Here is a 140933-nt window from a genome sequence, read left to right on the forward strand (position 1 = left end):
TAGATATAGATATAAATTAGATATAGATATAGATATAGATATAGGTACAGACTTGTTCTCTTGGCCTAATGATGAAAATAAAAGCTCTCAGCTCCACGAGTAGAGCCATTGATTTTAGCACTGGTAATAGCCATAAGCCACTATTCCCAACACATTATGTGAAAATTGCACATATTAGATGTCTTTATTGGACTTAAAAATAATTAGGGTAGCTTAATAACAACTTCAGTAGCAGAGGCAGGAGCACAGAGAAAGCAGAACTCACATTTTGCAGGTGTTCAGCTGGGCCAGAGCAGGATGAGGTTGAGGGTGGATGTCTGGGGGTGAATGTCTCTGGGTTTCTGCTCTGTGGAGGTGCAGCCAAGGGCAGCACTGGTGCCATCAGCCCATCCAGCACGAGGAGCCCTGTCCTGTCACTGCTGGAGCTCTGCCTTTGGTGCCAGGCACGAGCAGAGAGCTGGGGGCAGCACTGCCGGGCCAGGCTGGGCTGACCCAGCTCCTGCAGGGTGACCGTGTCCCTTTGTCCCTGGATCAGGGATGCTCGAGGGGCACAGCTGGGGGACCGGCCCTGCCCTGCCCTGCCCATGTCCCCGGGCTGGGTCCCCAGGGTGGCACCACCCAGGTGTCGGGGCTGTGGCCAGGGCTGGGATGTCAGAGCCAGGGCTGGGATGTTTAATCCAGGGCTGGGATGTCAGAGCCAGGGCTGGGATGTTTAATCCAGGGCTGGGATGTCAGAGCCAGGGCTGGGATGTTTAATCCAGGGCTGGGATGCCAGAGCCAGGGCTGGGATGTTTAATCCAGGGCTGGGATGTTTAATCCAGGGCTGGGATGTCAGAGACAGGGCTGGGATGCCAGAGCCAGGGCTGGGATGTTTAATCCAGGGCTGGGATGTTTAATCCAGGGCTGGGATGTCAGAGACAGGGCTGGGATGTTTAATCCAGGGCTGGGATGTTTAATCCAGGGCTGGGATGTTTAATCCAGGGCTGGGATGTCAGAGCCAAGGCAGGAATGGTCCTGTCTCGTTCTGTTCCACAGCTCAGCACATCCAGCTGCTCCAGCCCATTTCCACTGAGTGCTGAGCACTTCTGACAGCCCAGCACCGCCTCAAGCTGGAAAGCTTCTGCAAACCCTTCCCAGGCAGTTCAAGGAGTTAAACCCCAAGCAGAGTCGGTCCAAGCTTTTTCTGCTCTCACAGCTCTATTTCATGGACAAGTGGCCATCAAGACAGCACTTCCCACTTCAGTCAGCACTAAGTCCAAAAATCAGGAGTGCTTTTCTCTGGTAAAGACCAAATAAAATTTGCTGGAGGGTTTAGACGTGGCAGCCTGGTGTGGCACGGGCACACCTGCCCAGGGATTTGGGGAGAGGAGCTGGTTTTTGTACCTCCTGCCTGCTGCTTGCTGGCATCCCTGGGACAATATAACCCAAAGCGCCTTGTTTTCTCCTCCCATAAATTCGGCATAATAATAAAAATGCATCTGGAAAGATGCAAAATTTATGCCATGGAGAGGATGTTTATAGTATTAATGGTTGTAGTGATTTTTTTTAACGAGTCTCTGATGAACCCATTTTTCTCGAGCTTTTCTTTGGGAGGCAGCTCATTAAGATGCAGTTTAATTGCTGCAAATTTTTGCTTTTCTTGCTGCACTTTAAAAATCCTGAGAGTTTTGGTATTCTCTTGGAGCCATTAGTGACATTTGTGTCATCCCAGCCCTGCTGGGTGACTCAGTGTCACTCCCAGGGCTGGGGCACCGCAGGGCACACGCGGGACGTGACGAGCTCGGGGCTCCTCTTCCCTCGGAGCTCAGGGGACGTTTTCCCCTCCGTTCCATTTCCATGGGCGGTGGTCTCTGGGGGAGGATTCCCAGGGGCTGCCAGGGACAGGCTGAGGGTCTGCAGCCCCCCTGTGCCAGGGACAGTCTCTGTAAACGCCCGCCACCGCGTGGCCCCGCTCGCGCAGACAACGCCAAATGCCGCTTTTGTCTTTGGTCGATTTTTATTTATCAATAAAACAATAATACAAAACATGGGAAACATCTGCATTAAATACAGACTTGCTGATACTGTGCCAGTTTTTAACCTGCTGTATTTACAGAGTTCTCCCTGCAGAGCCCTGGGCACAGGAGCGGGGCTGGGGCAGCACCGGGAGAGCGGCAGAGCGACAGCGAGGGTCCTGAGCCCCCAGCCCAGCCCCGAGCCCACTCCTGCAGCAGGTTTGCTCCTTGCCCTGCCTCAGGACAGCCCAGAGGATGCCGGGCTCCTCACCCCAGCCTGCCCTGGGCACCCTGGAGGGAGAGGCTGAGCTCCTCCTGTGCTCGGCTCTGGGGCACGGCAAGAGTTGAGTCCCATCCTGGCAAGCCCACCATGACCTGCAGGGTCACCCCCACACCTGCCTGCCCAGGGAGCAGAAGGGGTGACAGGGACTGGTCCCAGGTGCCAGGTGCTGGGACAGCTCAGCATTTTGGGGGCTGCAGTTGTCCCTGGGAGGGGGGGCCCTCTCCTCTGGAAAGGCTTTGGGCAAGCTTTGAGTGTGCCTCTTCTTCCCGGGCGCTCGCCCTTGTGGCAGCAGCGGGCAGAGAGCGAGGCCAGCCCAGCCCAGGGCTGCCCACCCTGCTCCCAGCCAGAGATACACACGTGGTGGGGAGATAGATAGATAGATAGATAGATAGATATTTCTATATATATAAGCTCTCTTAATTATATAGTTGTAAGGCAGATTAAAATAATGTTCTGAGATCACCTGGTATCAAAGGGAATCTCCTCCTTCCCATGCACATCAGCCCGTGCTGCGTGGGGGAGGTAATTACATCCGCAGTAATTATTGTGCAGGTGTTCTACCCCAAAACCCACTGCTCTTTCACATCTGCCCTGACACGAAAAGCAGACAAGACAGTGCTCACAAGTGCTCAGAACAACCAAATTCAGCTTCCTGCTCCAGAATGCGAGCGAGCAGCCGTGGAGGTGAGCCCTGCTCGGGCCAGGGGGGTGTCTGGGCCAGGAGAAGAGCTGTCACCAGCCAGGGCCACAGCAGCCCCCGCGTGTCCTCCTCCCGTGGGACCTGGCTGGGTGAGAGATGGAGCCTGAGACCCAGCCCAGCCAGAGGGAACAGGGCAGTGAGCCCCGGCTCTGCCCAGAAACAGCAGCAGAAGGGTCCCCTCAGCTCCCCTGCGCTGTCACCCAGCCCCTGGGCTCCAGACAGGGGTGATCCGTGGGGAGAAGCTCATCCCAGAGCTGGGAGGGCACTTCAGGGACACAGGGCAGGAGGCTCCTGCAGGGGCTGGGCCAGGACAGAGCCCTGGCATCACCCGGCTGGTGGCACTGCCAGCGCCGGGCTGGTGGCACAGGGAGCTCAGTGAGCGTCCCCTCGGCACTGGGGGACACAGCTCCAAACCTCGGCCTCCCTCGAGTGCAGCAGCACCCAAATCCCGGCTGTGGGGAGGCACCACCTGGGGAAAACGCTGCCCAAATGGACCTCTCACCTTCTCCCAGGAAGGGACCGCTGGAAAGGGCTTCCTCCCGGCCACAGCCAAGTACTGCAGATTCAAAATAATGGTAACAAACCCAGAAATAAACTGGGAAAACCCCGCTGCTTTCAAGGGAGGATAACTCCCAGCCAGCAGGGAGGGAAGTGGTTACATGAGCCCATGCTAAATCCCTGTGAGCAAGCAAGCCTGGATGCATCCATGGATGCATTTCTGTGTCTGACAGCTGAAGGATACCAGCTCCTCTCTCCCAGTCTGTGCCCTCCCAGAGCTCTGGGATGGCAAACACAAACCGGCTACAGCTGTGAGCCCCCAGCACCCCAACCCAGGGCCAGCTCTGTCCCAACCCAGGGCCAGCTCTGTCCCATCCCAGGGCCAGCTCTGTCCCATCCCAGGGCCAGCTCTGTCCCAACCCAGGGCCAGCTCTGTCCCAACCCAGGGCCAGCTCTGTCCCAGCAGCGATACCAGAGCAGAGGCAGCAGCAGCAGCCTCCCTTCCCAGCTGGCAGGCTCTGAAAATGGCATTTTTAGCTCTTGTAGCACAGCCACCCGCTGGGGGCTGCCCCACGGACCACCCCATGTGCTCAGGGCACAGCTGGGACTTCATTCATCCCATGGGGACTTCCTCTCTCTTTCCTGGTGCCCTTTGCACCAGGGAAATACAGCAGGCTAAAAGCTACAGGGTTTTTTCACATACCACAGTAGAAACAGTAACCGAGTTATATTTGTCAGAGTCACAGTAGTTTATGCATATTTGCTATTCACAGACTGCAGAATATTGCCAATAACCTCACTGGTGGGACTGACAACACGGATACATGCATTCAGGTGAGACCATTAGCAAGGATGTCTATACTGTATTAAGCACATTCATTTTTTTTTAAACACCTTCCAGCAAAATCGATTCCTTTAAATTTGTAGTTAAAACTTTTTTTTTTTTTTTTTTCCACAATTACGCACAAAAGAACCTGTAAACAGTTTGACATTACACTTATGTACAAGTGAACCACGTTGGAAAGTCGAGAGGTAATTCAGTGGGTGCCACTTAATCTAAATCAATGTGCAACAGACTGACTCAGCCTCGGCGAAGTCATTTAGTGCTGAATGAGGTCCGAAAATGTAACGTAAGCAAGGCCCCGAGAGATCCCAGCGGCACCAGAGCCCCTCTGCATCCCGAGGGCTGGGAAACATTGCACTGGCAGCACCCCAGTGCAGCCCCAAGGCCTGGGGCCCGGCCCTGCCATCCCCTGGGGACGGCCAGAGGGGACCACGGGGACATCACCTCCCTCTGCCCCAACAGCAGCCACGGAGCCAGCTGGGCCCTGCCACCCTCCTGCTTCACCTCGCTCATTTTCTCTGTGGAACTCTGAATTCGTGTTTGCTTCAGCATTGCTATAGTTTAAAATCTGCAATATCCTACTTATAAACGGATTTTTTAGCTAAGTGACATCAATGCCAAGAAAAATAAAGAATGTCTTTTTATAATATAAATAATTTAAAAGTGCTTTTTCTTATTTTGTTTTTTTTTTTGTTTGTTTGTTTTTTTTGGTTTTTTTTTTTGTTCTTTTACTATTAATCTACAAAACCCCGTTGGGGCATAAACTATCCATAAGACTGGACAATTATTTTCTACCATGATACACATGGGGCCTTATGCATAAAGTACTCTGAAAGTCAAGTCCGTACTCGCAGTGCTGGGGGGCTTGGGGAGGGGGCTGGGGGTCCCTCCAGCCTCACCAGGGCTGGGACAGCAGGGTGGGACACGGCTGAAGGACTCGTGATGGCCACTGCCAATAAAACCCAACCTTGCCTCTCCTTCAGCCCACAGCCTGCAAATGAAATTAATAAATGGACCCAGCCAACTTAAACCCAACCCGCTCTCCAGGCTGTGCAGCCCCTGTGCTGTGTGTGCAGACGGTTTAGGGACAGAACAAAACCATCTGTTCCCCAGGGGTCTGTGGAAATGACACATTCTCTGTGTCCCCCGAATGCTGAGTCCTGCTCAGGTGTCTCAGGGGGGTTGGGGTGGCAAAGCCCCTGGAAACTGGGAATTCTGCTGCTGGGAGCTGAGTCTCAGTCCCACTGCAGTCAAGGGAAGTTTTCCAAATAGTTGCAACAGAACTTGGTCTTTGTTACTGGTTGATAGTAGCTCCAAGTCCAGTTTTCTTCCCAGATATTTTAGAAAGAATAAAGTACTCCACGAGCAGAGTTAATTTTGGCTTGCTACAAAACCTGTCCTAGGCAGCCACATGGGTTCTCTCACGGAAACCGAGTCCAACTGGAGTAAGACATGCTTTATAGCCCAAAGGTCTCTCTCAGGCAATCTCAGTTTCCTTCCTGCCCTGTGCTTCATCTGCCTCCCTTCCCAGCAGCGAGCGAGGGGCCGGGTGTGCTGAGCACTGGCCACGTTCCCCTGCAGTGCCCTGGCTCTGCGGTGCCACTGCAGCCCCCACCCGCTGCAGGGTGTCCTGCCCTGGGCACAGCCACGGCTGCCACGTCCCACACAGCCAGAGCAGCCTCCCCAGAGAGCCACCGGCCCCTGCCCGTCACCTGGGGTGGCTCTGTCCCCACCCGGGGTGGCTCTGTCCCCACCCGGGGTGGCTCTGTCCCCACCCAGGACAGGGGTGCCCGTGCAGCTGTGCACCCCTGTGTGCATGGCACTAACGCTGGGATTTCCAGGGCCCATGTGGGAGGTCACCCTCCTGCCACCGTCCCGGTGCCTGCGGAAGGTTTGGTTGCTCCCTCCTGACCCACCTGGACTACAGGGCCATGGTGGAGCAGCATTTCCAGCTCCCCTGCTCTCCTGGGGCTCCTCTGCGGCACTGCCAGGTGTCCCCACCCCTGTCCCAGGGGGGGCACAGGGAGGTGCCCCAGAGGTGCTGGGGGTGCTGTGGGGCACTGGTGGTGGTGCAGAGGAGGGAAGGAAGGGAGCTCCGGGCAGCAGTGGGGACGCTGGGCAGAGCTGCTGACCCCTCCAGGGGTGTGAGAGCCCCCAGCACCGCCCGGTGCCCCTGCGTTCCACCTACAGCCCCCCAGTGCCTCTGAGCAGCACAAAACCTGCCAGCACAGCCCCGGCTCTGCACAAACCACTCCCAAAACAGCTGTCCACGGGGTCAGAGCAGAAGCAGGTCCCTCAGAGATGCAGCAGAACGCACACAAACACACACGGGCACGGGCCCCACACCTGGCACTGCCCCAACCCGGCCCCAGCCCAGGCTGGGTTTCCCGGCAGGTTGGTCCTGCCTGTTACTACCGAAGTTTAAGACCTTTATTTCTGTAGCAATAACCATTTCATCTCAAACTGGAGACATGAAGGCCACATAAATCAAGCCCACTTGGGCACGTTTCATTTGGTCTAATTTTCCCCCAGTTATTAATCACGGAGCAATCCCATGTCCCTGGGAACACCCACACCCAACGCCTGCTCCTGCACCCAGCTCACAGCACAAGCAGCTGGGGTTCTCGGGAGACAGGGAAAGATCTGGAGTGAAAGCACGAGGTTTTAGCTGCAGTCTCCTGCCAAGGAACAAAGGTGACCTGTCCTAAAGCCCTGCTGGAAATCCAGAGGAGAGCCCTGTCTGTTCCCCAGTTCTTGCTTCAGAGCAAGGGGCAGGGGTCCCAGGGGGACAAGATGCAGGAAATGTTGAGTAGGGAGAGAAAAATGCTGTAAACTAACCATGAAATAACTAAGCAGGGCCGAATCTGTGGGGCTTGTATAAAACATTGATGTCCGTGGGAAGATGCGCCTTCAGAGCCTGTGAGTAGAGGGTGGCACAAGAGGCGGGCCTGAATTCCGGTGGGAGGGAGTGTCCTGAACCCTGAACTGGCTCTAAAGCACAATCCTGGGAAGTGCCGAGTCTCTTCGCTGAGCATTTCCCAGGCAGAGCTCCTCCTGCCCCCACTGAGGGGTCCCAGAGCTGACCCCAGCTGCACATCCCAGCCCTGCTCCTGCTTGTCGATCCGTCTGGACAAGTATTGCTTCCTCTTTTGGCTGGTAAAAGGTGCCCCCGCCCCCAGACACCACCGTGGGCTCATGGAGACCTCAGGTGTCCCCGTCACCCCCGTCCCAGCCCGGCATGATGGCACCAGGGTTCCTCCTGGCTGGAACTGCAGCAGGATCGCAGGGAGAACCTGGGCAGGCAGGACAGCATCTCTCCCACAGCAGCTGCTGGAATTCAGGAGGGGGAAGCCCTGGAACCTGCAGGACACTTACCGAGCGTTCTGTGTTACCAGCGCCGTCACTGACCACAGTTTTATATTCATATATATATCTATATATATATATAAATCTTCTTCCTGTGCTTTAGAAACAAATGATTGATCCCAGCTGCTCTAGCTGGTTTGTCCCCAGCTGTGGCCTCCACAGCTGGAGCACTGTTCCATCCCTCTCCACGGCTGCCCTGGCCCCTCTCTGGCTGTCCCCAGGCCTGTGCCAAGCCCTGCCCCAGCTCTGGCCAGCCCGTGCCCCCTCCCCAGCCCGACCCCTCTGCCCTTCCTGGGCTGGGCAATGCAGGGCCAGCCCAGCCCTGCCCATCCCTGGGCTCTGGGGACACACAGGGGACACAGGCACGGTGCCGCCACGGCCCTGGCACCGCTGGCACCTGCGGGAGGGGACGCAGGGGGCTCCTCCTGGCACAGCCCTGCTCCCACTGCAGCTCCCCACGGCACAGCCCCCGGGCGGGCTGGGGACCCGGTGCCCGCTGTCCCTGCCCGCTGTCCAGCTGCTCCTGGACACACACCTGGCACCTGCAGGAGGGAACATCCTCCCCAGCATCCCTGCACAGCCCACAGCCATCCCCGGGGCTTTCCAGCGGGGACAGAGCGCCGCCAACCCACGGGCACCCAGAGCCTTGGGAAACACGAGAGGTGTGGGCAGCACACGAGGGACAGGAGCATCCCAAACAAACGGAATAGTTTGCTGATGGTAACACAAAGCCACAGACTGCGCCCTGGTGTCCCCTGGGACACATTTACAGTGCCCCAGGGACGGGGGAGGCCTGGCAGGGGCAGCAGGAGAGAGACAGGGAGATGGATTTCTACTCAGTTCAGCCCTCAAAGGCATGGAGAAGGAACGGGACATCCACAGACTATAAAAAATGCTCTTTTCTGAGAAAGTGCAGTTATAAGGAGAGAGCCAGAAAATCTTTAAGCAGTATATATTGATATATATATATACATATATATATATACACAGAGATATATATATACACACATATATATATATATATGCACATATATAAATACACATGCTTAAACTGCCGGGGCAGAGCTGGGGCTTTGTGCTGTGCTCCTCCCTGCGGCCACGTGTGCTCCGAGCAGGATCCAGGAGCCCTCAGCACCCTGCCCTGCCTGCTCTGGGGCCACGCCAGCATCCCTTGGGGCGGGCCTGCCTGTGCCCTTAAGGTTCTCAGCTTGTGTAAGACTCCGGGTTTACAAACAAAAGCGTTTGTCATTGTGCTTCCAGGACTGCAAAAATATCGTTCCCCTACGACTGGAAATGTTAAGGTGAAATAGGCAAATTAGGCAGTACTAGAGATGGATTTTGGTTTTGGTGACCTAACAAATAGTTATTGTTGGGAATTAGTTTTGTGTCGCTCAGGAGCTGGCTCTCCCCGCCCGCAGCCTAAAGGTGGTACTTCCGCAGCAGTTCGGATTGCCAGGGGTGCTTCCTCTCGGGAAACCTGTCTGGGATTTTGATTTTGAGGAAATCCTGGATACATTTTTCCAGCTCTTCCTCGATGGAGAGCTTCTCCTTCACTGCCTTTTTCTTGCTGGAGTTGGACTCGCGGGAGCCGGAGGTGAGAGTCCGGAGCAGGTCGCTCTTCCTGCGGATCTCGGACTGCTGCAGCAGCTGCACCGGGCCCTTCTTGGCCGGCCGGTCCAGAGTCTGAATGTTGGGCTGGCGGGTGACAGGCCCGCAGATGACGGTCTCCTGCGGGGAGCTGGCCTCGGACTGGCTGTCACAGCTCGACGTGGACAGCTCGTTGCAGGACGTGCCGCTCTCGCCCTCCTTGTCGCCCTTGCCGTTCTTGCAGCAGCAGTCGCAGTGGGACGAGGACCAGCGGGAGGGCTCGCCTGCAGGGGACAGAGAGCCCGGGGTTACGGCAGCTCCAGACCCCCCCACACACCCCAGGACAGGCTGCTGAGCCCCCCTGGACTGCCGGGGCAGCCACGGGAACCCCGCAGGGACCTGAACATCCCCCGGGACCCGACAGCAGCTGCTCCTCCGTCCACCCCGCTGCCATGTGCCGCTCACAACCCAGAGTGGGCTGAAACTTCTCCTGAGATCCCCCGGGAGAAACCACCACCGAGAATCTGACAGGGCAGGTGTGGCTGGAGCCCCCCTGAGCTCTGCAGATGCCGTTTGCTCCCTGGGGCTCCACAGCAGAGCCTGGCGAGCAGAGACAGAGCCCCTGGTGCATCCAGCACCGGCAGCCTCTGTCCTGCCAGGGATCGCCCCCCACACGCCCTTCCCTCCCCAAACCCCAACCCTGCCCCCCAGAACAGCCTCCCGGCACACGAGCCCTGCTCACAGCCACACCACAGGCTCTGGGTCCTCCCTTTGCCTGAGCCCAGGCTCGGGAAGCCCAGGACAGGGACAATTCCCGATCCGAGGCTGTTTTCCAGCTGGAGCCGTGCCCAGCCGCAGCAGTCCGTGAGCAGGGGAGGGCTGGCACCGGGACCAGCTCCGTGCCCAGAAAGGTCAGCTGGAGCATTCCCTGCCCTGGGAATGGGCACTCCCAGCTCCTGCAGAGCCACCACAGCCCCTGCTCTGGTGTGACAGGAGCCACGGGCTGTCCCCAGCGGCACAGCCGGGCCCGAGGCTCTCCCACAGCAGGACAGGGCTGCAGGAGGGGCAGGGAACGGGCATGGCGTGGCTGGAGCTGCAGCTCCACCCTGGGCTGGCAGCGGTGATGGGACACAGGGTGACAGGGACACACGGTGACCGGTCACAGCTGCACCAGAGCTCCTGTGGGGCCAGCTGGCGAAACTTCCTCACACCATGGACTGAGGTGACTCTTTGCTGCTCTGCCCCTGCTCCACACCCCCATCAAAGAGTGGGGAAAAAGAAGGAAAAAGAGAAATAGGTGTTGGTGCCAGTTCAGAGCCCTGAGCCGGGGAGCAGAGCCTGGGGACGGGGATGTGAGCTCTGCCCTGCTCTCCTGTGTCTCCATCCTCACCCAGCCTGGAGCACAGTGCACACAATTTACAGGAACAATTTACAGAAGTCAGGAAGGCTCCTCATCTCCTCCTTCCTCTTCCTTGTCAATGATGAAGGAGTCTCTCAGTCTGGGAGCTGCAGGGCTTATCTAATTTACAGACTCACTTCAAAGCTGCCCTGTGTCTTGTCTGAAAACAGTCAATAATGGCTAAATTGAAATTTTTTATCAATTTCTAGGCTTGGACAGAGGCATTATGAACTGAGCCCCTGTAAAACCCTGACCCACGTGCTCTGAGAGCACTTCCAGGAGCTGTGTGGATTCCAGCTCCTTATTGCAGCTGATGGCCAGGGCACTGCTGGGACGGTCAGTGGAACTCTGCACACAGTCCCAGGCCACGGACACCCCTCTCCCTGCTGGGACTTGGAGGCTGTCACACAGCCCCAGGAAGGTTTGGAATGGAGGGGATGTTAACCTCACTGCAATCCCCTGCCATGGCCAGGGACACCTTCCAGCAGAGCAGGTTTCTCCAAGCCAGCTTTGAACGCTGCCAGGGATGGGAAAGGCACATCTCCACATCTTCCATGGACTGTGGGCAAGGAGAAGGGATTGAGCCGAGGTGGCAGCTGGGGCAGAGGGACCCACCAGCTGCCACCAGCCACAGCTACGGTATAGACTTCATTACCACAAAACAAGGCTTTTATAAGTCAGTTAAGACCTATTAGATGCTAATTTCACGTAATGAATATTCACCAACAATGGGCACACCGGGGTAAGCCAGGAGACAGAAACGACTTTGCCCCAGTAGAGAGTTTTGTTGGAGTCCAGGGCCGGTGTGGTGGCACAGCTGGGAGCTCCATGGGCTGGGCTGGGCTGGGCAGGGAGCCCACGGCTGCCCACGGGTGCCCAGGGGTGCTCAGGGGTGCTCAGGGGTGCCCAAGGGTGCCCAGGGGTGCTCAGGGTGCTCAGGGGTAACCACGGGTGCTCAGGGGTGCTCAGGGTGCCCAGGGGTGCTCAGGGGTGCCCACAGGTGCTCAGGGGTGCCCAGGGGTGCTCAGGGGTGCTCAGGGGTGCCCAGGGGTGCTCAGGGTGCCCAGGGGTGCTCAGGGGTGCCCAAGGGTGCCCAGGGGTGCCCAGGGGTGCTCAGGGTGCCCAGGGGTGCCCACAGGTGCTCAGGGCTGGGGCTTTGCACAGCTCACACCTGCCCAGCCCGTGTCTCTGCAGAGCTGCTGGGGACACAGGGGGACACAGGGGACCACAGGGACCCAAGAACCATTTCTGTGTCCTGCAGTGCTGGGCAAGCTCCTGCAGAGCAGCCAGGGTGGGCAGGGAGGGGCTGAGCCCGCGACCGCGGCAAAGGAGCATCGCGCTGGCTTAACCACAGCACTCATTAATTAATGTCTAAATGCTTTGAGATCCTTAGATAAAAGTGGCTAATTAATTCTGGCCTGGCTTTCCTGCTTTCCTCCCTGATCTCAGCACATTTCTCTCCCAGTGCCCTAATTATAATAATTATTATTAGAAGCTTCTGAAGCAGCAGCAAAGCCTGTGATGTATAATTGACATGCAGACCAGCAGCCACCCAGTTTTCCCCTTCTCTCCCTCTTTCCCAACAACCAGGCTGCAAGGAGGGAATGGGAAATCCCTGTGCAGGAGAACAGATGCTGTGAGAAAACCGGGGAGGAGCGAGGAGCTGGGATAGAAACCAAGACTGACAAAAGCCAGTGAGAGATGGCACAGGGACCCTCCCCCAGCTCAGACACCCCTGAGCAGTGCTGGAATTGGGAAATGCCTGGGATGGACAGCCCAGCACAGACAGCCCTGGGGGCACAGGGCAGGACCCTGTCCCCATCCCCTTGTCCCCCAGCTGGCAGTGCCACCCCGGTGCCAGGGGGGGCTGCAGAAACACTCTGAGGGGTCTAAAAGTGCCCCAAGGCCCAGTGCCCAGACATACAATGTTGTCATACTTCAGAACAAATGTTAGAAATTTCCATTCTCCAGGAAATGGAAATCAGGAAAAATTGTCCTGATTCTCCAGGAAATCAGGAAAACTTTTAATTTTTCCTCCTCTTGAATTTGTGCTGAAAGTGCCAGCTGTGAGAGGGCATGCACTGTGATGGGGACTGAGCTCTCCCACAGCACTGCCCTCACAGGCTCCTTCTCAGAATGATGTTCATTCAGTTTATGTTCAGTTGGTGCTTTATTCAGTTTCTGCAGTTTGCACAGCCCTTTTTCCTCAGCTTTGTGGGCAGGCTGGCGATGTTGTCACGGCTGGGAAGGGACAATGTCCCCCAGGCAACAGCTCAGACACATCTGGTGCCCATTTGTGAGGCAGACAGGGATATTTTCTGTATCCAGACACTCATTTACCTTCACGTGTGTGGCTGTACCAACCTCCCAGCCTGTGATCATCACCTGAGCCATTTCCCTCCTGTTCTCAATCCACTCTGATCCATTTATGTTGTCCTCTCACCTTTTATTCCTTTCCCTGCTCCTTCTGCTTTAGGGCTTTGTTGTTGGTTTGATTTATTTCTGTTTCATGCTCCTCTTCCCCTTGCTGTCCCATGATTTCACCTGTCCCCTGCTCTGGGTTTTGCTGTCTCCTCGTCCCTTTCTGTTCTCTGCTGGGCCTCAGTGGGTCCCGTTCCCAGCTCTGATACCCCCGTGCCCAGGGGGGAACGGGGCATCCCCAGCTCGGGGCACCCCTGTGCAGCTCCCATGGCCTGCAGGAGCCCTGGTACCCTGTGCTCCCCACCTTCTGCACCCTCTGCTGGCTCCCAGGGCCCAAGAAGGAGGTGTTGAAGCTTTCAGAGCCGTGCCCTGTTGTTCACGAGGTCGGTGCAGGCTGGGTTCCCCGGCTGAGGACAGCGAGGGTTTGGCTTAGCCCAGCGCTGGGGTGTGCAGGGATGGAGGGGCTGGCACTGATGAGACACCAAGCTCTAACTGGTGTTTAATAAATACATTCTGACTCAGTAATTGGGACAGATTTATCGGCAGAAAGTGCCCGTGTCTAAACGAAATCACCCAGGAAAAGCTGAGGAACAACAACACATTCCAGGCACCGATGGGCTCCAGGACCTGTCCTGGCAGCAGGACGGACACCCCGGGCTTTATTTGCTTTTAGGATCAAGTATCTGCAGTAAAATCTCAGTGAGAGACAAACCTGGGAGGGACTTGGCAGGAACATCATTGGCTGGAACCCTCCCATATGTTCAAAGGCAGCAGTGGGTGGGGGGAGAGGGATCTGGGGAGAGGAACTGGGAGAAAGAGAACCAAGGAGGGAAGGGAACAGACAGACCCTGTGGCTGTTCCAGCCCCCTTAGGAAGCTCACACAATTTTTTACCCTTCTGGGGGCAGCTGGGGACACCTGGGTGCTGCCATCTGATTTGAATTCAATTGAAATTGAAATTAAAATTTAAAATTTCTAGTCCAAAGTGTTTTCCGTTTAAAGATTCTGAACTTGCCAAGCCAATATAAACCCCAGAATTGTTCCCTGGTCTGTCTTGTTTGTGCACAGTGATTTTCAGCCAGTCCCCAGCAGCACACACACTTCCATCGGGAGTCTCCCAGCACACTGTCATTTTATCAGCACTCCTGCAATCTTCCCTAAAACACTTGCTTCTGGAAGTGAACTTCCGTAAGAGTACCAAATTTGTTTGAACATAAAAATAAGTTCCCCAAACGGTGGAGAAAAATAAGAGACCTGGTGTTAAGATACCAGAAGGCGTATTAAATGAGCCAAAATATTTATATAGGGATCTTCTCAAAGTAACATGTGATGAAGTTAAAATTTGGAGAGGAGGGAGCAGCCTGAAGTGTGAGCAGCGGGATGCTGAGACACAGAGCGTGGGGCCAAGCTGGTCCCTGCAGCCATGTCAGACTGTCTGAGGCTGCAGGGACCAGCCCTTACAGACAGCTCCTCGCACTTAGAAACCTCCTCCTGTGGCCAGTGCCCCTCCTGGGCACCGCTGCACTGTGCAAGGAACATTCTGGACTCTGCTGCTGCCCCCCGAGCTGGCCACAACTGCACAGCCTTCCCTGGGAGCCCCAGAGCTCCCCCAGCCCCAGCCTAACTGAAGTTTAGGTTTTTTTCTGCCCACAGCATTGGCTCTTCCTATTCTGCCAAACAAGCTCGGGTATCTTCCTTCTTCCAGTTCAGCCTCGTCTCCTCAAATTTAAGACTTTTCTGAATATGTTTTTTTTAATTTATCAGTGCTATATTAACTCAGTACCCTAACACAGCCTCTCCTTTTGCTCTTTGTTACTTTCAATTGATGCTCAAGACCTTGAAAGTGAAGTTTGATGGAAAGAAAGTGATCTGGGCTAAGGAGAAGGGTTTTCCTTGTCCTCTCTGGGTGATCCCCTGGAGTGACCCCTGGCCAGGCTGAGTGAGTCCCTCTGCTCAGCCAGCAGAGCAGCAAGCACAACACAGGGAAGTGATGCAGACTTCTCTTATTAAGAAAGATACTCCCATCATGCATTAATGAAATGGTTCAACCAATTAGTCTGAATAATCAGAAAACACTTCCCCTCCCGCTGCCCCAGTTCTGGGATTGCCCACAGGTGCTTTGCAGCAATGCAGGGCCAGCAGAGCCCGGCCCAGCCTGGCCATGGACAGCTCCAGGGATGGGAGCCCACAGCCTCCCTGGGCAATGGAGGGATACTTCCACAGCTAGATGGAATACCCCCCCCCAGTTTACGTTAAATGAGCCCCGATTTGGACACCTGCTTTAATTAGCAAAGCCAAAGTGTTTATTGTTGCTGCTTCTTGAAGACCTGTGTGTGAAACTGCTGACAGATGGTTGTGGTAATGTGGGAGCCAGAATTCTTGAATTTTTGGAAATTAGAGCTCGTGAACTCAAAAATGCTCTGGAGATCCGAAGCTATCATGTCAGCCTGTGTTGTTCCAATTAATTGCAATCAATCGCTAATTGAGAGCTATTTTAAGACTTGTCATTACTCTGAACATAATGGAGAATAAATTGCATGTTCCCCTTTACCCCCACCACAAATGACATCCGTGCAAAGAAATCTCAGGGAACAGAGGGAAAAAGAGGAGCAGGATCCTGGTTCCTGGTTTCCTCCTGTCCCCTGGCAGGTACGATAGCACAGGAGCTGCCGATTCTGGAGGGGGAGAGATGAGGGCTGAGACAAGGGATCGCAGGCACTTCTTGGGGCTGCACCTCCAACACTTGCCAAGATGGCAGCTCTGATATCTCTGAGTTTTAACCAGCTGGAGCTCAGTTTTCTCTGAGATCCCTCCCAAGCCAAGCTCACTGATTCCCTGACAGCCCTGGGACAGGAAGCACGGCCTGGAAAGGGTTAACGGGGGCAGCAGTCTGGCTTGGCTTTACAGCCAGGGCTCGGAATCCCAGCAGAGCTACTTTGACATGAAAATCAAGTGAGCTCAGTAAGTGTTCAGCAGGAGGCTGGGTGTCCCTGCAGGGACAGCTCTCGGGGCAGGGGGAGCTGGGGAGCGCAGGGACAGCCAGGCTGTCACTCACTGTCACCCACTGATGGGCACAGCTTGACAGGCTGTTCCATCATGGCACCCAGGGAAATCCCCAGGCTGAGAGATAACCAGTTCTTAAATGAGGGGTCGCTGCCAGCAGACAGCCAGTAAGGTAGTTTTTAATCCAGCTACAGTTCTGCAGGTCTTTTCAAGACATTTTATTTTGGATACAGTTGGAAGAATCCCAGCTCTCCTTTTAAAAGATTCAAGTTTCACTTTTTTTCTTCTGATGATTTAATCCCACACTCTCTTCCTTTTCATTTCCCACCTGGCACTCATCTGCACTATATATAAATCTGTCTCCTTGGGTCCTGGCAGTGGCCTCTGCGCGCCACCATCACATGGAGAAACTCACCCCTTTCACCTCCCATTTGTTCTGTTCTTACAGTCGCTCCAGTTTCTTCTCTCTCATCTTTTACTCTCAGTATCAAGTGATTTGCTATTCTTGGAGTATCCTCCCTGCGTCCCTTTGTCTGTGCTCCAGTGCTGTTCCCAAAAGTCACCCTTCCCAGGAGCTGTTCCCAGGGGCTCCTTGGCCAGCCCTCCTGGGCTCTGCAGCCCCGTTCTCCTTCCCCCAGGGTCACCAGCTCCCCTCCCTGCCGTACCAGTCCCTTCCCTTCCGCCCGCACAGCAGGGAGTCACGATGCCATCAATCAATAATTAAGCCGTATAGCAGGGCTATCAATCAATAATTAAGCTTTATAGCAGGCAGTGAGCTGTTACAACACAACTGAAGCGACTCTGTTGAAAAAGGGTGGTGGTGGGAGGAGATTCTTTGAATTTAAAGCAAATATTGCTAAAGGTGAGTGAATGCAGCCCTGCTGCTCGCCCTGGCAGCCTCCCAGGGAGGAGGGGATCCGCTGCCAGGCCCTGCTGTCTCCAGAGGAGGGGTCTCCAGGCTCCCCCATTCCCAGCACACCCTGGCAAAGCTCCCGTGCTGGATGCCACGTGAAGGGCGGCAGGCAGAGCACACCAGCCCTTCCAGCCCTGCCAGCGTGCCCCAGGGCCTGGAAGGGAGCCTGTCCCGTTGGGAGTGGGCACAGCCGCTTGTGAAGCGGCACTGAGCACACCTGCACAGCTGCCAGGGGCTGCAGGAGCGGCTGCAGCCACCAGCCCACAATGAGTTTATTATTTGTTCCCTGCCCCGTTGAGCCCCGTGCTGGCACTGCCCCTGGGCCTGGCTGGCAGCGGCAGAGCAGCAGGAGCAGCTGTTTCTGGCTGGGCACAGTGACATGATGTATGTCCCCATTACAGGGGACACGCACCGTGGGCTGCACCTGGGCCGGCCACAGGGACAGGGCCGAGGGCAGCCGAGCAGCCAGAAATGGCTCTGCTGAGACATCCTGCTGAAAAAGATGCTTATGAAAACAATTACTTTGGAAATTACTTCCCTCTTTCCTGCTCAAAGCCATTACTGATCTCCTAATTAGAGGCTGCTGCGAGGGGAGCATCTGCCTCTTCCCCAGGAATGAGGGATGGGACAAGGGAAAGTGGCCTCGAGGTGCCCCAGGGGAGGTTCAGATCGCATTGCTAGGGAGAATTTCTTCACTGAAAGACTGGTTAAGCATCGGAACAGGCTGTCCAGGGAAGTGGTGGAGTCCCCATCCCTGGAAATGTCCCAGGTCAGGTTGGATGGGGCTTGGAGCAGCCTGGGACTGGGAACAAGCTGATATTTAGGGACCCTTGCAACCCAGGATTGTGTGGTTCTGCAGGCACACGGCAGGAGCCGCCCAGCAGTGCCACAGGGCACCCCCAGTGTATTTGTCCCCTGGGATGACAGTGGCATTCCCCCTGGCCACAGGCACTGACCAGCAGCTGGGTCCTGGCTGCATTTCCCCAGCCTCAGCCAGCTGCAGTGGCCGTGCCGCGGGGCAGCGCTGCCAGCCAGCCAGCCAGCCCCGAGCACCAGGGACACGGGGACAGGAGCTGTCCCCTGGCCTGCCCTGCCAGAGGGACATGAGGAGGGGCTGGGGGACAGCCCTGGCAGGCTGCTGGCTGTGGATTCTCTGGAGCAGGGCTGCCACAGGGAGGGAGGGAGGGATGCTCCGAGCCCTCCGCAGATGGGAGCCCAGCTCCGCGCTGGGGCCGGCGCTTTTCTGGGACTATCAGATATCCCTTTCCATAGGGGCAGATGCTCGGTTTTTATGAGCTATTTAAGACACCCTCTCTGGAAATTTTCTTATTTTTTTCCCTGTCTGAACCTCATAAACGGGGCTTCTGCTCTACAGAGATAAATTTGATTTATGTGAGAAACATTCCCAGGCACAGTGGGCTTTGCCTTAAATCCCGTATCTCGCTGTTCAGTGGTGCTGTGGCTTAGCTTGGTTTATTTTCTATCCTCTAAGTGGCGAATTGAACTTTCAGAAACGAATGGTTTGGTTTATCTGATTTAGCATCTTGAGCAAAGCACTTTTGCATCAAATAAATGCAGGCGGTGGGAGACCCTCCAGACACACTTTATCCCAAACATTTTCAGCACCGGTTTCAAGACCAATTAAGTTACCCATGCTCGGGCAATCCTAAATGTTGTGGGATCAGAAGCTTTTCCCTTCTGTGGAGGGTTTGAGGGGATGAGGAGGGACAGCACCGTGGTGCTGGGCAGGGACCCTTCAGGTGTTGCAGAGGGAACCTCCAGGTGCAGAGAGCAGGACAGGGGCAGGAGCACAGCACACTGCCAGGGGGACACCAGCAGGGACAGCCAGGTCAGGGTTAGGATTAAGGCCGTGGGATGGAGGTTCCAGAACAGCCCTGGAGGAGCAGCTGGGGCTGTCTTGAGTGGTGGAGTCGAGAGGAGCTCAAAATCCAATCTGTGTTTTCCTGTGATTCTGGGATTTGAGTTACAAATTGAAGGTCGTCACAGAAGGGGCGTTCACCAGTGGCATCCAGCAGCCCCCAAGAAATCAGATGATCTCACCAAGCCTTCCCAGAGCAGCCATGGCCAGGCCAGGCCCTGCTCCGTCCCCCTCAGACAGGAACAGCTCTGTGGGAGCTGCAGTTTTAGGGAAGCAGTGTTCAGCTTGCTCTAATCACACTAATTGCTTGAGACATTTCCTTTCCCCCTTCCCTCCTGCACCCTCCTGGGCCCTTTTGCCATCAAATCAGCGACAGAAACAAAGTCATTTGGTCAGGGAAGGAGCTTGTTAAGGAATGAGGCAGGTCCGTGGCACAGGAAAACACACAGAATCCAAGCAGGTCTTTCCACCCGTAGTCCTGACAGCCAGACTGACCCCAGCAGGGCAAAGGGGTTTCTGTGTGGGGAAGGGGAGGAAACCCCAGCAGCCCACGGTTTAAAGGCCCTCCCTCAGCTCTCCTCCACTCAGCCATAAGGAAATGATCCAGGTCTTGTTTTTGGGAGTCATTTCCGGATGCTGGCACAGGGAGCAGCTGCTCAGGCCTCACCTATTGCTTTATTTCAGCTTTATCTGCTGAAAACCAAAGGCCGCAGCCCAGTTCCTTTGCTGGGGAAAGATAAATTACACTGTAAATGGATGTGTGACCTGCTGCTCAAGAGGCTCATTGTGGTGCTTTATGGTCATTATTTATTGACCAGCTGTGAGGTCTGAATGTGGTGCTTGGGGCTCTCAGAACCAGGCTGGAGCTTCAGGGGGAAGCCCTGGGGGTGCAGGCTCTGGTCCCCAAGGGCTGTGTCAGCCCCAGCCCAGCATCCCTGCTCAGCCATAAGCACAGTCCAGGGAACGAATGTGTGAGGACAGAGATGGGAAGGATAAACAGAGCAAAAAGGCCCGAACTGTCATTTGAAGAGTGTAAAAGTTTCAGCTTCAGCTCAACAGCTGAGTGAGTGAGAACAGCTCCTGCTCACACCGTGCTCAGCCTCCCGAGAGCTGCTCAGGCCTGACTCCCAGGGGCCCCACGCTGGCCAGCCCTGGTGGCCTGGCAGCCTTGTCCAGCTGCTCCTGGGCAGCCAGAATCCATCCAGAGGCACCTCCTGCTCCCTGGGGAGCTGCTGCAGCTCCAGCAGGGCCATGGGCCATGCCTGCCAGGAGCTGTGCCTGCTGGGGACCCTGCCCACGGTGCCACTCGCGGGGGCCCAGGGGCACGGGGGGCCTGGCTGGGTGTGTTGGGTGCCACTGGGCCCTTGCAGCCAGCACAGAGCAGCTCAGCAGCTTCGTGCCAGCAGGAAGCTCCTTTTCCACCTGGAAGCCTCAGGCTCCTGGGGTCTGGGGTACTTGTGGAGGATGCACGGCTCAGCAGGATTTATCCACTTGCTGGGGCTTGATATTGTATTTCACTCCCAAATTCAACCTTTTGCCTTCAAGAAATAGAACAAACTCTTTCTCAATGTGGGAGATTAATCTGTAACACAAAATATTTAATTAATACAGTGAAATTTCATTTCATGGGTACTTGCATTTGTGCTGTGATAAGCAGTAGCTGAAGATCAGGGATTCACCAACGACTGCCGATGACAAAGGAATCGTTCGTCTGCATCGCAGTCAAGCATAACAAATATCCAAGGAGTATTTTGGCATGGTCTGTAATGTTTGCTGTATTAGTCCTGTACATGAATAATTTACAGCTAAAGGTCTGTCTCGTTGCCATCACCAAATCAAAAGTCATTTGCTCTAGTTATGATATCACAGTGACAGCTTGGCTCTGGCAGTTTCCATCCTGCCAGCTGATGGCTTTCACTGAGTTTAAGAGATTTCTCTTACATATTAAGCAACAATAACATTAAAAGCAGCATTAGCAGTATCTGGGACAGAGGCTCCTGTTTGGTTGGGGTTCCATCACAGCTTGCTGGGCAGCAGATGAGCTGAGCTGAGCCTTGTCCCAGGCTGAGCATCCCTGGGCTGCCCCGTGCTCCCAGCACAGCGGCTGGCACCAGGCTGAGCCCGGGCTGGGGCAGGGGGCTGGGGCAGGCCAGGGGAGCCCCAGGACCCCTCAGGCCATGGGACAGGCCAGGGGAGCCCCAGGACCCCTCAGGCCATGGGGCAGGCCAGGGGAGCCCCAGGACCCCTCAGGCCATGGGACAGGCCAGGGAGCTGCTGCAGCTCGGTGTGTGCTGCCTCTGGCCACGCTCCCGCTTCCCGCAGGGAGTTTGGTGCTGGGAAAGTATCACCGATCCCAAAGCAGCAGAGTCAGACCCTCATTTACACATTAAGCCTTTTTATATCGCTCCTGCTGCACACAAGGGCCATAAACCAAGCAGCAAAGTGATTTACTTGTGTTTCAAGGCCCCTTTACAGAGACAAAATGATTTATGGGGCCCCCGTGCACATGACCAAGAGGCCCTTAATATTTAACAGCTGTAAAAATCCTGCACAACGCTGTGCATTACCCAGGCCTCCAAACAGATTAAGGTAACTCTGCATACGCTCTGCCTGGTCAAATATTAATCACTGAATAATTTATCCTGCGAATTTATTTTGTTTTAAATCATTCTGCAGATAAATTTGCCCGCTCCAGTGCAAATACATATTTATGATATGGTTATTGGTCTAATGTATGTTTTTTGGTATCCTCCTTTCTGGATATCCATAATAAAAGTCAAATCCATCCCTAGGAAAAGGAAGGGCGGAGGGCCCAGCAGAAGTTTCCTATGCAGGGCTGCACTCAGCTGGAGACGAGCACTTGCAGCCTCTTTAAATATTGATGGTGTGGCTGGAACTGTTATGAAAGCGCTGGGAGAGCACTGGGAACGATGGAAAAGCCCCAACTCGTGGAGAGGAGCGCACAGGAATCCCGGCAGTGCCGGCTGGGACGTGCTGCCTCCTGCACCCACTGCCCACCCCCGAGTGAGCCCCCGTGCCCTGAGCAAACCCCAAAGGAGCCCCAGCCCAAAGGAGCCCCAGCCCAAAGGAACCCCAGCCCAAAGGAGCCCCAGCCCAAAGGAGCCCCAGCCCAAAGGAGCCCCAGCCCAAAGGAGCCCCAGCCCAAAGGAGCCCCCAGCCCAAAGGAGCCCTGGCAGCCTTTGCTGCACCCCAGGCTGATGGGGACGGTGCCATGGCAGTTGGAATGGGCACACCCAGGGGCAGCAAAAGGCATTTGTGTCCCAGCACCCTCCAGCTGTGCATGAGGACGGGCTCCCAGCAGCAGAGGCACAGCCTGCCCTGGCTCCAGCAGTCCCTCAGCCTGGCTGAGGCTCAGGGCTGCTTGGGGCCAGGTGCCACCCAGAGATCCAGCAGCGTGTCCCCACCACATGGCCTCACAGCACCCAGGCTTGAAGGGGAGCAGTGCTCACACCCAAAGGGCACTCCTCCCTTCCCAAGCCTCATTCTGCGTGAAACATTCTGCTGAAGGAAAAGCTGAGAGATTCCAGAACTCATTAACATCCTGGCAAGAGCAGAGTCAGCTCAGAGGCTGTGCTGGAAAGCGAGCCCACGGGATCCTGCAGCACTTTGAGATGTCTCTCAGAGGAGCCCAGGGGGAGCAGTGCTGGGGCAGCTCAGCTCACCCCGAAAGGCAGGGCTGGCTCCAGCAGCCCCTGAACACCTCAGCACATCTGAGCTCCAGCAGAGCTGTGGCCAGACTGCCCAAACCCCTCCTGAGTGCTGGCGTGCTCTGAGTGCCTCCAACAGCTCAGCATCCAGAGCCAAGGGCACAGTTTAAACACACCACAGCAATGTGGGTGTTGAATCTGAGCCCTGCCCCGCTGGCTCAGCTGGCCTGCTCTCCCCACAGCAGCATGTTCCTTGGTGTCTGATCCCCCTGGGGACCCCCTGTCCCCAGCACATCCCCTTTAGAGCCATGGACTGCCCAGCACGAGCACTTCATCCACATCCAAGCCAAACAAAAGCCAGCCTGGAGCTTCCCTGGCTCCCACAGCACCAAAACCCCACCGTAACCTTTATTTAACTGATTCTCATTTCTTCATTATGAGTTGGCTGGCAACATTGGGATTTTCTTTTGGAGTAAGATTCTCCTCTCTCAGGGTCACATTACAGTCACCAGAGGTGGCCCTAGGCCCCCCCAGGGACCCTTCCCACCAGAAGCCAGCTGCTGGGCACTGACCTCATTCTGCAGGAGCAGGAGATTCCACGAGGGTCAGAGAAAATACCCTTGAAGTGCATCCCAACCCCTCCACTGCTACGGGCAGCTTGTGCTGCTTTGGGATTTAAACCCGCTGGGATTTGCTCTGTCAGACACCTCCAGGTGCTCCCACACTCAGCTCAAGGGAGACCCTGCCCAGCCCCTCTCCAAGGAGCAGGAACTGGACTTTTGGCTAGAAGGAAAGAAGTTTAACTCTCTGGTAAACTGTGAGAGCTCCTCCATCACAGCAATGAGCCTGACATTCTTTTAGGAGAATATGAACTTAATTTTAAAGCATCTGGGAAATTCCATTAAGTGATTTATCCTGGAACTGATGAAACTGCAATTTATTTCAAGGCCCAAACCAGCATTAGAGCCAGTCTCATGAGCTCAACAGTAAAATGTCTGACACTGAGTAATATCATAGCAGCAGAAAGTGTGGGGTTCCAATGAGGCCGATGTGGGGATCACGGGAACAGCGCAAGGCCCAGCTGGAGCTGGGGATGGCCACGCTCAGCTCACCCCAAACAGCCTCCAGGGCAGGGCCCAGGTGAAGCTCCAGAGCAGGCAGCTCTCACCTCTCCACAACCTTCTCCTGAGGGCAAAGAGAGGAACCCAGGTGTGAGATATCACCTGCAGCCTCTGCCCCGTGGCACTGCGGGCACAGGAGGAACGGGCAGGGACAGAACCTCTGTGTCCAGAGCTGCCAAACCCAGGACAGAACCTCTGTGTCCAGAGCTGCCAAACCCAGGACAGAACCTCTGTGTCCAGAGCTGCCAAACCCAGGACAGAACCTCTGTGCCCAGAGCTGCCAGGCCCAGGCAGCGCTGCCTGTGAGTGCCCAGCTGCTCCTGCACTGCTGGCCCTGACATCCTGATTGACCTCAGGAGCAGCAGGAGAAGAACATTCTGCTTTTTTGTTGTGCTGGGTTATTGGGTTTGTATTCAAAGGGCTTTGGTGGGTTCCAGTCCCAGCTGGAGCTCCCAGAGCTCTGCACTGGTGCCTGGAAAGGGGATGGATGGAGAAGGGAAGGAAGAAAAAATACTGTGGTGGATGGTGTTTATTTATCTTCTGAAAGGAAACAAAGACTTCCTGGGACTGAGTAGCTTAATTAGGCGCTTGCTGGAGTGACAGATTTACTGCTTGCTCAACAAACGTATCTCAAACCAGAAGCACAAACGGGATGAGAGAATTAACAGAGGGATCAGGAGAGCCTCAGGCACCCCAGGAGAGGAGGCAGCACTGCATCCCCAGCCCCTCCAGGAGTGCAGCAGGACAGGGCTGGGATGGACCCAGACACAGCATCACCTGCATCAGGCACAGCACAGCAATCCTGCCAATCTCCTCGGGCAGCTTTTGTTCCAGCAGCAGTGGCAGGGATTCAGGATTTGCAGGTGCCCAGATGGAAGCTCAGCCCCTCCCGGGCTCCTGCAATTACAGCACCAAATCACCGCCCTTCCCTCGGTGCCCACTCGGGAGCATCCCTGGGGTTTCTGTCTGTCTCAGGCAGGCTCCGAAAGGCACAAAAGGCCATCGTGTGTGAAACCCCCGGGGATAATCAATGGCAGTTGCGTCCTTACCAACCATTGTGTGCTCAGAAATCTTCACTTTTCTGATTAACGTATTGTTTCTTTGGCTCTCCTCTTGATTAACAGGAATCACAGAGAAACACTCACACATCCTGTCATTACTGGCTCAGGAGTGCTGCAATTACAGATTTTAATTAATATCCTGCTTCATTTCAGGGGAACTCTAGCTTTAAGTCTGTGTTTTTCGGGACCCAATAGCAGCCATGGCATAGATGGAGAGTTTTCCTCTGGCAGCCTGGGGAAAGGGCAAATGAGAAAGAACATTGCTCAGGAAAACTTTGTTCTTTTCTTCTGGAAACTTCTTTTCCAAACAAAAGCTCTGGATTTCACCCAAGCCAAGTGGTGATCCATTTCCCATACCCTCATGCAAAGGCTCCTTTTCTGCAGTGGCACAAATATCCATGTGCAGTTTTCGGGGAGGTCACCATGACAAATCCCCAAAGTCATTCTTCCAAGACACCCTGAGTGGGTGCCAGCCCTGCCACCACCACCACACACCACTGAGGGAGTTTTAAGCTGGTTTTCAGTTATGTGGCACACGGGGCACAGAATCCCAGGATCACTGAGCTTGGAAGAGAAATCCCACAATATCAAGTCCCAGCTGTGCCCGATGCCCACCTTGTCCCCAGCCCTGAGTGCCACCTCCAGGCCTTCCTCAGGCACTTCCAGGGATGCTGACTCCACCAAAAAAATGGATCAAAAAATCCCTGTGGATCTGAGACCTGGTCTGGGCCTTGGCCAAAGGTGGTGTGGCATTAACCTGGCCACAGGTGAGTTTCTCAGAACGTGAGATTTAAGCTGAGCCTGGCTGGGACCCGGGTGATGCTGCAGCTCCCACTCCTGCAAGGGACACCATCTTTTCCCCACTTGGATCATTCCCTTTTTTGCTCATCCTTTCTCTTCAGGTCTCCTCTCCAGAGCTGACTTTTCTCTTGGGGCTCTCGTTTCCTTTCCCAGCGGGGAAGCAGGAGCTGGGAATTTTCCCTGCAATCAGGAACAAGCCAGTGCTGGAACGTGCCCTGGAGGAGGGGCACGCAGGAAGAAGGAAGGCAAGAAGGGAACTATTGTATTTTTAAAAGAGAGGAACATTTCTGTGGGGAAATATAAATTGCTTTCAGTCCTGAAATGTCTTTTTTTTTGCCAAGCCTGTCCGTGTTAAAAATGATGGATAGTCTTATCTCTGCACAATCTCCTGGCTGTGCTGGGGAAAATGACCCGGTGCCCATCGCCAGGCTCCAGACTGAGGGCTGTCAGTGCCTTGGATCCAATTTGTCCTGCTGCAAAGTGGGAGTCAGGGGAGTTGCATTTTAGGCATCCCTGAGCTTCGGAGAGAGATTTTTATCCTAAATGAGACTAAGCCGAGCAGACACTGAAGCTACAAGTGAATTGCTATGAGCATCCACTTTACCAGCAGCCTGCAGGCAGCTCCCTGTCCCCAGCCTTTGCCTTGGCAGGACCCCCACAGCTCCCTGGGGCTGCTGCTGCTGCACCTCGTGCCCTCAGCACCGCAGGGTGGCCAGGCCAGAGGTGCCCATTGCCCACAGAGCCCTGGCTGGGTGCCAGAGCTGCTCCCTGCAGTGCCAGCTGCAGCCCGTGGCACCCACAGAAACACTGCATGAGCCACCCAGAACCACAGCAAAACAGCCAGGAGCAGTTACTTAATGGCTTTGATCTGTGCTCTGGTGAGAGCCATGGAGCATAATTATATTCTTGCTTTAAAAAGAGGGAAGAAGAAAAAAAAAGCTTTATTTTGATGTTTTAGTGTTTGCTTCCCAGCAATATGTGCTTAAAGGGAACTATGGTAATTTATCTTTCCAATTCCTGCTTTCTACAGCTGAAAAAAACAGGAATAGCTCCTGTACATTTGCATTTCATTTTTAGCTCAAGCACCTCGACGAGGATTCAGCCACACGAATCAGCGCCCTTCGCAGCGAGAGCAGCTCAAGGAAATAAAACCTCCAGGGATGCTGACAAAAACAGGCATTAAAATCAGGAGCTGCTCCTCCATGGGGACAGGAACCCAGCACTTGGAGCAGGATTCAAAGTTTACTGAACTCCTCCCATCAGCTCTGCAGGTTCTGGATGGACCCCAAAGGCCCAGGGATGGACTACAGCCCCTCTGCAGAACCTGCCAGGGCCAGATTCCCCCTGGGACCTGAGCCCACCCTCTCTATGGCACAGGAAGGGAACAGAAGCACTGGAATTGTCCCATGGCATCCCTGTTCCCTCTCCATGGCACAGGAAGGGAACAGAAGCACTGGAATTGTCCCATGGCATCCCTGTTCCCTCTCCATGGCACAGGAAGGGAACAGAAGCACTGGGATTGTCCCATGGCATCCCTGTTCCCTCTCCATGGCACAGGAAGGGAACAGAAGCACTGGAATTGTCCCATGGCATCCCTGTTCCCTCTCCATGGCACAGGAAGGGAACAGAAGCACTGGAATTGTCCCATGGCATCCCTGTTCCCTCTCCATGGCACAGGAAGGGAACAGAAACACTGGAATTGTCCCATGGCATCCCTGTTCCCTCTCCATGGCACAGGAAGGGAACAGAAGCACTGGAATTGTCCCATGGCATCCCTGTTCCCTCTCCATGGCACAGGAAGGGAACAGAAACACTGGGATGCTCCCATGGCATCCCTGTTCCCTCTCCATGGCACAGGAAGGGAACAGAAACACTGGGATGCTCCCATGGCATCTCTGTTCCCTCTCCATGGCACAGGAAGGGAGCAGAAGCACTGGAATTGTCCCATGGCATCCCTGTTCCCTCTCCATGGCACAGGAAGGGAACAGAAGCACCGGGATGCTCCCATGGCATCCCCACTGCGGGCTCGGCTCCGGGACAGCGTGGGGAAGGTGCCGGGGGCTCTGGGAGCTGCCAGGTGCCCCAGGCTTGCTCAGAGTGGCTCTGTAAAAGCTCCCCTGTGAACATGGGAATCCTCCGTTCTCCACTCACTCCGGGAAGAGTGAGGAATGCCGGCCAGCTGCATTTCATGGGGAAGTGATGAACACAGATTTCGGAGAGATGGAAAACACGAAGCACTTTTGCATAACAATTAATTTGATCTTTCTGAGGGTTTTTTTCAGAGGGCTGGTCCCTTCGCTGTCTGCACATCCAGGGCGAACCCTGTCCTGCCCCGGCAGCCGTGCAGCCTCCAGCCCTCGATGTCCCCGCACGGAGCTGTTCCAGCCTTTGCTCTATCCCTGCCTTTGTGTGAAGGTCAGGCGGGCTCCCAGGGAGGAGCGGCAGTCTGGAATCAATCCCGGCTCCCAGGGAAGCAGAGGCACTAAGGCAGCGCTCCCCAGCGACACTTTATCTGCCCCAGCAGCAGCGGGCAGGCTGACAGCAGAGGTGGGGCTGAGCCGGGCCGGGCAGCCCAGCGGAGAGCTTTAATTAGGCAGCCTGAGCCGAGATGGAAAGCTTTCATCTTTAGATTCAGCACAGAGGACAGAGGAGCAGCGAGCGATCTGAACGGTGCCCATTGCCCCGGGCTGCCTCTCACCGGGCACCGCTGCCTTTGTTCCTCTCCTCGGGTCCGTCACAATGCATCGCTTATTGCACTGGAAAGGGGGAGGAAAAGCTGCTCCCAGGAACTCGCCTGCAGCCAGCGCACATCAGTGCGAGCAGCTCCCAGCCTCTCCACTGCTCTTTTCAATCTAAATTGCCACCTGAGACAGCCTGGCCAGCGAGGCTGCGAGTGACAGCAGGAAAGGCCATGCCCACGGCTTTAATTCCCGGACTAAACACAGCAGGCACGGTGCTGAGAGCCCCCCGGTACCTGCACTGCTGGGGCACGGAGCGGCTCCATCACCCCCGGGCAGCACCGGGCCGGTCCGGAGCGGCTCCATCACCCCCGGGCAGCACCGGGCCGGTCCGGAGCGGCTCCATCACCCCTGCCCAGCACCGGGCCGGTCCGGAGCGGCTCCATCACCCCTGGGCAGCACCGGGCCGGTCCGGAGCGGCTCCATCACCCCTGGGCAGCACCGGGCCGGTCCGGAGCGGCTCCATCACCCCCGGGCAGCACCGGGCCGGTCCGGAGCGGCAGCTCCATCACCCCTGGGCAGCACCGGGCCGGTCCGGAGCAGCTCCATCACCCCCGGGCAGCACCGGGCCGGTCCGGAGCGGCAGCTCCATCACCCCTGGGCAGCACCGGTCCGGTCCGGAGCGGCTCCATCACCCCCGGGCAGCACCGGTCCGGTCCGGAGCGGCTCCATCACCCCCGGGCAGCACCGGGCCGGTCCGGAGCGGCTCCATCACCCCCGGGCAGCACCGGGCCGGTCCTTCCCGACAGCTCCCGCCCCTCATCCCCATCTCACCCGGCACACCCGGACACTCAGCGGCTCCTGAGCTCTGGTAGCAAACGCTGAGCACTTCTCAGGGAGTCAGCATGGCCAGGGCATCTCCGAGAGCCCACCTGGAAAACGGGAGTTCACCCTGGGCTGCGGGAGCTGCGCTGGGCGCTGGGGGACACGGGGAGGGAGCACAGCAAGATGTCCCTCCAGACCCCTGCAGGTCATGGAACTACACAACCCCACTGGTTTGGGTTGGAAGGGACCTTAAAACCCTTCCAGTGCTACCCCTGCCCTGGGCAGGGACACCTCCCGCTGTCCCAGGCTGCTCCAAGCCCCAGCCAGCCCTGAAAATCCGGATGGAAAGCTTTCCTTGCTTTCACTGCAAACCCTCACACTCAGAAGAACCTCATCCATTTTACAGTGGTGTACAACACCACGTCTAGAGCACACTCCAGAGGTGATTGGGAAGGCTCCTGGCATTTCCAGGTAATAGTGCAGGATCTGTGTACCAGCATCACCCCCCAGCTCACCCTCCTGCAGGTGAAATTTTGTCATTTCCTGAACAGAAAGGTAAAACAACCCAAGCATTTCATTTTACTAAAAAAAGCTTCATAGAAAAAATAAATCTGTCTTCCTTGGAAGCATGGTGGTTGTTCCTCTGGAGCAACATGAGGTAAGTGACACAAATAGCTATGAATGATTCTTTTCCGAGAGCACCTGTGTGGCCATTTTTATCTGAGACAGGAGGCAGCAGCAGCCTCAGACACAGAGTATTTTTGGTGAAATATCTCAGGAGCACTCTGAGCTAGAAATGACTACAGCAGCTCCCCTCTAGCAACAGATTGCTTTCTAATTCACAGAATGCAAATGCAGATGCTGTTCCTGGCGCTCAACCAAATTAGTGCACAGCACATTTGTTTCTAGGGGAGCAGCATTTAATAGAGCAGGAATAAAAGGGAAAACAATACCTGACATCACCTGTGTTTGCCTGGGTTTGTTATTTCTGCATGTGACACCTCAAAGACCCTAAACTGACAGCAAACACCAGCCCTGGAGGCATCTCAGGCTGCCTGTCCTGGCAGTAATGAACAAGGAGGAGCTGTAACGAGGATTTCCATCAGGTCCGAGTGTTTGGTACTTACACTCATCTCGGGGGGACACTTTGGGGTCACCCAGCACAGGCCCTGCCCAGCTCCTGTGCCTCAGCTCACGGCAAAATGGTGAAGTCAAAAATCTTATCAGAGCCGGGGATTCAAAGTCTCTCACATCCCTGACATTTCCAAGCACCAGTTTTGAATGCAAGGCTCACCTTACTTCAGCTGTAACATTTCCCCCCTTGAAAGGAGCCCGTTTCTCCCTCCAGATACCATCAACAGCCTCATCCACAGCCCTGCTCCCTGTAAAATGCCTTTGGAAAACCAGGGATTACTGACTTGCCAACTCCTCACACAAATTGCTCCTTATCAGAGACATTGAGGTACATGATACAATTATTCAAAGAACAATTTTCTGGTGCCAGAGCCAGTATTTTATATCTGCCACCATACCTACAGTCAGGGACTGAGCACTGGCAGAGAGCACTGATCTGGCCCTGGTCCCTCCTTGTGGCTTTTCCTCCATCCTGTGCTCAGGGCCACGGACTGTGGTGTGGCTGGAGATGGGGACAGCCAGCAGCCACCTGACGGAAAGGCACTGTGTGCATATTTAATAGAACATCTAAACAGGAATGTACAGCACATGTTCTGCATTGCTGAAGGCTAAAGACTCTTTGGTGCTTGAGTTCACCAAATCAACCTGACTTTTTTGGGGCCTTGAGGGGCATCCCATAACCCTGGGAGCTGGATCCACCTCATTTCAGGTGACAATGACACAACTCTCTGGCCTGAGGATGTGCTGGCAGCTCTGATCACAGCTCTTCTCAGGCAGCCTCACCTTCCCCGCCTTACTGTTGGTTAATTATAAACTCAATATCCAGATTTTCATCTATTTATCAGATTTCTGTACGTACAGTAACCTTATTTACCTAGGCAGGATGGTGGGGGCACCAGTAAGCAAATACTTGATGAGTATTATCTGAACTTTAAATGTTATTCCTAGTAAAAATGTCAGCTTGAGAATCAATTAAGTCCCATGGAAGCAGATTTGCAGTGGAGAAGAACTGGTTCATTTCTGGGGAAGTCAATGAAGTTAAGCCAATTTCCACAGCTGCTGCCACCACCCTGACTGCTGAACAGCAACAGATCATCTGTGCTGCCCTGGCTTGCAGCAGAAACACATCCCTTGTTTCAACAGAGAAAGCTGGGCTGAAATAGCTCCTGAGCTTCTGGCCTGAAAGAGACCCCACCTTTTCTGCTCTGAGCCCAACGAGACAGAACCGGCTTTGCCTTATCCCATCATGGTTGGAGAAGACCTCTCTGAGCATCCATCACCTGGTTCACCACTGCCCCACACTTCTGGAGGGGCTGAGCAAACTGTGCAGGGCTTTACAACCCTCTGTGTGAAGGAATTTTCCTCACATCCAATCTAAACCTCACTGAGGACATTTCCCCTTCCCTTTGTCTAGGTGTCCCTTTTTAAACAAATGTGTGGAGTCTGAGTCAGGAGCCTGAGCTCCAGGAGTCTCTTCCCAAGGCCCATGGGGGGTTTTGCCAGCCAGGGTTCCGCGAGGAAAGAGTCTGACAAAACCACTTTTTGTCACTAATTAAGTCTAACTAAAGCTCCCAATTTTTATGGCCCCCGAGGTCTCCCACACAAGTAATTCCTGCCAGTTTTATGAGCCCAAATTGCAAAGACTGACAAGGTGATTTAGGAGGACGTGGTGAATTCTCCCTGCTCCTGATGAGCTGTGCACAGCCCAGAGGAGGCACCAAAGGAGAGAATTGGATGCTGTTCCTGCCTGGCCCTTCCCAGCCAGCTGCTCCGGGGCTCAGAGCCTGCCCAGGGATGCTGGATGGAGCAGGAGCAGGAGCAGGGCCTGACAAACACAGCACAAATCCAGCCCAGGAGCAGGGGCTGACAAACACAGCACAAATCCAGCCCAGGAGCAGGGGCTGACAAACACAGCACAAATCCAGCCCAGGAGCAGGGGCTGACAAACACAGCACAAATCCAGCCCAGGAGCAGGGCCTGACAAACACAGCACAAATCCAGCCCCTGCAGCAGCCCCTCTCCAGCTCCTGAGCCCCACTGCCCCTGCTGTCAGTGCAACGTGGATCTCCTGTACCATAAATATTTAATTACAGGTAGCTAATGAAAACACTGAAGTTAATCAAAACCTCAAGGTAACGTGCACAAGCCCAGCAAGGGACCTTTTTACATAGAAATGAAAAAAATAAGACAGCAAATACTCTGGGCAAAACTTTTAATGCTGCTTAAGTAAATTAATTCAGGTTAATTAAATCCTTTCCAAATCATTATTTGTTTCCTGTTTGTCACAGAACACATCACGAAGCGTGTCCCCCCACCACTGCAGTTACTCAGCCTTGCCTCCTGTGTCAGAGTTGAGGCTTCCCGAGCTCCTGCAAATTTACATTTACCAATAGTAATGGAAACTCACAGTGCTTGCTAACTAGAAGACCCAAGCAGAAATTCAATATAAGGTGCAGTGACAGTGGCTTCTCCAGCTCTGCTTTTAGGCTGCAGTGTCAGGGCCAGGAGGGAGCCTCAGGCCCCCCTGCCACATCTCTCCTGCATCCACAAAAGGTTCATCACCATAAATTTCAGAGACACAAGGAACTGGATTTTTTAATTTCACAGTTAGGAGATTCGGAATGGGCCTGGTTGTGGGGAAGAATAATTCAGCACTTGCTGGAGAGTCTAGAGGGTTCGAGATGAGGATCTGGCACACTTCTCACACCTAGACATCACCTCTGCTCGGGAAACAGGGAGATTTAAACCCAGTTTAAATTCTTCAGTGGGCTTCAGCACAGGTTAATGATGGCTCCTGAGATGAGCTACATATTATTCATGAACTTCAAACTTCTTTAAACTACTAAATTTCTTGAACTTTGTTTAAGACTGGATGTTCTCTGGTCTGGTTGACAAGGTGATGATTGGTCAGAACTTGGGCCTGATGATCTCGGAGGTCTTTTCCAACATTAATGATTCCATACTCTCATAATCAGAAGCAATTATCAACAGACGTGCAGCCAGAACAATTAGCACAGCAGTGCAAGTGAATGGGAGCCAGCAGCTGGAGGACAGGAGGCAGCTGGGTTCCAGCAACACCAGGGTTAAAGGCACAGAAAATGCAGGGTTAAACCAGAGCAGTGCCCAGGCTGCCCGGCCCCGGTGGTGTCACTGCAGTAAAACCAAGCCAGGATCCTCTGTCAGGTGCCTCTCTGCTCACCTCTTTAGGCCTTCCCATGCCCAGCAACCCTTCCAGGAAGAAATTCTTCCCGATGTCCAGCGTGTCCAGCAACTCCACAAAGCCCAGACAGAGCACTCCCGCCCCAGCTCAGCATCAGCCCTTGGTGTGGTCACTGTTTCCAGCCAGACACAACACTGCTACAGCCTGGAGCTTCCTCCAGCCCACACATCCCCTGGACAGTCCCTGTCCCAGCAGAGCAGGGGCAGCAGTGGGAATTGGCAGCTGGTGACGGATGCTGCAGGTCCTGTTCCAGGCACGGGAGCTGAGGCAGAGGCAAGACACGAATGCTGGAATTGGAAAGTGCCTGGGAGTTGTCAGTGCTATCAACAGAAAGGCAATTACTCTTTGAAAATTAATCTCTTTTTTTTTTTTTTTTTATTTTTTGTTACCCTATTGTTATTCCCTTTTTAATGTCAGAATAAGCAAAACAGGAGATTACCCGGTGTGTTCTCCCTGGAGGGAAAATGCAGTTAAAATGGAAATGAGCAGCAGGCTGGCAGCACCTGCTCCTGGCCAGGGACAGGTATCCCATACCCACTCCATGGCCAGGCTGAGCCCCTCCACCCACCCAAATTCCTCTGGCACCTCTCCCCAGCACAGCTGCACTCCTGCATTCCAGCAGCAAGCCCAGGAACAATGTCCCTGTCACCCCCTCCCCTTCTGCGCTGTCCCTGTGCTCTCCAAGGTCATTAGAAGCTGGCAGAGGGTGTCTCAGTTGTGAGATGTCCTTTCTTTCCCTCTCACCCCAAGCTCTCAGCCCCAGCCCTGATCACCAGACACTGCTGGAGCCTCTCCTGGCCCCGCTGTGCCCACAGGAGAGGAGGCACCTCTGGTAACCCTCCAGCACAGGTTCAGACAGCTCCTGTCCTCCAAACAACGCATCCTGACACGAAGTCCCTCCTAAAATCCATCATTTGGAGAATCCTCTCCCACAGCTTCCTTAGCTTTCAGTGCAGCTCTCAAACTATCTTGTTTGTCTTTGCTTCTCATTCGTTTCTGCGTAATTTCATCCCTCAACACATCTTTAATTAACAGTTCTGTGCTGATGACTCACAGATGCATCTTTCAGCTCCAGACACCTCTCCTTCAGTTCAAGCCCCAAATCCAGGCAGGCTCCCAGCCCTGGGGAGGTGTGTCCCGCAGGGCTGGGGACTCTGCCCCTCTCTCCTTCCAGCTTCCCCACCCGTTTGTCTCCATCTCTGCACATCCTGATCACACAGATACCTCAGTGCCACGGTTTGGCACCACGCTCAGCTGGGATGGCCTGGCTGCACCCACACCGTGCCAGTTCTTTGGCACAAGGACTGAAGACGCCCTCTCTGTTTTTCCTGGAAAACAAAATCCCATCTCCATAATGATTAAATTCTTCTCTTTGGCCATTCCCCCTTCCTGCTGTTCACACACTGCCAGAAGATCCTGGGAAAGGTCACAGCCCCAGCTGTCACCTCAGTGCCCCCCCCTTTCTCTGCCTCCTCTTCCTCACAACCAGAACTGCTTCACCTCCTTCCTCTCTCCTGAATCGGGCTTATCACAGAACCCCAGGATCCTTAACACCCATCCCATTCCAGGGACACCTTCCACTGCCCCAGGCTGCTCCAGCCTGGCCCTGGACACTTGCAGGGCTGGAGCATCCCTGGCTGTTCCCTTGTGGGAAGTGTGGCTGCTGGGGAAGAGCCTCCCCCGCCACCCAAAGCAGTCAGAGTGTGGGGAAGGAGCTGCAGGCCCTCATCCCTGCCAGCCCTCAGGAGCGTGGCTCTGGGACCAGCAGCCAAACTAGCCCACAATTCTGTCACTATTCTAGGGAGCCACGGAGAGAAGTTGCAGGCTCCAAGGCAACTCACTCATGACTCAAAAAAATTGTGTGGGCATGGTGGGGGTGGTTTGAATTCACGTTGATGCCATGCAAGTAACAGAAAAACTAAACTTCGGCTCCTTTAGCAAATCATACAGTTGGGGACCAGCATCCAAAACCAAATAGAATAAAAAATGATGTTCTTGATGCAGCAGAGGAGGCTGACACAGAATGAAGAGATGCCAGAGAACACAGGAGGAGATGAAAAGCTGCACTGGCTGGCTGAGGAGACTGGGAAGGAGAAGCAAGGAAAACTGAGAACGGCAAAAGAGAATCATGAATGATGCCTGTTTCTTGTAAAAACAAATTTTAAAAAGATTCATCACTTCCAAGCCATAGAGACTTTGGGCTCGGTGCTGTAAACAGGCTCAGGAACACAGCAGATGCCTTTTCCTGCACTGCTCCCCCCATCAGGAGCCTGCAGCCCCCCCGGGACCGGCACTGCCACGAGCAAATGAGGGGAGAACAGATTGCCTGGTGCCAGCCTTCACCTTCCTCCGAGCTGGGAACAGTCAGGGACATTTGATTGTTGGAGTGAGAAAGTCGTTAACGATGTGTTGATGAGCACAAAGTTAATTTTCCGATACATTTCCTACAAACTGTTTCTTTAGGAATTCTCCTCGGAGCCCAGAAAGCAGCTTGAAAGAGCTACTGTTAAATATTGACTGCTGCTCCGGGATCATTAAGGAAAATGTGTTTGGGTTTTGTTTTCCAGGGCAGTTTGTGCCGGAGGAGGGGACCGGGACACACCGAGCCGGGCACTGCGCTCGGGACTGGGCTGTTCCTCCCCAGAAATCTCCCACAGAGCCCCAGGGTGGCAGTTTCCTAAGCTGGGTCAAGCAGAGAGTGGAAATTCAATAGGAAAATGGAAATATCTTTCACTGCACCACAGGGGAAAGCGAGAGAAGGGCAGCGAGGAACGGGCACGGGGAGAGGTGACTTTGGGACACAGAGTGACAGGGACAGGAGAGCCCAGGAGCCCTGCATGGACGGGAAAGGGACTGAAAGGATGCTCGGGGCATCACTGCGGCCGGCTGGACCGCGAATGCTTCAGCAGCTCTGAGAGGAGAGGGAGAAGCGCTTCTGACAGGAGAACGTGAGAAATGTACCCAGGGATGGGAGGAACCGAGCTCTGAACCCCAGACAGAGCTCCCCCAGCTCCCGGAGCTGCTCCTGTCCCTCGGGGGATGGCTGAGCTCTCTCGGGCCAGCACCCAAAGGGCTCTCCGAGGATTCCCGGTGTCACAGCCACCCCCAGGATCTGGGGACCGAGCAGGGAGTAGAACAGAGTTAAGCCAAGCGCTCGTGGTGGGAAGCAGATGTTCTCCACACGGATCCAGGCACCCAGGGAAAACGGGTATTTGCATTTCTGTCTCCTCCCGAATGAGAAAGCACCAACTTAGCAACAAAGCCCGTGGACAAACAGCTCAGGAATAACGCGGTTTTCCAGTCTAATTTGCACTGTAGGCTGCAGGAATGTGCATTGTGCTGAGGGATTGCCGAGGCACTGATTTTCCAGGCTTCTTAAACTCATAATAAAGAGCACATGTCAGGGATTTCAGCGCCCGCAGGCAGCGGCAGAAGCGATTTCTCCTCGCTGCTGAAGCTGTAAAAGCCAGAGCCCTGCACCTGTGCAGTCCGAGCCCCTGGAACACTGATCTCTGCAGGGATGACACAGGCAGGAGCACTCGCTGGGATCCCATCATCCCCAAACCTGGGGGGCACAAGGGGCAGGAATTCTGCCTGGCTGCTTCCCATCGCAGCTAAACCCTCAGGGTGGGGATGGAACCAGCCCCAGGGCCAGAGGAGCCTCAGGAGGAGCATCCACAGCTCCTCCCTGGGCCTGCCTCCCCCAGCGCTTCCCCACAGTCCTGCTCCTCCTCCTCCTCCTCCTGTGGTGTCACACAGCAACCCCGGATTCCTCTGCACACTCTGGGAACTGCCCAGGGAGGGCTGGATCCCATCCCTGGAACTGCCCAGGGAGGGCTGGATCCCATCCCTGGAACTGCCCAGGGAGGGCTGGATCCCATCCCTGGAACTGCCCAGGGAGGGCTGGATCCCATCCCTGGAACTGCCCAGGGAGGATCGGATCCCATCCCTGGAACTGCCCAGGGAGGATCGGATCCCATCCCTGGAACTGCCCAGGGAGGGCTGGATCCCATCCCTGGAACTGCCCAGGGAGGATCGGATCCCATCCCTGGAACTGCCCAGGGAGGATCGGATCCCATCCCTGGAACTGCCCAGGGAGGATCGGATCCCATCCCTGGAACTGCCCAGGGAGGGCTGGATCCCATCCCTGGAACTGCCCAGGGAGGATCGGATCCCATCCCTGGAACTGCCCAGGGAGGGCTGGATCCCATCCCTGGAACTGCCCAGGGAGGGCTGGAGGTGGCACCCAGGGCTCTGGGCTGGGGACAAGGTGGGGACTGGGCACAGCTGGAACTCGATGGCCTTGGGGGGCTCCTCCAGCCTCAGGGATTCTGTGATTCTTCCCCTTTTTCCCAAGGCCCCCACCTGCTCACATATAAAATTCATTTTCATTTACAGGTCATGACCTGAGCTTCAGTTTTCCCCAACACTGAAATATTTGCAATCAAGGACGGAGCAGAGACAAGGAACCCATGAGCATCACCAGCTGAAACACTTCCCATTCCTTCCAATTTTCAAATACTGAGGGATCCCAGCCACAGGACACCTTGTCCTTCTGCATCACTCACATCTACTCGGGAATGACATTTATTTTCATGTAATAAATAGTATGTGGAGGAGAGGGAACAACCAGATCCATTTTGTACTTTGGATTCCATTTTACTTAGAAGATTAGCTAAAACCCGTATGAGTCCTTTTTAAAATAGTCATACTTTTAAAAATGGAAAAATTCTCACTTTTTCCTTTAAAATTAAAATTCACCGATGATACACACTCAGCAGTGAAACAGCTTAATTTTGCTCATCATCATCAAGAAGCTTTTGAGTGACAGAGTCAAGTTAAAAAGCCCTGATTAGCAGATGAAATGGCATAAAAAATCCAGACAAAAGCAGAGCTTCTGATCCCTCAAACACCTCAAATAAATAAAACGTTGGTGTTGGCAAAGCTTGTTTGTGGGATCTCCAATTCATGAGAGAAAAGAATCCCCTTTTTCTCTTGGAGAAGCCTCAGATGTGGCCACACAGCAGCCAGCAATAAAACCTGATCTGGCCAAGGAGAGGAGAGCCCTGCAGTGTCCCCTGTGCCCCCAGGCTGCCCAAGAGGATAATGCAGATAATTCCAAGGGCTGTCAATAGCCAGCCTGGCTCACCAGGCTGCTCCCTGCAGGCACTGCTTTTCCCAAATACATCGCTCCCGTGTTCCTGGAGCACCTGCACACCTCCCCTGTCCTCCAAACAGCACTGGCTGAGATGTAAGACAACATTTCCAGACAGAAGAGTCCCAGTCCAGAAGGGAAGCCTGAGAGGGACGGGAGGGGATGCCCAGCACAGAAATGCTGCTGTGGCAGGGGGGCAGCTCCTGCCCAACCCAGCCCAGCCTGGGGACCAGCCCAGCCCATCCACAGGGAAAAGGCTGCTCCAAAAGCACCTTTTTGCTCCTCTTGAGCCTCGCTGCAGGAGCTCCACAAGCACTGCAGAGCAAAAGCAGGAGGGCCTCATTCACATTTAAAGACAGTTAAAGCCCGTTCCTAATGGATTATCTTACTTTAAAATAAAGCAGATCTGATGTGCTCAGCTGAGCTGCCTCCCCTGGCACCCCGAGCTTTTAGAACTGGCCTCAGCCCCTGCCCACTAAAACCCCATCAAATAATTACCAGCACTTTGGCTGGGGGTACAGCTTTAACCTCAGACTGCATAATTTGAGGAAAATTTCAAAATCCAGATAGGGCTTCTGACTTATTTAGGGGATTTTAATGGTCTGTGCTGCTCCCACTTTATGTCCTGGATATTGATGAGCCCACACCTGCAGGGGCAGAGCTCCAGAGCTCTGCCTGGCTCCTCCCGGGGGATTTGCACATCCAAGCCGGACAAAGGAGGAGCAGGTTCCCTCAGGGAGGCTTTATTGGAAATGCTGTGGCCCATCAGGACCCGCAGCAGGAGCTCAGGGTCACAAGGACAGCTGTGACCCTGTGACATCCCCGTGGTGGGACAGGAGAGCCCCCCTGGCTCTCACAGAGCATCCCGAGTGCTGCTGACAAGGACACTGCTTTTCTGGAGACATACAATGTGGTCCCACTTTAATTTCAGCGTGTGGATCAAGTTATTGTTTGGATTTTAATACTGAGTCTACGTTTCACTGATTTGCATTTAAATGTGTTGTCAGAGAACTTCCAGAAGTCTTTAATAAGAAGGCCGATTTGCATTTTAATGTGCACTTAAAGAATTTGAAGAAGTCTTTTCATGTGAGCTGTGTTATCTGAGGAACGTTCACACTGGAGGGGGAATGAGAGATGCAAGAACAAGTCTAACAAAACTGCTTCTGTGAGCCAGCCCAGCCTTGCTGGACTTCGGTGAGGAGGAAAAATCATCTCCACGCAGATGTGGTTTAAAGGGAGAGCTGGAAGGGGTTGGGGTGGCTGAGGAGCAGCTCGGGGGGGGCTGAGCATGCCCTGAGGGACCTGGGCTGGGGGCAGAGACCCTCGGAGGGCCGGGGGCTGTGCAGGGCTCAGCTGGAGCTGGCCACCAGCCCAGCTGGGTGACAGTGGCTCCCTGGCACTGCCCTGCAAGGTCAGGGACAGGCGGCTTCTCTTCTCCAGCTGCTTTACCTTGGGCTTGCTCAGGGAGCATTTGGATGTGCCTGCAGATTGTCTTAACAGCAAACTGAATTTCTACACAGCTCCTGGTGTTCTTATCTGAGCATTAAATATCTTTGATCTGCAGAATAACTCAGCTGATCATAAAGTAAAATCATAAAGGAATAAAACTTAAACTTATAGAATATCCTGAGTTGGAAAGGACCCACAAGGATCATCAAAGTCCAGCCCCTGGCCCTGCACAGGACAGCCACAGGAATGTATCTCGTGTGTTTCCAGATTATGAAAACAGGCCCAGGACCTACTCAAACTCAGTTTATCTTGAAAGTAAACCAGGCCAAAAATCCGTGCATAAATACCAAAGCAGCTGAGAAGTGCCCATTCCAACCAGGAACAGAGTTCCAGTCCTTCCTTCCCTCCAAGGCAGCCTCCTGTGCCCCTTGGGCAGCGCTCCCCCAGGGCAAAGGGCTGGGCTGGCACCCCTGGCTGTGCCCACCGAGGCTGGGCTGGGCTGGCTGCAGGCACAGCAGGAGCTGCAGGGACAGAGATGGAGGCAGGCCCAGCTCGGGGAACACCTGGAGGTACCTGGAGGCTCCAGAGGGTTGGAATCAGCTCCAACAGCACCGGGGGCTGCCGGAGCTCCGTCCTGCTGCGAAACAAACGCACGGCTGAGCCATCTATCAAAAATAAATGACTGGGGGAAACAAAGCCATTTATTTTTAGAAGATGAATCCTTCCCTGTTCAGTTCACATAACTTCAGTGTAGCCAGTGACTCGGGCTCCATGTCCCCGGTGGGGCTGGCACTGGGGAGGCCCCGCTGCCACCCTGCCCTGGAGCTGGGGAGGGGCTGCAGGGTGACCTCTGCACCCTCCCTGCCCCAGCCTGGCCAAAACACAGCTCAGCCCTGCCCTGTGCTCCCCAGGGGTGGCTGTGAGGAAATCAGAGTAAGGTTGGAAAGATCATCAAGCCCAACCTCTGATAAGTCACAGAATGACAGAATGTTCCGAGCTGGAAGTGCCCCCCAAGGATCATGGGGTCCAGCCCTTGGGTGGATGGCCCACACTGGGATCGAGCCCACAGCCCTGGCATCATTAGCACCACGCTCTGCCCAGCTGAGCCAATGCCAGGGCTAAATGTGGATATATGAATTATACTGAAATATACTGAAATATAAACCCACATGTCCAGCTGCTGCCAGGCACAGCCACCCTCCAACAGAGCTCTGACCAGCCCATATCCCACAGAGCAATCCAAAGTTAAAAAACTGCAATTAACCAAGCACAGACATTTGCAGGGAGGCAGCACAATAATTAGAGCAAAGCAAAGCGGGTACTTCAGTGTTTCCATTCCATGACACATAATTGGTACATAAGTGAGAGTGTTTGTTTGTTTACTCAGAGCAGGGTCACCTACTGCTGGCACTGAACAAAGCTGTCACGGGGCTTAGATGGAATAGGCTTCTGCTGCTTAAGCCAATTATTTTCTCACCAGAGATCAGAGCATCAATAAAAACCAACAAATAAACCAATTCTGATCAGCTGAAATATTGGTTGTGTGGGGTTTTTGTCGAATTTGTACTGCAATAAACAAACCCAGTGGCACATCCACACAGCACTGCCAGCTCCTGAGCTTTGTCCCCATCCAGCTGCCCAAAGCTGAGGCCATGGAGGAGGAAACAGTGACAAGACAGGTTTGTGTCACCCTGTATTTAACTGATAGCTCCAAAACCAAGGAGACCTTCCCTTGTTGTAGAAAGCAGAACAGTTTCTGGTGGCTTTGGATGGTCACAGTGGCACGGGTGTTATTTGGCACATTGTTGTCAGGGTGTCAGCAGCCCAAACTTCAGCTGCAAGGCTGAAAACCCCGTAAAGGTCTCTCTGAAATGATTTCACCCCACTGGTGGATGGGCTCAGCAGTCCTGGTGCTGCTGCCACAGACAGGTTGATCCATTTTTCCTCAGGACTCGTGGTTGGAACACGTCAGCTCCAAGGGCTCGTCACGTGGACCCAGCTCCTCTGGGGACAGATGGGACGTGTCCCTGTCCTGCAGAAGGGGCTGTTGTGTGTGAGGCTGTATCCAGGTGGACGTGTTCAGAACAGCTCAGTAAAGATGTGACTCCTGTACATCCAAACAGCTTTTGGCAAACGGTGTCATTGTGGATTTATCAGGAGGATGAGTCTGGAGTGGCTGCGAGCAGGACAGACCTGGCTGTGGCAGCCTGGGCCCTGCAGCCCTGCAGCACTGCAGCCCTGCAGCTCTGCAGCACACACAGCCCTGCAGCTCTGCAGTCCTGCAGCACACACAGCCCTGCAGCACACACAGCCCTGCAGCACTGCAGCACTGCAGCCCTGCAGCCCAAACAGCCCTGCAGCCCTGCAGCTCTGCAGCACACACAGCCCTGCAGCCCTGCAGCTCTGCAGCACACACAGCCCTGCAGCCCTGCAGCACACACAGCCCTGCAGCACACACAGCCCTGCAGCCCTGCAGCACACACAGCCCTGCAGCACTGCAGTCCTGCAGCACACACAGCCCTGCAGCTCTGCAGTCCTGCAGCACACACAGCCCTGCAGCCCTGCAGCTCTGCAGTCCTGAAACACACACAGCCCTGCAGCTCTGCAGTCCTGCAACACACACAGCCCTGCAGCACTGCAGCCCTGCAGCACACACAGCTCTGCAGCCCTGCAGCACACACAGCCCTGCAGCACTGCAGCCCTGCAGCACACACAGCCCTGCAGCACTGCAGCCCTGCAGCACACACAGCCCTGCAGCACACACAGCCCTGCAGCACTGCAGCACACACAGCCCTGCAGCACTGCAGCCCTGCAGCACACACAGCCCTGCAGCACTGCAGCACACACAGCCCTGCAGCCCTGCAGCCCTGCAGCACACACAGCCCTGCAGCACACACAGCCCTGCAGCCCTGCAGCCCTGCAGCACACACAGCCCTGCAGCACACACAGCCCTGCAGCACACACAGCCCTGCAGCCCTGCAGCCCTGCAGCACACACAGCCCTGCAGCCCTGCAGCCCTGCAGCACACACAGCCCTGCAGCACTGCAGCTCTGCAGCACACACAGCCCTGCAGCACACACAGCCCTGCAGCCCTGCAGCCCTGCAGCACACACAGCCCTGCAGCCCTGCAGCCCTGCAGCACACACAGCCCTGCAGCACACACAGCCCTGCAGCACACACAGCCCTGCAGCCCTGCAGCCCTGCAGCACACACAGCCCTGCAGCCCTGCAGCCCTGCAGCACACACAGCCCTGCAGCACACACAGCCCTGCAGCACACACAGCCCAGGTCTCCCTGTTTGCATTCCCAGCTGGGAGGGGAAGCTTTGTGTTGCAGCCCCAGGGCCCCCCAGCCCTGCTGGGACACAGGGACAGGCACAGGAGCACCCCACCAGCCCAGCCCCAGGGACAGGACATGGGGGGAGCCCCTTTCTGAAAGGCTCCTGGAATATCCCTGACTTGGATCTTCGTTCTGCACCGGGGCTCAGAGTGTGGCACACGGGCATGGCCGTGCCCACTGCTCACAGCAGCACTAACAAATACAAGCCAAGGCCTTACACAAAGCCTGTTCAAAGGAAATACAATTTTCCCCCACGAAACATTCTTTAAGGTTTATCTTAATCTCTTCTTTTCAGTCACTGCATCCCTTGGGAATAAGCACATTAAACCACTGATGATCTGTACAAGCAAGGAAAGGCATTACAGTGCCATTATCAATACAAACCAATTTAAAATCCTTCCAATATTTGGAGAAGAGCTACAGCACAGTTGCAAACAAAATCTCTGATCACTTTTTCAAACAATATTTAATCTGTCCTATAGCCATGGTCTGTACAAGCTGCATCTGCAAACAGAAAAATAGTATGGGACTGAGGCTGTCACTCCAGCTGAGCAAACACTTTCCAGTGTCTCTGATATTCCGCTTATTATTCCATTTACTTGGCTCACCAAAACATCCTGATGATTATTCCTTGCAGTGGAGAAACCTGGCAGGGTCAGGCACAGGAAATTTGGGTACAGGAAACTCTCCTTGGCCCCAAGGTGATGGTCACTGTCACCAAGCAGGACAGAGGACACTTGGAATCAGGTTCTGGTTTCCTTGGCAGATAAAGAGACACTGATTTCAGGCCTGGCTGGACTCCAAGCGGTGCAGGTGGAGGTGCAGGTGGAGCTGGAGGTGCAGCGATGTGTGGGAAGAGCTGCGTGGGACAGGAATCCCCCGGGCACGGCTGGCAGGGAGCGGGCAGGAGGGAGGAGTGTGCCGAGGGAATTGGGAACGGTCGGGAGGATGGAGCAGCCCGGTTCCAGGGGCTGGGGCGGATCCCAGGAGAGGGGAAAGCCTCACCCTGCTCCCCGCAGGAGCCGGGGACAGCAGCGCCCCACGGCCCAGGGGTCTCCGGGGGATGAGGATGGATCAGCCCTGGGGACAGAGCGCGACCCTCCCATCCCAGAGGCGCTCAGGCTCTGAAGACAAGGTTCCAAACACGGTGTAAAGTGCAAGAATTTGGTATGGCAGAGCCCTCTGATGCCCGGGTTCAGAAGCAGCAGCAGCTGCCGGGTGTTTCTGCCCTAGAGGAGCGAGGAGGGCGCAGGGAAGCGCTCCTGCCGGGGCAGCGCAGCCCCCACGGGAGTCAGCGGCTCTCGCTCCCAGCGCTGGGATGAAGCCATGAAATCCTCACCCACCGCAGCCCCCAGGGCTACCCCAGCCCCAGCAGAGCAGCAATGCTCCCCTCGGGCCCTGCCCGGCTGCTCGAGGGAAAGCAAGCGAGCTCCAACACCTCTGGCTATGGCACCGCCTTCCCGGTCAGTGCCGGCTCATCCGGGACAACGATGGAAAACGCTAATTATCACAAATAGGAGGGAGCGTGATTTGCTGTGCTCCAGGGAATCCCAAAAACCCAGCCCATCAGCGTGGCTGCCCCAGCGGGAGGGGACGTGCCAGCCCTGCTGGGCCGAGGTGTCTCACAGCCTTTGGAGATGTGGTCCAGCACCCCTGAGCATCCCTGCAGCTCTGAGCCAGCCCCTGAACCCTCCAGCACCCCTGAGCATCCCTGCAGCTCTGAGCCAGCCCCTGAACCCTCCAGCACCCCTGAGCATCCCTGCAGCTCTGAGCCAGGCCCTGAACCCTCCAGCACCCCTGAGCATCCCTGCAGCTCTGAGCCAGCCCCTGAACCCTCCAAAACCCTTCACATCTCCACCAGTTTCCCGAGAAGCAGAAAAAGTGTCAAGGGAGGGCCCTGAGCAGGGGGTGGGATGAGGGGTCCCGGTGCCTTCATCCCCTCAGTGCTGCACCCCCAGACCTGCTGCGTTTGGAGGTGGGAACAGAGCCACCAAAGCACCGTGGGCTGCAGCAGGGAGATCTGTGGCTGCACATTTGCATGCAGGAGAGAGGATGAGTGATGGCAGCAGGGGCGAGGGAGGAATAGCTCAGCCTGATCACCCCACACCTGCCCTGCTGCCTTTGCCCTCCCCAAATGTTTGTGGGGTTTTGTGGGACCCTTCCCTGCAGCCCTGCTCCAGGATGGACACGGGAAATGCACCGAGGACAGGGAGCAGAGGAAGATTTATTTCTGCTGGCCCAGGCACTTGATCACAGTCAGACCTCAGCAATAGGTTCCTTGTTAGGAGTAAGCTGGGCAGACACTTCCCCGGTGCTGTAACCCTTGGGAAATGTTGTTCTCCCCAATCTACAGATCTCAAACACCTCCAGCTTGTTTCAACCACAGGGAGCTCTGGGACTCTCCTGCTCTCTGGATTGGGCTCTAAATGAAACACCAACAGCAGCTGGCAGCAGCTGCACAGAGCAAACCTCCTGCAGCTCCGTGTGCCCTGTCACACCTCAGCCCTCCCAGGAGCTGCCTCTGACCGCAGCCCCAGCAGAGCCAGAGCCCAGGCACAGCCAGGACATGGCTGAAATGGAGCTCCTGGGTCCCTCCCTGAGCTGTGACACAGGACAGGGGGACCAGGAAAACCTGCACAGGTGCTTTGTGCCGAACACTGGGGCCTTCTCAGGAAAATGAGTGCTGTGTGCTGCCTGTAAAATATTCAGGTGGACATTAATAATTTGTAGCAGTACATGTATTTTCTTTCTATAAAAAATGAAACGAGCTTATAAATTATGACAAAAATACAACCCCGTGTTTCATGGCAGGGTTAGATAATCACATCCTTACTGGTGTCCAAGCGGGGTCAACCTGGGTTTACTCCAGCACAACCAAGAGCAGAAAGCTGCCCTGCCATCCTCAGTGCCCCAGGTGAGGCAGCCCTGCCTGTGCAGGACCAACCTGCCCTGGGCACGTCCAGAGGAGGCTGGGCTGAGCACAGGGGAACGGGAAATAAAATAGAGAGAGGAGCTCCAGGCAGAAATTGGGCTATTTCAGCCTGTCATTCCATGGAAAAGAGACTCTGAGACTTGTACACATGCACAGACACAAACACACTCGGGGAAAGAAGAAATGACGAGCAGAGCAGTAACAATACTCAGAGAGTAATTTGTTCTTAACCTGTTCAAAATAAAAATAACTGGTGAACAAGTTCACTCCTTGGACCATCTGCATCTCATAAGCATAAGTTAGAATCCTGACACCATCTGTTCCATTGGAATTTTAATGCCTCACCAATATGCCAGCTCCCAATCCCGCAGCAGGGACAGCAGCCCCCTCACTCACCAACCCTCCTGCTGGGGCTGGGGCTTTACTGGGAGGGGAACGAGCTGGAGCCAGCCCAGGGCAAAGCAAAGCAGGCCAGGGGAAGCAGCCCCAGGCCAGCAGCAGCACCCTGGGAGCCCTCATAGCCCCGGTGGAAATCTGGGCAGGATGTCTGAACAGGAAAAAATCCTCTGGGTTCTCATGGAATGTATTTTGTTCTCCACAGCAGCACCCATTCACCATCCTGCAGTCAGCAGCATGTGCACCCCTTCAGGAGGGATCAGCCCTTCCAGAGGGGATCAGCCCTTCCAGAGAGGGATCAGCCCTTCCAGAGGGGGATCAGCCCTTCCAGACGGGGATCAGCCCTTCCAGAGGAGAGATCAGCCCTTCCAGAGGGGGATCAGCTCTTCCAGAGGAGGGATCAGCCCTTCCAGAGGAGGGATCAGCCCTTCCAGAGAGGGATCAGCTCTTCCAGAGGAGGGATCAGCCCTTCCAGAGGAGAGATCAGCCCTTCCAGAGGGGGATCAGCCCTTCCAGAGGAGGGATCAGCCCTTCCAGAGGAGAGATCAGCCCTTCCAGAGGAGGGATCAGCCCTTCCAGAGGAGGGATCAGCCCTTCCAGAGGAGGGATCAGCCCTTCCAGAGGAGAGATCAGCCCTTCCAGAGGGGGATCAGCCCTTCCAGAGGGGGATCAGCCCTTCCAGAGGGAGATCAGCCCTTCAGGAGAGCTCAGCCTTTGCAGTGGGGACCCATCACTCCATGGGGAAGCTCCAGTGCCCTGGCACCACCCCGTGCCCTGTGCTGGCCACAGAGGGGACTGTGACTGTCCTGTCCCTCTGCTCCTGTGCCAGGCACCAGCCATCCTCACCCCTGACTCTGCCTGGGATGACAAACGGATGCTGAGATCCCACCCAGAGCCAGAGTGGCTGGTATTGTGAAATCAGGTATAAGTTTGGATTCAATGGCAAAAAATGTCCTGTGAAGTGTCTAAAAAAACCTACTTTGCTAAATTAGCCTAGCAAGATTTATCACATCTTTTAATTAATCATTACTAGAGAGGCTGTTGAAAGTCTTTGCATATTTTTTATTGGTCCTAGTGGGAAGAAATCCATTTTAAATGGAAATTAATATAATATCTGCATGGCCTTCTTCAGTGATTTTTTTTTGCTTAGCAATATTGTAGAGTTACAAACCATACATCATGTCCTGTGCTGCTCAGAATCAATTTCTTCACGGAGGAAAACCAGAAATGTGCTCCCTCACCACTGCAGGATATAAAGTGAATGAAGCTGAGGGAGGGAAGAAAGGCAAAACACAAGCAAGCAAGTAAATCTTACAGACGTAGCCCATATCCATTTTTTCCTGATCAATGGAACTATGTAGGCATGTTCACAAAATTTAATTAAGTTCTGTTCCCCAAGAAATCTATGTGCAATGTTTCCCTGCAATTATTTATTTACTATCTGCCATGTAGCTTTTAGCTTTCCCTGGGAGAATGCTGGATTTCTGCTGCACTTCCATCAGCAGAGGCTGCTCCCAAAGGGTTTGGGGGAGGGCTTGCTCTTCCCTCGCTGGCTCTGGGTGGATTGTCTTCCCACAAAGAAAATCTGTGAATGTTTCTAGACACTCCTCAGTACCAGAGTCACAGAACCACCGATGGTTTGGGCTGGAAGGGTCCTGAGAGCTCACCCAGTGCCACCCCTGCCATGGGCAGGTACTGCAAGGGCACAGGTGGGTCCCTGGAGCTTCTCTGCTCCAGGCTGGAATTCTGGTGGTGTTGGTACCAAAGCCACGAGCAAAAGCAGGAAAAGCAAAGTTCAGCTGAAGCCCAGGCTGCTCTGCTGCCAGCCAGGGATGGTGTGGGATCCAGGGATTCCTGTGGGATCCAGGGATTCCTGTGGGATCCAGGGATGGTGTGGGATCCAGGGATTGCTGTGGGAACCAGGGATGCTGTGGGAACCAGGGATGGTGTGGGATCCAGGGATTCCTGTGGGAACCAGGGATGGTGTGGGATCCAGGGATGGTGTGGGATCCAGGGATTGCTGTGGGAACCAGGGATGGTGTGGGATCCAGGGATGGTGTGGGATCCAGGGATTGCTGTGGGAACCAGGGATGGTGTGGGATCCAGGGATTCGTGTGGGATCCAGGGATGGTGTGGGATCCAGGGATTGCTGTGGGAACCAGGGATGGTGTGGGATCCAGGGATTCCTGTGGGAACCAGGGATGCTGTGGGAACCAGGGATGGTGTGGGATCCAGGGATTGCTGTGGGATCCAGGGATGGTGTGGGATCCAGGGATTGCTGTGGGATCCAGGGATTCCTGTGGGATCCAGGGATGGTGTGGGATCCAGGGATGGTGTGGGATCCAGGGATTCCTGTGGGATCCAGGGATTGCTGTGGGAACCAGGGATGGTGTGGGATCCAGGGATTCCTGTGGGATCCAGGGATGCTGTGGGAACCAGGGATGGTGTGGGATCCAGGGATGGTGTGGGAGCCAGGGATTGCTGTGGGAACCAGGGATGGTGTGGGAGCCAGGGATGCTGTGGGATCCAGGGCTGCTGCCTGCTCACAGCCAGGCTTGGCTTGGTCCCAGCTCTGTTGTTGCTGGAGCCAGAGGCTCAAGGCCCTGTGGCCCTGCAGTGAGTTTGTCTGGGGCTGGCACAGGGGCACCGGGATTGGAGCCATCCCATGACAGGAACCGAGCAGCCTCAGCCCCAATCCCCCGGTTTATCTGCTGGAACCAAAGAGGCTGTGGAGATGCTCAGGGAGAGGTGGGCAAATCTGTCATCCTCCCACACGAGCAGGGCCTGGCTGCCAACGTGCCACCTGCCTCGTTCCAGCCTGCAGGGACACACGTGGGCTGCTGCTGGAGGGAAGGGATGCAATTATTGACAGTTTCAAATGGATCAGCTCCAGCCCTTCGAGTTTCAGCACAGCAAAGATTAGTTGGGCTTCTTAAACGCAGAGAACTTGTATAAAGTGAACACTGATGCTTCCAAGGTACAACTCAAGTATTTTGAAGATTGAGAAATGGAATGAGATAGTGCAGGATTTGATCTTCCACACCACTAGATCTGGGACCTGGGCTCTCCCCAGCACTGGAGATGTCACTGGCTTGTGAAAACTCTTCCCGCAGACCAAACTTGAACTTCTCAATCCCTTTGCACAAAATGGCACCTCTTGACTTCTGCCTTCACCTACAGGACTTTAAAGCAGCAGATTCTTTAATCAAGTCTTTACTCATGGAAGCATTTTTATCAGCATCCTTATTTAAATATTCTTTGTCTACGCAAGGGAAGGCAGAGAAGGTTTCTGTCTGCAGACTCTACTCTGAGGGAAGGGAATGATTTAATCCTCACGTAACACAAGTGCATTGACTTGAGAGAATAGAGGGTTTGTTCTCCTGAATGCTCACAAATTAATGAAATCAAGAATACCTGGAAACTGCTCTTCTCCCAGCTAGAAAGGAGAGGGTTTGCACCCTGGTAATTGTGGCTCTGCCAGGGAGAGTGAAGCCGCCTGTGGGCTGGGTTAAACGGTGCCCAAGGGAACCTCCTCAGGCCCTGGGTACAAAACCTCTCCAGGTACCAGGCTGTGGCTCCAGAGGGGATGGCAGGATCGGGACAAAGTCATCGTGTGCAGGGCTGGCAGGAGGGGACAGGGAGAGCCCCGGGGGGGCAGCAGGAGCGGGGCAGTGCCCGTCCCCTGTGCTGGGGCACCTCCAGTGCTGTGTCCAGGGCAGGGAACCGAGCTGGGAAGGGGCTGGAGCAGCTGAGGGAGCTGGGAAGGGGCTCAGCCTGGAGAAAAGGAGCTCAGGGGGCCCTTGTGGCTCTGCACAAGTCCCTGGCAGGAGGGGACAGCCGGGGGGGGTCGGGCTCTGCTCCCAGGGAACAGGGACAGGAGGAGAGGGAACGGCCTCAGGCTGGGCCAGGGGAGGCTCAGGGTGGACAGCAGCAGGAATTTCCCCATGGAAAGGGAGCTCGGGCACTGGAACTGCCCAGAGAGGTTTGGAGTGCCCATCCCTGGAGGTGGCACTCAGAGCTCTGGGCTGGGGACAGGGTGGGACAGGTGGGACTCGATGGGCTGGGAGGGCTTTCCCAGCCCCAGGGATCCCGGGATTCTGGGACTCTGTCACAGCGTGTCACAGTCAGACTCCCGAGACAGAAGGAACCCAGCTTCCAGGAAGTTTTCAGCAATGTTTTTCCACCAGTGACCTCTCAAGGAAGCCCAGCTGCACTTAACCAAAGCACATGAAATACGTTCCCTGTGTGACAATGAGAGATTTGCCATGGCAGCCTCTGCAATCAGCCAGGGGAGCACACACTGCCAGGGCACAGCTGCACAAATGCTGCGAGCTGGAGCAGCTCTGCTGGGCTCAGCACAGCTCCTGCCATTAACCCGAGCTCCTCGGAGCTGCTCTCCTGCTTATAAATATAACATCAACAAGAAAGTGCATCAATAATATAATAAATGGCATTATTTATGCATAAAAATTATGTTACCACTGACCAGCACCGGACCATTAATTCAGAAACAGAATTCCCTCTGCAATTCCACAAGAGGACAATGGTCATTTATTTTCCCCACAGTTATGCTGCAACATCAAACCAAAGGAAAAAGCACCAGGCAGCCTCTGGAGGTCCAGCTCCCTGCACTGACTGATGGTCAGGAGAGAAAACCAAAGCAAACCAAAGCCCACATACTTTTAGAACAAGCAGTAACTCCTCCAATTCCTTGATATTGATTTTGGCACGTTAGAAAAGGGGGGTTGAGGTCTTCAGCGAGGCAGCTCAGCGTTTCCCCTACACTCACCTGCCACATGACAGCACACTGAGGCAATGGCACTGGAGAGAAAATTCTCTTCCAGTTGCCTGTGAAAGCCCCATCATGGGTCCTGGTGGCAGATTTAGCATAAGTGGTGGTCAAAAGTCACGTTTTTATCAAAGGGCAGATTTGCAATAAGCCATGTTCACCTCCCTGTCTCGGGATCAGCCTCTGAGATCCTTCATGGGACCAGGGCTGGACGTGCCCACACCAGTGAAAGCCCTGCCTGAGAGAAATCCAGTGACATTCCCTTTGTAGGAGCACAAACACTCTCCCAAGCTCTCTGGTGGTGTGGTCTTTCCTCACTCAAGCTTTGCTTAGAGTTTTTGGCTTTGAAAATATTCAAAGTGCAAAATTCAGTCAAAATCAGCATGTTCCACTGGGTTCTATTTCAGCCTGATTTAATTCCGCTGTAAAAATACACACTGATTCAATTGGATGGAAATTCAATCTGAAGTCCTGAAATGAGTCTCCTCCGAAATATGCAGAGAGGTTTTTTTTCCTCTAAACTTGACTTTGAGGCCCTGGCCAAAGCCTGAGGCCAGGAGGGCAGTGCTGGGTCTGCTCCCAGCTGCAGCCCCTGCTCAGATCCAGGGTGCTGCTCCCTCCAGACCGTTCTAGGAACACTCCCCAAAGCTCAGGATCCTGCTTCTCCTTGGAATTCAATGTTTGGGGATGTTGTACTCACTTTCCAACACCACAGCAGCAGGGTTTCCAGGATGGATTGCAAAGCAGCATGACCACAGTTCTCCTCACTTTGTTTCTGGTAGAGGAATTTTTAGCTGCCCTAACAGTTAATCAATGAGCTCCTGGAAATCGTTAATCACGTCATTAGGAGATTCAGAGGCAGCGCAGGGAAATTTGTAACACAAGTGATGTATGAACAGCTCTGGATGGGAAGGACATGAGTGAGAGTCGATAGAGAGGGGTCACCAGGGTCACCCTCCAATTGACCAATTTACATTTATGGGCATTCCAACACAGCTCGGAGCAGCTACTGAAATACAAAACAATTCTAACAGCTGCAGACTTCCCTCTCCCCTTCAAACACCGTTAGACAGCTGACTTAGCAAGCTACTTTGGGAAAACTGAGGAAAACAGCCCAGCCAGGACCCTGCTGGGCATTCTCTATTTCATTTGCTCAGCCCCTGCTAGCAGAGACAAAGCCAGGGGACAATCTCTCCAAGGAACAGAGGTCACAGAACGGCAGAACCATGGGATGGTTTGGGCTGTCACTCCAGCCCTGGTGAAAAGTCCCTCTCTGCAAGCAGAGCTGCTGGGGAGGTCTCAGCCAGGTCCAGGAGCCTGGGCCAAGGCCAGGCTCCTGCTCTGAGCCAGGAGGGGACACGTCAGCACCGAGCTTTGCTATCACACTGAGTCCTCAGAGCCGCCCTGGATGAAGCCAGGAGACATTTCTGGTGTTCAGCACTTCCCAAATCACCCCAGCACACACTCCCTTACCCCAGCAAATCCCAGCTTCAGCTCCACTGCTCCTTAAGCACTGGGAGCAGCAATAGGAGGCCCAGTAATGGCAGCAAAGTTTGAGTGTATTCCAGAATTCACTTGAGCACATCTGAAAGTAGCAGGGGAATCACTGCCACGGGATTCTTGGGTCTGGCCAGCTCAGGCAGCATTACACCTCGGTGTCAATTGAAGTGATTCCACCAGGCCTAAAGCACTTTAGTCTATTTTCTCCCTTCACATAAAAGTACAATTCTGAGCAAGAAAATGCAAAGCAAAACGGGTTCTTCTTTCTGTGTGCAAAGAAGTAATTTAGATTTTGCTTTGTGTCTCCATATTTATTGTACATTAGCCTTGAACTTGAAAAGCCGAAAAAAAAAAAAAGAGGAAAAACTGAGAAAATATTGTGGTTACAAAATTAAACAAATCCAGGATGGCTGGACAGAAAAATCCCAACCTGCTACAAGGAAGTGTTTGTCTGTGTGCACAATATGTTGCTGGTATTTATTGAACGGCAAATCTCGGGCTGTGTTTTCTTATTTACACTCCTTCACTCTTTCTGATTCTGTTTTCCTGAGACCCAGAGCAACATTTCAGCAAACTGGGGAAGGCCAGACCTGGCCAGGCTGAAGGGGGTGCAGGAAGGGGCTGGTGGGAGCCGTTGCTGTGCCGAGCCGTGCCGAGCCGTGCCAGGCGCTCCCGGTGCCCCTCCCTGGCACACTCCTGCCAACCCTGCTCAGCTCCCCAAACGGGGCTCTGTGACCTCGTGGGCTGCTCCTGGCAAACAGCCAGCTCAAGGCTGCTCTTTCAAACACATCGATTTTTATTTTTCCCCCCCTAAATGCCAGCCCTCCTTGGTTAATCCTTGAGTCATTTTGGTCTTTTTCTGGATCACAGAGCAGCAGCGGTGCCTCCAGTCCCTCCCCGCTGGCCGGGACGGAGAGGACGTGCCCAGGGCTGTGCCCACGGCCAGGCCCTGGCTCCACACAGCCCCAGGGACTGCTCCCAGTGGCACATCGCCCTCCTGGCAGCTTGGCAAGGCAGGGACAGCACAAACTGCGGGCCACAACCCGCCCAGCAAGTCTGCAGCAGGGCTGATTCATCTGCTCCCACAAAGCCCCTTCCTTCCCCCTGTCACGGGACAGAGGGACAGGGACAGAGGGACAGGGACAGAGGGACAAGGTCCTTGGCAGGAGCCTGCCTGGCTGCTGTGCAGCTGCTGGGACACAGTGGGGGCTCCCATCCTCACGAGGTGCTGAGAGCAGGGGACAGATGCGGACAGAAATGTCACAGCCCATTAAGGTCACACCCAAGGGTCAGGGTCACCAGTGCCAGTCAGGACTGGGCAGAGACAGCCAGGGCCCAAAGCCATCCTTGCTGCTTCCTCAGCATCACCTTCTGTGATTGTTAGAACCAACTCTGAGCCCTAAATCCAACCAACTCTTCCATCAAGTTTTGCTTTGCTTACTCACTGAGCAGCAGATTCTTGGCCTAATCTGACAGTCAGATATGACACAACTGGTTTCCAATAAATAACAGCATTTCTCATCTATGAAGTAACTCTAATCAACAGCTCTGCAGGCTTTCCAGCCTGCCCTGGAAAACTGGGAGAGCAAAAAAGCTCGGAGCAAGGTCCTTCAGCCATGAACAGACTGACAGACCTGGCTGGCTGCAGCCCCACCACCTGCAGATGATCATCCTGGTGAGAGGGTTTGCTTTGGCAAGAGGGACCAGAGGCATCGATGATGACAATAATTACCTGGAAACAGAAACATCTCCTGTCAGCGGGGAAGAAGCCTGCATTATTCATTGGATTAGACTTCATTTTGCTCGCTTTGGGGTCATTTTGATCTTCACTGATTTAAAACCAGACAGAAGCAGCTCCTGGATCATGTGACAGTATCGGTTTAAAGAGGACCGGGTGATGTTCCTCTCCCACATCTTGCCCATTTGACAGCACAGCTGTGGGTGTCACTGTGCAAAGACTGCTCAGTTTTGTGAGTCAAATTTCTGCCACACAATGAATTTATGAGTCAGTGGTAGGCACATCAGTATGGGACCCTTTAGCTCAGTCACACACGCACAGTGACAGGCCCCAGCTGGCGGCAGCAATCCCAAATGGATCCTCTTGTGAAGCAGACACCAGGATTATCCCAGGGAATCGCGTCCAATGGACAGGCATCGGGGAATATCGCCTGACATTTCTTCCTCCTGCACATCCCCACCCAAGAGGATTCATCTGTTTATCCCAGGATACTCTGAAGCTACTTCACAAACATCTCTGCACGTCAGCCTCCTGCCAGCAGCTGCAAGGAGCTCCTGCACAGAGCGAGGTGAGGCCGCAGCATCCTCAGGCTCCCGGAGGGAGCGGAGCCAGCGCAGGGCCTGCAGGAGCAGCATTTATCAGCTTTTGGCTTTCAGAGCTCCAGGAACAGCTCAGCTTCCTCTGCACATCTGCACTGCCTGGGCTGCTCCCCGTGTGCAGCTGCGAAGGGGCAGTGCAAGGAAAGGCTCCACCACATCAGACCGTGCTGCCTGTCAGCCCCTCTGGAGAGAAGGGACTCGGCTCCGGGCTGTTGTGGCAGCCGTGTGAGATGGGGCTGGCTGGCACTTTGGTGCCATGCCGTGCCTGGCCGTGTCACTGAGGTGCCAGCTGCCCTGCAGGCACACACATCCCGCTGTGTGGGCACCGCCGGTGGAAGCTCAGCCCTTCTCCCTTCCCACGCTGCTGTTCTGCCCTCCTGGCAGTGGCAGCAGCCGCGGCGGGGCTGTGTGACCGCACAGGGGCAGGGTGTGGGCTCTGCTGGTGCTGCCACAGCCCAGAACGGGGCCAGGCGATGGTGGCTGAGCCAGCCCGGCTGCTGGCACAGCCCCTGCCCCAGCACCACCGCCACCAGATGTTCAAGTGCACGCTTGCAGTTCATCACAACATAAAGGCTGAAAAGAGGTGAAAATGAAGACCCAAGCAGAGGCTGTTCACCCTCTTCAAAAATGTGAGAGTTTGGAGATGAGGTTTTACTTTAAGGTCATTAAAGCAATAATGGGGGGGAACCCACAAAATGGTTCTGGTCAGAAATCCAGCCATAGCCAGTGCATGTCCTGTGCTCATCCCTGGCAGGAGCTGTGTGTCACAGAGCTGCTCAGGGGTGGCTGTCCTGGCCAACCCCAGCCTGTCCCCAAGCCCTGCCGTGCCTCGGCCCATGTGGGGCTGGCTGGAGCCCGACTGTGGCCCTGCCGGCCCCTCCACAAACAGCTCTGGGCTGGCAGTGCCGGAATCACCCCGAGAACAGCTCCGGGCAGTGCCGGAATCACCCCGAGAACAGCTCCGGGCAGTGCCGGAATCACCCCGAGAACAGCTCCGGGCAGTGCCGGAATCACCCCGAGAACAGCTCCGGGCAGTGCCGGGCTTGGCCCGCAGGGCTGCTTTTGGGAAAGGCTCCCCCGGGGAACGCTCCCGGACTCACACACAGCCGTGCCAGCCCCAAAAGGGCCGCAGGGACCAAAAGCCATGCAGCACTGGAGGTGCAGCACTGGTGGTGCAGCTCTGGTGGTGCAGCTCTGGAGGTGCAGCACTGGAGGTGCAGCACTGGAGGTGCAGCACTGGAGGTGCAGCTCTGGAGGTGCAGCACTGGAGGTGCAGCACTGGTGGTGCAGCTCTGGAGGTGCAGCACTGGAGGTGCAGCACTGGTGGTGCAGCACTGGTGGTGCAGCTCTGGAGGTGCAGCACTGGTGGTGCAGCTCTGGAGGTGCAGCACTGGAGGTGCAGCTCTGGAGGTGCAGCACTGGAGGTGCAGCACTGGAGGTGCAGCACTGGAGGTGCAGCACTGGTGGTGCAGCACTGGAGGTGCAGCACTGGAGGTGCAGCGCTGGTGGTGCAGCGCTGGTGGTGCAGCGCGTCCCTGGCACACGCTGTACCCTGTGACAGCTGCTCAGCTCACACCCCCGCTGCTCCACCTCGGCCGCTTTCAGACGGATTTGCACATGAAAAACGTTCTTTATCTTCGTGCCAAGCACAGGCATTTACCTTCCCAGTGGTATTTGGAGCATACAGTGTATTTGGTGTATTGAAACACCATTCTTCCCTGCATTCTCCCTTCTTTGGAACTAATCACTCTTTTCCGGCTAGGAAGATCTCCTCCACAGGCCTTTCACAGGAGTTCCTGAGCGGCCCTGCAGAGACCACCTCTGTCTCTGCCTTCCCAGTTGTGTTAGACACCTCCCAGGTTCAGGCCCATTAACCTGCTCACAGCAGCTTGATGGATTAATGCTTACATAGACACAGTTGGCAGCATCTAAATAAACAATTATGGCCAAGCAGCTGCAGAGGAGATGCCATGTTCCATGCAAAGCCAGATGTCAGTTTTATTGGTCCTCAAAGTTCAGATGAAATGGCTTGGGACAACTGGAATGAAATTATTTCGGGAGATTTGGAGAAGGAATTCTTTTGCTCCAGGTGAATGCTGGAGCCTGCTGTCAGGTGCATCAGCTGCAGCCAGCCCTGAGCATGGGGCCAGGGAAGATCCACAGCTGGAGCTCCATGGCAGCAGCAGCAGCAGCACCGGCAGAGCCGAACCACTCGGACCGGGACAAGAAAGTGACATCTGGCACCACAGCCACGGCTTTGGCTTTTACCTGGGGAAGGACACTGAAAAATCCACCTCTGAAACTGTATCAGTGTCAAAACCCCACAAAACTGATCAGAGCCAAATCCAAAGCCTGCTGGACTGGATAGGAATCTTTCCAGGAACTTCAATTGGATTTAACTCTTGAGTGATGATTTTGTGACACCTGCCATGAACTTTCGTTCTCCAAAAATTCTACAGTACCTCTCCTCTTGGCCCCTTTCCCTGGCTGTCGTGATGTGGGAGCAGTGAACAATCTTTGAATGTAAAAATTTGAGAAACATAAAAATCAGGAGCCTGTGTTTCCTAATTCAGGGAAAAACTATGTTCATCCTCTCTTCAATTAGCAGAGACCATTGTGCCTATAAAGAACTTATATTTTTTCCTTATATTAAATATAAATGCCAGCACAATTTGTTCTAATCCAATCCTTTACCTACATTAATTCTCCTCCTGGAATTTGTACAAGACACTGTAATTTCAAGCAGAAGCTTCTTAATAACACAAATCATCTATCCCTGTTGGAATATAAGCGGATCCATGACCTTAGAACTATTTTGCTAAGAAATCCAGCTAGAAAACTAATTTTAAGTAAATCTACAGATGTCAAAAACCCAGATGGCTTTTCAGGATGCTAACTTAAGCTTCATTGCATAAGCAGATTAGGGCTGCCTGTTGAGCCCCACACAAGAGTAGATGGCGCTGAATGCACGGAATTACACCCGAACTGTTCACTCCCTGATACATCCTCCATCGAAAACTTTGTCAGCTCCCCACGCCAGGAGCCTGCTCACTGTGAGCACCACACCCAGAGCAGCAGCTCTGCCAGCCAAGCAACATCCCTGTGTCCCTGTGTCCCTGTGTCCCTGTGTCCCTGTGTCCCTGTGTCCCTGTGTCCCTGTGTCCCTCTCTCCCTCTGTCCCTCTGTTCCTCTGTCCCAAGGCCACCAGCCAGAGCAGCAGCTGTCTGCACTGATGGACGGGGCAGTTGTTCCATCCTTCATCCTCCTCAAACGAAAATGGAGGCAAACAGCCTCATGAACCTCTCCAATGTTTTGGCACAGCAATTGTGGAAGGGTTTTCTGGTACAGACTCGTAGGACCTGGATTCCCCCGGTGTTACCATTGGTAACCAGCTGGACCTGGGTACCAGCTCCGACGTTAATGAGCCCTCGAGCGTGGGTGGCTCAGAGCGGCGTGGATGCGATGTGACTGCGGGAAGCAGGGCGAGCACTTCTGGAGAGGACACGGGCTTTTCCCACGGGCGTGTTGCATAACCTGGCCCAGCCCCTGCCCCTCTCTGCTCTGAGCCCTCTGTGTTGCGGAGCACAGCCCCGAGAGAGCCAATTCCATCTCTCCGAGACGGCTCCGCTGAAACGCGGCCAGAGGGATGGAATTGCTTCCCCCTTCCCGCGTGGAAGCGTGTCAGGGCTGCTGACAGATGGCTCGGCTGCCTGCGCCTGCTGATTACCTTTGCAAAGTGAATCCCAGTCGAAGGCTTTCTGTAATGAATTTCGCAGCGTTTGCACCCTCGGCTTGTGTCCCACACGTCCCGGGAAGCGCGCAAGGCACTCGGGAGCTGATTTACAGCGCCTGCGGGCACGGGCGCGGCGCTTTCGGCAGTCTGTGCTGCCACCTAGCCCGGCCCGAGCTGAGCCCCGCCGCACCTGCACAGCTCACACGGAGATGGAGCCCGAGCTCGGGGCACGGGACGCGCGGACAGCGGCGGGGAGCGGCCGCAGCTCGTACTTACGGTAGAAGACGTATTCGGTGTAGCTGGACCAGACCTTGTCGTCTGTGTACTGGTTGACGAAGGAAGCTGTCACCGAGGAGTTACAGGCCACCATGTGGAATCCGCACTCGGACAACATGTCAAAAGCCCTCTCCAGGTGCTTGAACTTGAGATAAAACCTGGAGGTGTACCTCTCTGGAGCCCTGTCCGGGTCTCTGCTTTCATTCAAACTTTCTCCAAAAACCTCTTTGACCAAAGAAATCCTTCCACAAACCAAAATCCTTGGGACCCTCCTGAATTTGGCATCTGCTTGGCTCTCCCTGCCAATACTGCACGAGCCACGGTAGCCGATGGTGATGAATCCCCACTTGCGGTCCGGCGGTAGGAGCGACGAGGGGGGGCAAATTCTCGTGTCGCTGCCCTGGGACACCTCTTCGTAGTCACTGTGGCAATAATCGTCGGGGCTTTGCTTGCTGTCATCGGGAGTCAGGAGCTTCACCAAGTCCGGGAGCTGGAAGTACTCAGCCTCCCTCTTGAGCCTTCCCTTCTCTGGGAAGTGGTCGGGCAGAACCACCTGCTTGTCCCTGAGATAGTCCAGAATATAGCGGAATAGGAAACCGTCTCTGTCGATGAAGAATCTTCCCTTGGAGTCCTTGGCCAGATCGTTGGCTGTGTCTCTCTTTGGGGTGAACATTTTCCAGAGCAGGGAGTGAGGGGTGCCAACCAAGGTGGAGTGACGAGTGAAGTAAACCTGGCCGCCCACGTTGAGCTCCACCACCTCGGGGAAGGAGTGCAGCCCTGTCCCCTGCTCCCGAGCAGGAAGGTAAGTCCTGCAGTTGCCACTCAGAGCCATTGTAGCTTAAACTGGAAATCAGCAGCAAGAGAAGGAGGACTATCAATCACATCAGAGGGCAGAACAAGGCTCCCAACATTAAGGAGAAACAAGGGGGAAAGGAGAAGTGAGAAAATAAAAATAGCAACAAGGTTTGTTTAAAAGAAAAACCCGAATTGTCCATGAGTGACAGTGTGGCAGGAGTGGTTTATACACTGAGCCACGGAGGCTGGAGGCTGGAGAGCAATCACCTCATGACATGCAATCACATCATCAGATCTTCCAACAAAGCCATCAAAATCAAGGTCAAGCCAAGCCTATGGTCATTCATAGGTCTGTGAAAAGGGAAAACAAAACAAGGCACAAAATTACTCTTCTAAGCATCACAGCTGCTGCAACAGAGAAAAGCAGAGCAGTTTGTAGAGCCAGGCTAAATCTGTTAAATAGGTCCCTTTTTTTGGCAAGTTCTACGTTTCTATTTCACAAGTATTCATCAATGGAAGGGTTACATATGATCCACTGCTTAAAAGAAACTGCATACTGCATCTTTAAAGAAACATCTAAATTAGACATGCACATGAGGGAACAAGAACGGGGAGTCTTACCTTGGTTACAATTAATGCATAGCTCTTGTAAAGAAAACCAAAATGTCAAGACACTCAGAACACACATACAGGCACACAGGGTCCGGGTAGTGTGAATCCGATCCCAGCAAGGGACAGCAAAGGCAAGAGAAGTGCTCTTAGCAGCATCCACGGAGGTCTCAAGTGTTAAACCGAGTCACAGGGAAGTTAACCGTGGCGGGTGACGAGGAAACCAGTACATACAGCGCGGCGGAGGGAAGTAAATAAATAAATAAATTAAATAATTCCCGAGTGGATGCTCTGGGCTGGGGAAGCGGGAGGGCAGCGGGGCCCGTCCACCGGCCCCGATGACTTGCAGAAAGCCCGCAGCCTGCTGCGCTAGGCACTGCCGGGCTCCGGCGGCTCCCGCGGCGGCAGCGCGGCCGGCGGCTCCCCCATGGCCCGCCGGGACCGGCGGCACGGCCGGGGCCGCCCCGCGCTCCGCTCCGCCCCGCTGCGCTCCGGGCCCCGCTCCGCCGCGCGGAGGGCGATGCCGATTGCATCATCTTAAAGGAGTCGGGCCGGGATGGGAGCCCGCGTCCCGCACCGGCACCGGCACCGGAACCAACACCGGCACCGGCACCGGGCAGCGCCGCGAGCGGGCACCGCCGGGAACGGGCACCGCCGGGAACGGGCACCGCCGGGAACGGGCACAGCCGGGCACAGCGGGGCACAGCCGGACAGCGACGGGCATAGCCGGGCATAGCCGGGCACCGCCGGGGACGGGCACCTCCGGGAACGGGTACCGCCGGGAACCGCCGGGCACAGCGGGGCGCAGCCGGGCACAGCCGGACAGCGACGGGCACAGCCGGGCACAGCCGGGCACGGAGAGCGCCGGGCAGCGGCAGCACCTTGGGCAGCGGCAGCACCGAGGACAGCGGCGGTCACCGCCCCGCCGGGGCCGCGCTGCCGGCCGCCGCCGTCCCCCGCCCGAGTCTCGGTGCAGTCCCTCCCGCTCCGAACCCTCGGCAGCCCCAACGTGCCTGTCCCGGCTCCGCGGGGTCCCGGCCGGCGGTGCGGGCACACAGCGCGGCCGCGGCTGCCGGGCAGGAGCGGGATTCGCTCCCGCTGCCGCCGCTCGTCATCTCCCCGGAGCCGGCAGGGAGGGGACCGGGAGGGCCGGGAGGGAGGAGGAGGAACCGGGGGCGGCTCCGGCGGTGGGGAGGCCCCGCTTTACTCGTGGGTCCCTAACGCGGGGAGCCGCGGGCGCGCCGGCACCGCCACCTCGTGTCCGTCCCCGCTGCTCTGCACGGGCACCGAGAGCAGAGCCGGGATCCCGGCGGCAGCCGCAACCCAGCGGAGGAGCTGCGGGAGCGGCTCCCCACACCGCCGGGCACCCGCAGGACTGGGCCGGCACAGCCCTGCGCCAGCTCCCACCGCTCCTGACCAAAAATACTCTACTCGGAATGATGAACACAGGAGAAAAGAAAACCTTTCACCCAAACGTTGACCAAAAGCTTTAGAGTGAAATCTCTGTGTGATGGAGTCACCATGCAGGGGTAGATTTTGCTGACTGCACTTAAGTTCAGAGATTCACTGAGTTGTAAGGGTCAAGGATCACGGGGTCCAGCTCTTCAGTAAATGCCCCGCATAGGGATTGAGTCCACAGCCTTGGTGTATTAGCACCATGCTCTGACCAGCTGAGGCTCCAGATAATTCAGTGAGATTCTTCTGAAAACATGGCCATAATTTAAAACAAAATAGCCAAAAAGAATAATTTTCAAGGCTAGGACAGAAAATCATTATTTGTGTACCTACAGACTTTTCAAATTAAATCTGAGAGCTGAACAGTTAATCAAACCCTTGATTTTTGCCTTAATTCATTAGCTCTGAGGCAACTGCTGCACTCCTGAACAGAGTCTGTCTCTTACTTCAAGATCCTTATTTTCAAACCAGCAAAATGTGGTGCTGCTACAGGACGTGCTGGTTGTGCCTCAGAAAAAAAGCCCACGTCCTGTGACCTGCCCTTGTGGCTCTACAGAGCAGCTGAAGCAGTGCAGGTCAAGTGCTCCATAACCCCTGCACAGAGGATTTGAAGATGGGATGTGAGATCATGTTCACTTAAATGTCTTCATTACTTTTTTAAGAGCCTGGTGCAGTCGGTGCAGACAGGATTTAACATCTGCGTGACCAGCCAGAGGGAACTGCAGCTGCCTCTGGGAGTGACAGTGCTGTCCCTGCCCAAAGCAGGGAGAATTGCCTCAGCTTTTGCAAACATTTCAGTTGTCCCTGCTAGTTCATACGCTGCAATCTAATTAAAATCCACTTCCATAAAGACAGGGGTGCCATATTGGCGGGGCTTAAGAATCAATTTGCTCTCCGCAGTTGGGACTGACGGTGCTCAAACCAGCACAGAAGAGTTTGTGATGTCCCGGTGCCAGCAGCCCAAGGCTGGGGCTGGGGGTCAGCCACTGCTCTGGGGCCAGGACAGCACAGTCAGTGGGGTGTGCAGGTGCTCGGTGAACGGGGACAGGAGTTACCCACACCTGGGGCTCCTCACAAGCTCTGCGAGCATCAGGCCTGCATTCTGTGTGATTAGCCAGTACAGACAGCTCTAAGCTCCAAGTCTTTTTGAAACATTATCATCAGAATTGCCCTTTGAAAAGAACAAAAACCGTAGAATTTTAATCACAACAGCTTTAGAAATGCATCTGCACTTTTCAAATAATAATGAAAGCAATTCAACACCTGCTTTTATTTCTCTACACGGGACATTCCAATCATTTCACTGTAACACAATTTCCTTTGATGAAACGACTTTAGTAGTAAAAGCATCACGTAATGCTCCCCAGCTAAATACAAGCCACGGGCCAAATCCATCAAAATGCAGCCTGAGAGAGTGAAACTTTAAAATCTGGGCCAAATACATGGTGACCTAAATGTAAAATGTGTGTCAGGACCACACCAAGGAGCAACTACAGTTCTGGTGGAAGAGGAAAGCAGCATCCATCAAAGGGAGGAGGACGAAGCGCTTCTCACTTCTGACAAATGCCTTCATAACTTTCAGCACAGGCAAGGGAAAATTTAGCCTGAGTTTAAAGTGTATGTTCCAAAAGTCCCAGCATAGCTCTGCTGAAAGCCAGTCCATGAATGCTGTGACATCACTCACAGCTTTGAGGGCATTCCTTATGAAAAACTGCTAAATTGGCATTTCAGGGAATCATGGAACAACTGACCTTATCGAATTTGATGGGTGTTAGAAATAGGTGTCTGAGAAGCAGCAGCAATGAGTGCTAGAAAGGAAGAGCAGCGTTACCTGGGCTGGAGTAGCCGTGTGTGTGTCTGTCTGTCTGTGCGAGTGTGTGTCTGTGTGTGTGTCTGTGTGTCTGTGTGTGTGTGTGTGTCTGTCTGTCTGTCTGTGTGTGTGTGTGTGTTTGTGTGTGTGTCTGTGTCCCTGTGTGTGTGTGTGCGTGTATCACCTCCCATCCCCAGAGGAAACACACAGGCTGGAAATTCGAATCAAGTCACCCATACAGTGAGAAACGTGGAAGCTGTTTATCAGCAACAACACAAGAGCTTTGAGGTGCTTGCAGAAGGAACAACTGAAAGCAGCAGAAACTGAAGTAGTAATTCTGAGGAAAAAATAAATCCGAGTTGGAGATTGGGCAGAAGATCCCACCTAAAAAGCCACATCAGTGCTTCCATTGCTCTGTGCAATTTTTACACACAATAGTTAAAAGAAAAAAGGAAAAAAGAACAGCACTTCCAGTTCCAGGCTTGCACTTTGATTCAGGAACAACTTCAAGGTGCCACCTAAGGATCCTTCAGCCCTGTTCCCTGTAACGTTCTGTGCTTCTCAGCAGGCTTGTGTCCAAGTACTGAGCCCAGACAATGTTTCCTAGGGCAGAACTCCATCAAGCCAGCAAGAAGAGGGCAGTGTCTGAGAATGGTGTCGTGGCAGAGGAGTGGGGAAATGACTGGACTGGGCCAGTGGTTTCCATGAGAAGCAGAAGGGTGCTCCCAGAAAGGACTGCCAGTCCAGCCTCAACCCACAGCAAAGAACAGAGCCTGGGAGGAACCAGCCCCGGACTCCTGCCAGGTCCCTCTAGCCCAGACACCTCTCCACAGGGGTGTGTCCTTCCCATCACTCCAGAGACTGAGCTCCCTGCAAGGGAAGCCAAGCAAGAACTGAGCTAAATCAGAGATTATCCCCTGATCCAGCAGTGTGAATTACACACAGTGAAATTCTCATCAGCTCAAATCCAGCAGTACGTGAGAATGGGAAGCCCTAACAAATCTTCCACTTTGAAGAAAAAGCATAAAGCAACACTAAATGGCTGAGTGTCCCTGAGAAAGGATCTTCCAGCAAAGAGCGTGAGTGCCACGAAGGCGGGTTTATTCACAGAGTAAAGCATTACACAGATTTGCCCTTGATCTTTTATTCATAACTCAAGTGCATAATGTATTTCCATCCCAAACAAGCAAAGGGGAAGAGCAGCTTTCCCAGCTGCTGAGGATGAGAGCAAGGCTCAGATGGAGACACGCCATGGCTTCTTGCCATCGTCTGTCACACAGAGAGGGGCACGGCTCCTGCACAGGAAACCCTTTGCCCCTTCTGGTGAACACCAAACCCACGGCACACGCGCAGCACGGGGCCTGAGCCTTCCAAAAGTACGAGGGAATCATGTTCCAGTGATATCCATATCAATCACCGCACATCAGAGAACATTCTGGAGAATAATTGATATATGTGTGCTGACAACTCCTTTGGAATTCCACGGCCACTGCTGAACAAAGCAATGTGCCACACAAACAGCCCTGCCCCTGTGGGAGATCCAGCGTGTGCAGGCAGGCAGAGACCTCACGGACACATCAGCAAACGGGGATTCAAATCAAACAGAAATCGCTGTTTGCAGTCTCCCCTCTGCAAGGCACTCCCTTCCTCCCTTTCAAGTTCTGCCATAACAAGGCCTATTTTTGCAGACATCTTCCTCCTCTCCCTTTCCCCATCCTCCCATTCCTCCAAAGTTCTTTGAATAATACTTTTATTCTCAGCCTGATTCAAATTATCCTGTTATTAACACTGGTGTAATTATAGTGGTTTTTTTTACCATTACAGCTAAAACAATGTTTTATTGTTAAATAAAGCATTTATCATGATCATGATAGCATGCATTTTCATCACACCAGCACCGTGTAACTCATGTACTAAGCAAGTACTTCTATGAGCACTTTTACTCTTCCCAAATTGGAGCCATTTCAAGGTCTCTTGTGAACCCCCAATTCCCTGTCCAGGTGGTGTTCAAGGCCAGGTGGGGCCTGGAGCAATCTGGGCTAAGGCTGGGATGAGTTTTAAGGTTCTTTCCACCCCAAAGGAGTGTGGGATTCTGGCCCCGTGTGGCAGCCCCCAGTGCAGCTGGAGCTGGTGCCTGGGCAAAGGGAGGTGCCTGGCGTTTGGTGCAGCTCCAGGCAGTCTGTGCTGCCCTTCCCAAGGCATCAGGAAGGAGCAGCTGTGCAGCTGCAGTGCCTGGCCTCCCCTTGAACCCCCGGGCTGTGTCAGAGCACCCCCTGCCCCGAATCCATCCTGCACGTGATTCCCTACAGCAGGGCTGAGATGCCTGCTGCAGAGAGAGCTCAGTAATGAAAGCTCGACCTAAGCTGTCAGGAAATTCTAATAATCTAAGCAAACCCAAACAGATTTCTCGGCAAAGAGCGTTTCCCCAGCAGATCCCAATTACACAGCCCAGTGCCTGGGATTTGGGTCTCATTTCCCTGCCCAGTGAGCTGCAGCGAGTCACACAGCTCAGCCAAGGGGCACTAAGCCACAGCCATCAGATGCAGCCCGCACACTGTGCAGGTCTTGCATGAAAGCTGGCATCTTCTCGGCCTTCAAACACTAATTTTCCTAAAGTGTAAATGTGCGTGAAGCAGCTTACAGCGCAGTTACTGATCTCTGTTATCCGTGGCTGTAGTTCTCTGCTGTTACTCCATTCAGCTCTACACAGCGACACATTCCCTGGAGCCTGTTCTCAGCACTGCCGTGGATTCTGCACTGTCACATCAGGCTTGGAACAGGACTTCAATTTAAATACAGTAATTTCACCAGCAGAATATTACATACACAAGTGTAACAAAATGACTGCAACTTGTCCTGAGCCAAAATGAATTTTAGAAAAAAAGAAAAACATACCAATACTTAAAGCAGGAGCATGGCCTGCGGATCTCGTGGGCCCTCACGGCTGGTGCTGGGCTCCAGGACGCTGCCAGAGCTCAGAGTACATCATGCACGGGATGGAAACTGCTTCTGGTGGAATTCTGAGCCTCATCACCACACTCCCCTTCAGAAAGGGATAAAACAAGGATAAAGCTCATTCTGAAGTTTCAGCTACCCTTCCTCAGCAGGGGCTGTCCCTGGCTGTCACCTCAAATCCCACCCAAGGCAGCAGAGCCCGCTCGCTCCTCCCTGCGCCCAGCTCTGGGACATGAGAGACTTAATAAAAACTAATTCTAATTAACAGCTTTCTAAAGGCTGCTGAAATCCTTTTCCCTGGCCCTGAGGATAAACAGTGAGTGACACTAAAAGGAGCTTCTTCACATGAGTGTCTTCCCAATGCCAGTCGTGTTTCTCGGTTCCCCTCTATTCCCAGGTCCTGCAGCTTATTTGGGAGGGGTGGGCCAACAGCCGGGCTGCAGTAAAGACAAGAAGGTTCACACCTCTGTGTTCCCTGTGTGGCCGCAGGGAAATATTTCTTTATTTCGGATATCCGAGAGGAGCGATGGGGCAGCACCGGAGCCACACCGACCTCGTGTGGCGGCGCTAGGCCTCGCGGGGGGCGGGGCCGGGCTCGGGGGCGGGGCCGGGCTCGAGGGGGGCGGGGCCGGGCTCGGGGGCGGGGCCGGGCACGAGGGGGGCGGGGGCAGGCCGCGGCGGGGCCTGGGTGTTTGGTGCGGCGCATGCGCGGAGCGGCGCGCGCTGTCCCGGAAGTGGAGGCGCGGCCGTGACACGTCGCAGGGGCCGCGGCGGCGGGAGCGGGGCCGGGCCGGGGCCGCAGGTGGGGCCGGGACCCCGGGCAGGGAGCGGGTTCCGGGCAGGGAGCGGCCGGAAGCGCGGGCCAGACACGGGCCGGAGCGGCGGCCGGGCCCCGGCGCAGCGCGAGGTGCCGGGGCCGCGGCGGGGCCTCGGGCGGAGCCGCTCCGGGGACGGGCGGGGCCCGCCGCGCTGTTCTCTTGCAGAGAGGGCGATGTCCGGGTTCGACGGCTTCAACACCGAGTTCTTCCAGTCCAGTTACAGCATCGAGGACCAGGCGCAGCCCTACGACTACAGCGGGCGGCCGTACAGCAAGTAACCCGTGGGGCCTGCCCGGGGCCGGGCTCGGGGGGCCCCAGATCTTAACCTGTCCCACCCCTGCCATGGCAGGGACCCCTTCCCCTGTCCCTGGGTGATCCCAGCCCCAGTGTCCAGCCTGGCCCTGGGCACTGCCAGCGATCCAGGGGCAGCCCCAGCTGTAACCTGTGCCAGGGCCTGCCCACCCTGCCAGGAACAATTCCTGCCCAAAATCCCATCCAGCCCTGCCCTCCAGCGGGGGCATTCCCCTTCTCCCGGCACTCCAGACCCGTGTTCAAAGTCCCTCTCCAGCTCTCCTTTAGGCTTCCTTAGGATACTTGTGGGACAGTCTGTGTCTCCAGGAAAGGTTTGGTGCTTCAGCCAGCTGCTGGCTTCTGGAAGTGAGTCCTGGTTGCTCTGTTCGATGGAGAGCTGAACTCACTGTCTGTAAATGAAGATCTGAAAGAATTTTGTGTTGAATTCTTTGCCTGGTAGATTTGAGAGCAGGTGTTAGAAGACTGAAGGACAAGTTATCTGAATAATCTTAATTATGTGAGAGATATGCATGTCCTTGGGGGAAAGAAATACTGTTCTTCTTCAGCTCTCTTGTCTAGTCACTCACTTGGGAACTAGAAATTAGTGTCACCTAAGTGAGCCTGCAATGTCCTGTTGGCTCCCAGGCTGCAGCAGGGAGGTGTGGTGGGTGTTCCTGGGCCAGGGGGGATCCTGGCAGCCCCTTGTGAGCATCCAGCCTTGGGCTGAGGGCTTTGGTCCCTCTGTGTAATCCCTGAGGTGAATGGAGCAGGTCAGAGCCATTTGTCACCTGAACAGGATCGCGGGTCTGTGTTGGGGCCGGGCTCTGCTAACACAAGGAGTTCTGCGTTTTCCTTCTTTCTGTTCCCATAGTTAAAGATTTTGGAAATGTTCTTGGAAATCTCTGTGGTTGGGATAGATTAGTGCAAGAATACTTGAAGGGTTTGTTCAGGGCAGAGGGTGGCTTTGATTGGGGTTTTTTGTGGAGGGCCTGTGTGATGGGATGTTTTAAGGCAGAAGGAGGGGATTGCTGTGATGTACTGACTGGAACAAGCTTTGCCTTGCAGGAGGTGTTTCAGCAGCAGCTCTGGCTGTGCCCTAACGTGGGGTTGTGCTTTGCAGGCACTATGGAGGCTACGAGTACGCCCAGCAGGGTGGCTTTGTGCCCCCTGACATGGTGCAGCAGCCCTACACGGGGCAGATCTACCAGCCCACACAGAGCTACTCTGCAGCCTCAGCACAGTCTTTCTATGGAAGCAGCTTTGAGGATGAGCCTCCGCTATTAGAAGGTATAACTTTGCTGTGGCCTAGATCCAGAACTCTTCCTAGTTTGGGGATGAGTTGGTAGCAGTGTGTGGATTCCCCGCTGCTGGAAGTGCTCAGTGTATTTGAGATTCTCATTGGTTTGTTTTGGACCTGTGTTTTGGCGTGTGAAATCCGTGTTCTTGTGCAGACTTCTGCAGGTGGAAATTTGTGCTTTCTTGCTTCACACCAGCTGCTCTGTGGTAGATTAAATCAGTTGTTCACTGGGAGACCTGACTGTGACAAAACACTTAATATTCTTCTGGTTGCATATAATACCTGTAACTGCCCACTTTGTAAAATAAGTGGCTGCAGGTCCTTTTTGTTGATTCTTGGTTAGGAGTGTTTCGTTGCTAACAAGGAATGCTAAACACTGCAGAAGTGCCTGTGTGGAGTACAGCCTGTGCAGAGTGCCGGGCTGGATACTCAGCTAAGTCTGGGATCAGTTTCCAGCTTATTTCTGGGTTTTTTTTTTTTCAGTTCCAAACAACTGAATAAACCCTCAGTGTTACTGAGTGGAGAGACAGGCATCTGTCACTCCTGTCACCTCTTCCCAGCATACCTTCTATCCCCTTGGCTTTTTATTAAAAATATAACTTTATTTACATAAATAAAATAGAGTCAGAAAACTGGGCTGAAGGGACCTCTGTGAACCTGGAACTTTGTGCTTGGGCTCTTCCCTGGTTCTTCAGAAACCACCTGGGCACTTCCCAGCAGGTGAGACCCAGAATGTGTGGAGGCAGCAGGAGGAAAGAGGGGACAGCTCAATTCCCTGGTGGCCATCACAGATCTGGGGGAGATGGGAGGTGGAGAAGCAGGGAAGACAAAAGGGTGGAGCAAGTGGGGCAGCCAGGAAAGGAAGAAATGAAATCCATGTTCTGTTCACTTGCAGAATTGGGGATCAATTTCGACCACATCTGGCAGAAAACACTAACGGTGCTGCACCCCCTGAAGGTGGCTGATGGCAGCATCATGAACGAGACGGACCTGGCCGGGCCCATGGTCTTCTGCCTGGCCTTTGGGGCCACGCTGCTGCTGGTGAGGCACTGCCACGGGGGCTGCTGGGCCTGGGGATGCATTTCTGCTCTCTTACTGCAGCTCTGGGCCTGGAGGCCAGGACAGCTCATCCTTTCCATGGAGTGTCCTGAGTGGGAAGGGACCCCAGGGATCATCAGAGTGCGCAGGACAGAAACTGATGTGTGAATGGAAGAGGCACTGCGGCCTCTCACACTGTTGGGGCAGACCTTGAGTGTCAGGTCACTGGAGCAAACCTGCCTTCGCACTCCTTGTGTTGCTCAATGGGCCTGGCACTGCTGGAGCCGGGTCATTTTTTCTAAGTGAGCCTAATTGGAATCGGGCTGTGCTTTAATGACTCGTGAGTGTCAATGTTGAGATGACACCAAACAGTGTTCCATGGCATTGAAAGCTTCAGGCTTTCATTAATCTGCTTTAGCTTTAAATGCTTCAGGCATTGCTTTTCATTTCTGCCTAAACTTAATCACGTCGCTGTGACACTTTGGTACCAAGGGGACTTCAAGCCTACTTTAATAAGTCACTTTTATTTATGGAAAGTAGGCCAGTCAAATTAATGAACATATTTGTAATAGATACATTTGAATTTTCTTTTCCTAAAAATTAATTTCTCCTGTGTGGTTTTTAAAAAAATCCGTTGGTGAAAGGAAGTGGGCTGAGCCTGGCACAGAGGTTGCAGCAGGCGTGATTGTTTCCTGTGCTGCTTGGGAAGGAGGGGAGCTGGGTCTAGGCACATCCAGTGTGGAAGTTGTTGGAGGGGGACACCCTGGAAGCTGCACAGCCCTGTGTCCTGCAGGGGGGGAGCCTTGGGCAGCTGCTGGAAGGGAAGCATCAGTGTCAGCCTGGGAAAGCCAGGAGAAGGCCTGAATACATGGACATAACCCACATGTGCTTCCCATGTGCTGGTGAACAAGCAAAGTTTGGGTTTGGCTTTTTAAAATCTCTCTCAGCTAATCCTGAGTTCACACTCAGTTCTTGGCAGCTCAGCCTCAGCTGTTCCTGGGATTTTTTTTATCATTTTCCCTGTGCCATAGCTTTGTGCGTTCTACCACAGATTAAAGGACTTCAGCTCTGGGCTTGTCAAGAAGTTCCTGAATTATAGTTTTGTTGTCTTTGCACACCAGTTCTGTAAAGATCATTATTGCAAGTAATCAATCAGCATGAGAAGTCCTTGATTAAACCTTAAATAGTTCCTGGGCTGAGATCAGAGAACATCAGAACCTGCTCATTGAGATCCACAGAATCAGGAGGAATGCCAGGCTCCTGGAGCATGGGGTGTCCTGGGACTCTGGTGGGGAAAGACTCCCTGTGGGATGGGAGTGAGGGAGCCGGGGCTGGGGGACAATGCCTGTGTTCCAAGGGTGGGTAGATCCGCTCCCATCCCTGTGCTGCTCCCCTCCCTGAGCCCATGGTGTGCCCCACTGCAGGCTGGCAAGATCCAGTTCGGGTACGTGTACGGGATCAGCGCCATCGGCTGCCTGGGCATGTTCTGCCTGCTGAACCTGATGAGTGTGACCGGGGTGTCCTTTGGCTGCGTGGCCAGCGTGCTGGGCTACTGCCTGCTGCCCATGATCCTGCTCTCCTCCTTCGCCATCGTCTTCTCCCTGCAGTAAGTGCTGCCACTCACCTCGGGCAGAGATTCCTCCTGAGCTGGGGAAATCATTGACAGGGATGTCCCTGTTCAGGGCTGGAGCTGTGTGTAGCAGGAATATGGCAGGAATCTTTAGTAAGGGCAAGAATTGATTATCAACGGCTTCAGGTATTTACTGGAGGAGAGGGGGGTGAATCCTGGCTTTACCTCTAAGTCAGTTAACAGCTTTTGAATACATAGACTCCAAGAGCAATCTCAGGTTTGTTTTCAGCTAGCTCTGAATCTGACAGGTCTCAGCACCTGTAAAGTCTAAAAGTAATTATTACTGAAGATGCAAATCAGGATTTTACAAATACAAGAAAATGAGAATGATTTCTATAGGCTCTGTGACTTTAGGGATTAAAGAAATAGCTTGGCATAGTTCTTTTACTCGTGGCTTTGAAATTTCGTATGCAGAGAGTTAATTTTGAGGGGGCTTTCTACCATCATAATTGACTGATAGCGTTCCAAAATTCCAGAATCCCGGAGTGGTTTGGGTTGGAAAAGCTCATCCAGCTCCACCCTCCGCCATGGCAGGGACACTTTCTGCTATCCCAGGCTGCTCCAAGCCCTGTCCAACCTGGCCTTGGACAGGATCCCTTCCAGGGATCCAGGGGCAGCCACAGCTTCTCTGGGCACCTGTGCCCAGTGCTTTTAGTGGGAATATTTCATTCAATGCCAAATGCTGAAATTCACCCCACAAGCTGCACGAGCTGTTGGATGAGTCCAGGTGTGGCTCCTGGAGCTGGATATACACAGGGCTTACAGGAATTCTCTTCTTTCTGCCTTTCCAGGGGGATGATGGGGATTATTCTCACGGCTGGAATTATTGGCTGGTGCAGCTTTTCCGCTTCCAAGATCTTTATCTCTGCCTTAGCCATGGAGGGCCAGCAGCTGCTCGTGGCCTATCCCTGCGCGTTGCTGTACGGAGTCTTCGCCCTCATCTCCATCTTCTGAACAGACTGGGGGACTCCAGGGGGCCAAAAGGAAAATCCCAGCTTGGAACAAGGACTTGGACCAGAAACAGCTGCAAACAACTGTCTCGTGTTGCTATCATGAAACTTAGACCTGTTTGAATCACCTGGAACAATGGAAAATGTCTCGTGTTCACTTTTTTAGGACTTTGAATACTGTTTTCGATGACCTGGGGAGTCCAGAGCTTTAATACGTGTTCATGTTTATCAAGTTCCTGTGATTTCTTTCCCACTCCTAGATCTTTAGAAAAAGTAACTTCCAGTTGTTTATTTGAGGGTTGTGATTTTTGTTCATTTTTGTTTCGTTTTGTAGGGGAGGGTGAAGGGTTGCAGTTATAAATTGGTAGATTTTTATCCAAAAGAGTTAAAGGAGCTGCCGTGGATTTGGGGGACTCTGGAAAAATCTGCAGGAAAGAGGAACCCGTTTCCTGACCCCTCTCACCGAAAATGCACAAATGAACAAGAGTAATTAGAGTATTTCCTGTACTTTAACCAATATCCTCCGAAGCTCTCCGGTCTCTATTATTTGTTCGTTTGCTGTGAGAGTATTTCAGGATTTAAGATACTTAAATTATGAAGTAGAAAACAGATGCTTAAAAGTGAAAGGGATCTGTAATTCTGTCACACTTGAAACATGACCACATTGGGGTGTCTGTAGCTTTATGTTAACTGGGGTTTCTGAAGGACGTCAGCAGAGGATCCTTCCCTCGTGGTGCACATTCTGCTGGATGAAGAGGAATCTCTCTTGCAGTACTTCCAAGGAAAACACCGTTTGGAAAACGTTATGCTTGTCAGTATTGTAGTTATTGTAAAATAATTTAAGGCATATTGATTAAATTTTCCTTAAATTTTGAAAAAGGTGTTTGATTTTCCTAATCTTTATTTTTGTTGTTCACTTACAAAAATAGAAACTTTAATGTTGAAGCAAAATCACGTTTAAAATTGAGTTCATTGGCGTTCGCTTCAGTGAGTGAAGAGCAGGAGGGAGCCCTGTGCTGTGTCTGTGCAGATCAATGGCATTGATTGCCCATGAGCCTAATTAAACACAGTTCTAGGACATGGAAGAGCTCCCTCAGCTGCTGAGCGAGTCAGGTTCTAACACTGATATTGTACTCTGGGAACAGCTAATTCAGCTTCTCCTGCACATTCCAGGGGAAGTTCCTAAAGCCTTGCAGTGATTCCATGGGTACCTTCCAGGGTGCTTACCCAGGTATTAAAATATTATAAATGTTTTCTTGCACCACAGCATGATCAAACTTCAGTGCACGGGAAAAAACAACTCGGTGTTGCCCTGGCAACAGAGCTGCTGAGTTTGGAGAAGCCCTAGGAAAAGGGATTTATTTAGGTTTAAATGCTCACAAAGTCAGCACTGGAGGACACTGCATGTTCTACTCCAGCAGTGAGGGTTGACCCAGGAGTTTCCAGGAGCATTTTGTGTTGCTCTGCACGGAATTTAGCAGTTTGTAACTGAATTTCTAAGTGGTCTCTGGGGAGCAGAGAGAGGCAGATGAGAGCAGGAGGTCAAACACTTTGACTTTACGGAGGACTTGATAAAAACCAGTGGATGTCTCAAATATCCCAAACTTCTGGTGCAGTTATTGATGTGATTCCATCGACTCTTTATTGCCTTTCCAAAATCTATCCCGTTGTTTTTCCTTAATGAAGTTTTGTCCTGGTTCTGGCTTCAGTTGTAGTTACATTTCAGGTGATCCAGTCTCCCCATCCCATAGAATGTCGGGATTGGAGGCTGTGGTTCTGCACTCCCGCATTTGCATTTACAATCAGTAGGATTTTCCACATCTGAGCTCCCCCACAGTCTGTTCCCCCAGCCTTCTCACCTGGCCTCAGAGGAAGTGCCAGCACTGCTTCTTCATCTTCACTGCTTTGGCTCTTTTCGTGTTGCTCAGCTTAAAGCTCTCAAACAAATGCTGGATTTGCTCTTTCAAGCCCACCTTTGTTATTTCCCCCAGCCCGAGCTCAGTCCTGCCCTGCCAGAGTTGGGAGTTTCCGTTCCCAGTTTGTCCCAGTTTGTCCAGGGTCACCCCAGGCTGCCGATGGTGTGACAGTGGCTCTGTGCTTCGTGTCCCCTGTGCTGTGGGGCAGCTGCTGCCCCCGGGGCTCTTCGGTTCCGTTTGGTTCCGTTTGGTTCCATTTGGTTCCATTTGGTTCTCTTGGGTTCCGTTTGGTTCCGTTTGTTTCTCTTCGGTTCCGTTTGGTTCCGTTTGGTTCTCTTGGGTTCCGTTTGGTTCCGTTTGGTTCCGTTTGGTTCCGTTTGGTTCTCTTGGGTTCCGTTTGGTTCCGTTTGGTTCCGTTTGGTTCCGTTTGGTTCCATTTGGTTCCATTTGGTTCCGTTTGGTTCTCTTGGGTTCCATTCAGTTCCGTTCAGTTCCTTTTGGTTCCTTGGTTACGTTCGGTTCCATTTTGTTCCGTTTGGTTCCGTTTGTTTCTCTTTGGTTCCGTTTGTTTCTCTTCGGTTCCGTTCGGTTCCGTTCCGTTCCATTCAGTTCCATTTGGTTCTCTTGGGTTCTGTTTGGTTCCGTTTGGTTCTGTTCGGTTCCATTCGGTTCCGTTCAGTTCCATTCGGTTCCATTCAGTTCCGTTCGGTTCCGTTCGGTTCCGTTCGGTTCCGTTCGGTTCCATTTGGTTCTCTTTGGTTCCATTCGGTTCCGTTCGGTTCCGTTCGGTTCCATTCGGTTCCGTTCGGTTCCGTTCGGTTCCATTTGGTTCCGTTTGGTTCCGTTTGGTTCCGTTCGGTTCCATTTGGTTCCGTTCAGTTCCGTTCGGTTCCGTTCGGTTCCATTTGGTTCCGTTTGGTTCCGTTTGGTTCCGTTTGGTTCCGTTCGGTTCCATTTGGTTCCGTTTGGTTCCGTTTGGTTCCGTTCGGTTCCATTTGGTTCTCTTTGGTTCCATTCGGTTCCGTTCGGTTCCGTTCGGTTCCGTTCGGTTCCATTCGGTTCCGTTCGGTTCCGTTCGGTTCCATTCGGTTCCGTTCGGTTCCGTTCGGTTCCGTTCGGTTCCATTTGGTTCCGTTTGGTTCCATTTGGTTCCGTTTGGTTCTCTTTGGTTCCATTCGGTTCCGTTCGGTTCCGTTCGGTTCCGTTCGGTTCCATTTGGTTCTCTTTGGTTCCATTCGGTTCCGTTCGGTTCCGTTCGGTTCCATTCGGTTCCGTTCGGTTCCGTTCGGTTCCGTTCGGTTCCGTTCCTGCCCCAGCAAGCTCCAGGGCCCAGGCTGTGCCCAGCCCTCGTTTTGAAGGTGCCGCTGTGTCTGTCACCCCCTGCGGGTGCGGAGCTCCCTGGGGCCCGGCTCCGGGGACAGCGCTGGAGCATCGCCCGGAGGCAGTGACATTCTCTGAGCCTGGAGCAGCTTTGGCAGCACAGCCCGGGGGCAGAGCTCCTCTCCCGGGCCCCCCGTGTCCGTCCTGGCTGCTCCGGGGTGTCCTGGTGCTCTCCCTGCTGCTGCTGCAGCGCACAGAGCCGGGATGCTGTTTGCAGCTTCTCCACTGGGTGGGCCTGCAGGACTCCCGATTGCTCCCGGGAGCCTGGGCACGGAATCCCGAGTCCCTGAGGCTGGAGAAGCCCTCCCAAGTCCATCCAGTCCCAGCTGTGCCCGATCCCCACCTTGTCCCCAGCCCAGAGCCCTGAGTGCCGCCTCCAGCCCTTCCCTGGGCACCTCCAGGGCAGCCCCTGCCAGTGTTTAACCACGTTTTCCATGCAGAAATTCCTGCTGGATCCATGTCAGTGCAATGATGTGCTGCAAACACCTGAGCACCTCGATCTCACTGCTGCACTCAAAGCTGCTGCTGGGTCTTGGCAGGACTTGGGAAGCCTTTCCCTCCTCCTGCCCTCGCTGCTGGTGTCCCACATGAACAGCAGTGACATTCCCTGTGGTCACAGCACCGATCCAGCTGGGTCTGTCCCTGGCAGGGGATGAGATCCATTCCAGCCATGATGGGGATGCTGCAGTGCCCGGGATCCCTCCTGGGAAATAATCTTTGCTGTGTCTCATTCCTTGGGTACCAGGGAATAGTTCTGAGGGGATTTCAGCATCCTCAGTCAGAACGCAGAGATATGTTCACATGTCTGCACAGTCAAGATGATAATTCTGACACCATGGGGTAGTTTATTTCTGTTCATTTATTTAATTAACTGCTTTAAATATCAAGGTTTGTGTGGGGGTTTTGTTGGGTTTTAATTGCATGGGCACTTCTTCATCCCTGGTGATTTCCCTGTCATTGCTGGATACACCATCAGAATTAAGTTTCCAGTGTGCATATTGACAAAAGAGAAGGTAATAATTACATATGACTGATCAGTGCAAGCCCACATCATTGGATTAATTCTTCTCTCCTTCCCACCACTGTCAATTCAGAATAAATTTGCAGCAATCAAGAGATCTTCACTCATGTCCTGATGATCTTCGTGTTCTGCCTGAGCTTTAATTGAGTTTAAAAGGCCTAATTCTGCCTCAAATCTATTTTAGTGTTGTTTTATACCTGAATGTAGAGTTTGAATTTTAAAATGATCCTCCTGCCCACATTTTAGCTGGGATTAGCTTCCCCACTCCGTCAGCGCTTCCACTCTGGAGCCCCAATCCCGGGCGGGGTGGGAAGGTGTGGGGTGGCTGTGCCAGGATGGAGCTGCTGATGGAATGGGATTGCATCTCCCCTGCTCCTCAGAGCCACTGCGAGACACAGGGGCTTGTCTAGAGGGAGCCAGGAGGAAATAAAGCCCCAGGGTTGGCACAGGGGTCTGGGGGAGTCCCCAGGGAGCTGTGGGGGTCACCCAGAACGCAGAGCCAGTCTCCTGTCGGGAAACAGCAGGGTTTGCCTTCGGCTCTTTCCCTGCTTCTGCCCCTGCACATTCCCTGTTTGCTCCCTGGATTGCTGAGCAGGTGATGGAATAACCACAGAGGCCCTTTCTTGGGCCCGTATGACTTTCAAAGCAAACACAGGCACAATTCTGGACCCCGGAGGGAAGACAGCGAAGCTGAATTCTGGACCTGTAAAGTGCTGGCAGCAGTGAGATAACACCCATTAAAACCATCAGCCTGCAGCTCTGAAACCTCTGCAGTTTACTCAGTAATTTGTCTGGAAGGCTGTTCTAAGGGAGCTTTTTCCATGGAAACCTGCAGTGTGATCCCCCAAACAGCTCACTGCTCTCTGTTTAGATCCCACCCAGCTCTGTTGGCCTGGTTGCCATGGCCCCGTTTTCTCTCCAGACCCGTTTGATGGAGCCCCGCAGGATCTGGGGCCGAGCTGTGCCTGTTCCGTGGGGAATGAGCTGCCCAGGGATGAGCTGGAGGTGCTGGAGGGGCAGGAACGCTGCCAACCCCTGCCCAACTCCTGCCCAACTCCTGCCCAATTCCTCCCCAATTCCTGCCCAGTTCCTGCTCAACCCCTGCCCAATTCCTCCCCAATTCCTGCCCAGCCCTGTGCCCAACTCCTGCCCAATTCCTCCCCAATTCCTGCCCAGCCCTGTGCCCACCCAGCCCCTCGGGCACTGCCACCTCTCCCTGCAGAGCAGCTGACCAAGGTGTTGGTTAGTTATTGTTGTCATTTCTGCATGAGAGGGAGAGCTGGGGCACGGAGAAGGGAAATGTTTGTTCGGAGGTCACAAGGCAGGATCCTGGCCCCGGCCCCCGGTTCTGCTGGGGAAACAACCCCAGCACAACAGAGTGTCTTCACCTTCTGCTCATTAACCCCATTACCAGCAATTTATCTGCATCATTCTCTGAACCCAGAATTTCTGACTACTTTTTTATTGCTTTATTTTATTTCAATGCTTCTCACTGTTTCTGGGCTTTATTTCAGCACATCTCCAGAGGGATTCTCGTGGTCAGGCACAGATCTGTAGGGCAGCTGTCCACAGAGGCGCCGAGGCTTTACAGGGGCTCTGTCCTTACCTTAAAGCCACGACCGAGAAGGGGAGCCGGGGTGACCTCGGTCCCTCGGGAAGCCCCGGTGGGCAGGAGGGGACACGGCACGCGTGGGGACAGCAGTGCCCAGCTGAGCACAGCCAGGGCTGGCAGCGCTGGCCACTCGCGGCACGGCTTTGGCCACTCGCCTTCCCCTGAGCTGCTCCGAGAGCATCCAGGGCACCCCCGGCCTCGGGGCTGCCCCAGCCGGGCCTGGCAGCACCGCAGCGAGCCTTCCTGCAGAGGCACGGCCGGCTCCCCTGCTCTGCTGGGAGACCTGCTGCGATGGGCGAGGGAAGAAAGAGGAGCAAACGGAGCTGCTGTGGGTGGCAGTGGCGGGGTCACCGCTCCGGGGGGACCCTGGGGCCAGCTCAGAGCAGCCCCGCGGAGCACAGACCCCGCCGGTGCCACCAAAGGAGGGACAGAGCTCGGAGGGCAGCCCTGGGTACCACTAGATGGCAATCGGAGCATTCCGAGCGGTGTGTCCTGCCCGCGGTGCTCGGGATGCGGGATGAGGGATGCGGGGTGCGGGATGAGGGGTGCGGGGTGAGGGGTGCGGGATGAGGGATGAGGGGTGCGGGATGAGGGATGCGGGATGAGGGGTGCGGGATGAGGGGTGAGGGATGAGGGATGAGGGATGAGGGATGCGGGATGAGGGATGCGGGGTGCGGGATGAGGGATGAGGGGTGCGGGATGAGGGATGAGGGGTGCGGGATGAGGGATGAGGGGTGAGGGGTGCGGGATGAGGGGTGCGGGATGCGGATGAGGGGTGCGGGATGAGGGATGCGGGATGAGGGATGCGGGGATGAGGGTGCGGGATGAGGGGTGCGATGAGGGGTGCGGGATGAGGGGTGCGGGATGCGGGATGAGGGGTGCGGGATGCGGGATGAGGGGTGCGGGATGAGGGATGCGGGATGAGGGATGCGGGGTGCGGGATGAGGGATGAGGGGTGCGGGATGCGGGATGAGGGGTGCGGGATGCGGGATGAGGGGTGCGGGGTGAGGGATGAGGGGTGCGGGATGAAGGGTGCGGGATGAGGGATGCTGCCGCTGGGACCTGCTGCCCGGCCCCGACACTGCCCGGGAGCTCCGAGCCGGGCAGGAACAGGCTCGGGAGATGGCTCGGGAGATGGGTTAGGATAGGAGCAGGGTTAGGATCAGGTTCAGGAGCAGGGTTAGGATCAGGTTCAGGAGCAGGGTTAGGAGCAGGGTTAGGAGCAGGCTCAGGAGACGGGTTAGGAGCAGGGTTAGGAGCAGGCTCAGCTCTGCTTTCCCTCACTGGGTTCATTCTCAGCACAGCCTTTCCCTGCTGGCAGACTCACAGCGGGGCCCGGGAGCCACAGGAGGGGACAGGAGGTGGCACCGAGGCCGAGCCCCCTCAGCAGGGCTGGGGAACAGCTCAGCCAACACATCCCGAGCTGGGGCTGCTTTTGGGCACTCACTGGGGACGTGCTTGAGACATTTAATATGTCAGAGCACAGGGAGAGAAACCCTGCCTTCGACCTGTGAATTATCCAAAGCTTTCCCCTGATGCAGGGATTGCATTTTTAAAGAAAATGAAGGAATGCTCAGCGTTTCCCAGGCTCTGTGCCTGCTGACCGAGCTCCAGGTCCTGCAGGAGCCCAGAGGTCACTCAGGTCCCATCCCAGACCTGCAGCCGGTTCTGTGCCACCCCGGGGTGCAGCCCCTGCTCCTCCTCACCCTCCCAACAGAAGCTCCAAATCCTGTGCAACCATGCTGAAGAAGCCAGAAAGGGGTGGAGAGGATAATGGGCTCTGGCCACCTGCCACTTCCCTGAGCAGGGAAAAGTTACTGGCTGTTCTAGTGACCTCCACACTCGTTTAACCAGCTACACTTAATTATGCTGAGTAATAGAAAAAATTCCCTATATTCTGCAAGCAAATTCCTCCTTGCTCGATGGAAAACAGAAATCCAGCAGAGCAGGAAAATGCCTGTGCCCGACAGCACTGCCTTATAATCTATTTTTAACTGAATTTCTCCATCTCCTTTGTAAAGAAATAACACTTCTTCATTGCCTCTGGCCATAATTAATGTGTGGTAGCTCAAGTCCAAGAGACATATAAAACCAGACTTTAAAGAGAGCATTAACTTTCAAGCAGAGCAAATAATTTTGGAAAAAATAGTGTTTTCTATACTTAAAACTCTTTCCCCTGGTTTTCATTAAAGCCCTTCAGCTGCTCAGACACGGAACGTGCTTCCCCCAGCCCTGTGCTGGTCTGAGCACGTCCCTCCCCACGGGCTGAGGAGCTGCCCTGGAACAGCTTTTCCACAGGGATCAGACAGCAGGAGCAGCCAGGGGGGCTCACCTGCTGCCCCTGCCTCTGGCTGGATCGGTTTGCATAGAATGCTGCTGTTTTCCTTGCAGAAAGGGGGATACAGAAGAGAGAATAAATCCTTGAAAATGTTTAAAGGCCAGGTTCAGAAATCACTGGGCTGAGCTGGGCCCAGCAGCCACAGCTCCCTGCTGTCAGTGACCTGGTGACAGGCGGCTCCTGGGAGCAAAGTCCTGCTGGAGCAGGAGAAAAGCCTCAGATCAAGCACATTTGGAAGCAGTGAACAGCTCCTGTACAGGACTAACTCCAAGGAGATTCTCAGGGGTGCTGGAGCCCTACCCAACCCCATTCCCTGCTATCACCCCTCAGCCCTGGCTCACTGGGGCCACAGCAGCACCACTGCTCACAGCAAAGGTTTACATCCCAAAGGTCCCAGGGAAATGGGGGTGAGGCCCTGGAGCTGGGGCAGGATGGCACAGAGACCCTCCCTGCCTGCTCCTGTCCCCCCTGCCCAGCTGGGACCCCTGTGCCAGCTCTGCCCTGGGGCAGCACAGAGCATCCTGCTCCTGCCAGCCTGGGCACGGGGAGAGACAGGGGCCAGGGAGGCTGCAGGGGTGCCTGGGCACCTGGGCATAGAATACTTGAGCTGGAAGGGATCTACAACAATCATTTGGCTGATCTGATGAGCCATGTGAGCCCCATCCCCACAGCTGTTCCCTGACTGCTCGATTTGCCATTCCCACAGGTGTTCCAAATGATCCCAAAGTGCCCACAGGTGTTCCAAATGATCCCAAAGTGCCCACAGGTGTTCCCAATGACCCCAAGGTGCCCACAGGTGTTCCCAATGACCCCAAGGTGCCCACAGGTGTTCCCAATGACCCCAAGGTGCCCACAGGTGTTCCCAATGATCCCAATGACCCCAAAGTGCCCACAGGTGTTCCCAATGATCCCAATGACCCCAAGGTGCCCACAGGTGTTCCCAATGACCCCAAAGTGCCCACAGGTGTTCCCAATGACCCCAAGGTGCCCACAGGTGTTCCCAATGATCCCAATGACCCCAAAGTGCCCACAGGTGTTCCCAATGATCCCAATGACCCCAAGGTGCCCACAGGTGTTCCCAATGACCCCAAGGTGCCCACAGGTGTTCCCAATGATCCCAAAGTGCCCACAGGTGTTCCCAATGACCCCAAAGTGCCCACAGGCGTTCCCAATGATCCCAAAGTGCCCACAGGTGTTCCCAATGACCCCAAAGTGCCCACAGGTGTTCCCAATGACCCCAAAGTGCCCACAGGTGTTCCCAATGACCCCAAAGTGCCCACAGGTGTTCCCAATGACCCCAAAGTGCCCACAGGTGTTCCCAATGATCCCAAAGTGCCCACAGGTGTTCCCAATGACCCCAAGGTGCCCACAGGCGTTCCCAATGACCCCAAGGTGCCCACAGGTGTTCCCAATGACCCCAAAGTGCCCACAGGCGTTCCCAATGACCCCAAGGTGCCCACAGGCGTTCCCAATGACCCCAAGGTGCCCACAGGCGTTCCCAATGATCCCCGTGTGCCCATTCCCACAGGTGTTCATGCCCACAGGTGTCCCCTGCCCCGGCTGTGCCCCCACCCTTTCCTGTTCAGCAGTGCAGCCAGAGGGGCTCTGCCTTGTCCTCCGAGGGTGGCTTTGCTCGCAGGGAGTGCCCTGGGTGCAGGTAAGGGGCTTTTTGGGCTGTGGGAGGGGGGTTCCTTGGCACTGAGCCAGGAAAGAGCTGCTTGGTGCTGCTGGGGCCGTTCTCTGGCCGTGTTCCCCGAGTGTGCCCGGGATCCTGGCGCTGTGCCTGGGCTCCTGCCTTGCTCTGGGTGGGCTCAGTGCTGGTGCTGGGGGTGCCCTGGCTCCCTCCCCTCGGGCTGTGAAGGGTGCTCAGGGCTCTGCTGCGCACCACGAGAGAGCCCAGACTCATTTCAGGATGTGCTATATGGTAAAATGTTGTTATGGCAACTCAAATTCTAAAAATAGATCAAGGAGAAAAAGATGATGTACATAAAAATGACCGCGTTTTATTTTAATTATGAGGGGTTTTAAAAGCTCTCTGTGTGAAGAATTATGAAGCTTATGTGTGAGTTTTGCTGTGTAACTCTGAGCTCAGAAGGGTCAGGCACTGCAGGGATGATTCCAGAATCCTTGGGCAGCAGCTCTGGCGGCTGGGGCTGAGCAGCTGCGAGAGAACAGAGAGAAGCTCAGTCTGTGGGGGGGTCCTGCTCAGAGACTGGATGTCCCACTCCTAAAACTCCAGCTGGGGGAAAACCTTCATCTTTGGATTCAGTTAAAAATCTTCCTGAGCAAACTCTGCTGTTGGAACCCGGCACCAACCAGAGCCACTGGAGCTGTTCCATCTCTCGGTTTCTGCTGCCCAGAGCAGCTGGGGCTGCCCCTGGACCCCTGGCAGTGCCCAAGGCCGGGCTGGATGGGGCTGGGAGCACCTGGGACAGTGGGAGGTGTCCCTGCCGTGGCTGGGGGGGGGCACTGGATGGGCTTTAGGGTCCTTCCGACCCAAGCCAGTCTGTGATTCTCTGACCTGCAGGTGCTGGGGCAGGACTTAGCTGTGGGCTGGTGGTTGTGCAGGCAAAGAGTAACAATTCATCGTATTTTGGCATTATAAGGGTGGCTTAACGGGAATCCCCAGCACGGTGCTCTGTTCTGATGCGCAGACCTGGCCCCCGCCCTGTCCCTCACGCCCAGGTCAGCAGCTCTGGCTCCTTTGCTTTTCCCACTCCTTCTGTGTTGTGAAAGGCAATTCCTGAAACCGAGTCTTTTCTCCTAAACAACAACAACAACACAGCCAGCCCTGCCCTGCTGGTCACTGGTGCAGCTGCTGCCATTGCAAAACCCGCAGCCTGTGCTGGGGCTGCCCAGGGCCAGCCTTTGCCTTGTGAGCCGTGAACTTCAGCCACTCTTGGAACACTGGAGAGAGGAGGGGTTTGTGTAAAGTCCAAGCTGCAGCTGCAATCCTCTCATTAATTATAATAATATATAATTTATATTCATATTAATCTAATTTCATTAATTATGACTGAACTTCCCTAGAGCTGCCCATTCCCAGGGCAGGATGGGGCTCCCATCCTCCTCCCATCCCTGCCCGTGCCCGCTGGGGCCGGTGCTGCTGCTGCTGCTGGCAGGGACAGCTCAGCCCTGGCTGCCCCCTCCCTGGCCAGCCCTGGGGCAGGACCAGGCTCCTGGCAGGGCAGGGGACCCTGGGATGGCCCCGGGCACCCCTCCTGCTCCTCCAGAGCTGGGGGAGTCCTGCATCCCCTGAAACACAAACATCTGCAGGAGGGGCCGCGGAGAGGAAACTTTCCTCGCTGCAGAGGGAGAGCTGTGAGCGTCAGCTGCATGGGATGTGTGTCTGAAAGGCAGCATTTAATTAAATAAAGATAATGTAAATAGAAATCTGCATGGGCTCGCTGTGTGCCACAGATGGAAGGAGCTGCCAAGGAGCAGGAGTTCCCTGCCTGGCTCCTGCTGCCAGCAGGAGCAAATTCCCTGCCCAGGCTGGGCCGTTTCTCTCTGTATGTATGGACACATGAATAGGTGTGTGTGTGTGTGTTTACTGTGGCCTGTAATTCCTTAGGTGCTGTAAATTTTGTGCCCCTTCCAAATATTTGAGCACTCCTGTGACCTTCTAACCAAAAAGGCAGGGTAAGCTGTATGCAGGGTAAGCTGTATGCAATCTATACGTGCAGGGGCTGCCAGCGAGAGCTAACATTTACCCAGGGTCGGGGCTGTTTGCATTGCAGCAGCGTGAAAAATGGCAAATCCGGAGCAGGGAGGCTGCTCCCGGCAGGAGGCCCTGGGAATCCGGGGAAGGGATGGCCTGGGATGGGGCTGTGCCCGATGCTGTGCCCACCAAACCCCCTGAGCTCCCAGGGGCAGCTGGGGCAGGGGCCAGCGTGCTTCCCCGGGGAATCATCCCTGCTCACAGAGTGAAGTGAAAAGGAAAAGTGTGAAACTGGAGTTTCACATTTCAAACTCAATCCTGAGTGCCCCCTTAGCCAGTGGCAGAGGTGGGAGCCCCCCAGGAGCTCAGGGATTCTCTCTGGGATTCAGTTCTATGACCCAACTGTGCTGGAGATGGCTCTGCCCCTGTGCAGTGAAAGAGGTGATGTCTGATTGGGAACACTTTACAGGCATTAAATGAGATGTTAGACATGTAAAAAAAGGTTCTCCTGCCAAGGGGGGAGCAGATTCCTGTCGGCCCAGCATTATCCATGCACTACACTGAAAGCAGTGCTTAGCGAGCTGCAGCCATTCCTACCCATCCCATGCTTTCCTTTGCCATTTTGTTGACTGAATCCCTGCTAACTATTGGATAAAATCCTGACTTTAATGTTAATGGAAGTTTGCACGTGCTTAAGGCATTGGGTTTGCCCTTTTCTGTTGCAAGTTTGGGGTTTTTTTTTACCCGTTTGTGTGGATTGTTACACTTCTCCGGGCTGGTATTCCTAATCCTGGATTTTTGTGCTAGGGATTGGTAAAGAAATAAATGGGAGCTTTGTAGGGATCCCCTCCTAATCCAGAATACATCCCTCTCCCTCCCTCCCGAGGCAGGGAGCACCAGCTGCACCTGAACAGGTTCTGGGCTGACACCAGGCAAGAGAACAGCTTTTCTTGTGCTGGTGCCACCTTTCCAAGGGCTCAGAGGGGAAATGCAGAGCAGGGGTTTGTGCCCTGCCCTGGGAGGAGCAGTGGTGCAGAGCTGGGCTGCTGAGATGTTCTCCAGAGCAGGGCAGGCTCTGCACACGGGGTGAGGCTTTCCCTTGGGGATCAGAGCATGGAATGACCCAGGGCCTCAGACAGAGCTGGGGTCACACAGCAACAGCTGAGCAAAAGCACAGATTCCATACAGAAACAAGAGGTCTGGGAAGAATATATATAATAACAGTAACAACTCTCTGTAAGGAAAACCCGGCCATCCAACTCTTTCTTCTTCTCCTTGGGCTCCAAGCCCCACTTCTGAGTTGTCAGTCTCTCTGGAGATGCAGGTGCTGGTACCCTGATGTCCTGTGGATGCCAGGGGAGTGCAGCTCTCTGCAGCTGCCAGCAGTGCTGGCCAGCACCGTGCTGAAATTAAGGACAAATAGGCAGGAGTACATTTTGTGCATGTAGTGTCTGCTGTTGACTCAATATTTCAGCTAAACATATTTACCTGAATATTCATAGTCACTCAGAGGTGGCTGCATCTCCTGAGCTCAGCTGAGCATTTAAATTCTGGTGACGGCTCCGCTTTGCTCCGGCCCCCAGCACTGTTCACTGGGTCCCCTTTGGCTTCCAAAAGCCCAAAAGAGCAGCAGCAGCAGCAGCAGCAGCAGCACACTGACACAGAGCCAGCTGCCTGAGGCCTCCCTTCCCCACTGCAGGCCCCAGGGGGATTTGAAGCCCGGGGGTCCCGCGGGGTCAGGTCAGGACCCTGGCACCAAGAGAAGCACCAGGGGCACAGCTGGGCACGGAGCTCCACCTCTGGGAGGCTTTCTCAGGGCACAGATGGTGCTGAGGTGCTGCTGAATCTCAGGATCACCTCAGCTAATCCTCAGCCAAGTTTTGAGGTTTCTCTGGCAGCAGGATCTGGGATTGGAGAGCCAGGAGTCCGTGTGGGGCTCTGCAGGGACAGCCACCGGCCCCGAGGGCTGCTTGGCATCTTTGTGTTTGAAAGGGAACTGAAGTTCTGCAGAAAGCAAGAAGGAAAGTTAGAAATGAAGTTAGAAAAAAAGATAAAAGTAACTCCCCCAACTGAGCTTCTCCATTTGCTGGATCAAGGAACTGGAGGTGGAGGAGGAGGAGGTTGTAGTCAGGTGGCCCTTGGCCTCTTCTCTGAGGCCAGCAGGGACAGGAGGAGAGGGAATGGCCTCAGGGGAGGCTCAGGGTGGACAGCAGCAGGAGTTTCCTCATGGAAAGGGAGCTCAGGCACTGGAACTGCCCAGGGAGGGTTGGAGTGCCCATCCCTGGAGGAGTCCAGGGAATTCCTGGAGGTGGCACTCAGAGCTCTGGGCTGGGGACAGGGTGGGGACTGGGCACAGCCAGGGTTTGATGGACCTGGAGCTGTTTTCCAGCCTCAGTGATCCTGGGGTCCTGCTGTGTGCCCCAGGCACAGCTCTGAAGGGAATTCCTCATCCTGGGGTCCTGCTGTGTGCCCCAGGCACAGCTCTGAAGGGAATTCCTCATCCTGGGGTCCTGCTGTGTGCCCCAGGCACAGCTCTGAAGGGAATTCCTCATCCTGGGGTCCTGCTGTGTGCCCCAGGCACAGCTCTGAAGGGAATTCCTCATCCTGGGGTCCTGCTGTGTGCCCCAGGCACAGCTCTGAAGGGAATTCCTGCCCCTGGCCCCTGAGGACACAGACCCTGTGTGTGACTGCAGGGCATTGTTAATGGATTGCCACATGCAGCCCTTGCTCACTACTGTTTATAATTTGTGTTGTTCAGCTAAAGATAGTCCATGAGGAATCCCCAGGAAAGCTGGGCTTGGCTTTCTCTTGCAATGGCAGATTGGGATATAATTGGGTGCTGGATGTGGGGAGGGGAAAGGAACATCATTTAGTCTCCAGGACATCTCTTTGCATGAACCACTTGTGTACCAGGCATTGGATTTGTCCTGCCCAGGCTGTCCAACAAAGGCAGATTTCCTTGGCTCAGGAACAGGGGCTTCCAGATGTGTGCCCAGACTTTCCTAGAATTTTAAAACCAAGGCTGGTGAGCTGTCAAATAAAAAATAATGCTGCTGTTTTAAACCTCTGTTCAGTGCTTGAATAAGGGCTGATTTCCACTGGTGCTGCTGGCTCCAATCATCCCAGCTGGACCTCAGGCCCTCCCAGACCTCAAAATTAGAGAAAAAAAATTCATTCTTCCATCCATAGTTAAAAGCTGTGAAAATCTTTGTGATTTCTATCACTAATGACACTTTACCTATTTGATATTTTTTTATGGTTTTATAGCTGGGGAGTTTATTTTTAAATCCTTGCTTTTCAATAGCTTCAGTAATTGCTGAGGAAAATCGTGTTGTAGTCGATACCAAAGTGCTTCAGAGCAGTGCAGAGTGGGAACAGGGTGTCTGTGCCCTGCCTGCCTTTGGAGGCTGTGCCCTGGCTGCTCAGCAGCTCTGTCCCACGGGCAGCTCTGCCAGGGCTGGCTCCAGCCCCAGCCCCAGCCCCAGCAGTGGCCCTGTCCCAGCCCAGCCTGGGCTGAGCTGTGCAGAGCCCACCACGCTGCTGGACAGCTTGCTGCTGCTGCAGAGACCAAATCCCCCTGCTCCCAGAGCCTGGGCACTGCTGTCAGCTCTGGCTGGGCTCAATCCTGCTCCCAGAGCCTGGGCACTGCTGTCAGCTCAGGCTGGGCTCAGCCCTGCTCCCAGAGCCTGGGCACTGCTGTCAGCTCAGGCTGGGCTCAGCCCTGCTCCCAGAGCCTGGGCACTGCTGTCAGCTCAGGCTGGGCTCAATCCTGCTCCCAGAGCCTGGGCACTGCTGTCAGCTCAGGGCTGGGCTCAGTCCTGCTCCCAGAGCCTGGGCACTGCTGTCAGCTCAGGCTGGGCTCAGCCCTGCTCCCAGAGCCTGGGCACTGCTGTCAGCTCAGGCTGGGCTCAGCCCTGCTCCCAGAGCCTGGGCACTGCTGTCAGCTCAGGCTGGGCTCAATCCTGCTCCCAGAGCCTGGGCACTGCTGTCAGCTCAGGGCTGGGCTCAGTCCTGCTCCCAGAGCCTGGGCACTGCTGTCAGCTCAGGCTGGGCTCAATCCTGCTCCCAGAGCCTGGGCACTGCTGTCAGCTCAGGCTGGGCTCAGCCCTGCTCCCAGAGCCTGGGCACTGCTGTCAGCTCAGGCTGGGCTCAATCCTGCTCCCAGAGCCTGGGCACTGCTGTCAGCTCTGGCTGGGCTCAATCCTGCTCCCAGAGCCTGGGCACTGCTGTCAGCTCAGGCTGGGCTCAATCCTGCTCCCAGAGCCTGGGCACTGCTGTCAGCTCAGGGCTGGGCTCAATCCTGCTCCCAGAGCCTGGGCACTGCTGTCAGCTCAGGCTGGGCTCAGCCCTGCTCCCAGAGCCTGGGCACTGCTGTCAGCTCAGGCTGGGCTCAGCCCTGCCCAGCTGTGTCTGGGCTGCTGCAGCTGCCCCGGCTCAGCCCCTTTGGAGCATCCCAGGTGTGCCAGGGATGCTGCTGAACCTGCACCAGGCACTGAACCTGCACCAGGCACTGAACCTGCACCAGGCACTGAACCTGCACCAGGCACTGAACCTGCAGGGCTCCCTGCAGGGTGTGGGGAACGTGGGCACCCTGGGGCAGTGACAGATGTGGGTGAGCTCCAGGGGTGGAGGAGGCTTCACCCAGTGTTACTGCAAAATAATCACATTGAGGAAAAGCTTGATGGACTTGTATGTATGAATTTATTGGCAGTAATTTGCATTTTTCCTCATCAAGAGCTGATTATTCTGATAATAAAGAATAAACTTTGCCATCGAGCATCTCAAGGCTCAACAGTCCTTAATTAAACGTGATAATTGTCTTTGAGGCAGGTAAATGTTATTGCATATCACAGGAGTGCAGGATGGGGCTGAAGAGCAAATGAAGCTCGCTGTGATGAGGAGCAAAGGCTGAAAATAAACATTTTAGGATCTGTACATTGCGAGCAGGGGACAGACCTTAATCAGGGGGACTTCACCCTTCTTGTGCCACTTGCACCTTCTCCCTGGAAAAGGGAATGTCTCTGCAGGGCTGTGCTGGATGCCCTCGGGAGCAGCCTGGGTCTGGCTCGAGTGGCAGTGGCTGTCTGTCTGTCTGTCCTGGGGCTGGGGAGGGTCTGGTGGCCCTGCTGCTGCTGCTGCTGCTGCTGCTGCTGCCACCCCGGGCTCAGCCCCTCTGCTCCTGGATCCACAGCAGCTGCAGCAGGATGGGAGCTGCTCCCTCTCCCCCAGCACCCACCGCTGCCAGGGTCACTGGGAGAGGGGCTCTCAGTAATCAGCCAGGCCAATTAATCTGAGTTCAGGGCCAGGAGCTCGGGCTGATCCTGCTCATTGATTGATCAGTGGTGCAGGGCCAGGAGCTCGGGCTGATCCTGTTCATTGATTGATCAGTGGTGCAGGGCCAGGAGCTCGGGCTGATCCTGCTCATTGATTGATCAGTGGTGCAGGGCCAGGAGCTCGGGCTGATCCTGTTCATTGATTGATCAGTGGTGCAGGGCCAGGAGCTCGGGCTGATCCTGTTCATTGATTGATCAGTGGTGCAGGGCCAGGAGCTCGGGCTGATCCTGCTCATTGATTGATCAGTGGTGCAGGGCCAGGAGCTCGGGCTGATCCTGCTCGTTGATCAGTTTTGGAGGTGAGCAGGAGCCGGTACCCCACAGCGATGCTATTGCTGCTGCTGCTGCGTTGTTAAAGGGGTCAGGGCAGCATCCCTGGGCTGTCATGGATGGCTCCTCTCCCCTCTCCCCTGCCCCTGTGGGGGTGTCTCAGAGCCGCTCGTGGCCTGGGCTGGAGCAGCCCTGGAGCCCAGCGTGTTCCCGGGGCAGTGAGCGCCGTCCCCGGCTGCTCCCAGCCCTGTCCAGCCCGGCCTTGGAGCCTCCCAGGGATCCAGGGACGGTCACCACCACCAAAAATTGTGCATTAGGTCAGCAGCCCGTGCCTGGAGAGACAAAACAAATCCTTCTGATGGAAAAATGAGGTGACTAAAATGTGCCGACAGGCAAATATTTCCCTTCTGTGCACACTGAGCAGTTGTGATGAGCTCGTGTTAAACTCTGGTCGTTCTGGTGAGGCCCTGGATTTATTTCCATGTACAACCCATTCCCCAGTTCTGTTCTGAATTAGTTTAAACATTTGGTAAGGTCTTCAACTGCAAATATCTAATTTCTTATTCAATATTCAGAATTCCAAATGAAATAAATGATCTGTTTACATGCATCAGTCAGACCATCTGCTTCCATAGGAGAATTCAACAAAGAATCCATTAATTGTCATGCATGTTTATTCATCATTCTTAATTCATAATTCTTATAAATAATTAAATCAGAAGATCTTCCGCAAATAAACAAGCCAAGTGATTATTTTGAAGCTCCGACTTCCATACCTAAAAGAAAACAAAATTAATAGCTCATGTGAACATCCAAGAAAAGGAAAACATTCAATTTGGTGAGTACATAAAGCGCTATAATTTTCTGCAACCAGCTCGTCCCTTTCATCTTGCATTTAAAACTGTAATTACCATTGCCAGCAGAACATGGAGAAGGCAGCAGAAGGAGAAAACAAAGTATGGAGAGAAAGTGGGAAGGTAAATTACGTGAGAGCACCAAGAAAAGACAATTTGTCTGTGTTCCTCTGCCCGGGCTCTCTCGCTCTCTCCCCGGTACTACCTCTGGGTATTTATAACCCTGTGCTGGGCACGATGGTAAAAGAATGAGCACAAATGTCCTTTGCCTAAAGACCCTGGATTAAAAATAGAGGGATGATCATGGTCTTTGAAGGAAATTTTGAGGCACATCTAAATAGCATCCCTGCACCCTTACGGCCGCTGCAGTCTGGGGGTTTTTTCCCAGCCACTCCAGGCATTATTTCTGGAAATCAAGAGTCCTTGGGCACATAGTGCTTTCACTGTGAGTGACTTCAAGCTGGAAAATGTGATTCATTGGAGATAAAATGTAATTTTCAGAATAGTCATCTCTCTCAGCTTATCTTCTGGGGGAAAGAGACATCTCGGAGTGCCAGCGGGTGAAAGGGCTGGGACCTGCTGCGCCGTATGGAGAGTGTTTTATTACTTTCACATTTCTTATTTTAACTTCATTGTCTGACACAGCCATTACCTTTTCAAGGACAAAGTTTTTAGAAGTATTGGGAGTCTTGCACCTGGAGAATACTGAGCCTCCCGTAATGTCAGACACCAATGTGCCTAATGCATCCCTGGCTCTCCTGCCGAGCCTCGGAAATGACACGGCCGGGCTCCCTATGGCCCGATGGTTTGGCTCAGCTTCTCCTGCCAGCTTGCTGCAGTTTCAGACCTGGTGTCTTTATTCCCGCAGCAAAGGGTACAAAACTCGCAATGATTTACGGGCGCTGCCCCCGCGTTAATAATCGGGATTGTCACCGCTCGGCAGGGGCGCAGCTCGCTGCCCAGGGACGGCTCTGGGGCTGCCCGTGGCCACAGGGGAGCTGGGTGTGGAGCACCACGGACCGTGAGAGCGGGGCAGGGCTGTGGCAGCAGGGGAAGGGGCTCCGGGAAAGCTCCCGGCTCTGGGGAGCTCTGCGGGGACCGTGCCCCTGCTCTCCTCGGGCAGGAAAAGCCCTGAGCCGGGGCTGTCCCCGCTCCCCGATAGCCATCAGCGATGTCTGGCTGCCGAGCATCCTCCTCCTCCTCCTCCTCCTCCTCCTGCTGCTGCTGCTGCTGCTGCTGCCGGCGGCTGGGGCAGGTGGAGCCGGCTGTGGTTTAACCACGGAGCACTCGGGGCTCCTGTGTTATCATCTGCTGCTCTCAGGCTGACTCATTGCAGGATTATGTAGGCTTTTTATTCACCCTGGTATTACTGGAAAGTTCTTTCTTCAGAGGCTTGGAATATAAAGCTGAAAATACTCTGGTTGTAAACTGCCTCAGATAAGGCAGAGCCTGCTGTAAAAGCAGGGCCCGTCTGTGCTACAGTAATTCCACAACTGCAGAAGCAGCAGTGAGCACTGAACTCCTTCCTGCTCCCGTGTCAGTGTTCTTGGTACTGCCAAAATTGAGATTCTCATCACAGAGGAGTCGGGAGGCTGCCTTCTCCTCACATTTAATTCTTTTCCAGTTGAAAAACAGTCTTTTAATGTGCTGCTGCTGGGAGGTTTGGGTACTTTCTCCAAGATTATGACAATCCGAGAATTTCAAGGATGTGGGTGGTTATAAACTCTCCCTTGAAATGTGCCATAAAGCAGCAAAGGAAGCCAGAATTCACATTATTTCCTTGTTACACCCTACAGGAGCTGTCATCCAAGGGGCATGTGGCTGTTGAATTAAAATTTAGCTGAAGAGATTTCAGCAGTACTGGGGGTTTCTTTTTGTGGCTTTTATGCTGATTTCTCTCTTCTACCCCTGTTGTGTTCCTGAGTTTTCCATCATTAGCTGGCTGCACCCTTCTCTTTAGGGATCCAGCTCCAAATGGGACATCTTTCTTTTAAGAAGGATTTCCCTGAGGAGCAGGTTTCTCTCTCAGGATTTCTAGTCTGTAGCTTTAATGTCTAGAGTGTTTTCCTTCTCCCTGCGAGCTCCTGGCAAAGTGAGGAGCTTTCAAACACAAATATTTATGGACGAGGCAGTGTTTGGATTAGGGAATGAAGAGTCTGGATCAGCTGCTTCGCTTATCTGGTTGGGAGAAAGGCTCTGAGGAGCGCTGAGTGTGCTGAGACACTGTCCCACTTTGATTCCTTCAAGAGCAGCCCAGAGGAAGAGAGGCTCATATTTCAGGAAGAATTTCTTCATGGCAGGGAATATCAGGCATTGGAGGAGCTGCCCAGGGAGGTTTGGATCCCCATCCCTGGAGGTGATGAGGAATTCCTGGAGGTGGCACTGAGTGCTCTGGGCTGGGGACAGTCTGGACTCGGTGGGCTGGACTCGATGGGCTGGAGGGCTTTTCCAGCCTCAGGGATCCCGGGCTTCTGTGATTTTGCAGCTTCCTGCAGAGATGCGGCACTTGGCACCATTTCCCAGCTCCTTGGCAACGTGGCCCTGCCTGGGAGGAAAGGTTGCTAATACAGAGACTCCTGAAAGGGAGTGATGGATTTGGGAGCTCCTGGGTGCCAGGAGCGGTGCTGGGCTCCAGCAGGTGCCCGTGGGGCTGGGGCACAGCAGGACACTGGGCAGGGAAATGGTCCTTGGCCCCGTGTCCCAGCACAGCCCAGCCAAGAGCCTCTGCGCTTTAGGAAGTGATTTGTGTTTTTTTCTCTGGGTAAACAAAGAACCTGACCAGGCTCTGCCAGGCTGGCACCTTTCAGGCACAGTTAAATTAATTTTTTAGAAAAATAATAAAAATAATGGCCCAGCCTAATGAACGCCTGAGGAATTCTATAAAAGGCCTTGTGACACCTGCATTAATACCAAATGAGTTCATTATGATTAATGTTATTAAAATAAATGTCATGGCCATGAATAATGGCCTGGCCATTATTTTAAAGTGTTGCCACTGGATCCATAAAAGCTCATGAGTCAACCCCGGGGAAGGAACTCTGCACGTTCATAAAACCTGCGGGGAATTCAAACTTTTCTGCAAAAATAGCCCCAAAAATGACATGGGAGGTTGTGTGAGTGTTGTGAGGGACAGATTGTGCCCTGGCTCGGGCAGGGCTGCTTTCCCTGTGGCTCAGAGGTGGGATGGGAGCATTTCTGACCCGGGAATTTCTTGGTGCTTGAGGATGATTCCAGAATTGTTTGTGCTGGTTTGTGTTCAGGCTTTCATCAGGCCAGATTTTTGGTTTGTTTTTTTTTTTTAATTCTGCTGCTTTTAGAGGGGGATTTGTCTTCTTGGCTTTCAAAGCTCAGCACAACAGTTTTACAAACAACACAACCTCATCCTTACAAAAAAGGCTAAGAATAAAAATATTTATATTAGTAACAGGTAAATGTAACTATTTTCAGTGGCTTTTACCTATGCAAATCTTTTCAGCAACTTGGGAAGCCTTAGGAGAGATGTTCTTTAGAATCTTGATTAAAATCTCAGCTGGAATGAAATATTTAGCAAAAATATATTTCCCTACTCTTCAATTGCTCCTTAATTAATCATCTTTGTTAACAGGCTAGAGGACATCCTGCTTCATTTTTCCTTTTTGGCTTAGGATAATGTATGTAAATTAATTTTGGGTTGTATAATCCAATCATAAAAAAAACCCCAAACAACCTTGCTGCCACTGGTAGTGTGTTGTCAGTAGGAAAAAAGGGAACAGTGCTGGTCCTGGTGGTGGGGACAATGACAGGCAGTGTGGTGGCACTGAGCTGGGACAGAGGGGCCATAAATTGTCCAATAAAACTAATAGGAACCTGAGGAAAGAGAATGATTGATTGATTGATTGATTGATTGATAGATATCTGACTCCAGGTATTGCCAAAGCAGCTCAGTGAAGTTTCTGAGGTGTGTTTTGCCAGGGAGTTAAAATCACCAGGGGTGTAAGGACTGTAATGGGGGAAAGCTGTGTAATTTCTATAATTAATTTTGAAGCAATGCATGTGCCCGGTCACAGAACTATTTTAGCTGTGGTGACGTAAGGTCCAATTAACAGAATGACATTGGGGAAGAGGTGTAAATCTGCAGGGTTCACATTTTGTTGCTGCTGGGAAGGTGCTGCAGGGCCAGAGGCACGGCTGGGCTGAGGGGAGCTGGGATTTGGGCTTTGTTCCACTGCGGGACCTTTGAGGAGGACGTGCTGGGGCTGAGCTGACACAATTGGACCTGATGATCTTGAAGGCCTTTTCCAACCTTACCAATTCTGGGATTCTGTCTCAGGGCTCCACAAGATCATTTCACAGAAATTCCAGCTCAGGGGTGCCCAAGACCTGCAGAGGCTGGGAGTAGGAAAACCAGGAAAGGACGAGGATGGAGCCCGACATCGTTCTAACATCCAAACACACGTGTGCACTTTGTTGTTGCTAGGGCCTCAAACCTCTTAATTTCTGAGGAGGTGTTTAATTTATTTTCCCTTTAAATTAAAGCTGTAATAGGAATGACTCACACAGCCCTGTTTACCACGAGGGTTTGGCTCCTGGGCCGTGTTTCTGTGGATGTCTCAGCCGTTACCAGCGGCCAGGGGGATGCTGTTACTGCTGTTTGGGGGCAAGATGCTGCTAAGGGAGCCTGAGAAAACCAATTGATTTTGGGTTTGCAAACCACAGAAAGAAGTCCCACACGTTGCTGCGACTGATAGTGTGTGCAGCAGCAGGCTGAGCCCCAGAGGCTGGGGAAGTGAGGCTGGAGATGCAGTGATATGATGTAAATGGGTGCAGACGCGCTGGTGGTTGCCAGGTCTGAGTCACAGTTTCTTTCCCCCGATTTCTTGACTCTGCAGAAAGATTAAACACAGCTCAAGGATGTGGCAACCCCCCCTTTATCTTCCTGTTCTGGGTGTCCTCGTGCTCCAGCAGGGAGGGCTGGGGCTGTGCAGATGCAGCCAGCTGCGTGCGTGCCGTGCCCCCGGCCCCGCGCTGGGAACCGGGGCAGGGACAACAGAAGGAACAAATATTCACGTTTCTGGGGCAATGCCAAAACTAGAGGTTGATAATTTAATCTGCCGGCTCACAGCTTGAGAGTCTACACAAACATCCCCCTTTCTTCCACACAGGATGGATCACGCTGCCGTGGGTGCTGGGAGAGCCCAAGGAATAAATGGGCTCCCTGCAGTTATTAAATGTGATGGTTGGCATTCAAATCCAGGTCAAATATCTCATTCCTCAGCTTCAGCATTGTAATAAATATCTCCAGTTATTTCTGATTTATGCAGCTGTCACAAACACTCCTGCCCATGGAAACATGCAGAAGTCACACTGAGACCTTTGGGGAAAGCCACGGAGATTTCTTCAAGCTGGAGCTCTTTGATGGAACACCAGGTCCCTTTTACGTGCCTGCTCAGGGAGCCGTTTGTCACCTGTCACCAGGACTGCTGCGGTGGTGTCACCTGTGGCAGTCAGAGCTGGCAGGGTTGTTGGCAGGGGTGACAGCCTGGGGACCCCGCAGTGTCCCCGGGCTGCAGTGCCACGGGCTCCGTGAGGAAAGGGCTCCTTTGGCTCCAAGCACGGCAGGGACAGAGCTGCACCTTCCAACAGGGCTGAGCTCCAGCCCTGTGTCCTCTGCTGGAATCAGAGCTTGGCATGAGCGGACAAAGTTCTCCAGGCACGGCCTCTTTCCTGCCTTAAACCAGGGTATAGAATCTGGTGCTGCTTTTGTGCATTCAGCGCTGCCTGCCTGCCCTTACATGGGTTTCTTTACAATTTCTGGTCACGCAAGGAGCTGCATCATTTACAGGCAGGATTCGCAGGAATGCGGCTCTGCCGCTGCCGAGCAGCTGGAGGACACCCTTAAATAAAACAGAATCCTCCCCACAAGCTGTTTCATGTTATCATGACGGCTGGGAGATGGAGAGAAATCCTTCCTGACCTCCGTGACCCTGCTGGCAAGCAATGACAGGTCCCTGCCGGGCCTGGACCCAGGTTCTTTAAACGTTCTGGAACTTCGGGAGCATCCTTCCCTCCTCGCGCACGTGGCTAAGTACAAAGGGAATTTAATCTGCCCTCAGCTCCATCTCCAGGGTCTGACTTTCATCTTCTCTTCACAGGCTGTTCCTGCAGCCTCCCTGCAGAAGGCAGAGTGCTCTGCACACCCAAACTGCTCCCAAAGTCACCCCAAAACCAGCACCCAAGCCTGACTGAGGCTGGCAGAGCTCTGGAGCTGGCACACCATGGCACAAATTCCCAGCTGTGCACACAGCTGTGGGATTTCTGCTTGGGAGGGCTCTGGGTGTTGAACAGGGTCACTCCGTGCTGCAACCCCCCAACTTCCAGGTGTTCTTAACCAGGAAAGGGCGTTTTTCATGGCTCAGGAGAATGGCCTGCCTGTGCCAGGCCTGCTTTTAGGCAGCTCTGGGCTGTTGGTGAGCCCAAGGACCCCCCATCACCTCGGGTTCCTTCAGTCCCAGCCTGTGCACACCGGAGGGAGATGCTGGGGTACGCTGACAATAACACCTGGGGAGGCTCTTGGTTGCTCCAGTCCCAAGGTGTCCTCCTGATTCCTCACTGCTGGCTTTAGTCTGGACTTGTAGGGAACAAAGCCATTTCCTCTGCAGCCTGTGAAGCCTGGGCAGGACACAGAGCACCGTCCCTGGGGTCTCTTCATTTGCTTAGAACTACCTTAAGATGATTTTTTTTAGAGGTAGTTTTGGGATTTTATTTCCCTTTTCAGGGCCCCCAAACTGGATGTGCCTAACCTCATATTCCAGTTATTGAATGTTAAAGGGTGCACAAGGACATTTTACCAGGGGCAGAATGAGAGGAGGCATTAACAAATCCATCACTCAGTGTTCTCCAAACTGTTAAACTATGGAAGCAGCTCTGCACGGGTTCAGCTCTCAGCTCCTGACAGGAGATAATGACGGAATCACTGAGCTCCAGGTGGAGATTGAGGAAGGGGAACGTTCTGCTGTAAGAGCTGGGAGTTAAAGATAAGCAAAGCAAACTTTGAAATTGAGGTATCCAGGCAGAACTAGGGCAAAACCAGAGTGAAAAAAGGCTCCCACTCCCACAGCACGTGCAGGTTTGGGGCTGATTTGACTAAATTGAGTTGAACGGGCTCTTTCAGACTCGGTAATTCAACACAGGCTGCTGCTCGTGCTTGGTACAGATCCTGCCCAGAGCTGGGTAGGATGAGGATGCAGGGGAGGGCGTGGGATGAATCCCTCTGTACGTTGCACATGGATAACCAGAAAACAAGCAGGACTGGGAGCAGCAGGGCTGGGAGGGCACTGAAGCAGCACCTGCTCATCCCTCTGCTCCTCCCTGTGCCAGAGCCAGCTCCTGCCTGGGGCCGCTCCAGATTCCCTCCTCGAGGCAGGCTGGCAATAGAGACACCAGCACGGGGCTTGCCCGGTGCTCTGAGCGTGGGGCAGCTTCTCCAGCCCCCCTTCCTAAAACATTTCTGCTTCCAGGGAAGCCAGTGACCTTCCTCAGGCCCCTTCTTTACCAAATTCAGTCAAGGATGGATGGCAAGTGTTTTGCTGCTTGCAAACCCTTTCCCACACCTCTCCTTTTAGCTCTGCAGGGCTCTTAATGAAGTGTCATAGCAAAGTTGAAGCTTTTTGGAGAAGGTTTGGAGGTCCCTCTGCCAGCACAGAGCAGTGTGAGCTCTAGGATCACATCTCAGAGGTGATCCAGCAGCTGGGGCACAGCGAGCTCTGCTCCCCCTCAGTACAGCTGCAGGGCTGGAGCTGGCCCAGGGGGGCTCAGGCTGGAGATCAGGGAAAGGTTCTTCCCCCAGAGGGTGCTGGCACTGCCCAGGCTCCCCAGGGAATGGTCCCGGCCCCGAGGCTGCCAGAGCTCCAGGAGAGCTTGGACAGCACTCCAGGGATGCCCAGGCTGGGGTTGCTGGGGGTCTGGGCAGGGCAGGGGTGGCACTGGAGGATCCTGGGGGTCCCTGTGATCCCCGAGCCCCGCGGCTGAGCAGGGGCACAGCCCGGGAGTGCTGGGACAGCCCCGCAGCTGCCACGGCCCCGCTGTGGTTTGGCCGCTGCTGGGCTGTCTAGACAAGCCTTGGAGAGAGCCATGTTCTGGTTCCTATTTGATTATGAGACAGGCTTTTTCATCTCTAATGTAAACATGCCCGAATAACAGAACTCTGCTGTGGCATTTCTTGTACAAAAGCCCCTTTTTTGGAAGGAGCGATTCGATTAATGCATTTCCATTCCCCGCTACGGATATAATTTCATCTTTCCCATTTAGGCATTAGGTTTCCTGAAAAAAAAAGGCTGAGGTGAAAATGCTGAGCCCCTCAGAAAGTGCTCGTGTTTAGCAAAGAGCTGCAGCTGTGCAAATATGAGGCTTTGCTTGGGACAAGTGAACTGAAATCCACCTGGTGCCACCGCTGCCTCTGGGCTGTGCCCGCGGGGAGGGGACGGGGCAGCAGCACAAGCCCTGCAGGGTGGCACAGCTGCCTGGCATGAGGGCAGCACTGGGCACTGAGCACACAGAGTGCCTCCCTGGGCTGGGAACAGAGCCTGCCACGGAGCCAAGCTCTGCCCAAGGCCTGGCACGGAACAGCTGGGGCTGCCCCTGGATCCCTGGCAGCGCCCCGGGCCAGGCTGGACAGGGCTTGGAGCAGCCTGGGACAGTGGGAGGTGTCTCTGTCCATGGCTGGGGTGGCAGGAGAGGAAGTTTCAGGTTTTTTCCAACCCAAACTATGCCCTGATTCTGTGGAACAGGACAAGTGAGCAGCACATCAGCACAGGACCCTGCGTGCCCTGGGGACGGGCTCTGAGCGCTCCCAGGCTGGCAGCCAGGGCAGGGACAGGGGAGCAGAGCCCTGGATAAACCCCCAGCTTCTCTCCACAGGGGAGCAGAGCCCTGGATAAACCCCCAGCTTCTCTCCACAGGGGAGCAGAGCCCTGGATAAACCCCCAGCTTCTCTCCACAAAGGGTTTGAAATGGGGTAACTGGGCTGCACCACTGGGAGCTAAAGGAATGAAAGATTTTTCATTTTGAAATGGGCTCTTCGCCAAGCATACCAGTTTGGGGAAAATCTGCTCTCTGCAGTTTTTCTGAAGGCTTTCTCTGCTCTTCTGTTGCCCATCCTGCTTGTGCTTATGAAACTCGAATGGTGTTGAATTTCATGTGTTATTGAATAGCTCTGAGCGTGTCTCGGCTCTAAGTGAACATACGGTGAAAACCAAGATCAGTCAAGGAAAACACAGGAATTCTCCATTCCTCAGGAGGGAACAGCCCTCACCTTGCTGTTTCTGGGAGAATGGGAGATCTCCAGAGTCTCCCAGTCCTGTCCAGCACCATCCTGGCTCCAGAAAGGATCAGCTGTACAGTACATCCCACACTTCAGTGAGTTTCCCTTTGTTCAGCCAATCTAGAATACAAAAAGAATTCTCTGAGAGAGTGCAAATCCAAACATAAAGACTTTTGTTACACAAGAAAGAGAAATTAAGGTTATGAAGGATCAGAACTAAACTTTTAAAAGGTCTGTGGTATCACTGCAGGACAAGGAGCTGTTTGTCAGCTTCCTCACTCACAACGCAGAAATTGGTTTGAGGATTGAAACGCAGCGCAACAGCAAAACTGCTGCAGGTGCTGTTCATAAAAGCAAAATTTAGTTACAGAGTTATTGGATCTTATCTGAAAGGGCTTTTGCAATATTTGTTACCCAGTCTCACCTTCCACTGTCCCAGGCTGCTCCAAGCCCTGCCCAGCCTGGCCTGGGGCACTGCCAGGGATCCAGGGGCAGCTGCTCCGCCAAGGCCAGTTTAGCCATTCCTGACCACCCACAAGAAAGGATCAATAATGATAAAAATAATAAATACACATATAAAATAAAATAATAGTAATAGCAGTAGTAGTAGTGCAAAGCACTTCTCATCAGCAGGGCAGGAAATGGAGCCGTGTTCTGTCAACAGCAGCGATGCTCTGTGTGAGGAAATATCTCCCCAAGTGCCCTTGGGGTCTGAGTTTAATCCCTGTATTTGTATCAGGTTTAATAAGGAGATTTATATTGGACACCAAATGTTAAAATTACCTAAACTTGACAGGCCTGCCTATGAAATGAGTTGGAATAGATTCTCCGTGGAAGTTACTGCAGTGCCAATAAGGATTAATTAAAACTCAAATGTTCTTCATTGTGTGTTAATTGAGGAATTGTTATTCAGTCAACCTTCTTGATTTTTCTCTGTGTTAAATAATCATGGCAGTATTTCACCTAGTCTCACTGTTTATTTAACCAATTAATTAAGGGAGAGGATATTCTGCATTTATTAGTATTTTAATTGGAGAATTTTATTCCCGGTGGCCTAAACATCTACATATGTTCAGGTTTGGTGTTTAGTTTTTGATCTTTTAAATGACCAGTGTTCCTGGTTGTACACACTACAGACTGGAGAAAAAAAAGCTTTCAAGTGCTCTGCACAATTGAACTTCATTAGAGCTGGAAAACCAGGGGCCAGGTTTCCATCTCAGCTGTGCTCATGTCAGACAAAGTAATTCCCCACTAAATAATGGATTTGCTTTGAGTTGGTGCTGGTATCGAGATGAGAGTTTGGCGCTGTCACTTAAGTAATTACAGTGCACGTTGTGTGATGCCATTTAACAGTTCAAAGCATTTTATTTAATGATTATTAATTTACAAAAGGTCACTTTATAATGTATTCACAGCTTAGTTGGGGCCACAAAATTCAAAGCTCCATAGAGAGCCCTCTTGTAGGCAGAGTGTGAGAGAATCCTCACCTTAGAAGGACAAAATTGCCAGGTTTGTGTGGGTTTTTTCCTGCGTCACCACTTGTCCCAGGCCAGGCTGGCCGGGGCTGGAGCAGCCTGGGACAGTGGGAGGTGTCCCTGCCCTGGCAGGGGTGGCACTGGCTGGGCTTTGAGGTCTTTCCAACCCAAACCATCCTGGCATTCCGTGGCGTTACTAAAAAAATCCCAGCTTGTGGGGTCCTGCAAAATCACAGACATTCGCAAATCTGAAACAAGTCCAAGTTACTTCAACATTCTTCTCTCCTTCCCTTCCCTGCCTTCTGCTGGGAACCAGAAGGCAGCAAACACCAGCCCAGGGTTTGTGCTGACACTCTTTATTCTTTGTGCTCTTTTTCCAGTTTCCGACTGCACTCACACTACAAATACATTTTTCCTCCTGACTTCACCAAGCCTTTTTATTTCACTGGGGAGGTCAAGGTAGGGATATTCCAAATAAAGTAAGACCTTATCTTGCACAGAATAATATGAAAAACATAAAAGCACGTCCAGTATCTCTTTGTTTCTCCACACCAATGCTGAGTGATTTATAGCCACTATTCTTATTTCCCTGTAAAGTGGCTTTAGATTAAAAATTTGGCAAAATAAATGTATTTTTTCTGTAAAATTAAAGATTGATGTAAATTTTTTTAAAGCCCATGTTCCAATCGTAGTTCCTGATTTAAGAGTTAGGATGCAGTTCCATTAAAAACACCAGCCACCCATCAGTAAGGGAAGCCCTGAGGTGAGCGCTCTGCCCCCGCTGGTTTTACTGGTTTGGGAATACTTGCTTGAAGCCAGGTCACTGTGATAAAGTGCGAAGTCAGATTAGGCACTGCCCTGCTGGCATTCCCAGGTGAGTGGATGTCACTGGCACTGGAATTTCTCGCTCCCCTGGTGGCAGGGCAGCCTTTCCAAGGTGTGTCTCAGCTGAATCTCTGTGGGGAGTTTGTCCTTCTCACCCTTGGCTGATGATTTCCTCAGAGCCTGCCTGCCACTCTGCAATGTGTTAAATGTCCTGCAAATAACCCCAAGGGTGATGCATTAAACACCCAGAGGAGGAGGAGGAGGGCTCCTGCCAGGCAGGGAAAGCCAAAGGGGTCGGGAAAGAGCTGGTGACAGAAGATTGAGCAGAGGAGGAGCAGAGAACGGTCCATGACAAGATGTGGGAGGACTTTGCTCTGCTCTGCTGTTCATGGCACCGTGGGGAGTCGTAAGGGCTGAGCTGACACTGAGTCCTGGCAAAGAACCAGAACTGAACGTTAAGGTGAATCAGAATTTGAGTTTTTAAAAGAAAAGGAAAAAATAAATCCTGTTTCATCCCTCTCCCAGTGCCCATCCATCCAGATCTGCTCCTTGGAGACCACTCTCACTGCCTGGGTAATGGCTTTCCCTAAAAAACCCTCTTCCATGGAAACACTGTCAAAACAAGGACAAGTTTTGGGTCCATCAACCTTGACAATGTCCTCTGACATTATTAGCTGAATTCATCAGCTATTAATGACAGCAAGATGTAGAGGATATACTCTGGTTAGCACTGGGGAAGACTTTCAATTCACTCCCAGCTCTATTTATTCATTTAGGCTAAATGCAGTTATTAAAGGTCATGACTTCATTTCCAAAGTATCAGGTGAAAAATACTTCCCAATGTGACAAATAGAGGACACCATCTGCAATAAAAATGAAGTATTATCTTCAACAACTTCTTTGATCTTAAAAGCTATTTCCTCAAAGTTTTACTTTTATGAACTCAATCCAGGTGGGCCCTGGAGAAGTGAATTACGGTGCTCAGTGCTCAAAGGAGAGGGGTGGATGCCAATAATGAATTCAGGGACTTTGGGTTTTCAGCAAGTGGCAGAAAGATTTCCTCAGCACGGAGTGACACAGAAAAGCTGGAATACAATAACCCCCATGTGCAGAGGGCTTTCACAGGAGAGGTTGTGGTTTCATTTTGTGGTTTGAGATTTACCTGTGAAACATCACTGAGTCACTGAGGAAAAAGTCACCTCTGCCTTTCGGTTCCTTCAGGAGCATCTGCCCTCGATGCCTTTTACCTATGTCCCTCCCAAGTGCTTTGGAGAAGGGCACTGCAATACAAGCTGCAGACGCTGCGATGCTGAAGTTTGATTCAACCTTTTTCCCCCCAGCAGGAGCCTGGGAAAGCCATCTGCAGCACTGACTTCTGCCAGAGCAGGGGTCACCTTTCCCTGGCCTGAGCTGAGCTCCTGGCACCTGGATGGGTCCCTAAATCTGGCCAGAGCGGTGCTGTGGTGAAGATCCCAGCCTGCCTGCCATGGCACAGGAGCATCCTGGCTGGATTTGGCTGCCAGCCTTCTCCAGGAGCTCCCAAAAAGAGATGGAGCAAGAACAGAGGGGTTCATGTGTTGGCCTGGCCCAGGTGAGGATGATCTTCCCAGCTGGAAATGAACGCCTGTGCCCAGGAGGAGATGGAACAGCTGCAGCAGGATCCTGGCAGGACTGAGCTCCTGGCACCCGGGATTTTACGGGATCCCTGAGGGATGACAGATGATGTGTCTCCAGGTGTAATCAGACATTCATGTAGGATTCATCTTAATCCTCCTTTCTGTGCTGAAAAGTGGATGATGAGAACAGAAAATGCTCCTGAGTCACAGCTGTGTGAGGGGCACACCTCACAGGCACCTTGGAGAGCTGGGTGAGCAGCCCGGGTGGGCAGAACCAGCATTCCAAGGTGCCCATGTGCTGCACTGCCCACAGGCTGCCAAGGGCATCACCTGGATAAATATCCTGCTAACCTGACACAGCCCAGCCCGCAGGATCCCCTCTCTGCTGCCCCTGAAGGTTCAAAAAGTTCCCTGGATAATTTTGCTTGCGTTGTATGAGAAAACTTCGGGTCCCCCAAAGGGAACGTGGGAGAATTCTGGTTCAAGTTAAAGTAAACCAGATTGGTGCAGATTGAACTGCTCTCGGAGCTGCAAAGCTAAAGTTTCTGTGAAAAACTGCTCTGAGAACATCCAGGCATGTGGGCAAAGCCAGATGTTGTGTGTGCTGCACCAGGTCGGGACGAAAGGGCGCTTTAGACAGAAAATAGGTCTGAGATGAGCAGAATGCCAAAGTAACACAAAGGCCCCTTTGCGAGCCTTTATCCAACAGTCTGGGGCTCTGTGCACCTTCATTGTGTTAGAGCTGTGTATTTAGTTCTCCAAACACTGTAATACAGGAATCAAGCTGTAATCAACCAGATCGTCTTCCTGTAGCTGCTATGTCCCATGGGGTGTCCTTACAGGTATTGAAGCGAGGAATCAATTTGGGAAGGAGGCTGAGGTCTCGGACCGTGTCTGGGCACCACGGGCACGGTGATGGCAAACAAAACCTCTTTCCTCCAGGGTGCAGCGCGAGGATGTTACAAACAGCTTGAGGTGGTGTAAACCCTCATGTACGAGTTAGAAGTGCTGGTCAGAGGTGGTGGCTCAGAGCAGGACAGCCCAGCACAGAGGCTGGGCCATGCACAACATTTCTCTCTGTTTGTTTGCTGTGTGGCTTGGCCCAGGGGCCGGGCGGGTTTCCCTCGCTCTGCTTCTCTGCCTGCCGAGGGCTGTGCAGACAGAGATTGCAGATCTCTTCCCTGCTGCTCTGGCTGCTGGACAGCGATGGTCTGCTGAGTCCCAGCTCACCCTGGCAATTTAGAATGGAAATTGCAGCTTCCGGAGAGCAGCAAGATAATGAGAGGCACTACAGAAGAAGTGGGGCTGCGTTCCCCCCTCCCTGCCGTGCTGCAGCAGGGGGCTGCCCCAAAGCCATCCTTCAGGCTGGCCTAGCGTTGGCAATGCCTGGATTTCATAATGTTCTCCATTTTCCTTTGGAGGTGACAAAGCCACTTTTAATCCCAGGGGTCCTGGTTTTGCTGGGAGCAGCTGCAGCACAGTGAGAAATGCTGTGCCTGCTGCTCTGCAGATCCATCACAGAGCCAGAGCCCAGGCCGTGGAGCTGGGAGGGTGGCCACAGTCCTTTCTCTGCAGAGACCCTGGAGGGATCCTGCAGCCCTGCTCCAGGTGGCTGAAGCTGCCTGTGGGCTCGGGAGAGGGGCCAGGGCTGATGGAAAACCAGGAGCAGAAGGAGCTCGAGACAGTGGCTGACCAAGGGCTACAGCAACGACTCGTGTTCAAATGGGATCACTTCTCCCTGGGAACGAGGGAACGATGGAGGAACAGAACAACCACCAGCAGCTCACAGGGCTTGGGAGTCACCATGTTCCACCATCCCCCCTGAAAGGAGAAGCCTGGCATGGGCTGCTGGGGGCTTCACCCTCCCTGTGGGGTGTAGCCTCCCCGTCAGGAATGCAGTTTCTCCCTTGGGGATGTGCTCTCTCCCGTTTTTGTTTCTCCCTCTGGGATGTTCTCTCTCCCTTTGGGGTTTACTCTCTCCCTTCAGGATACAGCCTTTTGAAAAAGGAGACTATAAATTGAGTTTTGAGTTGCAGCCTTGAGTTTCTCTAGGCTACACCAAACCCATGCAAATCATTTACAGGATTTTTCTCCAGCCAGTGGGGTGCTACAGATGCTCTGTATTTCCTGCATGCAGGTACCCAAATCACAACAATATTTTCACTGGGCAAAGCTGGTGAAAACCAAAAGCCTTACAAGGGTGTCCTGCTAACAATGTCTTACCCACTGCTGGCAAAACCAAGCTCCCTCTGTTAGGAATGGTGAGTTTAAGTCCAGTAATATCCAGATGTTTACCTGAAAATAAAGATGTAAGTGAAAAGAGAGGAGTAATGAATATGTGAGGGGGAGGTTGATAACTTCTCTGGCACAGTAGGCAGTAACATGTAAGGAAAAATGTGTTGAAAGGAAAACCCAGGATAATTGATTTTCACCACAAGAAAAAAAAAGTATCTATTTCTAGAGACGACCCCAAAGGTTGAGGCTAGGTTTGGCATTTTGAGATTTTTTGTTCTGTGTGAGACTTTGAGGAGTAACTATTGCAAAGGTGGTGGTGGCATTAATCCACCCACTGCTTGGAGGTCAAAATACTTCATCAGATTAAGGGATTACAGACTTCCAGAAGATTGGTTAAGATCATGTCAACGTTCTAGTGATTGGATTTTGTTCCAGTGATTGCTAAAACGAACCAGAGGTGCTTGCGCTCCTGCACAGGGCAGCGCCGGGCCCAGGGGCTGCGGAACCACACAAAACCCACCTTGGAGTGTTCCGTCTGTCCCTCGGAGCCGTGGATCCTCAGGGAACAGTGTGGGAAGCGCTGTGCTGCTGGCAGGGACGGGGCACAGCTGGGACCCCTCTGGGACCCCTCCCAGGAGCCCTTCCCAGCAAAGGCAAGGTGGGATGGGATAAACCCCAGAGACAGGGGAGAGCCCCCGGGGGGCTGACTTCTCATTTGGGGATTGCACTCTAACTCCTGCTTTCACATTCGGCCACCTAGTCCCTAATTAAAGTAAATAAGTGCATGAAAGACGCGTTGAAAAGTCTCTGTCTGGCTGCCAAGGGGATGTGTGAGATTACGGGCAGCGTGTGAGCGCACTTGGAGGGGAGTTTCCCAGTCAGTTGTGATTTCAGTGTGCTTCCCTGTGAACCAACTGGTTTGTGCAGCTCGGAAAGGAAATATCCAGAGAGAGCCGTGTGGGAAAATCCCCCGGCAGTGCCCCACGCTGTGTCCCTGCGTCCCTGCTGGCGGGCCCGGCTGCAGACACCGGCCTTCGCTTCTGTGTTCTGTGGTAAAAATACGCTTGGAAAGATTTGGGTGGTTTAGGAATGCTAAGAGGGGCAGCCAGGCCTGGTGTGAGGGACAGAGCACTGTGTGACAAGGCACAGGTGTCTGTGGAGAGCTGAGCCCGTTCCTCAAGGAGCCTAGAGGGCCCTGGCTCGGAAACCAGCGGGCCTCGGCCCCTCAGTACTGGGAGCACTGGGGTGACCACGGGCCGGATGGGCCAGCAGCAAGCAGCTCCTCGCTTTTCATCCTTGCAAATCCCTCACAGCATCTCTAGAGCAACTGTGCAAACCGGCTGGCTTTTCCTGAACAAATGAAAAAGTTCTTGGAGCAAGAGAGAAAGCACTTGCTGCCGCAGGGAGCTGAGGCTTGTGGAACAGCCCAGCAGAGCTCCCCCACTGCCGGTGCTGTGCCTGTGGGCCTGTCCCACCCAGCACTGGGACCCGGCACAGAGTCCTGGTCACCATCTCTGACCCCGCACAAACCCCGGGGCAGCGACGGGGCTGGGCCCAGAGGAGGCCCTGCACTCCCCGTGGGAGCTGAACCGGGATGGAAAGCTCAGTGACTCGTACAGAGGGTATAACCTGAGACCTGGCAGGAGGGATGCTGAAAGGATGGAAGCTAGGATGCTATGGGACCGTTCCACGACAGGCCATGTTCCCGGTTCTGGCTCTCAGCTGGCTTGGGACATGTCACGTACAAGTCATGTCCCCGGTCCGTGTTCGCGGTTGGCCCCCTGCCTTCAGGTTCCCCTATATATCATTGAGTTCTCCAGGCCCCTTGGTCTTTGGAGCTTGCCCCCAGAACATGTGGGTTCAGTGATTTGTTATTTTGTCATCATTAAAGTTTTTCAGGCAGCTCCATCATTCCCGTCCCTCTGTTTTGCCGTGCCTGGCCAGACGGGAGGGGAGTCACAGCGAGCTGACCGCCACTCCCCACTGCCAGGGCTCCTTCAGGTCCCACAGCCACCTGATTCAATGGCCACCTTCTGCTTTAGTCACTCCATTCATTTCCATCCAGTGTGGAATGAAAGCAGGGGCAGCTCTCGGGCTGCAGATGATGCTGCACGATGTCCACGGTGGAGAATCGCTGGTTTTGTGTGCAGCCAAGCCACGCTCAGGGGAAAAAACGTGCTTCAGAAGCAGGAGAAACCAGGCACAGTTTTAGCTTCAAATCTTGGGAAACTCAGCGTTTGCCTGCCTTAAACTGTGTCAGAGTGGGAGTCTGCATTGCTGACATCCCTGAAAGCATTACTTGGCATTTAAATTTAGGCTTTCATCCGTGGGCGATGCTGAAGACGCCAAGCGAGCGTCTGCCAGAGCAGAGGCATCGCCCTGCCCATGACCCCCTGGCAGCCTGGGGCTGCAGCAGCCCTGCAGAGCTCCTGCAGGCCTCCCTGCTCAGCCCCAAGCAGTGCTGCTGGCCCGGGGACTCCAGCCTGGAGCAGCTGCTGGGAACAGCTGGAACGTGGGAAACACCACGCCGAGCTCCAGGATGGCTCCAGCCCAAACCCTCCCTGCCTCTGGCACGCCAGGCTTCACCCGGCAGAGCAGACTCGGTGGGAGCACCCCGATGCCCAGCAGGGGGAAGTTTGCTGCCTCTTCTTCTCTGCCACCTGAAAACCTGACCTTTGAAAATCTCTTCAAGTGAGCATCAGTAACTTCTGAGCCCCTCAGCCTGGGAGGCTGTGGCTGGGGTGCTCCCACAGCAGCACCACGCGTTTTTAAATGTCACTTGTCTTGAATGGCTTTGCTGTCATTGACTTTCAGTCTCGTTGGTTTGCTTGTGTATCATGTGTGCTCAGTGAAAACAGAGCCCAGGAGGCAAGGCAGCATGCCTTGGTCAGCCCTTTATTTGCTGCCATTACTGAAGGGTCCAACACAATCCCACAAAGGAGGAGGAGGAGGAGAAGCATGGGAAGGAAATCAGCAGTTTGGGAGTTGCTTTGTCACACGGCAAAGGAAAAGGAGAGGAAAGGTGGCTGCAGGATGCGCTGCTCCACTCACAGTTTTCCTCTGTAACTCTCTCCTGCAAGCTCTGCTGGGGGCTTAGGCGGCGAGACCTCAAAATTAAAAGAGAAAAAAAGAGTTGTGAGGAAATGTTCTGCTTTCCTAAGCTGGACTGAGAGGATTGAAAGCCTTGCGGCTGGCTCAGTGAGGTGCAGGCAGAGATGAAGCAGAGGTGCAGTGCATCCTCATGTTTCTCCTTGCCATATCGCCTTCTTTTTCATTTTATTTTTAATTTATTTTTATATAGATTTTATTGATATCTATATCTATATACAAATATAGATATATAAATATATCTTTAAGAAAGTCAGGAGGGGACTGAGCTAATAACACGGAGTGAACGAAATTTGGGGCTCTCTGAGTTCTTCCATTTCCCATATGTCACTGTTGAAAGTAAAACTGAGAATGGCAAAGACATCTTGAGCCTTAAAATACAAGAAAAATGAGAAAGGGAAAGGTAAATAAGGTAAAAGGGTTTGGAAAGGGAGATGAGCTGGAAGCTGGATAAGGTGAGGTAATCAGGAGTGTGAATAGGCTGGGGGAGGTGGACACAGATTAGGTGCTAACACACGGTAATTTACGCGTTTTGGACAAAACCCAGAGAGGAAGAAAATTGCCCTTGGGATTGAAATGGCAAAGCAATAGGAAGGAGTGAAGTGTGAAAGCCTCGGTGAATGATAAGCAGAGCACCGGCCCATGTCAGTAAATCGGTCCCAGGGTGGGAGGGAGCCGAGCTCGCTCCAGTCCCTCGGGACCCGGAGCCGCTTTGCTCTTCCCTCGAGCCCCCGGCCCTGAGCAGCTGTGCCGGTGGGACAGGGACCCTGGCAGCCCTTCCCAAACATCTGCCCACCTCAGCCGGGCTTTGAGCGGCTTCCTTTGCTTTACATCCCATCCCTGTGCTTACACAAGTGGGAATATTGGCTGGTGCGGCGTTTTGGGGCTGGAGGAGGCAGCGGGGCCGGAGCACAAAGGCTGAATCCCGGGCAAGCAGAGTGCTTTGGCATCACACACAGCTCCTTTCCAGCTTCGGGCCAGGTCTCTGAACTCCCCGAGGATTTCCAGCTGTCCTCTGACCGCTGGAGATTGTCACAACGAGAGGGCTTGGCCCTCCCTTCTTTCGTTTTTAACCCTGAAGTCCCCTGGCAGACTCTGCCTAAGCTGGATTCTGCTGCTCGTTTAGCCCGTGGCTCATTTCTCCTCACTGCTGGGACTCGTGAAGCAGCGAATCTGCACTGGGTTAATGCCTGAGTGCACTAAAAAAAGCAGAGGCTGGCAAGGAGGAGTGGGAGAAAGTAGATCAAGAGAGAGAGAGAGAGAGAGAACAAGAGCTTTGTTGCAGTTGGAGTGCTTGGGGGGTAAGGGAGCGACTGGGCTGTTCCTGCAGGCACAGGGAATTCTGCAGAAGGGATGGCGCCGGCTCTTGGCTCGGTTTGGGGTTTGATAACTCTGGTCACCAGCACAACACGTGGGAAGAGCCTTTCCACAAACATTCCCGTGTGTGGGACTCCGTCCATGCTCTCACACACCGGCTCAGGTGGTCACCGTAACAAATTTGGCAACATGAGAAGTTGCCTGTGCTCCTGAGGATACTGAGCAATAACCCTCATTGCCATGGACATCACCTACAGCCCGAGGTTCTGTGCTTCACAGGTGGACACACTGGACTTCAGCTGAAATATTAATTAAATTCCCTCCTACTCAGGAATAAAACTGTGCTGGACTACCCAGGAGCAGATGCATTATTTCTTGCTTCTCTCATTCTCGCAGACATATTGCAGATCTCCTACTTAATACAATGTTTTATTTTCCTTTCTTGTGGGGAGACATGAGGACGGGAGAATGAGGGTGCTGCAGCAAACACCAAAGCCAGGGAAATGCAGAATTAGTGAGGCAGAGCTCGTCTCCCACAGCAAGGAGGGGATGTGACACCGAGAGAGGGGTGAGGGATCTGCATCTGTAATGCCAAAAATCCCAGAACTTTCTCCCGAGTGGTTTTTGTTGTGCTCCTTGGTTGCTGGGGCTGGGGAGCAGTTCAGGCTTGGCAGATCAGAGTTGTCATCTCATTTTCAAGTGCTTCAGTACTTTGTAATCTTGGCAAAAGGACGGTGCTGAAGGGGGTCTGTTCTTGAGTTTCCAATTCTTGCCTTTCCAGTGTCGATTAAACAAGAAAATCTCCTGCAAGCCTCTTCTTGTTGGATTCTTCAGTCCTATTTCAAGATCAAATAGGCTTTAAAACAGGTCTGGATAAGCTCACAGACTTAATCTGCTTGGAAGGTACAGATTGGGCAAGAGGCCGACGTGACAGTGGCTCCCTGGATCACAGGTGCCTGGGACAGAACTCCTGCTCCTCCTGCTCTCCTGGACATTCTGGGAGATGGCCTGAGACATCACTGCTCTGGCTGGAGCTCTGCACAGCTCCTGCCACCTGAAGGCGGTGCTTTAATGAAACACTTTGCATTTTCTGCCACTAATACTTGAGGGGGTTCAACATTATTGAGGCTAATTAGAATTCAGAGAGAACTGATTGTTCATCAGAGAGGGGGAAAAATGTTCTGTGGAGCCCTGGGTTTGGTAGGACTGTTTCACATAATTAAGCAATTCCACATCTTGGCATTTTATTGCTCTTGTTATCGTTGCACTTTGTTAATAAGTTTTTAATTGCAAATCATCTCTGTGACTCAAATTACATTGTGTTTACTGATCAGCAAAAATGCCATGAAACCAGCCTGGATGCCAACCCTTGTAAAGGATTGCCTGCCAGAGCCTCTCTCTTACATGGTTTGGCATCAAAATGTCTTCAGGTTACCCAAAAGAAATTGATTTCTAGTTTAAAGCGTCCTGAACAACACGGATCCTTGGCTAAAGCTCTGGGAACAGGGAAAGAAAGGCTTCCAAGCCCAAAAGAAGTTTATCTGTGTGTAGACCAGGAGTTTATCCGCATCCTCCAGATGTTCTGTTTACAGCCTGCCCTGCTGTGGGCACCTCAGGCTGGGGAAAGGTGGCTCCTCATGCCATTATTTAAGAGTTAAATTAACAATTGCCTGTACAGAATTCATGTCAGGCTGAGCAATAGCCACATATCCTAAAATTGAATTTATTTGTTTATTTTCAATGGAGTTTCCAAGCTGAACAGCTGAAAAACATCTGCTTTGTGCTGACAAGGAAAAGACTCAAAAAGCTGAAGTGGGAAAGCTTCTTCCTTGCTCTTAAAATCCCTAATTATCCCCCTCCAGGACAAATGGACAAGGCTGAATGAATTTTTAAACTATTTTCTTCTATAATATATGAAGGAAATATGTGAATGTCTATTCAATCTCAGGTGGGAAGTTTCTACTCAAGAGAATAAAATCTGTTTGGGACTTATGCTAGCAATTATTTTCATTTTAAAATAAAGGGGATAAAACTTTCAGAAAATCCCAATGAGGCTTGCATTTGTTTTAGAGAGGGGTTTAGCTTTTGAGATTTTTAAAAAAATATGCAGAAATCTGCTTGAAAACAGTTTGCTTCCAGAGTTTATGTAGATTTAGCTATCAACCAGCACCTGAAATTAAAAAGAATTCCAAAGTTTGATGTCAAATAAAGTATTTAATTCAAATAAAGTCCATTCCCCAGCAGAGGTGAGAATTGCAGAGGCAGGAAAGCAGAGGTGTCCCCGTGTCAGACTGTCCAGGTTGGGGGGTCCCTGTCTCGCTGGGATCAGCACAGCCCAGCCCAAACTCCCCAAGGTTCACTGTGAGCACCAGCCCTGGCCCTGCTCCTGCAGCAGCCCAGCTTGGGATTTCTCTGGTCCCAGAGCTGATGACAGCGCAGTCGGGGAGACCTGGATTTTTGTCCTAAGCTGTTGACTTTTCCGTGAGATCTGGAGCAAACATTTATCCCTCCTGGTTAAGTGATTGCAGCTGTAAAATGTTAAACATCTCCCTGGGCTGCTCAGAGAGACACAGACAGGAGTTTTGTGCTCTTCTTCAGGTTCATCTTCCTCCTCTGCTCGTGGCTTGGTTAAATGGGGCACCCTGTGATTCCTGGACCTCACCTTTAACTTGTGCCTCGCCTCTAAAGCCTTGAAAAGCAGATGAAATCAGAGCAGTTTCAGGTAACCTGGATGTGCCTGTTTCTGTCTCGGGTTTGGAAACACTTCTTATGTGTTGTTTTACTGTGGCAATTGTGCTCTGTGAGTGTCCCCTCAGCCCCTGGGTGTGAATTACAGTCCCCTGAAGTCATTTCCAATTCTGCTGAGCTTCCCAAGTGCCCCACTGGCTGCAATCTGAGGTTATCTTATCAGCAATCTCTTAGCTCAGACAAACAGAGCAGATCTGCAAATCTCTGCTGGATTTGACTTCTGCACCACTTCTTGTCCATGCTGTACCTTCTCCCTGGGCCTTGTGGGCTGGTGCTGCCTTGGGTGATCCCAGGGGATGTGGCTGCTCCTCCTGGCCAAGGGGACATCCCTTCCCCTGGCCCAAGGACGGCACTCCAAGCTCTGCAGCACCCAGGGCTTGGCTTCAGCTGTGGCTCAGTTTTGTTGGGGGTTTGTTTCAAATGCTCATCCCTGATCGACCTCCCCCCAAACCCCCTTCTGGGGCAGGTTCCTCTGCAGAGCACCCAGGTCACCACAGCTCTGGTCCTACACTCCCCTCTTCAGCAGCTTTTCTGTTCCCCTGCTCTGACTCAGAGGAAACTGCTCTTTCCCTTTGGGCTCTGCCACACGCTTTGCTGCATTTTCCCAGTTCACTGCTGCTCAAGATCATGTGAAAATAAACGCTGGAGTTTCCTGAGCCCTGGCCTTGATACCCAGGCACCAGGGAGAGCTCCTCAAGGCACCACCACCCTGAATTTCCTCTGGCTCACTGCACAAAGGGCTTTCCCTGGTCAGGGCTGAAAACATCCCCTTAGGAAGTGTCATTTCCCAAAGTTGTGTGCATGTAAACTGAGCACAGGTTGTTCCAAAATATAAATGTAATATATTGAATACCAAGGGCAACAAAAGGAATACAGATACAGTCTAACCTCACTTAAAAATAAGTAATGGCTCTGAGTCCTCGGGCTGGAATTATTCCCCATGGGTAATTCCTTTGAAATCCAAACTTTGAAATCCCCACCACAGCCTGAGAGAAGAGCTCCATGGCAGGTACAGACAACCAGCTTAACATTCCTAGAAGGCAAAAGAACTAAAAACTACAGCTCCAGGGTTTGAGGTCCATTTAACTGGATGCAGTTAATTAGACCAGAAGCAAAAACAGTGACTGAAGTCCTGGGTGTTGGAGGAGGGAGAACTCCCCGAGCCATCACCACATGCCCACGAGGAATCCCTGAAGCAGTGTCACTCTAAGAGCTGTCAACAGTGCAAGTGACACATCAGTCTCTGCTGCTCAGAAATTCTGTGTTTGCAACAGGAGAGGCAACTGTCCATAACTCATCTTGGAGGACAGCCTTGATCTCTCTCTTGTGTGGAGAGGAGGAGGAAAGCAAAGGGAATAAAATAGTAAAAACCTTTACAGAGTCAACACTGGGGAATGTGGCTGTTCATATAAATCTTGTGTTCATGCAGAATTCAGCCTGGAGAGCCCACTGTCTTGTAAGAAAAATTAACATGAAAAGAGAGGAGAGGAGAGGAGAGGAGAGGAGAGGAGAGGAGAGGAGAGGAGAGGAGAGGAGAGGAGAGGAGAGGAGAGGAGAGGAGAGGAGAGGAGAGGAGAGGAGAGGAGAGGAGAGGAGAGGAGAGGAGAGGAGAGGAGAGGAGAGGAGAGGAGAGGAGAGGAGAGGAGAGGAGAGGAGAGGAGAGGAGAGGAGAGGAGAGGAGAGGAGAGGAGAGGAGAGGAGAGGAGAGGAGAGGAGAGGAGAGGAGAGGAGAGGAGAGGAGAGGAAGAGGAGAGGAGAGGAGAGGAGAGGAGAGGAGAGGAGAGGAGAGGAGAGGAGAGGAGAGGAGAGGAGAGGAGAGGAGAGGAGAGGAGAGGAGAGGTCAGAGTGTCTTTTCTTGGGGCTGTTGTACCCCTGGAGTACAAATAATGTGACTCCTGCAGACAAATCTCCTTGCACTGGTAGCTCAACTGAAAACCAGTGTAGCAGAAAAAGCTTCTGCAAGGCACCTCTCTTAAGAGGAAGCCGAAAGTCTGCATTTCCCAGCATGAATGGCAGCGTTATTTTGCCTGTGGTAACAGAGACAGCAATTATTGTTGGCACGAGGCTTGTTGTAGTTCCTGCAGGATTTTCTTCGCTGCCCTTGATGGATTGTCAGCTGGGAGGCAGCAAACAGAACAGACACTCGAGCATAAAGCTTGGCAGCAGAGGTGCTAAGAATAGAGCTCCTGAAGCAGATTTTGGGGCTGATCAGCAGTCTGGGAGCTCTCTGTCAGTAATTCCTGCGTGGTCATCGCCGCAGGGCAGTGTCCGGGAGCTCCGGCCCTGGGACCCCTCCCGGAGCTGGACGAGCCCTGCCCAGGGCTGGAGGTGCCCCAGCTCCCCACAGGGAAGGATTTCTCCTGCAGTTAGGGGAAAGTTCACACTTTGGCTGCAAATGCTGTATTTTCTCTGGATCGACTGCCTTGCCAAGGCATGGAAATTCCAGAGTGTTTCACCACGATGCAGTTGAAGGGAAAACTTTTTCTGCCTGCTCAGGCACAAGGATACAGGTACAGGGTGTTTCTTCAAGGAATGTTCTGGACTGAAATACTGAGTGAGCACAGGCTCCCAGAGCCTTCCAGTGCTCAGGCTCTTGATTTTTTTGAATCTGTGGAATTTTTCTGCCCAGTCCAGCAGCGAATGGAGCAGCACAAGCAGATGGTTCTGTCTGTGAATCAGGGCTGTTGCAAGGCAAAACCTTGCTCCATGCAGAGAGGAGATGAGCTAACTTCAAATGGGAGTTAATAGCAACGATACGTGGAAAGAATTTATTAATTGGTATTTAATGATGCATTAGTATTTATTTAAAATTTTGCATAGGGATTGTAACCATAAACTGAAGCTTTAAATAACCGTGCTGTAAAGAGAAGTGGAAGAAAAGCAGCAGCAGAGAGATTAAAAAATTAATGCAATTTTGCCATGCAAAAGGAAATTGGTTCACCTGAGAAAGTCTCTTAAATGAAATATTTTCTGTTATTTTTCATGCACTAGCACCTTATCTCCATCCAAGGCATGTAGTCACTCTGATAATGGAAGCTGCTGCCATTTCTCCGTGAGAACCACGAGGAGCTGCACTTCTATTCCTGCTCTTCCTGAGACAGCAGATCTGGGGAGAAAGCCCAGGTCCTGTTTAATTTCGTGCACACTCATCTTGGTTTCCTCCTTGATTTCCCAGCTCATTTCACTCAGCTTGTTTAAGCATTAAACAATTATGAAGGTCTTGGAAAGGCCTCAAATTCTTTTCCCCCAGTTGCTTCTTTCTCTGTGGTTAAGAGGACCCCCCTGCAGGGCCACCCACTCTGGGGCAGCTCTGAAACATCCCCAGTTTTCAGTGAGTGAACACCAGGAGCTGTTTATCAGGAGGCTGGGAGCATGCTGATCAAACCGAGCCTTAGCACGAAATGCAAAATCCTCATTGATGTTCAAAGGAAACAATTTTTTCCAACTTCTCTCATAAAATCGTGAGGCTGCAGCCCCAAAGGCAGTTTCTGGATGGTGCCCATGCAGGATTCAGTGAGAATGAGATGCAGATGTACCTCGTGCTCACCACAGCTCCGAGAGCCGGGCAAGGGGAGGTGACAAACCGGGCCAGAGCCGTGGGTGGCACTGTCCCCTCTCCACCAAACACGTCCCACGGGTGGGGGATGCCCCTCTGCACCCCCTGCACCACCCGGGGATGCTGCAGGGAGGGGTTTGTGTGGCTTAAATGAAACTGCACCACGTGGGGCTGCACAGAGCAGCGCATTAGATCATCCCTCCTTCTGCAAAATTGATGCTGTGCCCATTTATCACCTCCTACATTCACACTCGGCTCATTCCATTTGCCTTTTCTTATTCTTCAGATGTGCATTTTGCACCATTCAAGAGATGCAGCACTGGGGAAAATGAATAAACATTCCAGTAAATCCCAAGAGTTTAACTCACAGCCCTGAACCCAGGGGATGAAAGAGGAGAAGGAAAACGGGGGTCAGACCCTCTGGTTGTGTAAATTGACATCTCTGGAGTTGGAGATGCTCCATTTGCCTCTTGCCTAAGAAGTGCAGGGCTTTCTCTGCAGAAACCAATGGAGTTCGGTCAAAGTAAAAATGGAAACAGCCTGTCTGAGTTATAAATGGCACTTGCTGCCAGTAGGATAAAAATCATGAGGAATGAAGCTCCTGCTGCGAGGAGCCAGGAGAAAGGAGCCTGTGAAGTGGAGAATGGGGAACAGTGATGGCTCTGCCGTGACACAGATTCGACCTATGGGATGTTTATGGAATAAAAATCCATGTCTTGTCATTTGCTAAGATCCCAGCAGGTTTTTCTGGAGAAGACCATTTCCAGCCCTGGCACACCTGGCTGGAAGCTCCTGGCACTCCAGGTGCAGAGCTCCTCCCCGAGGGGCTGCTGTGCCAGCCCTGTTCCAGCACTTGGAGCAGCTGCTGCCACCCCAGGGAATGGGGTCACTGATCCATGGAAATGGTGTTGAGAGGGGCTGGCAGAGGTCACTCTGAGCTGCCAGGCAGCTGAGAAGCGCTCTCGTGCTCTGTGGGGAGCTGGGATGGAAGAACTTCGTTTGAACTGTTCAGGGTGTGACATGGGGCAGGCTGGAAACCCCAGAGAGCGAGGGCATATATGTAAATATTTATACATAAATATAGAAGTTTGTCTTTGCAAATAAAGACAGGGCAGGGGGCAGGGCAGGGGAGCTCCCTGGGGTGCCCTTGAGCAGAGCAGGCTGGGCTGGGGGTTATTCCTGGCCGCTACAGCTCAGGGGAAAGGTTGGTGCCCTCTCCTGAGGCCTGGCACCATGGTCCAGGAAAGGTCCCACAGGGTCCAGGGCAGCAGGACCAAGCTGCTCCTTCCTCCTCCTCCTCCTGCCACTGTTTGGGGTCTGCAAGGGGAATAATCAGCTCTCTGGAAGTACCTAAGGGCTGTCCTAATTGCTCTTAGAGAAGGGAGAGCTGCCTTTCCAGGAGCTTGGAATGGCTCCTTGTGCCTCGTCGAAGAAGAAATCTGCACAAGCTGGCACGGGAGGGTTTTTAGGGAAGAAATGCATTTAGAAAAGACAAGTTCTGACTTTGATAGAGCTTCAGGTTAACAAAAAAAATAGCTGTTTACTTTTTTTTAAAAGGAAAGCCTGTTTAATTTGTGCTTCAATTATCTCCCCTCCTGTGAACATGCACAATTAGGAGCTTAAAGTCCATTCCCTACCACACTGCTTAATTACGGATGGAAGGTGTTAAGCTAATTAAAGAATTATTGCAGTTACCTGCCAGATCTGCCCCAGCAGCTGAACTCCTGTTCCTTCAGCACAGAGTGGGAATGTGAATTCTGTGAATTCTGTGAATTTTGTAAATTCTGTATTTATAATTTTGCCATCAGTAATTGTGGTGTCTCTCAAAGTGTACTGAATATCAGGAAAAGAATAGGGTTTTATTTTATCAGAGTTAAACAGCGCAGGTCACGTTCCTGTTCTGGCACTGAGGCAGTTGAGATCTTGCTCTGACAAGTTTTGTGCACCTCAGAGGGGTTGTGTTTTTGCTGCTCTCCTTGATAATTTCACTGGGTGCCTCCCACCCTGATTTGCACAGCCATTCCCAAACTGGGCAGCTTTCCCTGCTCCCCTGGGACCGTGTCTGCCCTCCCAGGGAGGAAAAGCCCCAGAGCCGGGGCCAAGCCACAGGAGCAGGGGAATCAGTGGGGGGAAAATGGGTCAAGTGTGTGAAAGGCACCTCCACTCTGGTGAAGCCGTAAAGCAGTGAACAGGACTTTTAAAAAATGTATTTCATGAAAGGATTCCCAGTAATTTTGGCTTTTGCTATCCGTGGTTCAGAGCTGGAGGGTTACAATGGGGTGCTGTCAGAGATGACTGTGTTGAAGGTTTGCCCATTTTATTATTATGATTTATTTGATATAATTTATAATATTTATTATTATTTTATTTTGCTGGATCCTTGTGTTGGGAAGGAACTTTCTGAAGGTGTTTTTGATACTTTGGGAAGAGGGGAAGGGAATTTGATATTCCTGTGGAGCAGGCAGGGAGGAGGCTAAAACTCACTTCCAATAACTCTTTAAGCTGCAGGCTCTTGAGCAGGTGCCTTGTCTTCATTACTTCCAAATAAATGGAAGCAGTAATGAAAGAAAAAGTGGAATTCCTGTGATTGTTTGAAAGCTGCAGCCTCCAGGGGTCTGGTACGGCACAGTCTGAGGGGCTCTGCAGGGTCCCAGACCAAGAGCTGCAATCCTGAGCCCCGATGCCCAGCAAATAAAGAGTTGTAACCACGGCAGGAAATGATATTTTGCTGTACTGTATCTAAATACAGGCATGAGGGAGTGGAATGAGATGATCTTTAAGGTCCTTTCCAAGCCAAACCATTCTGGGATTCCAAGTCATGCCTCAAATGGGGAAGCCTTTAGGGAAGGGGTTAAAGGGATGGTCCTGACCTCGGTGAGATCCCAGCTGTGGCTGGAGCCTGGCTGGGTTTCAGTGGTGGCAACTGCAGTGAATGGAGGGTGTGGAGTCCCTGAGATGTGAGGGTGCCTCTGTTGTAGGAGCAGCTCTTAGCAACAGCCTCTCCAGGAGGGTTTGTTTGAAGTTTTCGAGGTGGTTTTGTGTGCCCACATGAGGGGCAGTGATGCTGGTATATTTGCATCCATGTGGGATGGCTCCTGTTTTTAAAAATGCTGACATTTCCATGGCTCCAGAACATTCAGTGTAAATGGAAACTCCATTTCCCAGGCTGGCTGGAATGAATACCAGGATATGACCAGACATTTGCCTGCTACAAAGGCACGTTTTTCCCAGCCTGCAATGAAAACCTTTCAAAATGGCCCAGATATGGTTATCAGACTCGGAAACAGAGCAAGAAGTTGCTAAGATAATATCGACCTGAGGGGGCCCACAAAGCTGCTTCTGTTTGGGAAAAAAACCACCATTTAATCATCCTGTGGCAGTAAAAGTGGCATTTTTCAGTAATAGCTCTGAGCTGTGGTCTCCCTCCTCTGAAGGGAGGCAGAGCCTGCCCAGTGTGAGCCTGCAGAACCAAACGCAGTTGTTGTTCAGAGCTCTGGTTAATGCAGAGCTGTTAATTGTCTGACCATTAAATTACTTGGCTTCTACTCAGTCCCCACTGGGGACTAATTTTAAATTCAATTAGCACAGAATTTAAGGGATATAGTTGAGGGATTCCAGAAAGCTGCAGAGATATGAAATCGTGTTTGATAAGATGCAGCCGGGAAAGGGAAGCTTTTAATCTCCATTTCAAGCTTTTAAACCAGGAGAAACTCCAAAAGTGAAATTAAATTCTCTTTGAATAAATGTGCACAAGTGAGACTCCTTTATGTTAACACGCTGTAATTTCTATTTATTTTGTTCTTTCTGTCCAACTATTAATCAGCCAGAATGTGAAGCAAGCAAGAAAGCCTTTGGGAATGGAAGTCACAGGGGAGCATTTGTAAGCTCACACATTGCTGGATTCTTTAGGGACCGGCTGAGACTTCAATGTGTCAAACACCATTCCATTATTTCACTCCATCAAAAGCAAGAGGGGTGAGAAATCCCACTTGGTGCTGTCCATGGGGCTGTGGGAGCTGTGATGTCCATGGAGCTGCGATGTCCATGGGGCTGTGGGGGCTGTGATGTCCATGGAGCTGTGATGTCCATGGGGCTGTGATATCCATGGGGCTCTGCTGTCCATGGGGCTGTGATGTCCATGGGGCTGTGATATCCATGGAGCTGCGATGTCCATGGGGCTGTGGGAGCTGTGATGTCCATGGAGCTGTGATGTCCATGGAGCTGTGATGTCCATGGAGCTGTGATATCCATGGAGCTGTGATATCCATGGGGCTCTGCTCTCCATGGGGCTGTGGGAGCTGTGATGTCCATGGAGCTGTGATGTCCATGGAGCTGTGATGTCCATGGAGCTGTGATATCCATGGAGCTGTGATATCCATGGGGCTCTGCTCTCCATGGGGCTGTGGGAGCTGTGATGTCCATGGAGCTGTGATGTCCATGGGGCTGTGGGAGCTGTGATGTCCATGGAGCTGTGCTGTCCATGGAGCTGTGATGTCCATGGAGCTGTGATGTCCATGGGGCTGTGGGAGCTGTGCCGTCCATGGAGCTGTGATGTCCATGGAGCTGTGATGTCCATGGAGCTGTGATGTCCATGGGGCTGTGGGAGCTGTGATGTCCATGGAACTGTGATGTCCATGGGGCTGTGGGAGCTGTGATGTCCATGGAGCTGTGATGTCCATGGAGCTGTGATATCCATGGGGCTCTGCTCTCCATGGGGCTGTGGGAGCTGGCAGTGCCCAGGGACAGCGCAGCTCTGCGGGAGCCTCGCACAGGGGATCAGGCACTGCCCTGCTGCTCTTGCAGGACTCGGGGTACTCACATTTTAGGATGAATGTTGAGAGAGATCAGGGCACTGCTCGCAACTGTGTGGTGGGAACTCGTGACTTTCCTGGGACGGAGCCTGTGCCTGGTGCAGCTCCTCATCCCTGGCAAGCCCAGCGAGAGTCCCTGCCCTGCTCCGGGGCCAGCTCCTCATGGATGTGTCTGATTCTGACATTTGTCTCCTTAACTTCTCTCCATTCCATATGACTTGTGCTGTCCGCTTCTTTTTCTGTTCTGATGTCTGCGTGTATTTTTGGGAATAGAGCCCTATTTAAAAATAGTTTTAATGAAAAAAGTAGTTTTAATAGTACATTAAAAAAAAAATCAAAAACCAAACTGCAGAATAATTACTATTCAATTTAAAACTTTTTAAAGGATGGCAAGTTTATTTTTCTTCCTTTTTCTGGCACAAATCCATTCAGAAACAGAGCCTGACAACCCATCTTAATTTTGGATAATTACATTTTTGCGATTTCTAATTTGCTAATCTATAGTAATTCTCCTGTGATTTTTAAAAGGCAGAAGGGAGAGTATGGAAAGCTGATTTCTGATCAGAGTTCTCCCTGCTATAATTAACTCCATCTAAAAAACCATAATTGATGCTTATATAGCTCCCCAATAGCATCTCTTGAATTGGAACACGCTGCATTGTAAACTGTGCTTTCTGCTCTGAAAAGATTGATTTGCAGCCACTACCAATCTGTTGCTAAGCACTCGGTGACGGCACACACCGAAGTCCTCAAGGACAATACAGAACAGCCAGAATGTTTTTCTCAGTATCAAACCATTTTCCCCCTGTCTCCTGAAATATTGCATCAGTTGCTCCTTAATCAGAGCATAAAAAATGTTGCCAAGGCAATGCCGGAGCCGGCGCTGCCGTCGGACACGGCTGGAGCTGCACATTCTGGGGCTTGCACGAGAGCAGCACAGGCGTGAGGGGTTCCTGGCACTGAGCTCCAGCTCAGCTCGACAGGCTGCAGGGATGGGTGCTGGGCTGGGGTTTGGGACAGCCACTTATTCAGGGAAGGGTGGACAGCAAGCGCAGGAGAGCCAGGCAGGTTCCTTTGGAAGAGCCAGGCTGGCTCCTCTGGATGAGCCAGGCAGGTTCCTCTGGAAGGACCAGGCAGGTTCCTCTGGAAGGACCAGGGAGGTTCCTCTGGAAGGACCAGGCAGGTTCCTCTGGAAGAGCCAGGCAGGTTCCTCTGGAAGGACCAGGCAGGTTCCTCTGGAAGGACCAGGCAGGTTCCTCTGGAAGAGCCAGGCAGGTTCCTCTGGAAGGACCAGGGAGGTTCCTTTAGAAGGACCAGGCAGGTTCCTCTGGAAGGACCAGGCAGGTTCCTTTAGGAGTGTCTGTGCTCAGCAGCAATACCCATTCCAAACAGCCCAGAAACAGAGAATTCTTCCCCAATCTTGCTGCTCCTTTAAACCATGTGGGGAGACAGTGGGAATGTGCATTAGCAGCAGAGATTCTTGCACAGCAGAGCACCCCAAATAAAGCCCCAAACCAAATCACTGTGCCCATCCATCTGTGCATTTTATTTATGTACGGATACAAATTGAAAACCAATCCCTGAAAAGAGATCCTAAACCATTAGGTCAGGAAAGGCTCCAAATGCTGAACTCTCTTCTTGCTTGTTCTACTTTGTTAGGAGATTTTAATAAAAAGGCAGAGAAGAATGCCAGCTGAGCTGGCACATCTGACATTTTGATAACCTCGTCAATAAAAGTTATTTTATTGGCTTTAAGCAGCTGCAGAACTTTGCCTTATTGTTTAGCTGTCTGTTCATTCTATTCCTGTCTTGTTGATAACAGTAAAAGGATGATGAGTAATGGTGGTAATCGATAGAAAGGCATGTTTCTTCCTCTATGACCATGAACCAAACTCTTCAAATTGCATCTTCAGATTCCAGGGTCTTTATTTCATCATAAATAGATACACGGGGGGAAAAACTTCTGAGTTTCTAGATGGTTTTATGAATGTTTGTTCCCAGGTTTTCACTCTTTGGGACCAACTCGAATTCTTTCAAAAGCAAAGCACAGTGTTTGTTCCAAGTGGGCAACAAGCTTTTAAGGTCTATTACAAATGGACAGGTGACCATGGAGTGATCTTCCATCAGTGCTGCACCCTCAGCCAGGCTCAGCTGAGCAGAGCGAGGAGCTCCTCTCTCCCTCCTCCTGAGGGGAGAGCTGAGGGTGAATCTGTGGTTAAAATTATTACGGCTGCAGAAGTCAAAATGAAACTAAATGCTGCTCTCATCAACACTTAATTTAAGCCTGAGTGTTGAATGTGTGAAACTGCAGCTGGGAGCCCAGGAACGGAGGTTCCTGAGCCACCAGAGCTTGGAGCAGCTCGTCCATGGCTGTACGTGTGTGTACATAGAGGTATTTCATGGGAATGCACATGGAATGTGTCACGGGGCTGATATGGGGCAGACCCCCAGAGCAGCTCATGGTGGGCACAGCAGGACCCTGAGCTGCCCTGGTGCTGCTCTGGGGACAGCTCTGGGCTCCTGTGGTGGCAGAGCAGCTCCAGCACCACCATGGTCCCTCCTTTAACCCAGCTCTTGCCCTTTAAGGGACCAAACTTCCCTGGGGGCCGCTGAAAACAGTGGTTTCTGAGAAAAGATGATCACAGTGCATCTCCACAGGAACATAATCTTTCAGCTCATCCTTGGGGGAAATTTTTGTCCCTGTTTGTATGTAATTAGAAACTGAAAATACAGGCAGAAGGCTTGTTGTACATAAATTGACGTACTCGGCTTCAGAAGCACATTTGATTAGAACAAAAGGGACTGAAAAGACTAAAAACCATTCACCCTGTATGGAATAAGAGCAGAATGTACTCAGTGAGAGGGAGAACCAACCAAACCAAACCAAACCAACTGTCCAACCTACACTACTGGGCCCTTTGGAATTTAACAATCTGGAAAGTGTCTTCTAGAATTAACCTATGGCACTTGATCTCTGTTGCTCTAATTTTTCCAATTTACCCTATTTTACTCCCCCTGTAATACCAGGATAATATTTTTTCCCCTATTTTTATTTCCTTGAGTTAGTTCTGAGTATTTTTCCGTGGTTATTTAATATTTGCTATTCAGCCTGTGACAGTTCTGCCTGTAGTTGAAAAAACTCATGTTGTGTTGCCAAAAGCAGCAAGAGAAGCCAGGCTGCTTGTGCTAATATTTGCATTTGAAAGTGCAAAACTGAATTTTCTCTAGTACCAGACACTTCTCTCCTGGTAAAAGTGCTGGAGAAAAACATTTGGGTAGAGGGAAAGATGAAAAAAATACTTATGGAAAATAGCACTTATTGAATGGTATTTTCAAAATACAGAGTCCTTGGAAATGTCAGCAATCTGTGGGGCAGCCGAAGAAGTTATGGTTCTATGCCCTGGAACAGTTTCCTATTTGCCTTTAATGCCACATTCAGCTCTCAGCAAGGAAAACCCCAACTCCATCATGGCTCTGGGGACTCGGCCACTCCTCGTTTGTTGGGTTCGGTGTTTTGTTCCCATCTTGTGGAGGGATGATGAGATTTGATGCTTTGGCCGCCTGTCCTTGGTCTGAAGGTGGCAGAAGGGGCCGTCCAGCACTAAGTGTGGCTGGCAGTCCCTCTCCTGCTCCTGAGCTCTGGCTCTCTCTGAAGGGTGACACAGGAGCCACGGCTTTGTCCCCAAGAAGAACTCAGGTTTCACTTGATATTTAAATGTCCCCTGGTGTTCTGGGGGCTCTGCCTGCCTGAGCTTGCAGCACACAGTGGGGTGTGCTGGTCCAGCCCCTGCTCTGAGGGACTCTGGCACCTGTGTCCCCCTGCCCTGGCAGCTGCCTCCCACTCACCCAGGCTGTGCCAGGCTGTGCCAGAGTGTGCCAGGCTGTGCCTGCGTCACCCAGGCTGTGCCAGAGTGTGCCAGGCTGTGCCTGTGCCACCCAGACTGTGCCAGGCTGTGCCAGAGTGTGCCAGGCTGTGCCTGCGTCACCCAGACTGTGCCAGACTGTGCCAGAGTGTGCCAGGCTGTGTCTGTGTCACCCAGGCTGTGCCAGAGTGTGCCAGAGTGTGCCAGGCTGTGCCTGTGTCACCCAGACTGTGCCAGGCTGTACCTGTGTCACTCTGGCTGTGCCTGTGTCACCGTGGCTGTGCCTGTGTCACCGTGGCTGTACCTGTGTCACTCTGGCTGTACCTGTGTCACTCTGGCTGTGCCTGTGTCACCGTGGCTGTGCCAGGCTGTGCAGGGTTCCCTGGCCCACCTTCAGCCCCCCAGCTCCTCGGTGGCCTCTCCACCACGCCTCAGCACTGCCACAGGGGTTCTGCTGGCCTGCTCAGGGCCAAGATGTCCTTCTCAGCCTGGCCAGTGTCACCTGCTGCCCTGGGTGCTCCTCATCCTCTGGGCTGGTTTCTGGGGGATCTGCCACAAACAAGAGCGCAGGGAATGGGGCAGTGTCTGACAGAGAGCACCAGATCCTCCCCAAGCTATCCCCAAATCCATCATCATTTGCCCCGAGTGTATCTCATTGGGACTGGTAACATAATAATTGTTGCATGATTTGCTGAAATCCATGTTCTTTTTTAAAAATGTCATTTATTTGACAAATGCTTCTTTGCACACTGTCACAATAACGAGAAGAAGAGACTTGCAGGGTGAAACTGTGCTCTGAGCAGCATTGATTTAGTGATTAGTGTCATGTTCGTCTTGGATTTTGTAATTCAGACTCATTAACCTGAAAATATTCTTGCAATTTTCTTCTCCTAGACTGGTTTGAAAGTACAAAAGCAGCCTCTATTCATTTCCAAGGAATCCAAGAGCAACTGTCTCTTGTAAGGCACCGAACAAGGAGGAGGCAGGCTGAGAGTCACACAATGGTATTTAAAGCATTAATTTTATCATTTGTTCCAAATCTTGATCAAAATAGTATTTATCTGCTTTGCTTCAGCAGTTTGAGCAAATCAGTGTGACAGAAGAACCCCAAAGGCTTTAACCCCCTCTGCAGTGCCTGCCTGCTGCTGTTGGTGACTGCCGGGGTCCCCACGGGATTTGCTGTCCTTAGAGGCTGTCCCAGTCCCAGTGGCTGGAAGGAAACTGCTCCGTGCTTTACAGCACTCTGGAGAAGTAATTCCAACTCATTTTGCTCTCCAATCCCAACGCCCTCCCTTTGGGGCCAGGTTATAATGCTGTCTGTCCCAACAGTAACCCAGAATATTCCAGAATGTGAAATGGATTCCTTTCATGTGTCACTCGTAAGCAAAGCAGCAGTTTGGCTCCCTGGACACTGTCGTTCCTCAGCTGAGTCCTGGCAGCAGTTGTGCAGCTCCTTGGTTTTGCATGGAGCAGCTGTGAACGTTTTTCCCGATGGAACAGTTTCCTACAAATGAAATCTTTAATTTGCGTATGCAGATCCCTTCTAATATAATCAGGCCCTTTATTCAGGAGAGCGGATCTGATGAAACATCCCACTTCAGCGAGGGCAGTTTAGGCCAGACATCAGGAAAACCTTGCTAATGATTAAAATGGTGAGGCACGGCCTGGGCTGCCAGGAGAGCTTAAGGAAACTCCATCATGGGAAGTCTTTAAGAATAATTTTGGCAGCTATTATCAGGAATGATTTAACTAAAATTGATCTTGACTTGGAGCAAGAGAATGGACTGGATGACTTCTTCTTTCTTGTTTTGCATGATTTCCAAGAAATTCTCAAAAAACAGAGTTGAGTTTAGATGGTTCAGTATTACCAAATGTTCCTTCCCCTCTTTCTAGGGGAATTTTTTACTACATTTCAACTGAGCGTGCAAATAGTTGAACACAATTTGTAATTTCACACATGTCAAGTTCTGAACCTCTTGGGGATGCAGCTCCACCTCTCTAAACAGTTAAATATTTAAGTATTTTTCCTTCTCCTGTTGCTTGGTGGGTTTGTGGTGTTGCAAAGAGTGGCCTTGAGTTGGTGTTTCCCCAGAGAAGCCAAACGTGGGGATGGGGTTGGAAGGAAGAGCTGCAGCCACTGTGCAGAGCCAGGCTGGGCCAAACCCTTCAGTTCCACAAATAAGGATTAGAACAGAGAGGGCTTTAAGCAAATGCTGCTCAATTGAAGTTAGAGGAAGAGCTGAGCGTTCAGAAAATGACTCAGTGAGCAGCGGGGAGGGGGCTCTGCCGTGAGCTGCTGTCTCAGGGCAGGTTTATAAACTCCTCGAGTGAAGTGACTAACAGCAAAACTAGTGCACAGTGCTGGTAGTGTGCTGGACCTCAAAAACCTCCATGAAACGTGTGATTTGCTCATTTTCTAATTAAAAAACCCCGTTCTATTAGTCACTCTTTACATTTGCTCCTCCAGACTCTGTGGAGATGGATAGATATAGATACAGATGCAGATGTCACACTTGACGCGTTCAGAATGAGCGTTTCAGCCTTGTGTAGAAAGATCTCTCCAACAGAAGAAGTTCCCCAGTTCTGGGGCTGCTTCCCGTGTGTCTGACTGCAGGGTGGGCAGAAGAGCCTCAGCAATGTGGAAATAGCTCCTCACACCTGAAGTCCACATGCACAGGCACTCTGGGTGTTGGGGTAACCAGATGACCTCAAATCACAACAACTGCTGTGTGTTGTCTCCCAAACACATTTGTGACTCCTCTCAGACATTTTGACTTTGCTCAGGATGAAACATTGCAGTGACAGGAATCTGCAGCCCTGACAGCAGATACCCCAGTTCGTATTCCCTGACAGAGGTGGGCCAAAGCCAGACTTACTTTCCAAATCCCTGCGACTTTGCAAGTTGGAATTAGAATACTTAGGCAAACCACACAAGTGATTTTGGCTTCAGGATGTGTAAAACTTGCCTGGTGAGCTTTAGCCAAATAAAACCACTCTGGGTTTTATTTCCCGGCAGCTTTTCCAGGCGAGGACGCTTTTCAGAAAATGAAACCCATTGAGGCAGGCCAGGCCAAGCAGAGAGGGAAGAGTGTGTAAAGGTTATAACCATGAAACATTGAAAGAGGTTTTTTTTTTCCCCTCCCCTCTATAATTTCACTGAGTCCAGCAGAACTCACCCCTGGGCACTCATGAATCTGCAGCCAGGAGCACCTGAGAGCTCATTTCCCACCTCAAGCTGTCTCAGTTCTGAAAGGCTGTGAAACCCCTGAATGAGGTGAAATGTTCTGTACAAAACCATTTCCTCCTTTCTTTTAGTGAATGGCTGTGTCCAGTTATTGCCATCCCTGCTTTGCCCCAGGGAGCAGGAGAAGCAGGAGTAAACACGGCTGGTCCCTACAAATCAGGCTTCCAAAGATGTTTATTGCCCATGAAGCTCCGTGGTTTTCCAGCCAGAGCCAGGCTGGACAGGGCTGGAGCAGCTGGGCTAGCAGGACGTGTCCCTGCCCAGGGGCAGGGCTGGAATGAGATGAGCTTTAAGGTCCCTTCCAGCCCAACCCACTCTGGGATTCTGATTTTCTGTATTCACAACACAGGTTAGGCATGGGGAAGCAGCTGATGAGGAAGCAGCTCTGTCCATGTCTAATTTAGGTGTTTAATTCAGTGCTTCCGGCCAAATCAACCTGGTTTTGGCACTCCAGTGCCCCAGCCCCTCCTCCCAGCTTCAGAGCCTTGGAGAGTCCATCTTTGGAGAAAACCAAAGAATTGGCATCTCCTGTTGCTTCTCATTTATTATTTGCACACTTGCCCAGCTGCTCTGGGAGTGTCTGTGTCGTGAAGCTGAGCTCTGGAGGGGCAGGGGCACTGCCTGGTGCCTCCTCTCCATGGCTTTGCTCTCTGGGAACATCTCCTGAGCCCCCCCAGCAGCACTCAGCTGTGTCTGCACACTGGCAACACCAGCAGGAGAGCTCTGTGGCAGGGCCACTGCAGGAGAGGTCTGGGAAACCTTTCCACCTTGGGAAAGGTGGGGATCACTCTGGATAACTCTGCTCCCATGCCCTGCATGGTTTGCAGAATTCGGCTTCAGCCACTCCTTATCTTTGCAGCTGCACAAAGCTTCAACGTGATAAAAAAGCTTCATGTTCCTTTGCCTTTCTTTTAGTCTGAACTAGAGAAGGAAAGGGGGAGTGGGCATTTCAGTGCCCCTTTCCCCATTCTCAGGTGGAATGAGCAGGGGATGACCCAGGAGCCAAGGACGTGTCAGTGCCCTGCCTTTCCTTTGGGCTCTGGCAGCCCAGCAGAGCTCAGGCACTCAGATAAGGGGAGAGAAACGATGAAAGCAGATGTGAGGGGGATTGAAACCTCTTCTCCTGACTCATGCTGTTAATGGATTTCTCGGTCCTTATTTCAGCACTGTGTATTTCCCTCCTGGAATCCATCATGCTCGTGTGTGTGACATCTCTGCTCCAGCTGTGGAAATGATTGTGTGCTCACTCAGCCCCGTGGCTTTGGGTGAGAAATGGGCCACAGGAACAAAGAAAGTACTAAAGGACAGGTTCTGTTCTCATTTACTGACTGGTGGGGAGGGAAAGGAGTGAAACCCTACAGAATGATGGACTGACCTCAGCTGGGAGGGACCTCCAGAGGGTCCTGGTCCATCCTGCTCAGCAGGATCAGCTCCTGCAGGGTTTTGCCCAAGTAAGTCCTGCCCGGCAGGGTCTGGGAGCCTCCAGCAGCTCCTTGGGACCCTGTGGCTGCAGGGGACAGAAGAGAGGCTGTGCAGAAGTGCTGGGCTATCCCTCCCCCACTCCTGGGCCCAGAACTGCCCAGGCAGGCAGCATCCTGCAGGAATTCTCTCCTGTATGGCTTAGCTTGGCTGAAAACTTCACGAGCCTGAGCGGAGTTTGGGTTTGTGATCATATCCAAAGCGGGAGATGTTTTGCCAGGGGGTTGCTATGAAAATTGCTCCCAGGTCCATTGACTGCCTGTGCTGCCTCTGCAGCGTCAATTCTATCCCTGGCTGACACCTTTGATTTTGGAATTGTCTCCATTTTCCAGAGAAAAGTATGTACATCAGCTATTTTTGGATAGCGTATATTTAATCTCCTGCAAGAAATGGAGCAAGTCACTTGTTCCTTATTTCCAGAGCCATTACATTTCTCTTGGTGACAGCTCCAAGGAACAGAAATCCTTATCTTGTCTAATGTCTTCATATGGGTGATCCAAAGACACTGAAGCAAAGGTTCCCTTGGGTGCTGCTGTGGGGTAAATCCTGTGCAGCACCACCCAGGTAAGGCAGCTCCTCCCTCATCCTGCTGAAAGGGAATGTTCAAAAGGAGCCAGGTCCTGGATGGTTCTTGTATCTGCCTGGGAGCCAATTTAAAATGCTACGGGCTGTTCATCATCTTCTCTGGTCATTCTTTTCTTTTATGCCTAGCTGAGGATCAGCTGTGGTCTTTGCACCATGTAAAGTGTGCTTGGACTCCTTGCTGGAGTGAAAAATGAGCTGTTATCTGTGCCAGTTCTGAGGAGAGAGGGAGAAATCTGGGACAGCCACAGGGGCTGCCAACGGAAACAAGCCCTGGAAGATCTGAGTGGTTTAATAGGAAACACAGAGAGCAGAGGAAACACTGAGAGCTGCTCCTGATGGAAAAGGGTCCAGAGGTCCCAGCAGCTTCAGAGGGGCAGAAGGACATGGCCTGGGGGATTCTCTGGGCTGTCCCAGCCTTGCTCTGTTCGTGTGTAACAGGAGAGCAGGGCTGAGGAGATCATGGAAGGGACCTGTGCTTCCCAGAGCTGGAGGGGATCCCACACAGCTCCCATGGGCTCCCCCTCCTGCTGTGCCTGGCACCAGAGCGAGGTGAATCCCAACGATGGGACATTGTTGTCTGGCAGTTCTCATAGCAAATCTTTTTTCCTCACCAGCACCAGCAGCAAAGGATGGAAAAACAGACACTGGAACGTTGTGCCATCCCTAAGGAAGTGCCACCACCTATTCAGAGCTGTATCCTGCTGGGGATCACAGGAGGGGACACCAGGGAACAAGGTGTTGGATAAATCCAGCCCAACTGGCAGAGTGGAAAGCATTGATAAAACAGATTTCTCTTTCTGACAGGACAGGTGGTCCTGCAAGGAACATGGAGTTGGGCTCAATGATCCTTATGGGTCCCTTTCAACTCCAGATATTCCATTACTTTACTTTCTGCCTGATTTCCAGTTGACTCTAAATGCATCTGATGGAGTAGAAGCACCCAAAATACAGCGAGCTGCCATTTCCCTGCCTGGTGTTTGCCAGCCCAGGTGGGCACCCTGGGCCTGGGCTGCCCCTCGTTCTGTCTGCTGGGAGAAGCAGCTGCTGGGGAAACACGAGCAGAGCGTTGTCTGTGGTTACCACAACCCAGAGCTGGAGGATGAGACGCTTGAGGAGCCATTGGTGACCTCAGAGTCACAGGAAACACGCACCAGGGCTTTCCAAACCAGCAAGCACTCACACTGAGCGCTCGCCTGCCTTTGTCCTTTCGCTTGTGTCACCCCCAGCTCTGTGTCTGCAGGTGCTGGAGCTGTCCTGGCAGGTGACAGCTCTGTGTCTGCAGGTGCTGGAGCTGTCCTGGCAGGGAGGTGACAGCTCTGTGTCTGCAGGTGCTGGAGCTGTCCTGGCAGGGAGGTGACAGCTCTGTGTCTGCAGGTGCTGGAGCTGTCCTGGCAGGGAGGTGACAGCTCTGTGTCTGCAGGTGCTGCAGGGAGCAGCTCCCCTCACCTCCCAGGCAGCTCTGGTTGCCCTCTGCAGACTCTGGATGACAGATGATCCCTGTGGCCATCCCAAATCCTGGGTACCAACCAGTGCTGTTCACTGGCATTTCCTGTGTGCTCTGATGGGAGAAGTCGGATTCTTTGACCACAACAGTTTTGTAAACTGTGCTGCTGAACTTGTTCAGCTCTCACCTTCCAAGTACTTTCAGTGTTGGGTCAGGCCCTGCCAGGCCCTAGGACAGTGTGAGATTTATGCCCAAATATCAGCCCTTGTTTGCAGTGGCTGGACACAGTTCTCTGGGGTTTCTGTCACTGAAATGAAATGCAAGGCACAAAAAAAATTCTTTCTTGCCAATAAATGACTCTGAAATTTCAGAGGACCAAAAGTTAATGGTCTGAATTTGTAATTTCCTCTCATCTAAAGAGCTACAACTTACATGAACAGCTTACATCAAAAGGAGGAAAGCATCACACACAAACTCTTTTAAAAGACCCAGAACACCCAGCATTTGGACCTGAGTAAATTTTTGCTAATTTTACTCACATAACTTCTCCTGTTGCTTCATTGCAGTTGTACCAAGGTGGTGGTGTTGAGGCTGGAGCAGATCCTGCTCAGAGAATCAATTAGATCACAGACACTTTAATTGTTGCTTTGTTGAAGGGCCATGGAAGGGTTTCACAGTCGGTCTGATCTTCAAGTGAGGAATTTTGGCCCAGTAATGAATGTTAAGTAGGAAAAAGGCTGGCTCTGAAATAGGGATAATCTCCACAGGAAGCGAGGTCTGACCCCTGCTTGGCTCCTGCCTCAGACAATTATTTCTGGAGACACAGACGAGCGCAGTGCCCAGCCCTCAGCACAGCTCGGGAGTGAAATCACTCCAGGGCAAAGGGCTGCAAGTCAGGCTGGGTTATCCTGCTGGTTATCCTGCTGGTTATCCTGCTGGTTATCCTGCTGGGTTATCCTGCTGGTTATCCTGCTGGTTATCCTGCTGGGTTATCCTGCTGGGTTATCCTGCTGGGTTATCCTGCTGGTTATCCTGCTGGTTATCCTGCTGGTTATCCTGCTGGTTATCCTGACAGGTTATCCTGCTGGTTATCCTGCTGGGTTATCCTGCTGGTTATCCTGCTGGGTTATCCTGACAGGTTATCCTGCTGGGTTATCCTGCTGGGTTATCCTGCTGGGTTATCCTGCTGGGTTATCCTGACAGGTTATCCTGCTGGGTTATCCTGCTGGTTATCCTGCTGGTTATCCTGCTGGGTTATCCTGCTGGGTTATCCTGCTGGGTTATCCTGCTGGTTATCCTGCTGGTTATCCTGCTGGTTATCCTGCTGGGTTATCCTGCTGGGTTATCCTGCTGGGTTATCCTGCTGGTTATCCTGACAGGTTATCCTGCTGGTTATCCTGCTGGTTATCCTGCTGGTTATCCTGCTGGTTATCCTGACAGGTTATCCTGCTGCGTTATCCTGCTGGTTATCCTGCTGGTTATCCTGCTGGGTTATCCTGCTGGTTATCCTGCTGGGTTATCCTGCTGGGTTATCCTGCTGGGTTATCCTGCTGGGTTATCCTGCTGGTTATCCTGCTGGTTATCCTGCTGGGTTATCCTGCTGGGTTATCCTGCTGGGTTATCCTGCTGGTTATCCTGCTGGTTATCCTGCTGGTTATCCTGCTGGGTTATCCTGCTGGGTTATCCTGACAGGTTATCCTGCTGGGTTATCCTGACAGGTTATCCTGCTGGTTATCCTGCTGGTTATCCTGCTGGGTTATCCTGCTGGGTTATCCTGCTGGGTTATCCTGCTGGTTATCCTGCTGGGTTATCCTGACAGGTTATCCTGACAGGTTATCCTGACAGGTTATCCTGCTGGTTATCCTTCTGGTTATCCTGCTGGTTATCCTGCTGGTTATCCTGCTGGTTATCCTGCTGGGTTATCCTGCTGGTTATCCTGACAGGTTATCCTGACAGGTTATCCTGACAGGTTATCCTGCTGGTTATCCTGCTGGTTATCCTGCTGGGTTATCCTGCTGGGTTATCCTGCTGGTTATCCTGACAGGTTATCCTGCTGGTTATCCTGCTGGGTTATCCTGCTGGGTTATCCTGCTGGTTATCCTGCTGGGTTATCCTGCTGGTTATCCTGCTGGGTTATCCTGACAGGTTATCCTGCTGGGTTATCCTGACAGGTTATCCTGCTGGGTTATCCTGCTGGTTATCCTGCTGGTTATCCTGCTGGTTATCCTGCTGGGTTATCCTGCTGGTTATCCTGACAGGTTATCCTGACAGGTTATCCTGACAGGTTATCCTGCTGGTTATCCTGCTGGTTATCCTGCTGGGTTATCCTGCTGGGTTATCCTGCTGGTTATCCTGCTGGGTTATCCTGACAGGTTATCCTGCTGGGTTATCCTGACAGGTTATCCTGCTGGGTTATCCTGCTGGTTATCCTGCTGGGTTATCCTGCTGGTTATCCTGCTGGGTTATCCTGACAGGTTATCCTGCTGGGTTATCCTGACAGGTTATCCTGCTGGGTTATCCTGCTGGTTATCCTGCTGGTTATCCTGCTGGTTATCCTGCTGGGTTATCCTGCTGGGTTATCCTGCTGGGTTATCCTGACAGGTTATCCTGCTGGGTTATCCTGCTGGTTATCCTGCTGGTTATCCTGCTGGTTATCCTGCTGGTTATCCTGCTGGGTTATCCTGACAGGTTATCCTGCTGGTTATCCTGCTGGGTTATCCTGACAGGTTATCCTGCTGGTTATCCTGACAGGTTATCCTGCTGGGTTATCCTGCTGGTTATCCTGACAGGTTATCCTGACAGGTTATCCTGACAGGTTATCCTGCCTGGTTATCCTGCTGGGTTATCCTGCTGGTTATCCTGCTGGGTTATCCTGCTGGTTATCCTGACAGGTTATCCTGCCTGGTTATCCTGACAGGTTATCCTGACAGGTTATCCTGCCTGGTTATCCTGACAGGTTATCCTGCTGGGTTATCCTGCCTGGTTATCCTGACAGGTTATCCTGCCTGGTTATCCTGACAGGTTATCCTGCCTGGTTATCCTGACAGGTTATCCTGACAGGTTATCCTGACAGGTTATCCTGACAGGTTATCCTGCCTGGTTATCCTGACAGGTTATCCTGACAGGTTATCCTGACAGGTTATCCTGACAGGTTATCCTGCCTGGTTATCCTGCTGGGTTATCCTGCTGGGTTATCCTGCTGGTTATCCTGCTGGGTTATCCTGCTGGGTAATTCTGCCTGGCTATTCTGCTGGGCCATTCTGCTGAGTTATTCTGCTGGGTAATTCTGTTATTATTTGGCTCTGGCCTCCAGCAGGACTCAGTGTGACAGGGATGTGGCTGCTCATTGCCGATCACTGCCCGTGCACAGAAAGGTGTTTGTCCAGGACAGCACATGGATCAGCCATGGCCATGGCACATCCTCAGGGAACTGCTGGAATTTACACAGAAAGGTCAAACTATTCACATCAACATCTCCCAGTCTCTACTTTTACTTAATTAAGAAGAATCAGATACTAATTAGCATTCTTAATTGGGCTGATCAATCCCAAATGAGCCCAATGGAAATCAATAAAATCTAAGTTCAGGCCTTCATTACCAGAATGAGAAGCTGTTTATTTTTCGTACAAAATACAGCAGCTCCTCAGAATTTCCATCTGCCTCAGCTGTCTGTGAATCCCCCATGATGGTTTTGGGAACCTTTAGGTGTTTTTTTTTCCTTAAGAGGCTGAACTGGCACTTTTGGGTGCTTTTGGGGTTTGCTTTCTCATCCTATTTTATTAGCAAATACATTTTTCATATCTTTTCTGAAAAACGACTCCACAAGTTACTTCCTTGTCATTTTTGACATTGAACAATATTTGTTTTTCAGCTGTTCTGCTTGTCCAGACAATGTCCAGGGGTCTTAAATAGATGTTTTATTCCCAAATAAATGCTTCTGTCTCTTCTGTGCGGCATAGCATCGGCTGTGCAATTACAGGACAGAGCTTCCTTTGTGAAACTATTAATCTTTAGACACGGCAAATGTCTTTTTTGACCCAAAAGCCAAGCCCTGAGCCAGCTGTCTGTGCCCTAAACACCACTGGCCACTCGTGCTCAGGTGTGTTTTGGGGCAGCTGGGAAAACACCTCCTTTAGGAGACAAAGCTCCGGTTAAGCCATTTGTTCCTGGGTTTTGCAATTCTACAGTGCAAGAAACTGTAACTGCAAATGGATTTGGAATGATGTGCAGCTGCATGTCTTGGTTTGGTTCAACAAGTGCCATAAAAAGTGCTGAGCAAAGGAAAGCTGTGCTCTGAGCACGGGAAATTGCTCTCTGTGAGCGCTGTCACCTCTCCAGCAGTTTGGGCCACGGATCCAGGCAGTCCATGGATCACGTCCCCCTCCATGCCAGCAGCTCCCTGAGCCCCTCCCAAGCCCCAGGACCATGGGCAGGAGGACAGAGATGTCCCCTCTCCGTGGCAGGGCAGGAGTGGTGTTGGCTGAGGCACTGGGACGTCCAGAGGAGGAGAATGACTTCACCCTGAGCACCCTGCCAGTGAACACCGAATGCCAGAGCTCTGGGGGCTCAGGCACGGCCAGAGGGTAAAGCCAAGGTCCTCACTGCTCCCCATGGAAAGCCTGGAGCTGCTGGAGGTCACCTCTTTCCCTCCACCCTCCAGCTAAATCTGCAGGTGCTGAGGGGTGAGGGAAGAGGAAAACCATTCCTTTTGCACAAAGGATTTCTGTTCACCCTTTCTACTTGAGGCTCAGCGGAGCGCTGCAGGCTCAGCAGTGTCCCATGGACAGCAGGCACACACACAGAAACCCCTGGGCAGGGCTCTGTGCCAGCCTCTGCCCCCTGGCACAGGGCTGGTGGCCCAAGCTCTCCCACCAGCAGAGCAGTGCTAGCAGGAGCGGGGGGGGGTTTTTGAAATTATGGAAGAAGAAATTCACTTTTATTTTTACTGGAATCCTCTAAGTGTCTTTGACAACCATGGCCATAATGTTGTTTATCCAAGCAGAGGTACCAATATATGAAGTATGGAAATATTGCCGCAGTATAAACACAGAGCTGGCCTGAGCTGAGATCCTCTCCGGTATCGATGGGATGTTGCCATTCTCCTGACATATGGTAATGTTTTCTCCCAATAATCTCCTGCAGAAGGAGTGCTGGGCCAGCCACTCATACATTCAAATTCCATAAAATATGTAGCAGAGTTTATAGAGTTATTAGAACAGAGATGGGTTGGGAGCTCTCATTTCATTGTACAATATGCGGCTTCAGCAGAAGAAATGTGTAAACAGCTATTTTAGCTGAATACAACACTCCCTTTAATATTTACTCTGAACAGTCTTAATGGTGGACCTCAGCCAGTGTGTTTATGCAGCTCCATGCCCGACGGGTTCTGCTCCAGCTTTACAGCTGAATGTTTTCCTGTGTGATGGACCATTATTTCAAACTGCTGCTCTCCCCAGTCCCCAAACCCAAGACAGTTTGGGTTGCAAGCTGTAATTGCAGTGTAGAGGCAGATTCCACGTGGATTTCACGTCAGTGTTTGCACATGAGGAGCAGAGCTTGAAGGTTCCCTCTGCAAAAGTAACAGAACAGAGCCAGGTCCATCAGGGTTCAGTTAAAGAGTAATGAACAACACTGATGGGCATCCTCTAAATAATTATGTTTGCTAAAACAACCCAATGGAAACAATATACTGGAATGTTTATGGCAGGTAAAATTCAACACTAAAATCGCTTTTTACGGCTGTTGCCTGGACACCCAGCACCGGTTCAAGCCTGGGTAAAAGTCAAATGAAAACAGCTTTGTTTGGCTCTGTCTTGAGACTTGTTACTGTCTCCCAAACCCAAGGGGTGCTTCAGGAGAGACACAAACAATTCCCCAGTAACTGGCTGGTCGATGCAGAGCTAATCAATGCAATTAGCTGAACTTGCCTGAAGTGATTAGTCTCAGCTTTGGGCAGACCCCTGTCACAGGCTGTGTTTGCAACCCTCTGCCATCAGCAGTCGTAACACCCACAACTCTTGCCCATCCTTCGATGCCAGTATTAAATTACCTCCTCTTCCATCTGCACAAGCCAGGCTGATATAAAATGATGTGAGAAGTGTGCAAAGAAATAGGTTTTTAAAGGTAATTTAAACAGAGTACCCTGAAAGGCCTAAGGAAATGCTACTGAGCAGTGGGGAGTAGTGGGGTGATAATGGAATAGAGGCAAAATTATGGAAATTGCTGTTCAATGAGCATTTATTCCGAATATAACCCAGCACTCTGCCCATCTGCAGGAGGTGTAAAGCAGAGTTCAGAGTGGCTGGGGCACCTGCACTGCTCCAGCTGCTTTAGTGACTGATGCTGAATTTATACTGAGGCTGGAATTTCAGAAAGGCTCTCTTCCATTTGCTTGTTTATATTTAGTGTAAGTCTAAATAGAGAAGCAATCAAATGATGAGATTAACACAAATTTTGGTGCACTTTTACTGATTGCCACTGTATGACATTCTAATTATTCTGTGCCTCCAGCTTAGGCACCCTGAAAAATCCGTGATTGTGTTGATGGGGTTTCCTCTCCTTTCAGAACATCGTTCCCTGAACTCCCCCTCAGTTTCCTCCTGGTCCTGCAGCCTTTGGTGCTCGGGAGCCTTCGACTGCGTGTGCTCAGTGCTAATGAAGGAGACATGAGTGACAGCAAGGGCATTGCTTCAGAAACCATGGCCTGGGCAGAATGGCCCCCAGGGAACTCACACACCTCTCTGCAGAGCCTGTTGAAATCAGAGGGCAATCAAAAACCCCAATTATAACCCGAATTCTCAGCTCTGCAACTGAGACGTCAGTAGCTGAGATTTGACTGTGAGCATCAAGCTGCTCTGCGTGGAGGTTTTGCCTCCGTGCCGCTGTAGGGCAGCTGTAATTTTGGGCGTTTGTTCTTGACAAAAGAAGGGCTCAGGTGGGCCAAGGCACGGGGCAGAGGTGGTGCCTGGGCTGGCCGAGAGGGGTGGCACAGAGCTGAGCACCTGGGAGAGATGTCAGGAAAATGGGGCTCCAGGGGCTTCTTCCCTGACATGACTGAATACACTTTGTGTGCAGTAAATACTTCATGTGTTTTATTCCAACCTCTGTAACCAAACCTAAACTAAATCCATATGACCTTGCCCAAGAACATGTATTTTGGTTTGGTTCCTAATTTTAACTTCTAGGTAAAACTGAAGAGATTTGGCTTTTACCATGGCTCCTCATTCTGAGCTGGCATCTGACCTCGGTGAATGAGAGCAGCCTGGTTGCTCTCCAGGAGCTCACTGATCTGGGCCAAGCTGCAACATCTGATTATTATTATTATTATTATTATGTGGCCTTATTGACACACTGGTTAGAGAGTCCCTGAACTGAATTGGAAGAGACAGTTTTAATATCCTCTGCAAGAGAATTTTCCAGGAACGGAGGTGTGTGTTTAGGTACAGTGAGGGCTCTGTTCATCATCCTGCAGGCGGGTCCCAGAGCCGAGGGCAGCAGGGTGGGCAGCCCTTGCTGAGGAGAGGTGCTCCATCTCCCAGGGCGTTTCCCAGGGATAGATGTGGGCTCCTGGCAGGGCTGACATGGGCAGAGCAGCTCCCCTGGCCACCACCCCCCAGCTCCTGCTCCGTCACCCGCCCGTGTCCCCGCTCTGTCCCCCGGGATGGGGCTGGAGGCACCGGCAGCCTGTGTGCAATGTGAAACACAGCTCGTGCTTCCAGACGTCTGAGCTGGAAATGGATTAACTTACGATATTCTGGCTTTCATAAGTCTGAGGGTTTCTGATGTTTTGGGACTGTTGTCATCTTGATTTATTTTCTGGGTTTGAAAGGCTTGAACTTGGATATCCATCTTTAGGTTCGTGCCTGTCTGCTCGGCACTTCCCTGAGTTGCTCTGGTATTTCATCTTCCTACAAGATTACTCTGCTGGAGTAAATGTAAGGATGGCAAAACCCTCTGGAGGCAGTCTGGGCTGGTTTATTTAGAAGGAAAAATGTGGT

General features: G+C 52.8%; 2 protein-coding genes across 3 annotated transcripts; one reads left to right on the forward strand and one right to left on the reverse strand.

The window, feature by feature from the left end:
• Positions 1 to 8817: 8817 nt before the first annotated feature.
• Positions 8818 to 61124, reverse strand: KCTD16 (potassium channel tetramerization domain containing 16). The gene is made up of 3 exons (XM_005523712.2): positions 60716 to 61124; positions 59300 to 60445; positions 8818 to 9556 (listed from the first exon to the last, which is right to left on the reverse strand). Exons 2-3 carry the CDS (start codon positions 60129 to 60131, stop codon positions 9105 to 9107), a joined length of 1284 nt encoding a protein of 427 aa, XP_005523769.1. The 5' UTR covers positions 60132 to 60445; positions 60716 to 61124; the 3' UTR covers positions 8818 to 9104.
• A 6481-nt stretch (positions 61125 to 67605) lies between these two features.
• YIPF5 (Yip1 domain family member 5) lies at positions 67606 to 73826 on the forward strand. Of its 2 annotated transcripts, XM_005523711.3 has the most exons (6): positions 67606 to 67725; positions 67907 to 68015; positions 69153 to 69319; positions 70225 to 70370; positions 71792 to 71973; positions 72789 to 73826. In XM_005523711.3, the coding sequence occupies exons 2-6, from the start codon at positions 67915 to 67917 to the stop codon at positions 72949 to 72951; spliced, it is 759 nt and encodes a 252-aa protein (XP_005523768.1). In that variant the 5' UTR covers positions 67606 to 67725; positions 67907 to 67914; the 3' UTR covers positions 72952 to 73826. The 2 variants fall into 2 exon arrangements, with proteins under 2 accessions (XP_005523768.1, XP_014108741.1); XM_014253266.2 differs by lacking the exons at positions 67606 to 67725; positions 67907 to 68015 and adding an exon at positions 68049 to 68398.
• Positions 73827 to 140933: the final 67107 nt, after the last annotated feature.

This window comes from Pseudopodoces humilis, chromosome 17 (assembly GCF_049639895.1).
Source record: "Pseudopodoces humilis isolate 2021_Gansu_Grassland_sample_001 chromosome 17, ASM4963989v1, whole genome shotgun sequence".
Taxonomy (NCBI): Eukaryota; Metazoa; Chordata; class Aves; order Passeriformes; family Paridae; genus Pseudopodoces; species Pseudopodoces humilis.

Bases quoted from the DNA above. Each gene is read 5' to 3' on its own strand.
- KCTD16 (XM_005523712.2), bottom strand. From the start codon at position 60,131: ATGGCTCTGAGTGGCAACTGCAGGACTTACCTTCCTGCTCGGGAGCAG. The intron at 9,557-59,299 runs GTAAGTACGAGC...TGTCCCCTGCAG, and splicing joins CACCGAATACGTCTTCTACC to GCGAGCCCTCCCGCTGGTCC.
- YIPF5 (XM_005523711.3), top strand. From the start codon at position 67,915: ATGTCCGGGTTCGACGGCTTCAACACCGAGTTCTTCCAGTCCAGTTAC. The intron at 68,016-69,152 runs GTAACCCGTGGG...TGTGCTTTGCAG, and splicing joins AGCGGGCGGCCGTACAGCAA to GCACTATGGAGGCTACGAGT. The intron at 70,371-71,791 runs GTGAGGCACTGC...GCCCCACTGCAG, and splicing joins TTGGGGCCACGCTGCTGCTG to GCTGGCAAGATCCAGTTCGG.